Raw genomic sequence first — 137,623 nt, forward strand, 5'->3', positions numbered from 1 at the left:
CAAAAGTACAACATTTTCCTCCGTAAAGCAGTAAAGTACATAGTATATGTTTTGTAAGTATAAAGCAGGAAAAAATGGAAATGAAAACCAAAATAATGCGCTTACAGGAGCCCAAAGGTCCGCAGGGCTGCCGGCTCCGCTGCGTCACTACGAGCGACGCCTTTCGCGGTAAACGCAGTTGATGGTCCATTCTCGATACAAAAACAACATATATGAATTAGTGCAGCTTTAGTGTCAATTCGCCCCAGAATTCAAAAAGCAGTGGCTATCAACACCCTAGGTACCATTGGCCGTAAGTTAAGAAATGTGTTTTGTGTGATTTGGGGCGAACTGGCCCTTTAAAAACACTTTTTTGAAGTGGGTTTCAGTCGTTCCCAAGCGTCCTGGCATGATGTAACACCACTGTAACGCACTTGCTATGTATCGCCCCGGAATTAATTAATAACACAAAGTGAATACGGTTGAACGGTGGCTTTTTGCAACAGAAAGCACGGCAACCACGACTGCCATCACTACCTGGACATGCCCGACATCATAGTCCTCTATCATTCATGCAGTCGCAGGAGGGAGGAGGGGGGGGGGCTCATCGTGCTCCCTCGCCTCTGATGCACCTGCCTAGCTGCAAGCGCCGGCTCATTAAAGCTGCAGCGGCTGTGTTTGCATCTGAAGCCTCAGCCTGGATCACAGCACCTCCCTGCGAAGACCACCGTCTCTCTCTCTCTCTCTCTCATTACGCCAGCACTCTGCTCTGCTCTGCTGTGGTTCCTTTAAAGTGGCCGGCTTTAAAGAAACCCTCCCCCCCCCCCTCCTCGAGTCCAAAAAAAAAAACGACCACATGAAAAATGCGAAAGGCGGAGTCGCTCATCCGTGAACGCGAGTGTTGTTAGCAAAATAAACAGCCCACTGAGTGACCTTCTCTCACCTCCAGATGTGGTCACATGCCGTGTGTGTCTTGGGCCACACTGGACGCTATTCCGAGGGGGTGGTTTGGTGAGGAGCACTGCGAGCCCTTCAGAACGTACGTACACACACACACACACACACGAATTGATTCAGATTCGTCTCTTAGTTCGACTGCGCATCCATCCATCCATCCATCCATCCATCCAGTGTTGGGACGTGTTCGTCAATGAATGTGACTTACACGTTTGAAATAATAATAACGTGCGTCTAAATGTGCCCTTCACTTTCAAAGAATAGCTCGCAAATCTGTGGCTTTATGGGGAGCTACGGGAACTATTTCTTTCCCTTCAGTGGATTCTGAATGTACGCACATACGCACGCACCATAGGCATTTTTCATCAGGGTGGGGTGGACCTTTCAACACCGTGGATGCCACCGGACGCGGCATTTTTCATTACATCATAAACGTCTACCTGAGCTCTGAAAACAAGCACAATATCATAATCGTTATTTGAATTGTGGTGAAAACAAAGGTGCAATCTGGTAGTGAACGTTGAAAACCGGGACATTTGAGCGTTTCCAGGTGAGAAAGGAGCCACAGAATGTCTGACTGATGGGCCGGATTGGATTGGGGAAGCGGGCTTTTTCCGTCACAGGGGCCGGTGGTTCGGTTCTCGGCTCCTTCGGTGCGAGTGTCCTTGAGAGAGACGTATTTTTACTCCACATTACAGCGCTGACTCTGTCGTGTTCTGTGTGTGTGTCCTGCTGTAAACAAGACATACTGAAATGACAGGGAGTGCTGGTGGTGGTGGTGGTGGTGTTGTTCTGAAGGGAGTGCAACCGCCTGCCTGACCCCCGCCCCACCCCTTCAACCACACACACACACACACACACACACACACACACAAACTGGCAGCGTTGCTCCTCCTGGCTGACCTTGTGGTCCGCTCTCTGAAATACACATTGCCCTTCCTACCCTCTCCAACTGCACACCCTGTCATTAGAGGGAGGCCAACAGCACCTGGTGAGTGTGTGTGTGTGTGAAACTGAAAAGCAGCTTCACATACGACCCAGGCAAGCGAGACACGCGCTGGTGAAATGAATCACGTCTCGTAAGTGCACAAGAATTCTTCATGATCTCCCATCACACTTCAGAATTGGGGCTCTCACGTGCTGCTCGCACTTTTGATGTTACTGCTTGTTGGCAGGGACAAGGATTAAAAGGATCGGACGTTTTCAAGTCCGCCTGAAAGAAGTGATCAGGTGAAACTTGCTGCGATCCCTCCTGGCGTCCACACAGGCGTTTGAGAGACCCCGTCCTAATTGCGTTCTTAATGCACAGCACGGGCTTTTTAGTATAAACTTTGTGTCGAGCCGCTCCTGTTGAGTGACAGTAAGAAAAACAGGGGCATTTTTGTATTAAAGAGGCCGTAACTTTGGAAAATACCCACTTGATTTGAGACTGAAGCAGCTAAATGGAATCTGGTCCGATGGAGGCATGTATCCTTAATATAGCAAACTGTTTGGATAAGGTCTAAATAAAGACATCAGACATAAGTTATCCCGTGTTCTCGTGCTCTCCTACCATAAAACTTACGGTGCGGGGGATGAGAATGATTCCCCCGCGAACCGTGCACAGGAATTTGCGGCGAGACCGCAGCAAATAAACGTGACAAGACGATTCCCATGCCTGGTTGTCACAGATAACATCGGATTTACTGAGGTTTCTGATTTAAGCTTCCCATGACTGGGGTGAGCGGGGCTTGTGACCAGAACGTTACAGGTCCAGGTTCACACCAGCAACTTTTGACCCTCACCACCTAAGTGACAGACGCTGCCCAGCTGCTGCACACCGGCGAGCGAGGTGTTAAGGGAGGGTCTGTGCGCGATTTTTCATCCCAACCGAGCTGGCTCATCTGATGTGACGATAAATCAGCTGCTGAGTCGAGGGCGGAATGAGCAGAATTGAGGCGGATCGCTTCACTCACACCTCGGGGGGGGGGGGGTTGCATCCTGAGGGTTTAAAAAAAAAAACCCCGTCATCTGTCATCAGGAGGGAGAATTTACAGTATAAGGTTGGCCTGGTGGTCAGAGGGACTTGGCTTTTAACTGGATTGAGCCACGCGCCCTGCTGTATCCATGGGCAGGACACCCCACCAAACAGGTAGCCACTGCTGCTAACGGCTCGGCCACAGCCGCATTTGTAACAGCACAATATCATAACAAAATCCAGTATAACGGCACGATATCATAACAAAATCCAGTATAACGGCAAAATCTAATAACAAAATCCAGTATAACGGCAAAATACCATAACAAAATCCAGTATAACGGAAAAATCTCATAACAAAATCCAGTATAACGGAAAAATCTCATTACAAAATCCAGTATAACGGAAAAATCTCATTACAAAATCCAGTATAACGGAAAAATCTCATAACAAAATCCAGTATAACGGAAAAATCTCATAACAAAATCCAGTATAACGGAAAAATCTCATAACAAAATCCAGTATACGGCAAAATACCATAACAAAATCCAGTATAACGGCACAGTATCTGAACAAAATCCATTATAACGGCAAAATATCATAAAAAAATCCAGTATAACGGCAAAATATCATAACAAAATCCAGTATAACGGAAAAATCTCATTACAAAATCCAGTATAATGGCACAATACCATAACAAAATCCAGTATAACGGAAAAATCTCATAACAAAATCCAGTATAACGGAAAAATCTCATTACAAAATCCAGTATAACGGCACAATACCATAACAAAATCCAGTATAACGGCAAAATATCATAAAAAAATCCAGTATAACGGCAAAATATCATAACAAAATCCAGTATACGGCAAAATACCATAACAAAATCCAGTATAACGGAAAAATCTCATAACAAAATCCAGTATACGGCACAATACCATAACAAAATCCAGTATAACGGAAAAATCTCATAACAAAATCCAGTATAACGGCAAAATACCATAACAAAATCCAGTATAACGGCAAAATCCAGTATACGGCAAAATACCATAACAAAATCCAGTATAACGGCAAAATACCATACAGGGTTCCACGATTTGATAAGGTTGGACTGCAGCGCTCTTCTGTACGCCAGTCAATCATAAAATTGAAATACAGATCAAATGTACGTTAAAGGGCCTTCTGTGATGTCATGTTAAAGGTCCCATGTTATTCTCATTTCGGCTCTGTATTTTTTTATTCTGGGAGTCCACTAGAGTAGCTTTGCATGATTCACTTGTCTCCTGGTCCTTTCTGCAGCCCCTCAGTCCCCCCCCCCTCTGTCTGAAACAAGCCGTTTGAGACAAACTGAACAACCTCCATGGCTGACAGCACAGATGGTACTACATGTTTTTGTACAGTCTATGATGCTTTACAGCACTGTTCAGAATGTGACCTCTGACCTCCCTAAAGGGGGGGGGGGGGGGGGGGGGGCGATAAAACAATTCCTCCACAGGGTTGAGCTAATTACATTTACTTTCTAGTCAGGACAACCCACATATTGGAATAACATGGCCATTGAGGGCTGTGGAATGGTTTTGTTGGACTGGGCCTGTTTTTATGGCTCTTTTATGGCTCTGCCCATGAATTAAACTTCTGTCAGAACCCCCCCAGCAGCAGATCTGCAATTACATGCCAGACCGGATGTGAGGGTGGGCAGCTACACATTCAGCATACTCTGAAAGAGCTATAATACGCAACGCTTCACCTTCAGGCCGCACCTGTATGTGCCACTCATCCTGACGAGCTGTCTGCACTGAGACAGGTTCCAGCTTGAGGCTGAGCTATAGACACCGCGGGCCCTGGACAAACAGATGGGGGGGGCAATCTTCACTTAAGTTGATATATGGGTGGAGGCGCAGTACGTGTCTGATGAAAGTTCGGCTTCGCTGTTGTGTTCTTTTTTGTGAGGACTCCCTTCTGTCGCTGGCGTGAAAAGTTGACGCATAACTGAAAGCCAAACAGGCCTGAGAAACATAGTACTCTATACCAGTGGTTCCCAACCCCCCCCCCTCCCCATCAGAGGTCGCCAAAGCTCCACGCGGGGGTCGTGAAGCCCTCTTGATTTTAAGGGTGAAAGACAGGTGTATGCACAATGGTAATATAGGGGTCCCTTAAGAAAAAGCTATGTCAGCTTTGCGTCATCGTTTCCTCGCGTCTACAATGAAAGCAGGAAGTCGCACGGTGCAGCGTACGGTGGCTTACAACAAGGTCGATGAGACGTAAAGCGGCGGCTCATGAAACCAACTGCAGAGTCGGGGCGGTGACTCAACGAGCGCGACACCTTTCAAATTACACGTAGCCATCGGATCCATTGCTAACGTCAAATTTTCGATTAGTGCAGCTTTAAAACCAGCTAACAATGTGTGGGATTTCAAAACGTCTTACTCTTCGGACTTTTTCAATCAATCAATCAATCAATCAATCATCGATCAGTCTGCAACTTTTTTGGCGGCACAGAGCTAACATTCATCAGCTAGCCGGCCAGCCAGCGACAGCATGGTACGCCATCAAATCCAATTCCTCCCAGCGTCGCGTCGCGGCCGTCGCGATGCGGACCGTTAGATACTCAGGAGATCTCGACTTATAGATAGATGACCCAGTCGGTTTCTGGGTGGAGGGTGGAGGACGGTCACGGGCCGTTTCCTCCGGGGTCAAGTGGAGGCGCGAGGATCCGAGGAATCTCCGTCACTCCGCCCGGCGTCCCCCTCCTAGGGGACGGGCGATTAGTGGCACGCATGCAGTTATGAATCTCCCCCTGACAGAGTAAAGGGCCGCCAGCCTCCTCCTCCTGCTGCTGTCTTAGGCTTGGGTCGGGTGCCAAATGAGATTGATAGCCACCGAAATAAAGACTGAGTGACCAGCGTTTCGCTCCGACGAGCGCCGGGCCCCCCACTGCAGGCTGAGTCATCCGTCCTCGGTAACGGCGCCATCGATCTTCCCTCCTCCGAAGTACAGTTACTGTCAGCGTGAAGAATAGAGGACGCTGTGGTGGTGGAGACGCAGAGGTCAGTGTCACATCCAGGCCAGCGAGCAGCTGTCTCTGGGAAATGACTCAACATTTCTGCGACGTTGGCCCGGCCCGTGTGAGCGACAGCCTGTTTGAAGAGGACGGAGCATGTCCAGTCTGACTCGCGAAGGAATGTCTCGCCGAGGCTTATCCGATAAGAACACGTGGATCACTTCGGTCACTTTTGCTCCCGCGGCGGCAACCTCGACTCATGGGCAACCAGAAAGGTCAACAAATTCAATTTTAGGGAAGGCCAGATTCCCCTCTCGTGTTCCATTAGGGTCCATGACAGGATGCACGGGTGGTTTTGTAGCGTGGTTGCCCAAAAACTCTAGTAATGTTTTGCCGCCACAAGCGTAAAGCGTTATAGTCTTTGGTTAGGTTGAAGGTAAAGGCGTCTAAAGTGTTATTGTGCTGAACAGAACTTGGTGTTTTCTGTGTGTCTCTGTAGTCTGTATGAATTATACGAATGGGGGTGTGGCACACCTTTGGTCAGCGTGTCCTCAAAAGGCGTTCACAGAACCATAGAGAGAAACTTTGCCTTACTGTCACACCCCCACCCAACCTGGCCCCTTGCACCAGCACGTAGGGGTGTTTATGTCATGTGAACTACCCCCAGACATTGGTAAAGACCAGATCCTACAGCGTGATGGTTTTTCGTCGTTCTAACAAACCTTTTTTCGCGCTCTCTTTTACTTTAAGGGTGCAGTCCGAGGTCCCCCACGCCTCTGGAGAAATCTGCTTTCAATTACGCCGCGTATGAAGCATCTATTGTTCCCCCCCCCCCCCCCCCCCCCCCCCGAAAGGAGCTGCTGGGGGATTCACGAGCTGGCTGTGAGCTACCGCCACACCTCTCAGAACCACCCCCCTCCTCCTCTGTCTAGAGGCTCCGCATTAACGTGCTGCTAATAGCCCTGAGGGTGGCTGGATGAGTGACGGGGATAGGTTTCACAGGCCCTCTGGTCCTGTCTGGGTCACTGCTGCCGAGCGTATGTATGTGCACAACTAGATTCATCAAGCTAGCCCTGCGTCCGATCGACCTTGTTTAATAAAAAAAAAAAAAAAAGAACCGTCTAGACACCAACAGAGGTGCATTGTTCAACGCGACACGTGCTCGCACAGCAAGTGAAATATATTAATCATGGGTTCCCCCCCCCTTTTTAATAACACAACAGTGCAGCCTGATGCGTGCCCGGCATGTGCTGTCGAAGCGCTTTGATGGTACGGTATTTTTTTTTTAGACGTCCTGCGGTTGTTATTCGACAGAAAGCTCTCCTGAACCATGAAAGAGTCCTTCGTCTGAAGAACACACAACTGATTCTCTCAGCCAGCCAAGACAATCCATAAGCATGAATAATCTATATCTACTGCCTTTGGCTTTGATCACATGAGAGGTAAAAAAAAAATCCATTTGACGATGTTGAAAAGTTGTGAGGGGCGTTGGAATGCTTCTCACCGTGTTCAAAGAGATATGGGGAATCCATTGGTTACACAACCCGGGATTTTGAATTTAGACCACGCACAAGATCTGTAAGTGCCCCCCCCCCCCTTTTTTTTTTTCATCCCTTAACTGCCTTCTTCCCGTTTCCAAGGAAGACGCACCTTGCGACACCCCATCTTCTTGCCTGGCCGTTTATTGTTTTTTTTTCTTCCCACGGGAAGCCACACAATCGCGGGGGAGCTTTTAATCAGCTCGCGCTCGTTTTTCCTGCGGCGAATCGATCCCGGGGATACTTCAGAGGACGCTTTGATGCTCAGCGGCGTTCCCGGCTGCCGGGAGACGCTTTTTCGCTCTGCCAAATCAGTCGACCAATCAGTCCTCATCTGAAACGGCAGCTGTCGTGCTAACAATCCATCAAGAAAGACGGTGTCAAAGCCAGGAATACGCTGCACTGGCCAATCAAATGTAATCCTGGTAGATGATTTTGTAAGGCCGGCAAACTTCCGCTATCCTTCTTCTCTCGAGTGCCCCCTGTGCAGCACCAGAGAGACCCACTGAAGTCATTTCACCACTGCCAAACAATCTCAATTACTCTGTGAGAGCAGACCTAGTTGAGCTCTCATATTGGAACTTGGGTTATGTTCTTCCTGGTTAAAAACAATCCTACGATGGCTCCATTCCCACAAAGCTGTAACTCAACAACGGCTTCCACGTGGGAAACATCGCCTACTGTACGTGTTGGAGGTGGGCGTATGTGTGACATCTGCGCCGAAACGCCCCCACCACCCTAAACACAGAGGTCAAGAGAAGATGAGCGTCGCCTGGTCGCATTGCCATGGAGACCGCGGGAGAGCGTCGAGAATATCTAGGGGCTTACTTTCAGGCAAACAGATGGGAAGTGAAGATTTTCGCCGTTCATTTCGATCCCAGCTCCTGCTTCTCCTCCCTGGCTCAGCATCTGAGCCCTCATCTGCTGCATTCAGAGAGCCCGTGCGATTGGCTGCCTTTCCCTTTCAACGCAGTAATGACTACCGCCACCGCGCACCATGCGGATGAGAGGGCGGCCACTTGTCAGCTAAACCCTTCAACAAAAATAGCCAGAAATGAGATGCTCAGTTCAATTGAAAAGACATTTATTGAGACATTTTTTTGGGCCCATACAGGCAACAAAAGCAAATGAAGGGTTTCATACAAAAAAGGAAATACTGTGTATCCACTTTGAACCAAATCGGTCGCCCTCGAGATTCTGACGACTCGGCTATCTACGAGTGGTTGCAGTGGTGAAAGTGACGGATCTCTCGTTTCGGAGTGAAACTCACCACAAGTGAGAAGAAAAAGGGAATCTTCGCACAGAGTTAAGAGCGCAGTGGAGAGGAAATTGCGTTCACGACGTGACAGAAAAATACCTTGTTAGCCAGTGAATCTCAAGAGGCACATATTGGAGTTGAAGAGAGCCACTCACGTGCACACAGTATGCTGCTTGAATAATCAGAGGAGTTCAGTTTTAAGTAAGATGACCCCCCCCCCCCCCCCATGTAATTTCTCCATGTAATTTCTCCTGGAGTCAGAGGGATTTATTTAATAACCAGGGTGCTTCATCTAAAAAAAATACGCATGGCATATTCTGGGAAAAGTAAATGGAATCGATACAGAAATATGGCATTTAATCAGGTTATGTTTGCACTGATTATGAGATGAGTCTGATACGAGTAGAAAATCGGAAATTAAAAAAAAAAAACAACAACTGCTGATTGATTGTGTGCATGCATGCAGATACTTCGCACTGCATGTAAACAGTAAACAGCATGCGATTAGCATCAAACCCCGGGACCCCCCCCCCCCCCCACACACCCCCGACAGAGGATAACAGACAGGACAAATAAACAAGAGGAAATGAACAAGAAGGAACGCGGGCTGACATAATACACAACAGGATTTCACCAAAGTTCTGTTAACATTTACAGGGTGTGTAACAGGAGAATAGGGCTGCAAAGGTCCACATGAAGTAAACGTCTCTGCGGATCGACCGGAGAAGACTTGACCATTCCCTAACCTGAGCCCCTGCTCCCCTTAGTTCCTGTTGCTGCGACGCTACGTCAAGCACAGCCATGTGCACTTTATGTAATGATGATGGTGTCAGGATTTTGTTGGGAAACATGGGACTGACCAATGTGTTTGGCAAACGTGTTTGCTATCTCTGCACTGGGGGGCTTCTGCACTGTAAACGTCCCCAAATCCAATAAAGGGCACGACAGAGCGGCTAACTCTGATAGCATCCCCCCGCCTCGCGTCCACACAGTAGGGAGGTACTAATCGGTGGATGTGCTAGTAACATTACCTGTAACCCCACAAAGTAATGCACTAAGTTGAGTGTTATTACTGCACTGTAGGTAGTATACCAGTTAGCCCGACATGCTAACGACTGCAGCTTCCGTTACAGCGGACAAACACGCCGCTTCATCCATTCCTTACGCTTGCTCTTGTGGTTTTGGCTGTGTGGACGTGCTACGCCTAGTTACGGTTGCTACGTTATACTTGGACAGATCTCAACTACTGGGCCACAACCTGGTCCCATGAAGACACTTTTGAACTTACCAACTAAATTAACTTTTTTATTTTTTATTTTATTTTGTCCATGTTCCTATGCAAGCACCTAAACTTGTCTCAATTCATAATCAAGACAGTTCAAGTATTGAGGCTGGACTCGGATCTGACGCCCTGCTTTGCAGAGCCATTAAAACGTCAGGGAGCCCCTGATCCAACGTCCCGTCAGGAGGCAGCCTAGGAACTGGAAGTGGAAACGGAAAAAGGAAGCGGGAATGTTTATAAAAACGAAAACAGCCCGTGCAAATGTGTCCGCATGGCACCCGTGTGCATGTTCGCTCATGTGCGGCCGCCGGAAAAGAACATTTCAGCCTCGTCAGTGTGGGATGAGCCAAAATGCCGGCATAGGGAAATTAAAACGGCGTTGTATGGACACTGGAAAAACACAGAAAAAAAAAGAGAACACAGGGTGAAATGTAGACTTCTCGTACAGTGAATACAGATTCATGTTATTCCCTTTTAACAGTGCGTCTCTGTCCACTGACTTGATGATGCAAGGCAGGGAACACATTTTTGTGACATGGCATGTGGCGGTAAATCCCCAAAACATCTACCAGCCAAAGAGATTGTTTGTTTGTTTTTTTAAGTAGAAGACCTCCGACTGAGCTTGACTAGCAAGAGTAGACCACCTTGCCAACAGCAGCAAGGATCCCTCAGCGCTGTGGGTGGTGGGTGGTGTTCGTCCGCTCCTCTTAACCAGCAATATAATATGCTAGTGCTTTGGTGCAAACTATACAGATCAAAATCTGTACTGGGAGTCTAAATGTATGGAATATAGTATCTTTTGTTTGTAGTGTAAAAAAAAAAAAAGAAAAAAAAAAAGCCAGGAGCAGAAAATAGTTTTCAAACCATCATGTGGTTTAAGTGTAGTGAAGCAGAGGAATGTGCTGGCCAGCGATACAGAGTACCCACATCCCCACAAAGGCTTAAGGGCGAGAGAAGTCAGATGGGGGACAGCAAGGTTCCCGTCGCCGCCGACGCCTCATCGTCAAAGGGTCCGCTCAGTCGCCCACGTCGCTGTCTTGGTCTCCTATGACCCACAGGAAGTGGAAGCTGAGCGCCAGCAGGGCGGTGCCCAACAGGTCACCCAGAGCGGTCAGGTAAGGGATGGAAAAACTGTCCGGGTCTTTGCCGCTCCGCCACATGGAGTGCACCATCCAGTCTGCTATGCACAACAGCAGCAGCACCTGGGTCGAGAGAGAAAGGGGGATTAGAGTCCAGCTTCCCAACACGGACTTGAAACCCTGCACTTCTCTCAGAGAACGTGGGTTAGTTAACAGTTAACGCGTAGCTGGAGCCGGCGGCCGGTTAGCTTAGTGTAGCACAAAGGCTGGAAACGGTAACATCCTGGAGTTTCCACTGGTTGTCTGATGTTAGCATTTAGCTCAAAGCACCACCGTGCCTACTAGCTGCTAGCATGGCTGCAGACTCTTTTCTCTGTTTTCTTCTAAACAGGACAATGAATGATACTAATGGTTGATTTTACTAATATGTTGTGGAGATGGGCCTGAATCTGGCAACTTATCTACGTCCTGTTTTCTTATTTCTTTTGATTGGGTTAGCCGTGCTTTTTTTGCTGCCTTGCAATAACAAAAAATGACATATGGCAAAAAGAAAGGAGGACAGGAAGCGGCAGTCTAAGAAAAGCAAGACGGAGACAAGCAAAAGCTTATGTTATGAAGGGCCGGGAGGAAATAAGTGCCTCAAAATGCCGTGCAGAAGCGGCATAAACACACATAAGCGTAGTGGGAACAGAGGGGAGAAGGAGTAATGGACGGAGCAGCAGACCGAAAGACGAGTTAAGAGAGTGTTATTCATAATTCAAGTTTCCACGCATGGAGGGAACGACGCCTAGAGGGGGGTGGGGAGAGAAAAAAAAAAGAAAGAAGAGAAGTCCATTAAAAGATAAGGACGAGTCTATAATTTAAGGGGGAAATGAGCTGTCCAGAGCTGGCGGTGCAAACATTACAACAAAAAAAACAAAAAAAAAAGAAGCATTGCGGCCATTGAAAGATTACCGACATGCTACGAACACAAGCGGCGATGATGGTATCGAGGAGGTAGCGGGGAGCATGGATCACGGATCATGGATATAATGCGAGCTCTGACAACCTGTTGACGGCCCCACTTTGTCTTGGAGTGGAAAAAGCGCATCACTGGGCACCATCGCCCGCCTCAAAACTGTCGACTGCGATCCATCACTTTAACAGTACGCAGCTTCCCATCCCGGACAAACAAAAGTGCGCGCGCAAAGTTGCGTGCTTTGTCGGCTTTTCGAGGATTAAGATGCAGCCTAGTCTCTTACATTTGTATAAGGATGAAATATAACAGAGTGCTGATCCATCGCGCTGCCTCTTCTCTGTCTCCGTCTTCGGGTCTTAAACGTCCGAGTGGTCCGCAAGATATTTTGATCTCCGGGGGCGGCCGTGCATGGCTCGCATCATCTGCCTCGGTGCCCTCGAATTGCTATGCAAGACTGTTTGTTAATAGTCGGCCAATGGCAGGCGCGTCCCAACAGCCTACATCCGGGGAGTCAGGCTATCGCATGGTGAACAGTAAATAATACCCACCAGGAATGTCCGTGTGAGGTGTCGTATCACTGACTTAACTGATGCGTCCTTGTCAGTGTGGCACATTCAAGCATTGAGGCGAATCTCCGTTTTAACTGTTCTCTTTCCACCCCCCCGCCTCTCTGCATCACTTACCTATGAGAGTGTACACAGCCCTCAATCCTGTGCTCAAACAAACCTGCAAATCCAGCCCGAAAGGAGACGCACTGTATCACTTAACGTCACTCTATTAGCTACTTAAGAACACTGCAGGTATTTGTCACCCGGGCAGACATAATTGGATTTCGCTGCGCTCTTGAAAAGATACCTGCTCACCGAAATGCGACTGATTTGCAGACCATTACAAGCCGCTTCACGTCGCTGACCCGACATTGTATAATAACCCACGCATCGCTTTTGTGTTAAATTATGCTCAAGAATGACTTTGAATATATACACAGACCAGGGGTTTTCTTTTGCAATCTCACTTTAAAATAAATAAATAAATAAAAGAGGGAAGAAGTGCGGCGCCGTTAGTCAAATACTGGGCCTCATATGCAAACCACTTTGCACAAACACAAACACGACTGCAAACATTTGCTTTTAAGGAGGCGTGTGTGAGGGATTTAAGAGAAGCTGTCGCAATCTGCGGTTTCTTTGTGTTTAGAATTGTCTCTTAGGGGCAAAAGGGTTTCCTGGCGCGCACTGTGGGGAAACGACGGGAAGGCGAGGGTTGAACTCCCGCAAACCCGTCAGCACCCGTCAAGAGAGCCGACAGATAAGAGGTCGAGCGACTTTCTCACGGGCCGAGCTGCGCAGGGATTCCCGATCTGGCGAAGATAAACGCCGATAACATCGCACGCGGCGGCCTTGGCGGAAATAATGAGGTTTTGGGTTTCAGAGCAAGAGATGTTCACCCTGGTGAAGGTTGTGCCTTTAAAGCAGTCATCATTGGTTTCACCGTGTACTGTGACCCCGTGACTTTTGGCTCCAATATTGTGAAATGTCCCAGGATTACGATTCCCATGAACGTTACATTACTGTAGTCATGCGTATGAAAATCGCCGGGTAAACTTTGTGTCACCTTTTCAAAGTTAAGAGTCTCTTGACTGCTGTTCTTCGACACCTCTGTGGCTTATTGCTGCACTATGCTGCCTTTGCTTATTTTGCATTGCCTCATTCTTCATTTGAATATACAGTGGGCCGAGTACAGCAGCGTTCAATCACGTTGTCTGATGTATTGTTTAAGTTAGGTTTTAATGTTTCTACCCTTGTTTGCTATGTCCATGATTTTTTTGATTCACCATCCCCATCACTGTGTAAAACGCGCTGTACGCCAAAATATGCAGAACTCCAGTCAATTTCTCTACATTCTTCTTCTTCTTCTTCTTTCCCCACTCGGTGACAGTGCAGCGCGGCCCGCCGAGATATCACAATGAGTCGAGGCATTCTGCTGGAAATGTTTCAATCTCTCCCCTAATTTTCTATGGCTGTCACTTTAAATAGAACATTATCAAACCGCAGCATGTGCAATTTCCGCTTATCACTGCCATTAAAGAAACAGGCCGTTACAGTGCTTTTTTTTTTTTTTACTTTCACTGAATGGCATTATCAAATTGCACCATGCTACCAATATCTTTTGCCAAATTGTGTCCAGGCTCTCGTTGAGCGCAGGGAGAGAATATGAAACTGTATTGTAAGGTCTTGTATATATTGAATTGCCGAATGGATAGAGGAGTCCGCGTTCAACGTTTCGGGGCAATTGGATATTTGAAATGTAGGTCATGTGCGAATTAAACATTTACTCCTTTACTTGGGGGTTACTGCAGGACATGAAATGAAATACATCTGCATGGGTGAAGTGAGTTCAGTTTTCAGATATGCAGTAATACACCACACCGGGGTCTTTTGAGGGCAATGACTCAGGCTACTGACGTCCATAACTCTCAGTCGAAACAATCCATTCCACACATGAAAACAAATGTTCCTCATGAGACCAGGCATTATAAATGACTACAGTGGCAGACCATCGCATACCCTCATTTTACACACTCACAGTGTCGAGCTTTATGTGTTCATTTGCGTTTACGCGTCGAGCGCGTCGGTGAGAGTGGCAGAATTTATATTGCCATCATTAGTGCTTGGGTTGAAGTATGGGTGGAGAGGCTCGCTAAAGGCGCAGCTACACCTTACTCATAATCCTCAGCCGCCCACGTGTTTGTTTTCAGAGAGATAAAGACAACAACAGGTGCCTCGCACTCAGGCCCATTCATTAACTACTGAGTGCAAAAACACTGCAGGTTCCTGTATTCCCCTTCCTGCTCATAGTCATCCCTTTTATCTTCATGCATTTTAGAGGTTTAAGATTGGTCCAAAGGGAAGAGGAGGAAGAGAGTCGGGATAAGGGCTAAGCTGACCAAGCTCGGGCCTAAGACCACTCCACTACCCTGCCTACTCTTGGCTCATGTCCAGTCGCAGGAAAATAAAATGGACCAAACAAGACTCAGACTAACCCGACAACTCAAAATCAGAGACTGCAAGATAGCGGGAAATAGTCGGCCAATGGCGGGCGGACTTATCCCAACAAGCCTGCATCCGGTGTTTTTATTGCTGCTGTTCACATGCTCCCAGACGAGGCCATCACTATTCACATGACAAAACAACCGGATGCCATTTTTACTGTAGCTGTAACAGACCTCAGAACTGTTTTCCCTAAATTCCACTAGCCGTGGACCATGCTTACACAGAATTGTTTAAATAAAGTTTATATTTCCCCCGGTAGCTATTGTAGTTATATACGCCCTCATTCCCACTATGACCAAAGCTTTCTATTTGCACGATAATTTGTATTACCCATATTACACAGATATTGCTGTACATATTTTCTGTGTGTATAGCTATATATGTACCTGTATATCTTCTCACTTAACTCACAGTATTCCTTTTTCATCCTTCCTTTCATGAATGACAAACACGGATCACCATAAGCTTGCTAGCAGGAGTTGTAACTTAGTTGTAAAGTGTTACGTTTCTCCTGATAAAGAAATGCAGATTAACACTATGTATAGATGTGTCTATACATGCTGTGGGACTGTTTGTAAGGACATGGATGTATATACATGAATATAGTAATGTGTGTCCTCCAGGCTCACAAACAAAGTGCCCTTCTGGGACAACAAAGACCCATCTGTCGGAAAAACTACTGTGATTTATGTTAAAACAAATACTGAATAGTTGTTTAGATTTCGATTCAATCTAATCCAATCTAAAAAAGAACCCCGAATAGAGTCTGACATTTATTCAGGTTGCAGTATTAAAAGTGAGCCTCAGACTGAATAGGTCATTAGGAAAACCAACAGTTAGCATTCAACCTCCACATTATGTGCAGCGTTCAGCCTAATAATTAGGATCTGCTATTCTGTCTGTGCCTGTGAAAAACACACCGATGACGAAGCAGACGAAAGTCTATGAGTAATCTCTGCGGCATGCTTCAATAAACAATTATCCCTTAATAACCTTCCTGCTGTGTCGCTGTGCAGAAGCCATCATTCAAAGCGGAATTCAGGCAACTTCCCCCGAGACGTCCTAGAGACAGATCAACACAGAAGTTCACGAGTTGTTCTGACATGCAGTGTCCTGTCTGCCTTTCAGCCTGGCCCGGCTCGTGAAACCCTGTCGACCCTTCAAAAAGCTAAAAGCGAAAGTGGCGTTTAAGGTTCTTGAGTCCAATAAATTCATTGTTGAGCATTCTCTCTTTAGTGGCTGTAAATACTAAGATGTGCAAGAGGCTGGATCCAAACTCCCTCTACCCTTGCAACCCCGGCTCTGCTGGCCACAGACTTAATTGATTTGGAGAGTCTCCAACTCGTCAGTGGCCAGGATTACATCCTAATGTTCCACGTCTGCATTAAAGATTCGGGGGAGCCTTAAAAAAAAAAGCCGTCGAGCAAAGCAAGCGTCCGGTGCACACGCAGACACACAAACACGCAGAGTGAATTCTCAAAATTCCAGACGTTTAGACAGATTGCGGTGCACCTGAAAATAAAAGAAAAAGCTGTCATTCATGATTTCATAAGTCCAAGTCCTTCAGGAGTCGCCTGAAACCACAGGATACACACACACACACACACACAAGATGAGCTTGTGCAGATACAAGAAATGTTTGCCTGAAGGTCCTAATGCAAACTTGTACTGCGTAGTCACAGACGGTGGGCGACGCAGGGCAAACATAAACACCAAGTCCAAACCAACATCGACGTATTTGTACAAAAGTATCCTCCTCGTCTCTTGTGTTCAGACTTTTAATTAGCCTCAAAAACCCACAAATAAAAAAAACCCTCCAAAGTCTCGAAAGTCAACTTGCGACAAGGCACGCAGGATTTTGAGATGGATTAAACGGCATGCTGGGAAGTCATTTCATAATCACATGTTCCATGCACCCCTCTAATCGCGCATTGGCCACGTCCTAAAATGAAACTACCTTTAAAAGTCCTCATTAAGGCTGCGACTGGCGACTTTCTTTTCATTTTAGATTCATCTGCCGATTACCGTCACGATTAATCGATGAATCTTTTGGTCTGTGAAATGTCAAAACATTTTGAAGAACGCTCATTTTCCCCCAGAGCCATTTGGCCACGGACATTTAAGAAGCTGGAGCCAGCAAACGTTCGCCATTTTTGCCTGAAAAACGGCCGAAGCTACTTATCGATTATCAAAGTAGCTGGCAACTCATTTTCTTTCGATCGGGGTCCGGTCCTCGTGTGCTCACCTGCAGCATAGCAGCAGCCAGGTAGACGGACATGAAGATGGGCGTCAGGGTTGTGTGCCCGCTCTTCATCAGGTGGATGGTGTAAAGGAAGATCAGGTGACCGGGGATCACCAGAAGGAGGAGCACCTGAGCAGAGCGATGATTGGCTCCTGAGGAAATACAAAAAAAAAAAAAAAAAAAAAGGATGGAGGAGAGGCAGTTTAGATGTGAACATGAGGGATTCGTTTCTTTGCAGGAGAACGTACTACTCTACTCTTTCTAGAATACATGATTGAATAGTTTGGTGACAAACTGTGCTGTTGGAATCGGCCCAACTACTCATTTCTTCTAACAAGGAATTCATTTACACCTGGGACAGCAGGAGATGGCAATTAACTGCCTGGTAGTTGCTGCCGCCCACCAGGAACAGAGCAGAAAGCCACCGTTTCAAACTGTGAATTTACTGCAGACTTTAAAGCCTGGTTATAATCTTGACAGCATTTCCATTAGCGGTGACATCCAAACCTACTTTAAACATGCGTGCTCGTGCCAGTTACAGTGAGCCAGGTTGAAGGCTTCTCGTCAGCGACGGTGTCAATAATAGCCACAATAACGACTGACCTGTGCCGCAGAACGTGCGGCAGGGGTAGTAGCAGCCCTTGGCCTCGTCGGGAACCTCCCCGGGAGCACAGTGGAAATGCAGGTGAGTGGAGATCCTGCTGGACTGAATAGCCACCAGGTTGCCCCCGATTCCTGGACACGATAGAGAGAGTTCATGCGGTTCATGATTGGAGCAGAGCATTCAATGAGGAGGCAAAGGCAGATAATACAGCTATTTATCTTCTTTTTGTAACATAAACACTTGTAAAGAACAAAAAGAATTGTGATCCAAGATATGTACTGTGTGGGACGTCGTTGAAAGATCAACTTGGGATGGACAAACTATGCAATTAGCGATTAGCAGTCACGCCATCGTAACGGCGGCGGTCTCGACTACAAAATGCTAAATTGTCAGAGAGTCAGAGCAAGATACTTCAAAATGAATGTTGTATAAAAATGTTGTATTGACGCTAAGAAGCTGGCGTATTGATAAAAGCAAGGTGCGACAAAGTGCAATAGAGACAGCCTTAGCAAACAAATCATGACGCGCATGAAGCACACAAGGCTTAAAAGTCACATTTCCATCATGTTTTCTGTTAACTGGGGCTCTTTTTTCTTTTCTTTTTTTAACCTCATCTTGTTGCGTTCTGTGCTCCTGCAGTGATTTAATGGCACCCGGCTGGAGAATTAGCGCCGCTAGCTGTTTGTGCCAATGAACCAACTCCTCATAGTCGCAGTGGTAGACGGAAACACACATTCATTCGCATTTTCTTTTGGGTTTTCTTACAATTTGAGCCACATTTGGATGGAAACCTGGCTAAAATGTCTGTGGTGATTGCAGATGATTCAGCCATTATTAAAATGTAGCGGGTTTTGCAAGATAATTACCACGGCAGAAAATAAGATCTGCTACGCCAAATTATGTTTTGGGGTTTTGTTTGGGTTTTTTTAGTAACATCAAGCAGATGAGCAGTCGAGAGACTGCGGGACGCCATCTGTGCAGACAAAATACATTCACATGCTGCTGCTAGCGCGCCTTCCCTTTTGCAAGTAACGCGCAAACTTCCTGCGCCTTTCATCCTTGTAGCCGCAGTCTGGTGAGTAAGCACAGACGTGCAGATGTCTACATCAAACTAGCTGACAGGTGGGCACAGAGCAGCTGAGCAGAGAAGAAGAGGGGCTTTGCTAAGTGCACTTTATGACTGTAAAAAATAAAAATCATAATAAATAAAGCTGTTCAGAGTAGAACTGAGAAGAGAGTGAGGTTTCTTTATTCAGAATCCTGAAAAATGTGTCATTCAAGTGATTGCAGCTCAGCGGCTAAACAGCTCCTCTTTATGAGGTTGGCTCTCAGTCCCTGAAGTGGTCGTGTACTGCACACCGTACACAACAGAAGAAGAAGAAGAGGGATGTGTGTGTGTGTGTGTGTGTGTGTGTGTGTGTGTGTGTGTCTCAGACTACCCCCACCCCAACAGGGCATGTTATTGTGGCGAGTATATCAAATTAGACACCGCCAGCACCTCGGGGTGATGTCCGCATAATTCAATCTATTGTGGTTCTTTGTCCGCCAGGTGTCAACTTCACTGGAGCGTCACCAGCAATCCCACCGAGCTTGTAAACAGACATAACGTCACGGTGAGCGTTCACACGCGCTCTGCCCCCACCCCTCCCTTCACATTCCTGCCCTCGCGATCTGAATATGCCACGGATCTGATGTGGGTCTTTGAAAGGGAGTAGCTCAATACATTCATCTGCGTTCTTTCTGAGAGCGTGACGGGGAAGACCGATATCGAGCTCGTGTCTGTCTGTTAAAAAAATTAGCCTAGCTTAGCATAAAGACTGGAGGCTCTGTCCAAGGTGGAAACTATTGGAGCAGCATGGGAGTAGCACTCAATGAACATGGAGGAGTGGTGAACAGCATCATTAAAAAGCAGACAATCCAAGTCACTTTGTGAAAGATAAGTACATACGTATAAATAAAACAAAACTAACTGCCAAAGAACTGAATGATTATCTTGTAAATGTTGGAGACAACGTAGCAAATGAGATTGTGGAGTTGAAAAATGAGGATGGTATAGACGAAGATATTGTTCATAAAAAATTCCTTTATATTATTATTATTATTATTATTATTATTATTATTATTAGGGGTGTTGATGAAAAAGAAATACTTGATATTGTTAGAAAAATGACAGGCCCGATTTACTAGTTCATTTATTTTATTCAGTTTAGTTTAATCTCATATTTCTTTTACAATATGCATCAATATAAAACTAAAAAAGGAGCAATTTTAGTATGTAATTTGGCACTGAATATATTCCTTTTTTGCTGTCAAAACATGGTAAAATTGGAATAATTGCACTTGCATTGTGCGCAGACTTTCTGGCTTTTTGTTTTTGGGAGCGTTTCGGATGGCTGGGTGGGGGCGCAGAGGTAGAGGGTAGAGTGAAGGAGGTTTGGGGAGGGGGGGGGGTGATATGGCTTATTCAGGTCACTGGGTCTGACGGGAGGAATGGGGATGAAGAGGATGAAGGAGGTTCGGGCTGTAGGGGGGTCTGTGCCCCTCTCAGCCGGGCCGCTCTGCCCGGGGTGGGGGTGGGGGGGGGGGGCATAACGTCTCATCTCCGCTCCACCAGGTTTAAGGTTTAATTTCATTTTGTTCATTTGAACGGCTCCAGGCCACCAGGATGTGACGCGATAACACAAACGCAGATAACACATAATGAAAGAGAGACGGGGGGGGGGGGGGACAGAGAAAAGTGGAAGTGAGATGTAACGCAGACAGACAGACACACACACACACACACACACACACACACACACACACACACACACACAGCGTATCTCATCACAAACAACAGAAGGAAAGAGAAAAAAAAAAAGGCAAAATATGCCAAGATGACAAGTCCAGATTGAAGACTCTGTCTAGTGGAAAACTGCAGAACAAGATGCATAACATAATTTGATTTCTGCAGGTTCAAAAAAACCTGATCAAAAGGCTTTTTAAGACCTTTACAATGACGCCCGAAACTGAATTTAGCATCCAGGCGAGAACACAAGGCCTATTTCTGATGTAATGTATTATCGCTAATGAAATGGGTGCAACAAGAACAAGTACAACAGGAAATTAACGGGCAGACACGTCCTCAATATCTGGATTAAACACACCTGAATACCTTTTAAGAATTTAAATATCAATACAATTTAAGCAGCCGCTGACACATGCTATTGCAGGAGGAACTGCATAAAATTGCCCTAATGTATTAAAATGAAGTAATGGCTGCCTCCCTCTGTCTTTCATTTCGCCTGTCTGTTCTTATCACATTCCACACATCTCCTCACCCCGCTCCTTTCTAATCAAACACACACACACACACACACACCATCCTTTCACAGTTTCTGTTCCGTCTGCCCTTCCTTCAGTTGAAATTTTTTTTTTCCCATCAAAGCAGGAATGGGGGTGCATTTTAAAATCATCCGAAAGACAACGAGTAGGCCGTCTCACTTGTTTCCTCATCCATGAATAAAATGTTAAACGCACGGAAATCGGAGACAGCTAAAAGTTTGCTGAGACCTGGATCCCCCCCCCCCCCGCGCACACACAGAATGAAAACGCCCTTGCCCTCGCAAACAGACGCACGCTTGATTCCCCAGCTGTTTTTGTGCCCAGAATACGTATACGGCGGAAAACCAATTAGAGTCAGAATCATACTCCGTCTTGTTAAGTGTCTCTCATTAATGCCATTTAAATTAAAAGCTTATCTCTTGTTGTGGAGGTGCCAGAGCCCTGGCAACCGTGGCTGAGCCAGTGAACAGTGGGAGATGGAAGCAAGAGGAAATGGAAGGGGACCAGTTTTGTGAAGTGGAGACAGACGGACCGAAGCCGACTGCCTAAACCAGTCTCATTAGGTGCCTTATTTACGCTGATGAGGATTTGGAGTCTTTATTTAGTAACCTTCATTTATCCCGGGACTGTTGACTGAGCACGCTCGCTTCTTCTGTTTCCATACTCGCATGCATTCACACCAGGGAGCTGCCCGGGCACAAGACAAATAGACTCTATGCCGTGTCATCCATCTTGTGCGAAAACACTTTGTCTAAAAACACTTCGTCTATATCTCAGCTCGAAGGGTCAAAGACTGCATTAATTGCAAAACTGAGAGGGATAAACGAGACGAACAACAACCGGCAGAGTTTCTTTGTGCCTGAACTTCCACGTTAAAAAACAACAACAACTGCTTGCTGCCATCCGCTGTGTAAAATAAAACAGGCTATAACCACCAGCCAGTGTATTTCACAGAGTATAGTCCCAGAAACAGACTTAAGTCAACATATAGATAAAACATTTCTGACCTGAAGTTTGCTTTTACTGATAACCCAGAAATGAAGAGTCTTTCATTTAACTACAAAGTTATGCTAGGGGCCATTACTTAGAGCAAACATCTTATTTTTCTTTCAGGGAAATCAGAATCAGTCAGAAATGCAGAGGACACCAGCGTATCGACACGCTTACAAACAGGAACAAACCACCACACTCGCAGATTTGATCAATCTCTCCACTGACGATACAGAACAGAGGTTTGAGTAAAGTGGCGAAAGTAATGCATTTTTCCCTTATGGGTGTCTACAGGCTGGTTGCCGGGGGAAGGGAGAGAGAGAGAGAGCGTGGCTATTTCCGTTGCCGTTCATTTTCTTCCTCCACTGTTTAACAGCTGGTCTGGAGATCTACTGAGGATCAACTAGATCCAATCCTTTGAGATTCAATCAATCCATCTAATAGTTGTTGAGATGTTTCAATGAAACTGGCAATAAAAGTCGAGGTAAAAAGTCAAGAGGGTGAGCAAAGTCATTGGGATTCATTGTGGAGGGGCCATGAATGTCTTTTCCAAATTTCCTGGCAGTCTCTCCGACTGTTGTTGAGATCTGTCAGTCTGGACCAAAGACCAACATCGGCATCCCTAAAGCCATAACCCTAGTGCCGGTAGCGTGGCTAAAACCATTGACCTATAATAAGTAAGAATTTCCAAATGATTTAAAACTGACTTGAAATCAGGTCCTTACTGTACACTGTTCCAAGTAGAGGCATGTTGTTACCATACATTGTGAGAGCATAGGCCGTAATGTTTTTGGATATGGAACATGCATATACTGTATATAGGTAAGGCCATTGAGTTACACACTTTTGACCCCAATCTTGTGGCGCAACTGTTGGGGGGGGATGTACCCTTGTGAGCTGTGTCCGCAGAGGAGAAATACAGGATGAGGGATTAGAGCAATCTAATTACACAAGCTCTGAATTTCCTTTACATATGTACGTCTCTTTTCTAAATCCCTAGGATTTAGGAAGCTTGATGTATTCAAACCTTTGGTGTAGTCTTTTACCGGGGGGGGGGGGGGGGGGCAATAGACACCTAGAAGCCATTCAGAGTGTAGGAAGTAGCAGTGCCAAATACTGTGACTCACCGTTGATAACCGGGGTGTACACTACGATGCCAGCCAAATTTGGGTCAGACACTGTTTTGTCCAGGATGAGCCCTCCGATGCTGCAGACATAATAAGAGACAAAAAAAAAAGGGGGGGGGGGGGCACAGAAAGAGAAATTATCTTCAGCATTATCTTCATCTAAATGATGTCCACAGTGAATTGTGTGTGTGCTAAAAATGCTTCATCATGTCGGAGACTGAGAGAAAGTGAAAGGCAGTACAAGAGAAAAGAAGGACAATAGTTTTCAGGTTATGATGTCGGTAGCCAATATTTGTATTTGCTGTAATTGTATTTTCTCACTCCTCTGTATGAGCCTGAGAAATGTGGCAGAAGGAGTGAGTGAGACAATCAATTCCTTCCTACTGGATGTTTTAGCAAGGCTGCCAGGCTCAAGGGGACCCGAGGGTGTATTTGCTCGGGTGCTGCAATTTCTTCAGGGGATGAGTCATCAAGCAAACCAGACGCTGGGAGTTGCAGACGCAGAATAGCTGTTCTTTCCCCTTTGAAGAATAAGCACACACACAGTTCTATACACAAAACACACACACACACACACACCTGCTGATGACCATGGCAGTGATGACTGGCTCCCATCCGGAGTAGAGCAGGGTGCGGCTGGCTGGGTGCTTGGAGGAGATGACGATCCACAGCGGAGTCAGACACATGAAGAAGGCGCAAACCAGCGACGACACGTACGGGTAGGAGTCTGGGGGAAGAGGAAGAGATGGATTCATTTTTCCTCTTTGGGCGGCGGCTTGGAGGCTATCCCAGCATGCACTAGGGAAACGTTTGAAAGGTTTCGCTGCCAGTGTCAATATGGCACCTGACTTTCAGTAACAATACCGGAATTTTTCACTTACTTTTACTTGCTTTTTTAAAAAAAAAAAAAAAAATGTGAACACTCATTCCAACAATCCAACTGACACAATGTGGACTTATGGGTGCTTTCAATGAAACCACCTTACTTTAGCGTGTTAGCATGCTAAGATTTGCTAATTAGCCAAAGTGCATGCTGAGGCTGGGGGAAATGTCGTTAGTTCTGCTGGTATTTGGTCAGAACCCAAAAACATTGGACAAAGTAAAACTTTCGCCAGAGAGAAAGTCAAAGTCAAGCATGCTTTGTCTCGGAACTTGAACAATTGTTTGTGGCAATCCACCCAAAAGTAATGTCAAGGTATTTCACTCAGAACCAAACATGTTGACCTCCTGGATGAAAAGTCAGAGGATCACCAAAGGAAATTAAGAGGTTATCCCCTGGGGGCCGTCAATGTCTGTGCAAAATTCCACGGCTAGCCATCCGATATTTCTCGAACCGACCAGCACTGCCGTCCCTAAGTCCATGCTAGCGTGGCTAAAAGGTTCCAACCGTGAGCTGGCTGAATTCTCTAAATGAGAAAGCCGCTTGACATTCTTTGCCATTTCCTGAACCCGAGGAGCACCAAACGAACAGAGGGACGCCATGTTTGCACTCCCAGACACATTTGCTCTATCCATCTGTCGGTTTCTCCCTCACGACTTTCCTTTAACATGTTTTCCATTAAGGTTAAAGTAACGGTAGTGAGGAGAGGGGAAAGGGTGCCATATTTAGCTTACCAGCTTCAGTCTCCAATCCACCTGAGCTGCATATGGTTTTGAATGCGAGAAGAAAATGGGAGCCCCAGGGGGGAAAACACACAAACACAGGGAAGGTTTTCTCCCGCTTTCCCTCTCTGCAACTATGCCTCTTTGTTCAAACTACAATATAGCACAACACAACTATTTTGAAAGAGTAATTAGGGTAAAGCACCTGCTTGGAGCCACCACCAGATGTTTCCAGCGGGATCCTGTTCCAAGCACTAAATAACTGTCATTAGGAAACCGTCCCAGATTTATTATCTCCGTGGTCTCGAAGATGGAGAGCAGAAAGGCCCCACTGTTCAGTTCAGGGTATAATGGGCTCTAGCAGACCTTCAGTGCTAAAATATAAAGCTGAGGCAGATATACTGAGTCGCACATATGAGAGGGGGACCTTGTCCCACATCAACCCACCACCCGCTGAAGCAAAGGGAATCTGACACCGAGTTAACATGCACAGAGTAAGCTGGCTATCAGCCGTGCTCCAATTAAGGTCTTCTACAGGTTAAAGTGTTTACATAAACCCCCTGACACCCTGCCATTGAGTATCCCTGTTGCTGTGAATAAACCAGTGAACAAGTATATTGATATTCCTGTCCATCTCCGGTGGATTACATTTTTTGCAACAACAAAAAAAAAAAGCCGCTCCGCCAGGAAAAAGAAGGATGTGGCTGCCAACTACCTCCTTCAGCTGAGAAATGGCAAGATGTTTCCGATGCACGGGGTAGAAAGGATGATCCCGATAAGTGATGAAATGCGCTGCGAGCTTCCATGCTTAAGGATGACAGACGGTTTCATAAAACCTCAAAAGGCATGAGCCTGTAAGTTGTAATATTGAGCTCTACAAATACAACTGACTTGAATGTTGGACTTACATTTGTCAGGAGGCCAGAAAGAAGACTCCAAATGACTGTTAATGTTGCTCCTGAAGCAGGTGCGATATGTCTGTGATGCGTTTACAGCTAGCTCTGCTGCCCCCAAGTGGCAAAAAAAAAAAAAAAAAATCAATGCAGCTTTAAAACTCTGCTGCGTGTGCCACAAGTGGCGAGCCGATGCTAGAGCCTAATAAAACATAAAACAGCAGTGTGAAGGAGTTCAGTTTCTGATTCTGGGTCAGTTTTGAATGAATTCAGCGGCTGTGGCAAAATGGCTTTGTTCAAAATTGCAGTGACGAAGCTTTCAGAATTTGCCACGGCTCGGATTCGCGCCTCCGGCTGCCACTTTCTCCACAGCATCGGTGGCTTAAGCTTATGGGCATTGTAAGCGTTTAGAACCACCCGCCATGCCAAGCTGATGCATGGCGGGGGGAGAAAATCCTGATTTCTCAGAAACAAAGGTGAAATTATTAAAACTGATTTAAAAAAAAAAAAGAAGAAGAAGAAAACTTTGAATATGTTAAATATATTAGCACACATACTTCAACCCAGACATTTTAACTGTGGAGCTGTTCTGCTTTCTGGCACTTTTGCTCCAGGCACGGCCTTCTGCCAGTTTATGGCTGCACGTAATGATGTGGTGAATAGAAAAAAATACTAAAATACATCACAGATAATGTCCTCTCTCTTTGTTATTGTGGGCAATTTGTCATAACAGCGTGATATGAGGCGTGATATGTATTCAATTGTCTCGGGGACTGCCCCGAAATGGCCCAATGTTGCCACGGCCACACAAACACACATATCGTGCGTGCTCACAAGCTCTGGCCCCATTCCTTGGCGTTTGTGCTCCAGGTCATGCTCTCATTACGCCTGCTTTTATCTATTGTTGGGTCCTCTCACTAAAGCACTCGCTAAACAATCCTGTTTGTTGAAAGCGCTTCATAAATAAACCTGACCGGACTCCACTTGGCTCCCGTAGCTAGGTATGTCCCGCCAGCGTCTCACCTCTGCTCGGCCGGTTCGCCTCGAAACTGGACGCATTAGAGGCACCGTGAATAAATAATCATGTGACTCAAATATCTGTTTAGCTGAGAGTAAACTGACCATTAGTTCCAATTTAGCAGGAAAGTGTCAGCGTGGCTGGGCTCAAGAACAACAGAGCCACTGTCCTGAGAGTGACACAGCCAGACAGCCTCACTGCACTGCCCTGCCATGGAAATATGAAATCTGAAGTGTGTTTAATACATTTAGCTCAGAGGGCTAAATTGTTCCTTTCATGGTGGTGAACATCTATGTCATACAATTAGACCTGACAGGGTAGGTTAGTATGAGATGCTTTCCAGAGGACAACCGCTCCAAGTGTTCAGTGTATTGAGTAATCCAAGGCGGTGCAAACACAGGTCTGGGTGTGCCATGAATTAAACATGAGGAATGTGCGGCGGGAGGACAGGAAACCGGAGAGCAGCGCTGCAGAGTGAGGCGGGAGGGACCTCTGCTGGCTGACCGACGGAAGTGTTTACCTGAGGTTCACAACCATCTCTAACTTCACGCTGCTGCCTTTCAGGCCCGGCCCGGTTCATACCCACACTGATCTCTGTGTGAAATGAACCCGTAAGCATTAAGTCAACCGCGGTACATCGCCATGACATTAAAACGCATCCCAACACGGACGTGTAGTGCTGCAAACGCCGCCCCCCTTTAATGTGAACGCGCTCGTGGCTTGGTTGGGGAAACCCTGGGCTGACGACCGCCGCCGCGGGACCACTTGGCGAGATCGCGGTTGTTAGGCTTAATATCCCGAGTATGTTGAACCTTGCTTCGTAGTACAGGCCCCTTGGTGGTCTCGGCCCAGTTGTTACGGTCTGCACCAGAGTTCAAGTGACAACTTTCACACCAGGCCAAAACAAAACGTGCGAAATGGGAAAACGCTTTGGTTTGGTTTGTGACACCTGCTGACGGCACTCCAGAGTGGAGTAAAAGAGGGGAAGGACAGTAAAATCACCACTGACATGATCGGGCCTATGACTCTAGCAGTATTCTATAAAAAGGTAGTAGCTGTTCACCTACCCAGGCACTTGTAGAGGCCCTGGCTTATCCAGGCCAGGATCGCCAAGGTTATGAGGTCACCAAAACTGGCGGCAATGGGCGTGGCTACGTTGTCCGGGTTGACGCCAGTCTTCTTTGAACCCACAATTACACCCACCATGATGATACCTGAACATGACACAAGAAGGGTGGAGCACTCGGCCGGTGACTTTCAGACATTGTCATCGTCAGCAAGAAATAAGTGTGAGCTGTTTGTGAAGAGGACAGAAGTGGCCGAGCCTCTCCACAGCGACAGTATTAACAGTTTATTTTAGACTGTGGTACTCAGCTGTCAGTGTGCGTGTGTGTGTGTTTACCCTGCAGCAGGGAGGCTATGAAGGCCGTGGCCACGCTGCTGGAGCAGAGCAGCACAGCGTGGCTCATCTGGAACTTCCCCTCCGGGATCCAACCGAGAACCACGGCTGCTACAGCAGCCAGGAAACCCACCACAGTGGCCTGAACCTGGGGGGGGGGGGGGCGGGGGGTGTTTACTATTGCGCTCTTTCATTGATTAGAGAAAACAAGCTGTACCATGAGTGCGAAAACAAGCAAACAGTGCTTACAGGATTAGTAGATGGCTTACTTTTTTTGTTCAATATAAACATGATGGCGAAATGCCGTAATTTACAATGTGTAGAGGACCAGGTAGATTCTTTGGTTACGCAACACATCCTGCTGACAGATGTTATTGCGTAACGTATCCACAAAGAGGTCGTCAAAACACTATCGTGCCGCATGTGTTGTGGCGTTTATCAGCGTGTGGGTGGATGATTAGCACAGCCTGTGCTCAAGTCTTACTACGCAGACAGAGATCAATAGAACAGTCTGAGTGAGAGCCTGGATCCAACCACTTACCGCCATCGGTGGTGGTGGTGATGTGTATCAAGGGCGTGACATACCATATAAATATAAACATGACATGGCAATATGTAGATGAGACTGTGTGCCGAATAATTATATTACAATATTTTCACGGCACAACATGGAACCCAAATCAGTAAAAAAAAAAAAAAAAAAAAAAAGCTGCCTCTAAAAACTGCATTCACGCTGAAAGGGAACATTTTATCGTGCATATTTGTGTAGAAGCTAATAAAAAAATCAAAATTGTGGACTAATTCGAACAGTCAGTAGTATTGATTCTTTTGAAATGAAAGGCCAATATAACTGTGTGTGTGTGTGTGTGTGTGTGTGTGTGTGTGTGTGTGTGATTACCTGCTTCAGTGCAAGGTTGCCTATGATCAGATTCCACTTCTCTATGGGAGAATCCATCTTGCCTACATTCACCTGTGTTGGGAGATAGGACAGAATATGAGTTTTCCATGACTGCCTACAACTATGCCAGCCTCAATTTCAGTTTAAGAAGCATTGCAAATCCATGAAGTTGGATGAGTTATAAGAGTCTAAAGACGCAGAGGCAGACCCTCACGTCTGTCAAAACTCCACGGCCCCAGTATGTGAGGCAGAGTAAGATTTGTGTCCGAGCATTTGACTATCAAAACCGCCTGGACCCTCTCATCTGATTTGACCATCTTAGTAGACCAATTGTATCAATTGGTGTTACTTTCTAGCAAATATGTTCTTTTGAGAAGTTGGTACATTTTTCTTCTGTGCTTGCTTTAGAAATTGCTCCAAAGATTAACCGATTATCAAAATATTGCAAACTAATTTTCTGCCAATCGACTAATCAATGAAAGGAGAGCTCTGACTGATTTTATACGTGACTAGTAGGCTGGGAAAGCAGTTATGATGTCTTCTGTGCACTGACAAACTCCTGTTTCACAGCCGAGCCTGAGGAGAACAACGGTAAGATGAAGACAAATTGTTGGGGTTTTTTTTAGGACACCACTGAGGAGTATCAGCTCACACTGGGCTCTGCTGTCCGTGTTGACACAGCACTGTGAATGTGGAGCCTGTATGTGGGGAGCACGGGGGGCCAACAGGAAGAGCCAAAAAGCCGAACAAAGAGAGAATTCTGCTCCGTCGCTTCGTGGGCTTCTCCTACTTTGAGTTTGACTAGCGCAGACAAACGCAGAGACGTGGACGCACTGAGGAATCTCGGACAGGTCCTGCTGACGAAGTGCCTCATGCACACATGGACGGGATCGTGAATACACAGGTTTGAGGAGAGTGTGACTTAGTTTTAGCAGGGATATCACGTGCTGCAAATGAATGCACTCGTGGTTCACTGACAAACAATCCAACAAACCTGTTCCCACCACACGGCTCTTCCCTTTTTTGCAGCTTTTGCTCTGACTGTTCAGCCATCCCGCTTGCAGCGGCCCGACCTCCCTCCCTCCCTCCGCAAGAAATCACCCCTCACTCCGGCACAACAGCAAAATTCCTCGGCCAATTCCTAATCCGCAAAGCTCTTACACCAAAATCCATTCAAGACGCTCCAAAATAGTTCTTACTTGATACTTTCCAAAGTAATTATAACTTGAACTTCCAGATTCCAGTGGTGGCAGTGAGCCTGTTCTCTTTTCTTCTCCATTTCACCTGACAGGAGCACAGGACGTTCAAGCATACAAACACACACCTGGTGGACCATCCACAGCCACTTGAAAAAGGGACATGTTGTGAGGCGAGAGGGGAAACTTCTCAGGGCAACTTTTCAACAAAATAAACAACCAAGTAGCTTTGTGTCAACTAAGCAAATGGCAGTTGAGTCAATGCGGCATGATGCCAGATTCCAGTCGTCTAATTACAACAAGAACAAGTGGTGTCAGAAAATTACACACGTCATCTGTAGAAAGAAAGATGGACGACCCCTAGTTAGGAATTGCTGTCTGTGTAGCTCTTTAAAACCAGCCAGCTAAAACTGCATTATTAGAATATATGGAATGTCAGTTCTTCAGTCGTGCTAGCTGACTGTTTATTACATCCCTATATATTATATTATATATTATTATATATACATTCGTTTATTTCCGTTGCACATTTACGGTCTAAGCTTTTGAGCGACAAAAGCTAAATCCATTCAAACTGAGCATAAAAACTTGACCCTGGTGATGCGCCATTCTGACTGTGTTCAGAGGGTGTCGGCGGGTGTTTGTCTCACCGCCGTGGACAGCCTCGAGGCCAGAGTCATCTCCAGGTTTCCCTTGAGGCCGAGCAGAGCAGGGACCAGGATGAAGATCTCTGTGATGTACTGGAACGCCTCCCAGTGCTGTGGATGGCACAAGGAAGTAACCCGTTGAAAAATATCAAACATTTCTGACCTTCTAAGTAGCCCACTTTCACTCAGCCTCATTTGAACATTAAAATGAAAACGCTACGCCGTCATTTAGATTAGGCAAATTCCTGATTTGCATGTAAACCTGTGAACCTGCGGACTAAATCGAACAGCGTCAACAGACTTACTTGCCACGCTTGTCAAGAGTCCTGGCAGTAATTCCATTAAAGTGTTTAAAACTGCAATATGTTCTAAAGACATGTTATGAACATGGATTACTGCTCACGGCCGTCTTGTTGGCTGAATGGAAGAAGAAAATTCAAATTTTTCTGGGTGAGCTTAGCAACATCCGAACACATATGTCAAAACCCCCCCCAAACTAACTGTTGGCAGGGCTTTAAGATGCTGACCATGTAATCGTAACGTTCCTGGTACAAACCTTTGTTACCATCCCCTCTCTTTCTGTCTCCTCGCTGCAATTGGCGATCTCAAAAAATGCCCAAAAAATACTCAACACTGTATCTGTCAAGTTAAAAAAAAAAAAAAAGGGTACCCAGTTGAGTTTTAGACCACTTGTAGCACTATGGAGCAGTGCCTCCCCATTGTGTTGTGTCAAATGCACACGACACCAGGATGCACGCACACGCGGGTGACGTGACACACAGTCCTGCCTATGGTTTCACACTATTCCACTCATCTACAGGCTTCAGTAATGCGCCAAGATACGGTAGCTAGCTAGCTAGAAGAAGAGGAGGACTGCTAGCTAGTGAACATGTAGACAATGTAGGATTCAAACTTTTAAGAAAAATCAACTTCGCCCCCAACTATGAAAATAAGACCCAAGATGTAATACACTGGAATTAGCCTTTAATTCCACCCTGTCTTGAGCTCTCAACTATGTTGATTGCTGCTTGAATAATGGTCGTATTGTGGCTCAGCTTACCTGCACAATGTCCAGCACCATTCCAGCTGATACAGTTCCAAAGCCAGCCAGCAGGAAAGGCACCAAGATCTGCAGCGCCATGGCCAGCGGCGACTCCTTGGGCATATTCTGCACAGCAGATCCCAGGCCTTCCTCCTCACCCTCTTCCTCCTCTGCATCTGCCTCCTCCCCAGAGAGCCTCCTCTCGGCCAGCATGGGCTCTGTCTCAGAGTAGCCCCCGTCTCCACAGTCAGATAAAGTGACAGAGGACCGAGAGGCCCGGTCCAGGAGCCGCCGACCCTCTGTGTGCGACGTCTCTTGTCTGTAGCCATTCTGGAGCAAGCCGGCCTCAGGTTTAGCGCCGAGGTCCACCATGGCTAGCCGCTCCTCCTGTAGCTTGGTATACCCGGTGGGGACCATGGTCTGGAACAGGGAGGCGATCCGCCCAGAGGGAACAGGCTTCAGTGAGAGAGCACTCCACCCGCTACCTGCTCCGCTCATACGCACAGTCAGGCTAGAGCCCAGGGACTCCCCTACAGCTCCTCCCAGACTCTGGATACTCATGATGTGGTCGAGGGCTGCGGTGTGTCATCTCCTGTCATCCAGTCTGAGACAAGGGGGTGTAAAAATGACACTCAGTAAAACTGGCTCAGGTGCACCATCCGCTTTAGAAACTGGACTCACCAGCCTGAGGGGGGGGAATACACAAGGAAAGACAACAGAGGGGAGAATAGCTGGGAGAACAGGAAAACACAGCCTGAGGCAATATTTAAGCTGTTACACTGAGGTGGAAGAGCTGAGTCACTTCTTATAAAGAGGAACAAAGCCTCCTTAATCAAATACCACAGAACTAAGGCTCTAAATGTGGAGCAGCTGTGCTCTAAATGAGCTGCACACCAAAGCAACTTTACTTCCAACAAAACGAGACGAGGTTTGAGTTTGAATAAAAAAAAGTGCCAACGCCATTACAGAACCTACACACTATACGACTGACCACAGCTCACGGTGCCGTTAGCCCCAATGCATTTCTCTGGAGGTTGGGAAGGTGAGCGAGTCGGTCCGCGCCGTCCGGAGACAGCAGGTTATAGTTTTGTTTTGTTTTGTTTTTATTTTTTATCTGCAGTTTGTCACTGTTCGGGCCTTTATTACCTGTCTCGTCTCAGCCTCGGTCCACGGCGTTCCGTGTAACGGCACAAGCTTAACGTTTACGGATAAGCAAAACCCTAGATAAACTCGAAAATGTTGGGACGTTGCGGCTATTTGTTTACGTTAGGTAACACTGTGCCGTGTTAGCTAGCTGTGTAGAAATCAAAACAGCAGAGACGCATGGCTCCCTACTTTCTTTCTCTTTTTTTTTTTTACACGTAAGCCGGGAGAACACCGCGGCCGGCGTTAGCAAACACGCGTGGAAAATAGCAAACTACTTATTCTAGTCGCCACCTTATTTCATTTCTTTCTTTCTTTTTTTCCCCCATGAGTTACCTTTCTGCGGCGGAGACATTTCGTCCAGGAGATGCGAGTCCTCTCCCTTGACAGTCAGCCAGCACAAGAGAGCCGCGTCAGAGAAAGGCGGGCCACCGAAGCTCGTCTATGCAGCAGAGGTGAACCACTCCGATTCGCCCTCAGACGTTATCACGTCTTTAATCATTCCTGATTTTATCCCCTGTACAGTGTTGGTAAGAATGTTGTAGACGTGATAAAGTTAGCTGAATCAGCATGCCGTAACTAAATCAAATACGAAAATTCATGATATGCACGATTCTGTCTGACGGGTTTCGTGTTAAAAAAAAACAAAACAACAAAAACAAGTCAGAGTGAGATCTCTCGCTAAACTGGGAGGAAAAGTGCCACAGATATTTTTTTTTCATTACAGTGCGCAGGCGCAGAGTGCACCGTGTTTATCACAACGGTAATCTGTTCATTACATTTTCTGATAAGTTCGGTCAAAGTGAGGAGTTTTAACGATGTTTTAATGGCCTACTTGTTCATCCGCGTTCATATTCATATATATTTTTACAGCCAACTTTACAGTCCAAGTCCTTCCCAAACAGTAGAGGGCGCTATATAAATCATGGCGTCAATTTGTACCTTCCTATCCACCCGGATGTTGTTCCCACCAGCAACACACACACACACACACACACACACACACACACACACATGTCGATGAAAACACTATCGCGTCGCCGCTAAAATGGAATTAAACGTCAAGAAAACGAGTTCGCAGGCTTTGCTGTCATGTGGCAACGGAGGAGGTTTGCGTTTATTAGCAGTTACAGTGTTGGGGAGGCGGGGGGAGGGGGGCTGAGAATAAGAATGTTACAAGCCTGTGTTTAGCTACAGTACACCAAAAAGTTAGCTAGCTAACTGGAGCTCCTCTTAAGTTCTTCAAAGTAATTTCATAAAATCAGTGAGGTGTTTTGAAGGTTTTCTTCATCTCCTTTAAGCGTTTCGTCTTACATTATTATCAGGGAAAAGTTTGTAAAAGCTTACTTTTTTTTTATTTTTTATAAGGAGTATTCAGTGACCCTTTTTTTTAACTGCTGTGAATGTCACTTTTATTGTGACTTTGTGCTGCCTTTGTCAACACTATGTGTCTTGATGTTTGTCCTGTTCACTGCTAGGTCTCGGTGAGAAGCTTCTCCTCAAACCAAAGGCTGGCAGATCCCTGCAGACAGAGAGGGTCCCGAGAAGCAGCGGTGAGGCCAAACATCACTTTCCTGCATTCCGCTTTGCTATTAGTTGCAGTAAAACTACAGTAAGCCCAAAACCCCCATTTGAGCCAGAGGTGTGATGGTGTGTTTTTTTGTTTGTTTGTTTGTCTGTTTTGCTGTGCGTCAGTGTTGGAGAGGCTGCAGAGCTTCCTGCCTCAAATGGCCGAGGCCAACGAGAAGCTGAAGCACCAGATGGAGGAAGCTCCTGCTGGATGCTTTGACATAGAGAGCGTGGAGGAGGCAGAGAGGGTCATAGAGATGGTGAGTGAGTCGGTCTGCCTCCCTCTGGTAGACCAAAGCAACTCCATTTAAACATTTCAGAAGGCCCCTTTTTGATTGATTGATTTAGTATGATTTCATTGAGTCATGTGATTTCTTCCTCCTTGTCCTCAGGATGTAGCGCTGGTGGATCTCAGCGGGTCAGACTGCGACTCCGACGATGAAGAGGAGACTTCGGGCTCTGAGGAGGATTCGGACTCTGGCGAGGAGAGCGGGATCACAGAGGAGAACCTCAAATTACCTGGAGACAAAGGCAGGACGAAGAAAGCCAACATCCAGGTTGTCGATCAAGACAAGGCAGAGTAGAAAAGTTGGCCTGACTGTTGGCTGCGTATCGGGTTTCTTTGCCCTCTGAGGTGACGTGGGCAAAACCAATGACCCGTGGGGGGGGGGGGGGGGGGGGTTTAAACCTGCTTCACAGACTCTGAGGACAGAAAGCTCCCGTGTGCAGAGATGCCGATCCTCCTCATCCCAATGAGAACAGTAGATATCATTTTGTACAAGAACCTTCGGAGCCAGAACGCATTCTGTGATTACCTCATCCAGTCGGGCCATCATGTGACCGCGTGACCTCATTGTACAGGATGTGTGTGTGTGCAGGTGTAACACTGTGGACCCTATTAGTGGCCTATTGGTTCTTGAATGAATTCAGGCTAGCATATTGGCTAGCTGAAATAATCCTATTAATTCCTTCAAATTGCCATAATTAAATACCATGTGCTCTGGCTCAGTGGGTCTGATTAGTCAGAGAGTTTTAGTTGCAAACTATATTTGGATTTGTTTTTGTTTTCATTGTATAGCCCGTTTTGTCACGTGTTTAAATAATTTTTATGAAAATTAAATTGTAATAATCACAGTAACAGATGACTACACCGACAAGTGATGGTGCCTCATTAACCCACACACTCATCTGAAAACGTAAATTAGGTCAATATTTTGGGACTGGTTTGTATCCCAGAACTACTTTGTGTTTGGGGTTCAATTGAAAAGCCTTGGTCATAATCCAGATAACAGTGACTAAGCTGCACTTTGGACTTCATAAAGGTGGTTCAGAAAAGAAAGAAAAAAAAAAAAAAAGCAGCCTGTCTTCACTTTATTTTCCACTGGCCCTTCGTGCAGCCCCTCAGTTCACCCTCCGTCTGAAACAATGCGGCCTGTGCGCATTTCTCCGTGGACTGAGCGTTTTAATACGTTCACAGTATTTATACAGCACCCAGACCTGCTTTATAATCCAACAAGGACATGGAGATCTCACTCTCTACAATATGGGACCTTTTAAGGAGGCTATCACACAGAGACACACACACACACACACACACAATAAACACAAGAAACCCATTAATTAGTTATGGGGGCAGCTGAAGGCGAGGGCATTGAAGGGCAGCAGGGTTTATTGCATAATCCACCAGACAAAGGACAACTGTTATTTATACTTTGGTGTGGTGTACTTCAGTCAACGGAGGTGACAGGAAAGTAGGTCCCCCCAAAAACACTAGTGCAACACAATAACGACAGAGTTCATACAATGACTCACTACACACGTTGTGAACAGTCCTAACTTGACAAATATTAGCTGTCTGCTAATGCTAAATGCAATGAGAACAATTTGCCAAGCGCCCCATTCTGACAGCAGCAAAAACGGCGCCAGGGAGAATTGGGTTACTGTCCAGGCCAGGAGGCCCTGAGGTTGAGGAGAATCGACACGTCGCAGGGAGCCAAGCAGTACACCCCCAACTCGTTCAGCGCGGACTCCGGCGGAGGGTCCCCCGCGCCGGCCCAGTCTCCCGTCCCCTCCTCTGCCTCTTTAAGCAGGTTCCTCAGCAGGATGGCAGAGCCCACGTTGAGACACAAGATGATGCACGCCTCCTTGACGCTGCGGAGACAGAGCATGAGTCTCTTGAATTGGCTTTCTTACAGTTCTTTTCAGTGGCTAGGTTTTCTTATGGTCTTAGCTTGGCTAGGTGTCTCTCACTCACACACACACACACACACACACACACACACTCTCTCTCTCTTACTCACTGCTTAAAGAAGTTCTCAGGTCTTTTGCAGTAGTGGCCGAACAGAGGAAATAGGTTTCTGGTCATGTCGAACTGAAGCTGAGCGGCCCCGCCATCGCTGAAATGATTGGACAGGATCACCTGACAGAGAGAGAGACACACGTGGACACATGTTGAGATTTCCTTCCAACCGCATGGCTTGGGAGCAGCAGACGCTATAAAGGGAGCCAGTAGACCAGCTGACCCTGTTTTTTACGTTTTTTTGGTGAGTCACTTATGGACTGCACAGTCTGTACGCCAAGAGGTGGGGGTGGGGGGTTAAGTGCGTATTAATCTCTTACATCCTGGTAGAGAAAGTTGTCAAGTCTCTCCGCCAGGCCCTGCCAGGCCAGTTGGAACAGAGAAAGACTCAGGACCTGATGAAGGTTCAACAACCTGTCCCTCACACAGAGCATCATGGGACATGCCGCACTGGACAGGGACATGGTGGACTGGTCCTGCTGAGATGGCAGGGACAACCACCTAAAGAAAAGACAAGAGAGAGAATATAAAGCTGTGCTGACCTTTTATTACTCTGTCCGTCCCGTTCAGTGAAATTGGTAAACGGTACACACAGAGCCCAGGTCCTCTCTGATCACGCGCTCCTCCACTACAAAGCTGACCGGGAGTCAGTGCACATCTGTCCTAACTATGATAAGAGGTTTTAAAACACCGACTAACATGGCACCCATCAACGACGTCTCACCTGTCTTGGCAGTACGGTTTGGCTTTCTCGGCGATTTCTCTCATGGTCCATTCCAGCAGTCTCCCCATCATGTCTCCTTTGAGTCGATCCAGCAGCGCCAGCAGACCTTCAAACAGAGAGCCCTCCAGAGAAGCCAGGCGGCCCACCTCCATCACCCCCAGGCCCCCAAGAACCACTTCCTCGCCGAGGGAAACCGCTGCCTGCTGCAGCTGCAGGAAAAACTGAAGACAGAGCAAAAAAGGAAGTGGTAAAACAACACGAGGGAGCATGATGTTCAGTCCTCTCTACGACGGAATAAAAGGGCCATTGTAGGTCAGAATAAATCAACAGGCCACGTACGTAGAAACCACAGACTGTATATAAAAGATGGACGACATGACAGCTCCCCAAAAGTGAAGCCAAAATGTCTCAATCGCCCCCTGGTGGCTGGCTGGCAGGCTGCAGTATAGGTCATAAGCCCCGCCCCCCTACGTGTTAGCATAAACAGTCAAATACATTTTTCCCCCAAAGATGGTTTCCGTCATTTTAGGTTGGCTCCAAATGACCCGCGCAAGATGGCGGCTGCCGTATCCAGGAGAGTTTGGCCATCTTTATATGCAGTCTGTGGTACAAATATGCGGCCATTTTCGACCACCAGCATAGAAGCAGCTGGCCTGAACGGGCAACGGCAACATCCTGAAAAAACACTTAACGAAACTCCGCACACACCACATTGTCTCCCCAGTCTCCCAGGATGGTGCAAATGTAGTTGACGGCATTAAGGATGGCGCAATAACGGGCGCCCAGCGGGCAGCGGGACTCCTCCTTCATCACCTGGAAAGAAAAAAGAAATAATAATAATAATGTCAACCACCTCCGTGTCATGCATTTCTCTCTCGCCGTTTTAATTGGTTTCAGTCCATAAATGAGCATGCAGCGTTCCTGAAAAGTCATCCGTCTTTCCGCCATTACTTGTGTGTTTTTTTTTTTCCCCTTCAGTAATACCAGTGGTACCATTGTTACCTGGGTGAGTCGTATGCGGAAGTCATCCACCAGTTCTCTCTGTAGCCCCAGAAACTTCAGCTGCGCAGAAGGACAGGGCAAGGCCCGGTACCGCTCTGAGTGCAAGGCGACAGGGGAAAAAGGGGCTTTTCATGAGCGCGTCCCCCATTTTGTTTGTATCCCACGGGGCTCCGAGTTGCTGAAACGAGCAGTCTTACCGGTGATGACCTGTAGCAGCGTCATGAAAGTCTCAGCGCAGTCCGGGGCCTTCAGCTCGTCCATGTCACTGATGTCTTTGTACTGGGAGCTCCACGCCCCCTCGGCCGACAGCATGGCATCCATCTTCTCCACGGCCACTGCGTGCACAGAGGAGCACAGAGTCACGATGCTCCGTCCAAGTTTTGGGGATATCGGCGTGTAAGTTAGCGGACTGTAGGAGGATGTTTATGGATGTCTTACAATGATAATGATTGACCTGAGAGAGAGTACCAATGTGAGTATTTACTGGGGAAATGTGAATGGACCTTTGACCTTTTCACACACACACACACACACACACACACACACACACACACACACACACACACACACACACACACACACACATAACCATAAGATGGCAAGACAATAATAATAAACTAATTAGCCTACATTTAACTCCAGAAACTACGTCCCCTCGGACGCTCGGCGACTTACTCTTCTTTTCCACAGTGAGCCACTTCTGGAGGGTCGCGTCCTCCAGCAGGAGGTGGAGCAGGCCGGGCAGCGGCGCCGGGTACGACTGGTTGCTCCGCAGCTCCTTCTCAAACTGCAGCACCTCCTCCACCAAGTGGCAGAAGAGCGTGTCGTCGTAGAGCAGCCTGGAGGCGTCGCTGGCCACCTTCTCCTGGACGAGAGACAGCAGGCCTCGACACAGCTCCACCTGCACACACACACACACACACACACACACACACATCGGTCTTTCCTGAGATGCAGGATAAAGTCAAATGAAGGAGGGTTTTCCAAGAAGCATGCACTCATAAAGCCAAAGAAAGCTCTCTCTCGTGCACGTGGCTTGTGAGTAGATTCATTAAAGTTCCTCTATGTTCTTTTCAGCTTACCCTGGCACTGATGGTGGCCCCAGCTCGGTCCAGTATCGGCTGGATCTTCTCCTCCATGAACGCCGAGCTGTTACCCATCCACATCAGAACCTGCGTGAGGTACCACTCCGGCTGAAAGGATGCGCAGATAGAGGGGGGTTTGAAAGGCTCGGCCAAAGACTTGAAAAGTAAATCTTGAATTCTGCACATCGTCTCTGTGCTTTGTGTGTACGCGTGGTGCGCCGAGAGACCTTGCTGAGGGAGTTGGTCTGCCGATTCCCGTAGAAGTGGTATCTGAACCTCCTGCTGAGCGGCACCAGCAGGATCTGGATGGGAAGACAGAGGGGGGCAGCTTGGGACGGCGGTGCGGCTGAAGGAGCAGGCTGGGCCGAGGGTGCACAAGAGGCCAAGGCCCTCTGGGATACCAGGTCATCGCTGCCGGGGAAGGGAAGTTAAAGAAGCCAAAAACACGGGAGCGCCTGCAGTGTCCTGAAACCCGCATCGCCCTCGCTTCGGATCTTGCCCCCACCCCCCACCCCCATCTTCCGCCACTTTCCGTCTTGTGTGGCTGATCTTCAGTTCTCTACCACTGTATTGTAACCGAGTGTGATGAACTGGTTCATACAGTACGCGCAAACAATTTGTAAATGGCAATAATAATAATAAGAAGAAGAAGAAGAAGAAAATGTAAATTTGTATTTTAGTCAAAATTTATGTTTCATTGTTTTGTATTTATGGATTTTTTTTCATTGTTTTTTTGTTTTGTTTTTAATTGAGCAGTAGCTAGCTCCTTGCATTAGCCAACGCAGCAGTTAGCTTGTTGTAGCAACACCTGAAGGACTTTTAAGGAATGGATTTGGATGGGGGGGGGGGCGGGGGGGTGCTGGTGGCAATTCATGGAGATCCATCCTATTATTTGCATTACTGCTTGTACCAAAGACTGTAACCCGGGTGGCATTACGTTTCCTCCAAAACTTTGTTGTATATGAATATAATTTGTAGTGTGTGTGTGTGTGTGTGTGTGTGTGTGTGTGTGTGTGTGTGTGTGAGTGTGTGTGCGCAGAAGCCCGGACTGAAGGATACGAGGTCTGCAGGGCAAGCAGCTGTGTGACCAGCAGCTCCAGCTGGCTGTTGATCTCCTGACAATTGGCGGCAGGCGTCAGCGACTGAGTTGGGGGGGAGATGATCGGCCAGTGAAGCTGAGTCAACACTTTCTCGAAATCACTGCGAGAGAACGGAAGAGGGGGGGATTTAGCTCACACAGTGGACAGGCACGGCGGCGTCCTTGCGCACCCTTGGGGCGGGCTTTCTACCTGGCAAGTCGGTCTTTGATGATCTTGTGCCAGAAGTGAAGCGTCTCTCGGAGGAAGTCCTGGAGGTGCGAGCACCCAGACTGGCTCAGGCCGGCGTCCAGCGCAGCCATGCCGTCCACCGCCCGTATGGCCTCCCAGACGCTGCTGGTCATCAGACACTGCTGGACGGCAGCGCTGCAGGCACACAATGCAGGTGACATGTTTGTAATGCATGTGGGGGGAAAAGCACCCTCTGTTTCCCGACCTTTTTCTTAAGGGCCCCCTGTTTTACCATTGTATATACACCGACAACCCACATACAATTAGAAAAAAAAAGGGGTAAAAGTGGCCCACAATAACAAAACAATAACAGCACAGAACAATTAACTGTACAATTAACCTAAATGGTGTGAATAAATCGCAGCTCAAGTCTGTTTATGTCTACGTTCTCCTCTCTCTCTTTGACGACTCCTAACAACCTTTACCCTCACTTGCAGTACCTGAGCTCTTCTATATGTTGAAGGCACCGCAGGTACTTCATGTGTCTCTCTATAGTGTCGACTTGGTTGAGCGTCTGGCCGAGATTATCCGTCCAAGGCTGGGCCCCCTGTAGGTGCTGGGGGGGGACGGAAAGATTCACCAAGACAAACAACGTTATATAGATATTTGGCGCTAATCAGAGAGCCGCTGCCTCTGTTTGCTCCTTCAAAAATCAACATGAACATGCGGGATTTTCTTGGTGGCGCGCCCAACCTGGTGCAACATGTTGGAGATGATTCGCTCTCTCTGCAGCAGGTCCTCCAGGGAACGCCTGGCCTCCTCGGCAGCAGACAGAGCGGAAGAAACTTTGGGAGGCACGGAGCTGGATACGGTCAGAACCTGAACGACACAAATAATAATAATAATAATACTAATAATAATGATAAACGTTATTGATATAGCAACCAAGTGTTTTCAAAGGAGAGACAAGAGTTCGCCACCCTGATTTCCAGAGTCTGGGAAGAGAGAAATGGTTCTGATCGAAAATGACATTTGACACAGTGACGAGCACAGACTGCGGATCGTCTGGATGCAGTGATGGTGCCATGTTTACGTTTACACTGGCTGTATTGGCGGGGGATCTCTGTTGCGCCGTCACCACCGGTGCTGCGGTTCAAGGAGCGACCCTGTCACCTGGCGACTCTCAGCCGAAATGCGTCTGTCGTTGTCGTAGTTACGACAGCTCACTTCCGGTTTTCAACAAACTCCCCAGCAACAAGCGACGTTCGAAATTATGCGACCGAGTGTCAGTATGAGACACGTTTTCAACAGCTGCCGTAACTACGACAACAACTGACGCATTTCGGCGGAAAGTCGCCAGTTAACAGGGCCACCCGTTAAACCGAAACACCTGTGGTGGGTTCGAGTGGTTTCGTACAGCGGCCGTGTGCTAAGCCCTTTAAGAGTATTTGCTTTAAATGAAGAATACTACAGGTTTAATTGGTTACTGTAAGAACACAGCGCGTTATAAGCCCCGTATAAACCCGTTGAGATGCAGTATTAACGTCAAATACACACGGCGACGCAGGAGGACTGTTAACTCACCTGTTCCTCCAGTACGTTGTTTTCCTCTCGCAACTTTTCCAGCAGGTCGCCAACGTTCCTCAACGACTTGGGGTCGCTGCCTACCTCCTTCTCCAGGAAATCCAGCACATAGTCCCGCAGCTCCCCCGAATCTGCTGAAAGAGATTCGCTGGCTTGGCAATTCGAAAACTCGTCCGTGGGCGCCGCCATCTTTCCTCTCCAATGCTGTCAACAAACTTGCGAGGAAGGCACCGGGGAGGGAGGCGCTCGTTTCTCTGCGTCTGCGCGTGACACGCGGGCGGTCACGCCGCCCTCGGGCGCGGTCGGGCGCCACTGCGCGCCCAGGTTTTTGTTTTACCCCTCGTCCACGTGTGACCTCAAACACCGACAAGTTGATAATTGCGTCGCGCTTACTCTGTTGAAAGGTGGGTCCTTGCAGGCTTGTCCCGCCCACGCTGCATCTCCGGAGCACGCCGAGACGGAAAACAACCATCTTTGTGTGACGACGGCAGTTGCCACGTCGGCACCGGAGAGTCGCATAAATACCAGAACGACGCCACAGCGAATAACACAAGTTATTTTACAATGTTTAAAAAATATATAATTTTATTATATTTTATTTAAAACAATTTTATTCATTTCTTTCACAGTAACTGACTGAACCTTGAACTGAATCTTAACATGAAAGGTCACATTCATGAGGAACAGATTCATATAATAATAATAATGATGATAATAATAATAATAATGCAAAAATACATGAAAGCAATTTTTTTTTTTTTTTACCACAATTTCGTAATCGTTGAGTATAAAAATAAAATTGGATAAAAAGAAAAATGGTTAGGTTTCACCTTGTGAGTCGAGCATCAATTTGAAGAGCTTCTCCGGGGCTTTGGTATATGACGCAAATTAATTTGCAAATAATATTTCTTGTCTTTTTGCATTTATCTGTGATGCACATCGCCAATACAAACCATGCTGTTTAAAGCAAAGCTGCATTTCTTTGACTTCCGCAATAACAACACGTATACACCTATGGTCCCTCAGACTCGCTCCATGAGTGCTTAGAGCAAGTAAACAGCTGGGTGCAATGCAGTTTCCTTCAATTAAGGAAAGACAAGACGGAAGCCATTGCATGTGGCAACAAGGAGGAAAGAATGAAAGATGTTGCTCGGCTTTGGTTCCTGAGCTATCAAGACGAAAACCCTGAAAAGCCACGTTTAGACTCTTGATCTGAGCCCGGTGGGGGCCTTAGATCTTCGTGAGTCAGAACAAAACAGGATGAAGCCGCTTTTAGCTACTTTGCTGGTGATCCACTGCACTTTTATGTCCTTTCTTGCAATGGAACTTGTTACTGCAGTGTAACTGTCACAATAACTTCCGGTCTATTGGGAAATGATGAATAATTCATGGGAAATTCATCAAGTCTGAACGGCCTACGGCAATGAGATAAATTGCAACTTTTGCCGTGTGTAAATCCTGAACAAAACCACGTTTCAACAGCGTTGTGGCTTCAGTCGCCTGGTCGGTCGTCGAAAGGAGGAGCTGCTGTTGCTGTAAAAGTTGAGTGAAAGGGCAGAGCCCCGCCAGGGTGCTGGCCTGTGGGCATGTGCGGCTGTAACAGTCACCCCGTTACTCTGCGGGTCAGCCCCAATGTGACAACACGAGACCGTCTGCCCAACAACACTATGTTCCAGTGTGTGTGTGTGTGTGTGTGTGTGTGTGTGAACGTGCAGCGGAGACACGTGGAGCACCGGCCTCCAGTCGCCACCAAAACTTTCATTGAGTGAAACGCACGTGTGTTCACCTTCACAGATCTTTTCTGTTTCGAAAATAAGAACATTTGATTATTTTCTCTCATTATTACCAACTAAGACCTTCGTATGTCGTCATGACAACAGAAATGTCCAGTCAAAGCCTTTTCATATAGAAGAGGGCTAGACCGAACTCTTTGTAACGCTATGACTAATATAGCTGTGTGTGTGTGTGTGTGTGTGTGTGTGTGGATGGTGACTAGGTGCTCACTCCTTTGTACGGAGGTGACGTCGGTGACCTTGAACACGCGCAGGATGTCATGGTGTCGATCCATCAGCTCTTAGTACCTGACCTGCTCGGTGCAGGACTGACCACGATTGCTGCGATGCTGTGAATTTGGCACACACACACACACACACACACACACACACACACACACACACATTCATGCGTCCCCACTGGAATGTGTTTTAGTGACTTTAGTAATCCCGTGGCTTCTTCACCCAGCGCACCCAACACTTTTTTTTTTGGCAGAGCCACGTGAGTGCCGCCGGAGGAAATGTGAACCCCACAAAGGTAGCAGGGGTGGGGGGGGTGTTTCGGGTGATGCCGTATGTTTTGCAGTGCAGCCTTACATGGCCACTGAACTTGCCCGACCGCCGTGTCACAAAAAGGTGAATCAACCGCCTGCACCAGAGAGGAACTGATCCGGGCTAAGATCACTTGACGTCATTCAGCCGCCTTTCCAGACAACATGGCATTCGTATATATATTTTTTTCTTTCGTCCAGCTGCCCTTGCGGTGTCACTCGGAGCTCCCAGAAAGCTTACTCATCAAGCTTACTCTTTCTACTGGTGCCCCGGGGCGCTTCCGTAATGACCTTTCCGTGAGGCGGCGTGGCTCTCCTCGAGGGACATGAATGACGATGACGACGGAGTGAACCACAGAAATGTGCCAGGCGAAACCGCCCCCGATGACGACCTAGGCTGATGATGTCACGACTACCCTCGGTCAGCGTGGGACGTAGGCACGAAGGGACTTTTTTTTTTTTTTTTTTTTTGTTTGTTGCTGAAATGATGGCACCGGAAATATATTCTGTATTGTCAATGTCAAACGTCCTGACAAAGGACGGCAGTTCGAAAATCAGCTGGCTGTCACACACCAAAATGTACCGAAATAAATAAATAATAAACATTTTGCTCGAATAATGCGTGAAAATCAACTTTTATGATGATTTACCTTGTGAGTAAATGTCCAGTGAAGAACCAGGTTCCAGATTATACATATATATATATATATATATATATATATATATATATGTACACATACATATATTTATGATTACCATATGAGTATAATTTGAATTTAAGGTATATACAGTGCTTAACAAATGTATTAGACCCCCCACCCAGTGTAAGGTGTTTGCCCCCGCTGCCCTAAATGAACAGTATTGCTGATGACCAAAATATCTGATGTCTCTGTAATGGTTAATCCACCAGTATGTGCAAGCCGAGCTCTTTAATCAAAATGATATCTTTAATGCCAAAATATAATTATTGCTGTTATCCATGAATTCTCAAATTTACTGTTTTACAAAAAAAGCAGAAAAAAATAGTAAAGCACGTTATTATTTTTTGATTGAGATGCCGAATGACAGTTATTTACTTGCGTTCCTGAACAGAAACATTTGTTTTGTGGTTGCAAAGAATGCAAGCTGTTATCAGGGCCAAAGGAGGTCGTACAGAATATTCAGATTTTTGGTTAATATATGTGAATAAGGACAATTTAGTTGTTCCAGTTTGTTATTTGCCTAATAAATAACAATCCAATTTTTAGTTTGAAACAAGTTTTTGACAGATTTCTAAAATATTTGTGTTTTCTCATTTTTATGACAGGTGGTCTAATACATTTGTTACGCACTGTATGTGGCAGAAAAATTAATTTTCTGATTACCTGAGTGCTAACGTCTGACTCACAGGAGAGCCCCCACCCTCTCCCTCTCCCTCTCTCTCTCTCTCTCTCTCTCTCTCTCTCTCTCCACCCCCCTCGCTTTTCTCTTTGACATGAAAGTGTAAAAGGGAAATGGTCAGCGAGGGACCCTCATACGAAGCTGCGGGGGTCTCAGGAACAGAAGAGCCTCTGCACCCTCTGCTCTGAGACAGGAGCCTCTCCGCGCCCCGCAGGATGCCCGGAAACACCAGATCAGGTAAGAGGAACTGCGCCACCCTGTCCCCCTTCCTACTCACCTCTCCACTGTGGTGCTTTGCCTCTTTATTTGTTTATCTGCGTGACCTCACCGCAGATTCTTCAGAAATAAGATATTTGGTTGAGACTTGCTGTGTGTGTTTGGGTGTGGAAATGATTCATCTCATCTAAGTTTTATTTGCTCCTCCCTCGGTCTTCGCTCCGTTCGGAACCAAGTGTCGGTTGCGTGGGTGCCGTTGGTCTGCCTGTTGCTCTGCAGCCGACTGGCCGGCGCGGGCGCAGCACCCATCTGTGGCGGTGCCCAAGCCGGGTGCCCCGTCCTCTCCCTGGCCAACCTGTTTGACCGGGTCATCCAGCACTCGGCCAGGATGCACGGCATTTCCAATGACCTTCACTCCGAGTTTGTGAGTCTCTTTCTGCTGTCTCTCTCTCTCTCTCTGGCTTTTGTAATGGTGACGGTCATGTTTGGCAGAACATGTGGAAATTTCGAAGCTCAGGGTAGAGGAGTCGTGGTCAAGGCGCATTCAACGTCGCCGGGTTTAGTAGGCACACCGGTGTGCCAGTTTGTGTTGAAACTTGCACAGAGGTCCTTCATGCAACGCGCAGAGACACGCTTCTATCATTTAGTCCCCGCCCCCCCTCATTGATGTAAAGGCGGTGGACAAAATAATAGAAACACCCCTCGGTATAAGGCAATGCAGAGTCAACGCCTCTCTAAAACGGTTTCAACCAAGTCCTGGACTGGGAGGACTGTTGCATTAGACCTAGTTAACTGGCAACTGATACACCACACACACACACACACACACACACACACACAAACAAAGACATACATACCCTAAGGCGTCTGCGATTGTTTTGCAATAGCAAGGCCCTTCTACTATTTCATTCATCGCTCCTGTACACTCGCAGCCCACAGCTGACATTTGGACGACACCCCGACCTCTCGACATTTCATTCTTCTGTCTGCGTCCGTGTTTTCGCCCTGCCAGGAGCAGTACTTCCTGCCCAGCAAGAATCACATCGGCCGGGTCAGCCGCAACTGTCACACCTCCACCATCCTCACCCCAAACGGCAAGGAGAACGCTCAGAGAATGGCGGTGAATTAAGCTTTTATGATAATAGAATTTAAAAAAAAAAAAAAAGAAAAAAGAAAAAGATATGTCCTCTCGTTGGCATGCACTGTCCACATCTTCTCCTCCCTTGTGCACCACACCTCCGCATGGATGCATGCTGTGCATTCGCCCCCCCCCCCCCCCCCCCACCTCCCTCAATGTTTACACGCATTATTTGTGTTTCTTCATGCTGCTTTCTGTCTCGTCCCTTTTCCTTTTATCCCCCGCATCATCCCCAAACGTCCATCCTAACCGCACACCACTGTGACGGCTCCGGCTTGAACCTGTCCTGCCCGCCGCTGTAGAGAGAGGAGCTGACGGAGGTGATCCTGAAGCTCCTGGTGGCGTGGAGGGATCCTCTGTGGCACTTCCACCAGAGCATGGCTCACCACCACGACTTCAACAACTTCAGCTCCAACAAAGCCCTGGAGATGAGCGACATGGTGCACGAGCTACGCAAGGGCGTGGAGAAGGTGGCGGAGAAGGTACTCGTGCTGGTCTTGTGTGAATGCACAAGTGAATGAACATGATTCTGTGGCGCCAAATAAAATGGTGTTTGGAGATCTGGTTCTGAAAGCTTGACGTGTGTGTGTGTGTGTGGGTGTGTGTCTGTCCTCTCTGCTCCAGATGCAGACGCTGGGGATAATAAGCAACTCTGTCAGCGGCCTGGCCTCCCCCGAGGCCTCGCTGGCGTCTGGCGGCCTGATGAAAGACTATGACCTCCTCTACTGCTTTCGCCGAGACTCCAACAAGGTCAAGAACTATCTGAAGATCCTCAAGTGTCGCATCGTTCCGGAGCACGGGTGCTGAAAGGAAATACCAACTCGCCGGAATGGAATGGGTTTAGGGACTACGCGGATGAAGAGCTGCAGTTCTCGTTGTGTTTTCTATCTGCAGGGGTGTGAGGATGCTGACTGACACGCAGGTGTTGTTCACTCCCGTCACGACTGAAGTGCCACTGGAACCCAAAGACTGCGCCCAAACCCCCACATCCTATATAGAGAGCGTGGACAAACGTGTGAGTGTGGACAGGATGGAATGAGTGTAATACGTGCCATGATAGACTCCTGTATGACGCATGTCACGTTTAAATATAGTAATACCATATAAAACATTTCAAGAAACATGGATGCAATGTTTTTCTTTTTTTTTCCTTTTCTTTACAACCTGAAGCATCACGACTGATGAAACAAACCACACACCATGCCCTGTTGATGCCTATAGTTCAGCTAGTAAAGGATACAGTGCTCACTATATGTAAAATATATATATATATATATACATTGAAGGAGTTACCGGTCACCAGGGGAGGTCATCTCGTACAAAAGGATCACTTCACAGCCAGTATGTACAGGACTTGGGGGGGAAAACAGTGCAGTGGTTTGAGTCATATCATAAAAATAATAATAAAGCAAATGTTTCATGAGCAGGAATCAACATTTATTCTCATGTGATTTGATGTTGCTGACAATAATCAGACTCTATACTGGTCAACACTGTTCAGTTTGTCTCAAACGGCTTGTTTCAGACGGGGGGGGGTGGGGGACTGAGGGGGCTGCAGAAAGGGCCAGGAGGAGAGAAATAAGGACTTTTTATGAACTGTGAATCATGCAAAGCTGCTCTAGTGGACTCCCAGAATAAAACTGTAGAGCTGGAAATGAGCATCATGTGGGGCCTTTAAGATGGCGCATTCTGCATTATTCCATGAGTGTATAGAAATCCGGAAGGTAATAAATGTGGGCACATAGTTTGGGTTTGATTATGTTTATTGAGTCAGACAAAAAAAACAAAACAAAAAAAAACATTGCACTGACAGAGTGTGGTGGTGTGTCAGTGGCTTCACGACGCAGCTGCTATGGTGACGACCTCCGGCCTCCCGGTGCTCTGCTCTACGCAGGAAACGTGAACGGAGCCGTCCCTGCAAAAAAAAAAAAAAAAATAAACAAACAAATAAATAAATAACACAGAAATGACGACAGCAGCTCACATCAAATGGCCCCACGACCCTGGAGGGGTGCATACCTCTTCATGGTCACCACGGTGTCGATGTCGTGGTTCTCATCTCTCGGCTGCAGGTCTTTCAAGATAATCTACACACACACACACACACATATTTTTTTTTTAAGAATACCAGCCAAAATCAGAACATTTAAATACTCAAAAAGGTTTTGCAAAAACTGCTACAACATTCTGCCATATACATTTGTATTACATAGCTTGATAAACTGCACTGAGTCATTAAAGTGGCTATAACGGATATTTCTATGCCAAAGGGATCTCTGGTAGTGATGAACCTGCAGCTTTAATGGCGAGTTTCAGGTCATTGGGCGTTTTTCGGACCGGAGGGACTTTATCATAGTTTTAAGAACCCCCCCCTGTAAAAACCAGTAGTTTACCTTGTGATCCAGCAGAGGGCGCTCTAAGAATTCACTATCAGCTTGGCATACTGCAATGCCCTATTGACCTATTAGTAAACAAAGCTAGTAATGTTATGCTGTTTGCTACGATGAAGACCTGAAGGTGCTCCTGGGTGCTCAAACCCCTACCCCCACCCCCCCCCCCCAAAAAAAAATCAGGAAGTGTTGGTTGCTTTTTCGGCGTTCGATCCAGTGCTGGTGGTTTTTCTATACCTTGGCTAGCTTTTCTGGCTGCTCGGTGACAAATCTCTGGTAAATCTCCAGACAGAGGGAGGACAGTTTCCCCCCTCCACTCAGGATGTGATGTCTGCGGGCAGGGAGGGGCGTGCCCGACGGGAGGAGCACAGTGAACACCTCGGCTCCGGATTCATCCACCTCCTGCAACACACACACACACACACACACACGCGCCACCAAGCCGGACAGAAAAGATTGGAATGAATGCATTCAGTTATTTAGAGCAGATCAGGTTCAGGCCGCCATATTGTGTGTGTTTAATTGAGCAGTATACCTTCACTAGTATGTCAGTGGCAGAAACGTCCACTGTGACAGACTCTTCCTCGGGGGCGAGGCCCTCTCTGCCAACCAGCAAGCCTGCCTCCAGTGCCGCGCCCACAGCGATGACCTCGTCAGGAGGCGCCGAGCTGAGAAGCTCCACCTCGCCGAACATCTCACGGATCATCTGCTGGAGACGAGGGATCCTGGCCGAGCCCCCGCAAAGAACCACCTTAAAAAAAAAAAAAAAAACACACCCATCACATGAAAAAGCATGTTAACATTTATTACCGGGCTTTTATTTTCTTTAACTCGCATTCATACCAATTCACTATCAAAATAAAAGCTCACCACCTCATCACATCACCGCAGTTAATAAATGACAGCACATGCGGCCGTAACCACGTCACACACACACACACACACACACACACACACACACACACACACACACACACACACACACACCATACCTTGTTAATGTCACTAGTGGAGAGTCCCACCTCCTCCAGCAGGGGTCTGATTGGCTGGACGCTCTTGTTGAAGAGCGAGGAGCAGAGCAGCTCAAATCGGGCTCTGAAAACACCGCACAGAGGGAGGGGCGTCAGGTTTTACGACGACTGCTCATCCCTCACCCTGTTCATTTGGGGTCGGGTCAACTCGGCTCACCTGGAGACGTTGCACTCGAAGTCGATGCCGTCGTGCAGGGAGTCGACGAAGCAGTTGGCCGAGCTCAGCGAGGACAGGGAGTGTTTGGCCATGTCTGCTCCGTTCATCAGCTTCATCATGGCCCGGGCGTTGCCGCTCACGTCGTGCTTAAAGGTGCTGCACAACAAACAGACATATTACATAATGAACTGGCAGTGAAGTGCACATTAATAGTGTACACACCATTGGTATTCCAGGAACGTATTGGCCACAATAATTGCAGCGCCATATCAAAGTGTAAGGAGAGCTCCACGGAGCGGCGGCTACCGTTTGAACTCGGCGGCGAGGTGCTGGGCCAGGGCCTGCGTGAAGCTCTCTCCTCCGATGCTGTGGTCGGTGTGGGTGTTGAGAACCCGGAACATTCCCCCGTTGACCTGCAGCACCGTCGCGCTCAGGGACGTCCCGCCCAGCTTGTACACCAGGACGTGGCTGTCAACGCAGCAACAGGTCGGCGTGAGTCGAGTGCATTGCGACCGGCGACCCAATCAGAGACGTCGCGGCGCACCGACACACCCCGGGGTACACTCGTGCGTCATACCCATACATGTACATTGTTGACTGATGCATGTAAAAAGGCCGTACCTCTTTCCCGAAGAACAGTCCTGTCCGATGTTGTAGGCCAACAGAGCAGCGGCAGGCTCGTGGATCAGCCTCAGCACATGAAACCCTGCGGCTTCAGCTGCCTCCCTGCGCAAAAAACAAATTTCTTACTTCAAACAAACAAAAAGCAAAAACAGTTGGAACGGGTCGTGGTGCGGCCTTACCTCAGAGCACGTTTCTGGGCATGCGCGAACTCAAAGGGGACGGTGATGACCGTGTCGGTGACGTCGGAGCCCAGAGCCGACTGAGCCGTTTCTGTGAAAATGGGAATCAACTCGCTGTTTTACGTGCAAAGCGTGCATCTGTATGCGTGTGCGAGAGAGCGTTTTCCCACAAACTACCTTTCATTTTGCGGAAGATGAGTTTCGCAACATCCTCGGGAGCGACGTGCGCCGGGTGTTCTCCCGCCGTGATCTCATAGTAAGGCTTCTCCTCTCTGTTGACCACCTGAACACAGCCACCACTGCTCACACTGAGTACCGCACAAAATCCACGTTTAAGACATGCTGGGGTAAAGAGACACGGGGGGGGCAAACTCACCTGACACTTGGTCTCCGCTTTGTGAATTTGCGTCTCTGGATCGTCAAAGCTGCACATCGAGAGACAGAGAAAGATGCGAATCATCTGTAATGTGCCTGAGCTGAGGGTTGCATGCAACAACAACAACAACAACAACAACAAAAAAAGACAAGACCGTATCGAGCGCGTCACCTTCTCCCCAGCACTTGCTTCACTTTGACAACTGTGTTGGCAGCGTTGCGGACCCGTCCTTGCTTTGCTGCGATACCTACAATCTGCAGAAGATTTAAAAAAAGAAGAAAGAAAAGAAATCAGCCAATAAGCAGACTGACAAACACCCCCCCCCCCCCCAGGTTATGTTGCGGTCCCTTGAGGGAAAACTGGACGTGAGGAGCAGTAAGGCGTGTATTGTACCTGCTCAGTGTCTCTGTACGCCACAACGGCTGGAGTCACTCGGTCTCCTGCATCATTAGCCACCACATCGGCCCGCCCGTCCTGAACCACACACACACACACACACACATCATCATCATTTCAGCTGTGAATTAATAGGGCACAAACAGTTAATCGATTCATTGATTAGTTGAACAGACAAGACAACGAATCTCTGCACATCCACGTCTACGTGTGGTTTGTGGATTTAGGGGCTCCTGACAGGGTCCCTTCAACTGACCCCATTATCCCCTGATCACAGCTGACTCATATCTTATTAGGAAATCACTTCATTTATTTCGAAAATGCCTCCCAAACTTCCCTTAAATGTGCGTGCTCCCAGACTGCGCATGCGCGAAGCGGGGAACCAGCACAAAACAGCAGAAGAAGAAGAAGAAGAAAAAAAGATGGTTTTGGTTTTCTTCTCCTAGATTACCAATTCCAAGACCAAAAAAAAAAAAACAAGAAAACACAGACATTGTCCCGTTTTCCTTTTGAACGCCTTCATAACCCGGGACTCCGACCCGGCTTCTTCCCATGCTCTTCGTTTTCCGGGTGGAGTGCCACGATTGGATGAACATATTGCTACACACTGCGAAGGGACGGCAGAAAGTAAACTGAGCGCCGCTCACCTTAAATATCGCCACACAAGCGCATGTGTATCCGAAGTGGACTCCGATCGCAGCCATGCTGAAGGCTCCCGGTGCTGCACCACGCGTACGCGGCCCTACTTTCCCGTCTTCCGCTCTCAGGACCAACTTCCGGTAGATTTTATTTTTTTTTTTTTCAGAATAAAGGCGACCTACGCAACTCAGAAACGGAATAACACAAAATTTATGATTTATGATTTATGGACTCGTCGCGGGCAGTGGCACAAATAATCCAAGTGCATGAAAGTGAAACCGAGGCTTGGTGTAATCTCTCCAGCCACGAAAAATAAAAACGCAATGAAACTTGTTAGCACAACAGCAGACAGACACTTTCAAATATTCCATTCCTTTATTTGTATTTTTAATATAATATATGTTTGTAATTGAGAGATTGTTCAATAATAAAAAAATATATATTCTTATTATTATTTGATAACATATAATAAAAACAACAGCAGTAATAATACTAGCTTAACCCAGATGCAATACTAAACCACACATAGCTTGTAGAATCTTCTGTTATTATTATTATTATTTTTTTTTTTTTGAAACACTGCCTAAATCGCCAAACTAAGTATTCGGACCTTTTTACTTGATAATAAATAAATCAAAAATATACCACAGCGTTAAAAAAAAAAAAAAGCCAAAAAACTTTAATTACAAGTCAACATGAGTTACTTTTTGCTGTCGGTATAACCGGTGGACCGCTTAAAAGAAGTCCCCTGAGTCTGCGCGAGCCACACGGAAGGACCCGACGACCCACGTAGCTAATAATAGCGGCACCGGCGCTGCCATGTCGGCGTTGTCCCTCGTCTTCCTGCTGTTCGTCAGGGGGGTGTCGGCGGTCTCTGGGGAAGCCGACTGTGAAGGTTAGACAGCATGGTGTGAGCACAAGCCGTGCTGCGCGGCACCGGCTGCACGGTGCGTTACGTCCACTGGCTCTCATTTATAACGTCACAAAAAAAACACAAAACCGCCGCCGTCGTCATCCGTAATAATAACGTGCGTGCGTGCGTGCGTGCGTGCGTTTCCCTTTTCCTGAATAATCTTACAATGATTTGAGTCCGAATATATATATATATATATATATATATATATATATATATATATATAATATATGAGAAGGTTGCGGAAGTTACATCTGACCTTTGACATTAGACTAAACAGTTGTTCCCAAACCGAGGGTCGCGACCCCCAGCAGGGGTCGCCAAAGCGCCACAGAGGGGGCGGTCGTGAAGCCCTCTTGATTTTAAGGATACATTACATACAAATTTCTACATAATAAAATATACATGCATTTTATGAATTTCTGTGCAGAAGACAGTTACATTTAAGGGTTATTTATTTATTTATTTATTTATTTATTATAAAGCCAGGCTGCTTGGACTATTCAAACGTATGCATGATGGTGAAATGAATGCGGACATAGAATTGTGTTGCTAAAAATATAAAAAGGAAAAGTCGTCACATCGCAACATGTGAGTGTTATACGAATTGCTAGTTTTACACAAACGTCCTGCGGGTGTTACGCTCACTATTTAGGTTTATTGTACAGCTGTTGTCACCATTCTGTGCTGTTCCTGGTTGTTGTGCAATGGATATGATTAAATATACATAGCTATTTCAAAAGAAGGGGGCTACTTTTACCCCTTTTTTGTAATAGTATGTGTGTGTGTGTTGGGGGGGGGGGGGGGTCGTCAGTGTATATACACAATGGTAAAACAGGGGTCCCTTAAGAAAAAGGTTGGGAACCACTGGCCTATAGGCTACAGATTCAGACACTTTCCAGTACTGAAGACAAAAACAAAATGTAAATAAACAGATGAGTGTATTTCTTTCATAGCTAGCCACAAGTGTGCAAAAAGAAAAAAAAAACCTATGACATTTGGGCCCCGTGTCCTGCACACTACTTCCAAAGCAGCACGCATTTAAACTTTTTAACCTCCTGTATATGCGGTTAAAAAAACGAGAAGGGTTAGTGAAAACATATGGAAACAAGACTTTAGCGTGAGCAGATGTCGGGCTGCACACCTGCGCTAGTTTCTGGTCCATGTTGACATGAGAGCGCCGCAAGTTGCTGCCATGTGATTGGCTGTTTAGATATTGGCGTATTGGCGATATTTGACACATCAACAAATGAAAACACAGACTGCTCACGAAGTATATTCGTTCAAATGTAGCGCATCTCCCAATAGCCTGTACTTTTTTTTGTCCATAAAGTCCACAAATGAGCAGTAATCGATGAGCAGCCTGCTCGCCACCTACTAACAGTGAACTGGTCTGCAGTGTGTGCGGGCTTTCTCCACAGACTGTATGGCAGTCTGACCTCAGCCCACAGAGAACTCACTCCTGCCCTGGTGGAAGAGGAGCTGATGCGGGCCTGCGCTGTCGCCCAGGGGAAGGAGGCAAGGCTGGTGAGAACATGACGCCTCGCCTCGCCTCGCCTCACTTTTTCTGTGCAAATCTGACGGCTTGGGTGTTTTTGCCGATCTGTTTTTCAAGATTTGCTTGTTGGCTTACTTTGCAACAGTAAAACAGGCACATTTCTTTGTGTTGTCCGATGGCAGCGTTTCTAAAAGTATGTTTTTTTTTCGACTAATATCTGCGCATGGTACGCTACAGTACGGGTAAGGTTAAGGTTAGGGAAAGATTTTGGGTATGGCACATAAACTATGGTTGAAGTTAGGCAACTAAAACACACCCAGTGCTTCTCCAATGGAAGAGTTGGGGGGGGGGGGGGCAATATCCAGTAGTTCACACTCAGTTGAAGCAGAAACATGTTACATCCATGTAAGAAATGTGAGGCCTTGAGTTCAGTAGTCTGGGTTCAACTTTGGAAGATACCCAGTTGACTTGACCAATAGCCCCATTCAGACCAACACCATGTCATTTTTTCTGCTACCTTGCTCTGTACCGAGTCGTTGGTGTGTGTGGGCTGCTAACCCCCGGGATAAGAGAGACCCTTACTTTCCACGCCTTCGTCTTTATGTGCTGTCCTAGTGTTACTACCTTGGAGCCAGCAGTGATGCAGCGACCCGTGTCACAGCGTCAGTGTCTCGGCCTCTGGCCTCCCACGTCCCCGTGGAGAAGATCTGCCAGCGCCTCAGCAGCAGAGACACGCAGATCTGCCAGCTAAGATACGGTAAAGCGTGTTCAAATGCGCGACGAAGACTTAACTATTAATTAGTGTTTGCATGTGTGTGTGTGTGTTTGGACGGACGCGACATGTTTTGTGGTCGCCTGCAGAGCCTCAGCTGAAGGATCTGAGCAGTGACGGCCTCAAAAAGCTGCGAGTCGTGGAGCTGAGGAACATCTTAGCCTCGTGGGGAGAGGAGTGCCGGGGCTGCCTGGAGAAACACGAGTTCGTCAGCCTCATCCAGGAGAAAGCAGCGCTGCACGCTCACAGCACGGAACTATGAGCAGCCACCAGTGTCTTCTCCACCCACCCATCCACCCATCCATCCATCCATCCATCCATCCATCCACACGGCACAAAGTCAATACACTCTTGTATTCTCTTGTATGAACCGACTGTTACTAATGACTTTAAATTAAAAAAAAAAAAAAAAGCCAGCACGCACACTGCAACCCCTTTTGACTTTTTAAGGGTGGCGTTGACGGACACGACACTGCACTGTTCCACACTGCAACCCGCAACAAACACAAAGGAGTTGACGCTGTTTTTACACTGGTGTGAATGTTTTTCCGTGCTGCAAATTGTTAGGCAATTGTTTATTTTTGTCTCTTGGACACTAATTGTCCAAGTCTGTACATAACATGTGCTGGGTATCATTTAAGAAAAAAGGTCAGTACTAGTGCAGATTCGATAACTCATATATATATATATATATATATATATATATATAAACTTTAAATCAACTTTTTTCTTATGTCAAGATTCAAGAGCTTTATTGGTCTCGTGCACATGTAGGATGTGCAGTGAAATGAAAAATGGCCAAAGAAAAAGCAACCACAATACAAAAGAAACGATAATAAATACAGTAATAATCTTAATATATATTATATTATATATCAGTGAAAATCCAGGCACACGATCAGCTTGAAGTCTGCTCTCTACTGCAGCCCGGCCTCAGAGAGCAGTTCCTCTGTGTGAATCAGCCCTCGGTCATAAAGGCTCAGTTTGTTCCTCAGTCTCTGCTTGGCTGCATTTTCTACCACGCTGAGGTCACCTGAAACTAACAAGACACAGCAACTGATTACTGGTTATTAGGTTTGCTTGATGGGACAGGTGAGCAGGGTCATTATAGATCATTGTCATTGTCACCCCCCCCCCCCCCCCCCCATAAGCACCGGGAAGAGTTGACACACCCGCCTTGGGTACATTTCAGGCGATCAAATGTGACTATATGCAAGTTTGAGTCTTACGTGTATTCTAAACTCTGCTTTTGTGATGCGGGAATCGAAGACGAACACTTACCCTGAGGACTGCCCGAGTGGTTGGGGGTGAAGCCGTTGGCCCTGCAGTCCTCACAGGCCAGACCGCCCCTCTCCGCCGCGCAGCCGCACTGCACGGGCCAGCTGCTGTACAGGTCTGCCGCTGCCTCGCCATGAGCGCCCACGTCGCTCAGGTACGTCACCTCTGACTGGCTGCATTCGCGGGGCCCTGCCCGCGCTGGAGAGCAAGGGGGGCTCTGCTGCTCGTCGTGCTCCACGGGTATGGAGGCTGAGGGGCCCTGCTGGGGATTAACCAGGGCTCCATCATCCAGGCTACGGGGTTGGTCGGCAGGAGGGCAGCTAGGCGGGGGAAGCAGCTTGCTCAACGCCAGAAGTGCCTGAGGACAGTTAAAAATTCACCGCATTTATCTCATCCACAGTGGAAAGCGCCAAAAGCTAGGACGGGGACCTTTTTGAGCTTCGGGATATTTTGTTATGCACACTGTTCCTAAAGGTCAAGAATTAACGCTCAGCGCTCACACTCTCCATGCTCGGCCTGCTGCGGTGGCGGCAAGCCGTGCAGTCCAAGGACAGACCCAGGAGGCTGAGGGCCACGGCAGTCGGCCACCGGCCGGCCCCCGCGTCCAAGAACTGCAGACAGGAGTCCACCCCACCGCTGTCCTCCACCTCAGCGACGAGCAAATCTCTCTGAGAGGGACACATGTGGTTGGTAAAGCACGGCACATTCGCAAGGTGCCGACACGATGATGTGCATTCTGTAGGGTACCTACACTTAACGGAATGCAGCATAACACATACAGAAAACTTCAGCGTTGGGACTCACCAGCTGTGTTTGTTTAGGTGTGTCCTTTACGACCTTCCGTCCAGTTAATGTTTCCATTATGACCTGAGAGCAAGCAAACTGGAATTAACGGCAAGGGGAAAGAAAGTATGAACAATGTTTCATCTCGTTTTTGTTACAGCGACATTTACATCATACGAAATATACAGCACGTATTTCAAAACTCCATGTTATGAAAGAGGGCGGTGACTGTGCAGCTGTGACATCACAACCTTACAGGAAGTCCCGACGGCTCGTTTAAACACGGAGATCTCACTTTCTACAATACGGGACCTTTAAAGTGCAACAATCACCAATCAATGCCCCTAAACTGGACTTCTGTTCGGTTTTGACGTATGCTACGTCATATCTTTTATTTTTCTAATGTCCGCTGCTGCGACATATTCGCAGTCTGCCGACCCAAAACCCAATTTACACACTGGATGAAGAAAGTTTGCCTGCGCTTGTACGCTCGTGTCACAATCACCATTCCGAAGCTGTAAACATCCAGGCTGAAGGACAGCTTGCCATCTCGGATGTACTCCTCAGGGAGGTATCCCAGGTTGCTGTGGGAACTCGCGTCCAGAGTGATGGTGCAGTGCTGACTGGCTGAGTGAGGACGGAGACGAGCCAACCCGAAGTCAGACAGCTTGGGCTGCAGGGCGTCGTCCAAGAGTATGTTGGCACTGTGCAGAGGAGCCATACAGACACCGCGTCAACTTCTGAACTTCCGCAGACGCAGCAGACAGACGCAAAAACGTCTTTGGAGAGTCTATATGCAGGAAACCCCCCCCGCGAGTGATTGAGTGTGTGTTAGGTGGCTCGGTACCTGGAGATGTTGCCACAGATCACTGGGCAGGGTTGGGCTGTGTGCAGGTGATGCAAGGCCTTTGCGGTCCCCTTGATGATGGTGAGACGCTCCTTCCAGGACAGAGGGGGCTCCCCATTCTGCCATTTGAGATATGACACAAAAACACGATTTCAATCAGCCAAACTAACTTAAAGGAGGCCTGGAGAAGATTACCGACGCACACATTTGTGCCGACTTGGGCTTCCTTGTTTTGTCATTTCATTTCCCTTTTTGTTTTTTTTCTTCCCAGTCGTGATGGCAAACAAGCGGGGAAACGGGAAGCAATATTTGAGGACGAAACAGAGACTGTGATTGCAGCTGCCAGTGATTTTAAGATATACAGGACATATAAGATAAGATAACACTTGATTTATCCCTAGGGAAACTGTTGTGCAGCACAAAGTAGTGTATAATATAAACAAAAGAAACGTATGTGCGCAGTGCCGGAAGCGTAAGCAGGTGAACTGTAAGTGTCATACATAAGAATATAAACCGGTGCAAATGCAATATATACACAAAGCCAAAATATGAAAAAGTATATATATATATATATATTTAAAAAAATCGTTCAAATGGAAAGGATCGAGGTCAGAAAGTGTCTGACGGAATGCCCCAAGATATTTAGCACCCATAAAATGTAGGACAACAAGTCCATATTACCATTTGTTGCCTCTCCCGTAGAATTATATAGTTAATTATTAATCTAAAAATCAGTGCGTCAGAAGCTGCAAATAAACTCTCACTACGCAGATATTTGAGAACGCTGGCGTCCGTGCAGTTAGACTTCAGCTTAAGTCACTTTAATACGGTGAAATATGTTTCTTTTTCCTTTTCTTGTCCTTGGCAATAAAAGGCATTCAGGTTTACCAGCGCCGCCTGTGCCTTGCGTTCAGTTAGTTAAAATGTGGGTGTGTTTACACAAAGAGTGCCATTACAGGGAATACTTTCAGAAAAGACCTGCTTAAGCCATCTACACTGCTAATAATAATTGTGTTCACGTGACATGAAATGCCTTCATCGCACTGCAGATTGTACATTTTAAATTCTAACTCATGGTAACGCAGGCAAAACGTGTGGTCAAATAAAGGACGAAGGATTTGCTTACGTGACTCTAAATATCAGCAATTTAATTACGTAACAGCACAAACTCGCAAAACCACCGTACCACACTACCACAAGTTCACTTCCTGCTTTCGGATACTGACTGCGTGTGTTACCTAGCAACTGTTTGGCTCTGGCTCGGTAAACAAGGGGCACTTCCACTTCCTAACGGACAGGCAGCAGGACCGACAACCGCAGTGAGCCAGCAGCCGTCGCTAAAATTCAAGGTCTACCTGACGGTGCAGTCTGCGGAAGAGCGATCCGTTGGGGAGGTAAGGATGGACCAAACAGTAGCGGCCTTCATCGGAGAAACAGCACAGCAGCTCCAAGATGTTTGGATGCTGGTACCTGTAACACATCGCCGCACTGCACATTGAACGCACTCAACAGAGAAAGGCATCTTTGAGAGAGAGAGAGAGAGAGAGAGAGAGAGGAGGGTCGACAACGTACAAATGATGAACTTCCATTTCTTTTCTGAAGATATCCCACACCTTCTTCCAAGATGCCTTGTTTATCTGGAGAATGAGGGATAAGGAATATATTTCAGTTGGGTGCTCTTTGTGGCAATCATCACCCCAACAGTAAATGTAGAAGAGTATACACAATATAAACTGCTTCTGTAGGTACACAAAGGCAATAATAAAGTGGACCTCATGTTAAGATTATTTTGTGAAAGTGTCAATGGGCTTTTTAACTCTTGCATTAAAGGTCCCATATTGTAGAGAGTGAGATCTCCATGTCCTTGTTTGATTATAAAGCAGGTCTGGGTGCTGTATAAATACTGGGAAGGTATCGAAACGCTCAGTCACACAGGCCAGGAGAAGAGAGGAGAGAGGAGGAGAGGAGAGAGGAGAGGAGAGGAGACGAGAGGAGACGAGGAGGAGAGAGGAGGAGAGGAGAGGAGACGAGGAGGAGACGAGGAGGAGAGAGGAGGAGAGGAGAGGAGACGAGGAGGAGAGAGGAGACGAGGAGAGGAGAGGAGAGAGGAGAGGAGACGAGACGAGGAGGAGAGAGGAGGAGAGAGGAGAGGAGACGAGGAGGAGAGAGGAGATGAGGAGAGGAGAGAGGAGAGGAGACGAGACGAGGAGGAGAGAGGAGGAGAGGAGAGAGGAGACGAGGAGGAGAGGAGACGAGAGGAGACGAGGAGGAGAGAGGAGGAGAGGAGAGGAGACGAGGAGGAGAGAGGAGACGAGGAGAGGAGAGGAGAGAGGAGAGGAGACGAGACGAGGAGGAGAGAGGAGGAGAGAGGAGAGGAGACGAGGAGGAGAGAGGAGACGAGGAGAGGAGAGGAGAGAGGAGACGAGACGAGACGAGGAGGAGAGAGGAGGAGAGGAGAGAGGAGAGGAGGAGGAGAGGAGACGAGAGGAGACGAGGAGGAGAGAGGAGGAGAGGAGACGAGACGAGGAGGAGAGAGGAGACGAGGAGAGGAGAGGAGAGAGGAGAGGAGACGAGACGAGGAGGAGAGAGGAGAGGAGACGAGGAGGAGAGGAGAAGAGAGGAGGAGAGAGGAGACGAGGAGGAGAGGAGACGAGAGAGGAGACGAGGAGGAGAGAGGAGGAGAGGAGAGGAGAGGAGAGAGGAGACGAGGAGGAGAGGAGACGAGAGAGGAGGAGAGGAGAGGAGAGAGGAGACGAGGAGGAGAGGAGAGGAGAGAGGAGACGAGGAGGAGAGGAGACGAGAGAGGAGGAGAGGAGAGGAGAGAAGAGACGAGAGAGGAGACGAGAGGAAGAGAGGAGAGAGGAGACGAGGAGGAGAGGAGACGAGAGGGGAGGAGAGGAGAGGAGAGAAGAGACGAGAGAGGAGACGAGAGGAGAGAGGAGGAGAGGAGACGAGAGAGGAGACGAGAGGAAGAGAGGAGAGAGGAGGAGAGGAGACGAGGAGGAGAGGAGAGGAGAGAGGAGAGGAGACGAGGAGGAGAGGAGAGAGGAGGAGAGAGGAGACGAGGAGGAGAGGAGACGAGAGAGGAGGAGAGGAGAGGAGAGAGGAGACGAGGAGGAGACGAGACGAGAGAGGAGGAGAGGAGAGGAGAGAAGAGACGAGAGAGGAGACGAGAGGAAGAGAGGAGAGAGGAGGAGAGGAGAGAAGAGACGAGAGAGGAGACGAGAGGAAGAGAGGAGAGAGGAGGAGAGGAGACGAGAGAGGAGACGAGAGGAAGAGAGGAGAGAGGAGGAGAGGAGAGAGGAGGAGAGGAGAGAAGAGACGAGAGAGGAGACGAGAGGAAGAGAGGAGAGAGGAGGAGAGGAGAGGAGAGAAGAGACGAGAGAGGAGACGAGAGGAGAGGAGAGAAGAGACGAGAGAGGAGACGAGAGGAAGAGAGGAGAGAGGAGGAGAGGAGAGAAGAGACGAGAGAGGAGACGAGAGGAAGAGAGGAGAGAGGAGGAGAGGAGACGAGAGAGGAGACGAGAGGAAGAGAGGAGAGAGGAGGAGAGGAGAGAGGAGGAGAGGAGAGGAGAGAGGAGAGGAGACGAGGAGGAGAGAGGAGGAGAGGAGACGAGGAGGAGACGAGACGAGAGAGGAGGAGAGGAGAGGAGAGAAGAGACGAGAGAGGAGACGAGAGGAAGAGAGGAGAGAGGAGGAGAGGAGAGAAGAGACGAGAGAGGAGACGAGAGGAAGAGAGGAGAGAGGAGGAGAGGAGACGAGAGAGGAGACGAGAGGAAGAGAGGAGAGAGGAGGAGAGGAGAGAGGAGGAGAGGAGAGAAGAGACGAGAGAGGAGACGAGAGGAAGAGAGGAGAGAGGAGGAGAGGAGAGGAGAGAAGAGACGAGAGAGGAGACGAGAGGAGAGGAGAGAAGAGACGAGAGAGGAGACGAGAGGAAGAGAGGAGAGAGGAGGAGAGGAGAGAAGAGACGAGAGAGGAGACGAGAGGAAGAGAGGAGAGAGGAGGAGAGGAGACGAGAGAGGAGACGAGAGGAAGAGAGGAGAGAGGAGGAGAGGAGAGAGGAGGAGAGGAGAGGAGAGAGGAGAGGAGACGAGGAGGAGAGAGGAGGAGAGGAGACGAGGAGGAGAGGAGAGGAGAGAGGAGACGAGGAGGAGAGGAGAGGAGAGGAGAGGAGAGAGGAGGAGAGAGGAGACGAGGAGGAGAGGAGACGAGAGAGGAGACGAGAGAGGAGACGAGGAGGAGAGAGGAGGAGAGGAGAGGAGAGAGGAGACGAGGAGGAGAGAGGAGGAGAGGAGAGGAGAGAGGAGACGAGGAGGAGAGGAGACGAGAGAGGAGGAGAGGAGACGAGAGAGGAGACGAGGAGGAGAGAGGAGGAGAGGAGAGGAGAGAGGAGACGAGAAGGAGAGGAGACGAGAGAGGAGACGAGAGGAAGAGAGGAGAGAGGAGACGAGGAGGAGAGGGGAGGAGAGGAGACGAGAGGAAGAGAGGAGAGAGGAGGAGAGGAGAGAGGAGACGAGCAGGAGAGGAGAGGAGAGGAGAGAGGAGGAGAGGAGAGAGGAGAGGAGAGGAGAGAGGAGGAGAGAGGAGGAGAGGAGAGGAGAGAGGAGACGAGGAGGAGAGGAGACGAGAGAGGAGGAGAGGAGAGGAGAGAGGAGACGAGAGGAAGAGAGGAGAGGAGAGAGGAGACGAGGAGGAGAGGAGACGAGAGAGGAGGAGAGGAGAGGAGAGAGGAGACGAGAGGAAGAGAGGAGAGGAGAGAGGAGACGAGGAGGAGAGAGGAGGAGAGGAGACGAGAGAGGAGACGAGAGGAAGAGAGGAGAGAGGAGAGAGGAGACGAGGAGGAGAGAGGAGGAGAGGAGAGAGGAGACGAGGAGGAGAGGAGACAAGAGAGGAGACGAGGAGGAGAGGAGGAGAGGAGAGGAGAGACAAGGAGAGGAGACACGGAGGAGAGGAGAGGGAAGGAGACAAGAGGAAAGGAAGAGAGGAGAGGATACAAGGAGTGGTGATAAGGAGGGGAGAGGACGGAGGAACAGGAAGGGAAAAGGACTGAGGGGCCGCATAAAGGGCCAGGAGAAGATAAATAAGGAGCAAACAAGCATTATTTCCCAAAATGTAAGTCAGTTGCTTTTAGAGTGTTCGGATCAACAATCACCTGCTTAAAAAGCTTCACTGCATACGTCTCATTTCCAATCTGTGCTCTGTAGACATCCGAAAAGTGGCCCGCCGCAATTCTCATGTCCGGATGGAAATCTCGGGTTCCTTCTAGGACGTCTCGGAAAGTGACTGTGGGTGGCTGGTACACTGGAATACAGAGACAAACCAGACTGAACACCGGGCCTCCCCCCCGCCCCCTCCCTCCTCCCTTCCTTGCACTGCTTCATTCATGCTCAACTGCTTAAAATCACACATGGCAAGTTACAATTCAATACCAGCCTGAATCACAGTGGAAAGGGGGAAATGTAATTTGGACTGATTCACAGAATCATATCAGGTAAACCGTAAAATGTTCACTTTACTCACTGGGAGATAATGCCTGGACTTCAGCTGCCGGCATCTGCCCCGCGGACTCGGCATGTTGATGGCCGGGGGGCGAAGGTGACTCTGCAATAGAAAAGACGGCCAGATTTTCTGAAAAGTTCTGTTTCCTCGCGATGACTGGCACTGACACTACTGACCCCCTTTCCACTTTAAAGATACTGGGGGTTTTTTTGTTTTTTTTTACTCTATTTGCCCAGAGCACTTTCCTTTTTTCTACAACATCAAGAACAATATAAGTCAAATCTGCACAAAAGCCTAGATGTGCTATGCAGATAAACAAGTAAATGTAAGCACTGCACTTGATCGGGACTGGCGGCTGACCTTGACCCTGGAAGAGCCCCAGGGCCCTGTGGTGGCCCATGTCCTGCAGAACCTCGCGCAGGTCCCGCACTCTCGGATTCTGCTGGGCCCAGGTCCACAGCAGCTCCCGAGTAGGACTCCGGCCCGCCGCCTCTGTGCGCTCCAGCATGCGAACTTCCAACAGGCTGGGGACCACTCGGACGGCTGGGGGCCGAGAGGGGACGGCGGGGGGCATGAGCAGTGTGTACATAATAAGGTTCACTTGTCCTCTTCCTTTACCCGCATATAACAGTAACACAGGGTGTAGATTAACTATCCACCAATGAAATAGTAATTTTATAACAATATGCAACATGTAATGGTAGTTTATAATAACTAAATCCAAGCTCCTCATCTATCAGGTCCCATTCGCAGACTTTAAAACCTCTTATTGCACTGCCTTGTTGTTTTGAAAAGATTTAAACCCGGCTGTTTTGTCAGGATATTGTTCAACAATAGCTCCTAATGACCAATATGAACTTATATAAGTCAGGCTGTGGGGGAGAGATGAAGTTAGATCGAATCAACCTCCCTTCCGGCTGTGAACTCTCGGCTAAAAGTTAGTCCGCGGATGTGGCCATCGCTCCCAAGCCCGCTATCGGCGACCGAGATCGGAACAGCGGTCCCTCACCTAGCCCGCGCCAGCCGAACCTGTCGCCGCCGCCGTCCATGATCTTGCAGAAACTTTCGACGACAGCCGGGGGGACGTCGTAGAGGAACGCGGAGGGGTCCATCTCTCACGGGCGGACGCTGGTCCGGAACGCGGCACCGCACGGTGGAAGAGGTGTTGCTCAAATACGGAAACTCCTCTCCCCTCTCCTCCCCTCCCCTCCCCTCCCGCGCACTGATGCAGTCAATAAACAAGACGACATGACGACATCGAGGATGACCCCTTTTACGCGAACACCTCCGAGTCACAGTTACGTAAAAAAAAACACAGAAAGTTTAGCTGAAAGTTGGATGTCGGGCGGTCTCGGTCCCCGGAGCCAGCGGCGCCTCATGCTGCTCGGCTTCGCCCGGTGTCGGCAGGCGAAGAGACGGTTGGCTCGACCTCCCGGCCGCCGCTCCTAACTCCGCCGGAGGCCGTCGAATCATCTTATTGTCAAATAAATCTTATTTTGAGAGCTGTGTTCATTTATGTCACATATATGTTGTAATAAAAAAACAAAACAAGAATGTACCCCCCCCCCCCCCCAATAGCTTTTGTGTAATGCAGCCCAGTCATTATCCATTAATTTGCAGATTATTTGCCCAAAGTGACGCCTTCAAATTGCTTCTTTTGTCCAACCAAAACCCCCACAGACTCTTCATTTCCTGTCAGACACGGAAGGAAAGCAGCAGATCCTCACATTTCAGAAAGCATTTGACATTTTTGCTCTACTAATGGCCAAAGCGATCGATCGATTAATGACCTTTTTTCGATTGAATGATCGATCGATTCTTGCAGCTCTTCATTGAAACCTACCGTTGAAACTCCGAAGTCCTTCGAACGCGCGTGGAAGGTCAGAAACTCGGCTGCGAACAGGGAGGATTTGGGGATTCACGGGGTGGAACGAACACAGTCACATTCATTTCCAAATTGTCATAAACACTTTTATTATCCAACCATAATTGTATAAAAATACATTTCCAGAGTCAAACTGAGACACGCTCAGAAAACAACAGGTTTCGGAGTCATAATAAATCACCAGAAAACAAGTGTGCAACAGAGCAATTTAGTTCACTCACGCGAATCAACGAAAGTTCAAATTAAAAAATGTTGTAGCCTTCACCGATTCTTAAAGTTCTGCGACGTTGAAACAAGCGTTGTTGGTGGGAGCCCCTTCGTGTCCAAGATGAAACAGTGATGCCAAAATGTCGACATTCGAGCAAAAAAAAAAAAAGCTTATGACTGACAAATAAATGGATACTCACATATATATGTCCTTTTGTATTTAAATGATTGAATAATTTAACTGGCGATGTACTTAATTTATTGATGGGATCTGTTCCTGGCTGGTTGCCCGCTAACAGACTAACATGTTGGAACACGTTCTCTTTAAGTGATACATCATTTTTTTTTTTTTTACCTCCACATCACCTCACACCTCACATTGGTAAATCTCTGAGATTGCGTATGGTAGTTCGGGGACAGTGCCAGCGAAACACATCTGTCAGGGGTCACGGGATACAGAGGCAAAACGGGGAGCGTAAAAAAGTTGGCGTTTGAGCTGGGAGAGCAGAATCAATTGGGGCCCCCTTTTTTTAAGCACGTCTGGTTTTCCTAACAAGGCCCCGTCATCTAGAAGTTGCTGTGAGTGTTGGAGTTTTGCTGCCCTCTTGTGGTCAACAATCACTTAATGAAGCCATTTGGAATTTCTGACACAAAAAACAGTCGAAGTGCAATAATTGATCATTCCAATCTTCTCATCTTCGTGAGACGACACAGACCTGTGGTTAACAAACAAAGGATTAAAAACAGTCACACTTGATTACTGAAATAAAAAATAACAAATAAAAAAAAATATATGGTACATACCTGTGGCAAGGCGGGTGCACAGAACTTACAAATCTTCTTCTGTAGAGAGAAGTAAAAACATGCTGAGAGCCGGTTCTCTTTCTATCACCTCGCATTTTGACAGTTCAGATGCTATAAATGAGCAGCGAACTGAAATAATAGTCTGGGACACAAATGCGGTTCTTGTGACATCTCATCAGGGTGTAACTAACCTTTTGAAATTGTAGGGCTCTTTCGTGTGGGTTTTGTTCCACTTAACATATATATTTTGAACTAATAGCTTTTGTTACTAGAGATAGTTTGTGAAAAAAAAAAAAAAGTATTTTTTGTAACTCAAGTTAATAGCCCCCTTGGGAAAATTGTGATTTGTGATATTGGGCTGTAGCAACCTGCACTGACTGGAACTGGACTGTAACATTCCTCAAATCAATACATATAAATGCCACATTTTCGGTATTTTAGGTTGGACTGGCGCACATTTAATTATGTCATCTTGTTGCGCCCTCTTCTTCTGCATGGTGTAATGGACGAACCAATCACGCAATTTCGGCTGCACTTGGATGGACAACCTAGCTAGTGAGAGACAGACACGTACCCCACATGTACATCTTGGGGCTTCCCCCGTGAGTCACTCTGCAGGAGAACTCCTCTCCTTTGCCTGGGGTGAAGTGCACATGTTTGGTCAGGTGGTAGTGCCAGTTCTCCTCGAAGGCCAGATCCGTCTGCGTCGCCCCCGGGATCTCCTTTCCGTTCCTGAGCAGCTCAATGGTGATTTCCGGCGGGTGGAAGTTGCTGGCATGGCACATTAAGGTGTTGGCTTCACCAACCTTTCCCGGCACTCGGCTGTACACCTGGACCTTGGGTGGAGCTACCGAGAAACAGGACAGCTCTTACACATTACAAGTTGTTGAGATTTCACTCACTTACATACTCCATTCTTTAAATTCTAGTCTCTGCCCTATTTTCTATTAAACTACAATGCAGTGGCGTTGTATTATCAACCACACCGATTATAATAAGTTAATAAAAATGTATGAAACAACCTGGTGTAGCAAGGCTTTCTGTTTGGGCAGAGGTCTCAGAACGTCAACAACGTAACGCTGTTGTTTTTACATTTACGCCACAGCGCCATCTTTAACATTAACTTTACGATTCAGAACACCGCCTTTCTTAAAGTAATGACTTTACTTTAAGGGGAACCATTCCTTGGGCTATTTCTACATACTTGGTGTGGAAGTAGGCGGTGAAATGAACGGTAAATTGTTACTAGGCCCCTGGTCTGAACAACCATTTCGTGACGTTCCATGTTATAACACAGCGCCATTTGTAAATATATCGGCACATACAAAAGTACAGTCGACTACTTACATTTTTTGGCCATTGAAAGGGCCGAGAGGCACAGCAGACCGACGAAAACAGCGCAGTCAAATGTCTTCATGGTTTCGCCGTCAGTTGGTCTCTGTGCTCTGGAGGACAAAAGTTATTATATATTTGTCAAGAAATGAGAGCGACGACGACCCCGACCCGCAATCGAAAACGAAAGTTAAAATGTCTTGTTGACGGGAGGGCTTGCTGGTAAACCACGGGACGCTTGGGCGGTGTTAAGGCTTCAAGGCGAATCAGGCAACGAGATACAAAAGTGCATCCTCATCCGGGCCTTAGTCCACCAGTAGAAAAATCAAGACTGTTGCTAGGTAAAATGTATCCCAACATGTTGCTCTCTGTTGCGCAGTTTCATCAAATAATCACCATCGCGTTTATTTGACCTGGTTCACACGTTTTGTGGCTTGTCAGTACTATTTGTTACTTCAGGCACGCTCAAATACTTATAACGTATTTGATATGTTTTCATTTAAAAAGCAAAGTGACTTTAGATGGATAGATAGGGTCATAACAGCAGGCCACAATGTTTTCATTAGGGGAATCACATGACGCAGTGGAAGTACTATTTGACGTTGTGCTAGCAAGCTATTTTGTAACAATGTTATCGGCTGTGTTTTAAATCGTGTTTCCACTGTATGTTGCTCTTTCGGGTGGCTTGTTTACAGCCATACCGTGATTATAAACAAACATCATATTTATTTGTCATATGATTGAAGATGATGGTTAAACAGTGTGTGATATTCAGCGGCTGTTCTTTCAGTGAAGTCACTGATCTCAGATCAGTGTGAAAGAGTTATGATACAGATAGCAGCAGTGATGTCAGCAAAATGATCTCGTTGTTCTATTTCTGATACTCAGCTTTCTGGATTATTAACAGACTTGTTTCAAGTGTTATTTAAATTGTCTTGACATGCAGTACAGCTTATATACATTTAGGGGCAGCTTTGAAATGCAGGTCAAATGTGTCTCAGGTGGAGCCCTAAACTGAAAGGGTTGTGTCAACACATCACATAGAGTGACTTCTCAAGTGTTACCAATTTCTATTTCATAAAGCCATAAGGATAACACGTGAATCAATATCCCTATTATAAAAGTACATATTGTAGAGGTACAAAACAAGGACAACGATAAATTTCAAGAGGCATTTATTTAGTAGAGGGCATTAACAAATACCTTAAATAACAAATCAAAATTGCAGAACACACCTCTATTTAGTCCAGGAAAGAACATCCAATTCATGTATTATTAAACTGACCAATTACCACATTATTGCCTTATTTAGTTGGAAAGGTTTATGTCATTAAAACAGAACAAGTGTCATAGGCTGAAAAAACAACAGCATTTTATCACTTAATTTTCATATATACACACAAAGCATAAGGCTGGAATGAGTAGCAACTAATCTAAGCAACAAACAAGCAAAATGCTAACAATCCCTATTGATTAAATGACCTGCAGCCCATGCATTCTCTAATATGGAAATAGCAGCTGAAAACTGTCAGACAAAGTACCCATGGTAGGATATATTGACAATTGGTTTTGTGAAAAGAGGCAAGGAAGTCGAAAGAAACTGTGATCCTGTTGATTGCAGATATGAAGAATGAATGCTGCTGTAGCTGAGGCCGGCTGAGTTACATGTTTGGCTCTGTAAAAAAAAAGAAAAAGAAAAAGCATACAGCATAAGTTTTTCTCAATCAACCAATCTCATAAAAGCTGGTAAAGCAACATTTGCATTTACTATTGAGTGATTTCAACATATACATTAACATCACACACATTGAATACATTTTGTGGCTTGTAATTTGGGATATTTTGTCTACCAAGTGCTAATAACTAACTCTATAATTATATTATACACTATAATTGTCTACCGCTATGTATTTTGCTGCAGACCTGCATCCAGATACATATAAAATTTTCTATTAATAAAATAACATTGAAATTCACTTTTCAGGCTTGGCAAAGGTATGTTGTTAGTGTTTTTAACTGCATTACAATCATTATGATACATTCTTTCTAATGTCTACTTTGTTGTTTACTTTTCCAGCTGTATCACATGCTGATACAGTTTTATTTTTCTGTCTACTCCTTGGTTATAAGGACACACACACATTATGGCAGATCCCAACTCACCCCAGGCATAGTCTTTTGTGTTTGTCCCATGAGTGACCTTGCAGCTGAACTTATGTTCGTTCGTGGGTGTGAAGACAACGTTCTTGGTCAGATGGAAGTGCCAGTCCTGTTTGAAGGCCAGGTCGGTCTGCTCGGCACCAGCGATTTCTGCTCCATCCTTCATCAGCTGAATGCTGATGTCTGGGGGGTGGAAGCCACTCACATGGCAAATCAGGCGGTTTTCCTGCCCGAACTCTCCCGGCTCACGGCTGTACACCTGGACCTTGGGTGGAGCTAGAGGCGACATGGAGAAGGGTATTATATTAAACTACCAATGAACCACACAGCGTGCCATGTTGCCTGCAACTTACTGGAGAAAATATGAGAACACTCCTCAGTATTGAATGGCCATAGATGCCATTTTTTTCTCTTATTAATTGCTTTGCTTCTATAAAGCGCAATTGGATCCGAGGATCCGCGTATACCATGTTGAAGCAGTGGAGGGTGCTGCCACTGCAGAGTTGGTATTACAGGAAAACGAAACTAAACACAGACTGTTGAGGGGAATTCCATCGAATTAAAAGCATGACATGGCATGTTCTATTATCTTTCTCTTTTACATTTGAGTCTTAAATTAGCCTCTCTGGCTTTCTAACAGATCACGAGCAGATTATTACCGATGTGCACCTTATTGCCTGTATGTATTCTAAATGTTGGCTATCAAAGATGTATTAATCTGTGAGGAAGCCAAGGATAGAGGCCATTTTCCTTGAGATATAGTTTCTGATATTCTTCGGTAAAATGTTAAAGTTTAAGTTGCAGCAAGTTGACGAGGCAATTAATAACAAAACAAAATGGCACCTATGGCAACATTTTACTTGAGATACAGTTTCTGATATTCTTCGGTAAAATGTTTTAAGTTACAGCAGGTAGACCAGAAAATGGTACTTACTGTGTTTGGCGTCCTCTGAGCAGTAGACAACTGCTAGAACTGCTAGGCACAAAAAAGCCCTCATGTTTGATCAATTCTTCCTTGCAGTTTTCACAGAAAGTGGAATGACACGGATAAGCTAGTACACACTTCGTTCACAGAGCCCAACTAAAGTGAAAGCATAGAGCGGAGCATAATAATAACGTGCCCATAACACCGCCCACTACACGACACCGGCCAACCATTAATTTCCATCACACTGTTACTAGGTAAAATATGACCGAACAGGTTTCGTTCATTGTGGCGAGGGACATTGTTTGGAAACTCCCTGAAAACCCACATTCACCACCTTCATACCTTCATAAGACTGCAAAAACCTTTTCTTTCTTTGTGTGATAATGCAAAGAACTGGTCAACATGACAGCCAGACCCCCCCCCCCACACACACACACCTCTCCACGAATTATGTATTTCAATCCCACAGCTCAAAGACGCAGTATTAGAGACCATCCTCAAATTGTTTTCACTGTTCTTGCCAGTTTACATACCTTTACGATTTTGGATTTCCCAACGTGTGAATCAGTCAGTGAATCAATACTTCAATGACACGCAGTTTTGACTTAAAATTAAATAAATAACTAAAATATAAATCAATAAACACAAACGGTATAACACAAATCGTGGTCAAAACCCCCAGAAATTGAGACATAGCTTGCCTTAGTTTTTGTATTGGCTGTTGTATGTCAGCTAAGTAATTCTTGCACTCATTTGTAAACCATGTTAAGGAGGGTTTTTTTTTTGGTTTTCACATGTTCATGAAAGAATGTGATATTTATCCATAGTGGTCATAATAATAACCATGTCAGAAAGATTCTCTGTATACACTAGAGTTTGGGGTCAAATGGTGGGTTATTTTTTCAATTTGAGACCGTCAAAATTGTGACGTGACTGAAGATGATATCCAGCTCTTCCTTGGGCGTCTTCCTTGGTTTACAATAAGAATTCAGAATTCCATAAGCAAGCTCTTTTGGCATGGCAAGCACTATTGCCTTTCATTTTCACTGTCAACAATATATTTCCTTTGGTTCCTTATTGGTGTCACATATCTTTGTCCTGCCTCACTAAGTCACCCTGAGTCACCTGGTAGAGCCTGTTTCTGAGAGCTGCACATTGTTTATTTCAAAAGGAGTCTCCCCCCCACGTTATTTACATGCTCACACACACACACACACACACAAATGCAAATTCACCAGCAAATGAAGTGCTACTTTATACACCACGAAAAAGACAGCGCCAGTTAAATGTGTAACTGTAAAGAAACTGTTGAACATGACTGAAGGGCAGGGTGGTAGCTTATAGACAGGGGGCAAACAAGTACAGGTTAAAAGGGCTTTATTTAGATATTTAAATGAATTCAGAATATATCTTCTTTATAAACATCTTTGGTTTGTTTGCTTTTGCCGTTCAAGTCACGATAATACACACACTCCGATGCAGTAGGTGGCGGCATGCACCTCTAACGTTGTTTGTAGTCCGACGGTAAAACCAAAGAAGAAGAAGAAGAAGAGGAAGAATTAGAAGAAGAAGAAAAAGAAGGACGAGGCGGAAGAAGAAGAATAAAACGAAGCAGAGCTTTCTGTTTTTTTTTTCTCACTCAGCTCGCCGACGTCAAGCCTGGGCTCCCTGGTGTGAATACCGTGCGCAGCTTCTGAGGATCCACAGTTGCTCCCTTTCCTTTATCTAGCTGAGAAAACATTACGGCAACACGATGAGCACCGAAAAATACCCCAGGTCCTCCATTGAAGACGACTTTAATTATGGCACAAATGTCGCTACTGCCAGTATCCAGATACGTATGGGTGAGTAGCATAATGTTTGGGTCGTAGTGTTGACAGCACCTTGCCACGTCAGTTAACACCAGTTAACGCGAATGACCGTATAAACATGACGCTCGATTACTGGTGTTATTATAGCTATCGTTATCAACCATGTATTACCTCCATGTTTCCAGTACAGCGTTAGCTGGATAGCACAGGTTTAAACATGACGTTAGCTAACCGTTAAAGGTCCCATAATGTAGAAAGTGAGCTGTCCATTGGCTTGTTGGATTATAAAGCAGGTCTGGGTGCTGTATAAATACTGTGAACGTATCAAAACGCTCAGCTCAGTCCACGGAGAAATGCACACAGCCCGTATTCACAAACCTTTAAACGAGCCGTCAGGACTTCCGTAAGGTTGTGATGTCACAACAATACAGTCACCGCCCTCAGCTTCTCTAGTGGAGTCCCAGAATAAAAACATAGAGCTAAAATGAGCATAATATGGGACCTTTAAACCATTACAGTGTCTACGTTGTTGGTACAGATATACGGTGTAAACACAATTTCTTTGAAAAAGATTACCTGACGTGGGCATGAAGTACCGCCCATACCACGAGGTATTAGACCTTTATACTATGAGCTAACAGAGCCGTTACGTTAAAGCAAGCTAATTTTCTCACACGTGAACGCGCAAGTCGTCGCCTCTGGGGTTCAGCTGCGGTAATGCTGCGTCTCCACTGCTGTCTGTTGTTCACCAGACTTCCTCCGGAAGGTGTACACCCTCCTGAGCTTGCAGATCATCCTGACCACAGCCACCTCCGCCCTCTTCATGTTCTCCCAAACCATCAGGGAGTTTGTCCACGCCAGGTGAGGATGGTCCGATTATCATCTTGTACCAAGATGTGAACGACTAAGTTAGAAGTTAGACATATAATCATTTAGTCTTAACTTAAAAACGGATGTTTTAATGAGTGAATGTTGTCTTGACTGTGGCCTGGTTTCTTCCTCAGTCCTGCTGTGGTTTTGGTGTCGGCTCTGGGCTCTCTGGTTCTTCTGCTGGCCCTGGCCATGTACAGACACCAACATCCAGTCAACCTCTACCTGCTGCTCGTATTTGTAAGCTCAGTGTTTGGGAACATAACATGTAGATCAGCTGCTCAGTGACTGTAACCTTTACAATAGCTGGTTATTTGATAATAGCTCCTAGCTGGTTAGCGTGACGTAGCTAACTGTGTTTTGTTTTCAGACTCTGCTGGAAGCAGTTTCGGTGGCCACAGCTTGTAAGTCCTTTTTTGATGGAGTGTGTAAGTCGCTATCCTTTGAGCCTGCTGGAAGACTGTCCTGACTTCGGAGTTTGTCTCTCCACAGTGACCTTCTATGAATACTCCACTGTGCTGCAAGCCTTGTTCCTGACCTGTGCCGTGTTCGCTGGACTGACAGCCTACACCTTCCAGTCCAAGAGGGACTTCAGCAAAATGGGAGCAGGGTGAGCTTGTCATGGCCGCGGCTCGCTGCTGATAGTCTGCACAGTGTTCTTTTTTATTTTTATCAAAGCTGCTGCCACCATGAGACTTATAGTATCTCATCTGTTCTGTCCTTACAGGCTGTTCGCCTGCCTGTGGATCCTCATCATTGCAGGCTTCATGAGGGTAGGTGGAACCGCCTGACATTAACGTGCCTATTTCATGTGATGTATAAATGAAAAGAGAGGAAAATATCGTCAGGGGGAGTGAAAGAAAGACCAGTCAGAAGCCTGCATTCAGACAGAAAACAGCACTAAAGGGGCTGTGGGCGTGTTGCTATATGATCCAGGAAGTCCAGGCAGATCCCTGAGTCTGAAGGCTTATCCGACACCAAAACACTGCACAGTGGTTTATAATACTGGAGAGCATGGGACACACGCAGGGACATCTCATCCTCCACCTCCCTGATTGTGTTCACTTGCATGTTTTTGGCCTCAACGCAGCACCTTGCCAGGTTTTTTTTCCCCCACATCCCTCTGCGTCGTGGCTTCCCATGCATCAACAAAATGGCCCCATTTGAAATGAATTTTTAAGTCGGTATGCAAGCGGCCGAAAATAGAGAAAACAGAATGAAAACGATTCCAAATGAAAGACACAAAGAACAATAGAAAGTAAGAAACAAAAAGTAAAGAATAAAAAACAGAAAGAGAAACAAATATAGCAATAAAGAAACTGATTATGGCTGAGTAATATTTATGTAACAACACTTGTATTATGGCTTCTGTTGTTTTATTATTCCATCAGCATGTATTTTTATGAGAACTACACTGCTCCCATCTCTCACACACACACACACACACACACACCGGTAAAGCTGTAAAGAGAAGACCAGCCTTGCCCCCCCCCCGCCTCTTCATGCTGACATCTGGTCTCTCTGCAGTTCTTCTTCAACACTGACGCCACAGAGCTGGTCCTGTCTGGAGCCGGGGCCCTGGTCTTCTGCGGCTTCATCATCTACGACACCCACCTGCTGATGAAGCAGCTCTCCCCCGAGGAGCACATCCTGGCCTCCATCAACCTCTACCTGGACATCGTCAACCTCTTCCTGCACATCTTGCGTCTCCTCGACTCCATGAAGAAGCACTGAGAGCCGCAGCGCCACTTCACACCTCCTTACGTAACAGCTCGGCGTCGACCCTAACAACCACACAGATATGACTGTGCCCAGATGAGAGATTTCAGAGGGGAGTCTTCGTAAGTCCGTCTTTGGTGAACCCTCTTTACAGGCAGCGGCACTAAATGCTTGTTTCTTTCACCCAACTACCTTTTGTACTACAGATTGTGCTTTGTGGATTATGTCAAGTCGATCTATCTCAAGAAAGTCGTGTTCATTCTGAAACCCGAATGCACTCAATCAAATTACCTGACAGCTGAGCCAGTTCAAAGCATGCTACATGATTTCATCTAGAGCCCACTAGCACCCCCAGCTGGTGTGATCGCAGCTCACCCCTGTGTTTTCGGCTCTGTTAGACACTTTCCAGTTTTGTCAGAGTCGGATTAATCCACATTTGGTGCTCTAAATGAGTATTTCTGGCAGGATAACTGTGTACATGAGTCAAATATATACTTAGACATCAGATATATCGGGTTTGGTTTTGATGTTTTCTTGGGATTTGTTGACGTATCGTATCTCACCAGCCTTATCCTTTAAAATATTGAGGTGTTATATATGTTATATACTGTATATATTCTGTGGTAGTGATATTGTCCAGATTGCTGCTCTGAGCTCTGGAAATGGACTTGTGATGCACACATGCCCTGGTCTGGACAGGTTTTGTGCTTGTTAAAACGGTGACGTGATATGAGGCACCCGTAGTAACAAACTGAGGGAGTACATTTTTCTTTCCAACGCTATCTCTCAGTCACTAATGTAATTGTCAAACTGAATGTATCATTGAATGTTTTCAATGTCGTCAAAAACATGTCCGCTGCCCTTAGTTTCCCCCGTGTTCCACATCTGTTTCAATGACGGAATGGCGAGAAGATGACACACTGTTCCGTTCATTTTGATGAAGTTAAAGTGCATGCCTGGATTTCCTCTTAACGTGAGGTTGGACATATGTTTGTGGTGTAAACGCGACAGTGTACAGCTTTTGGGATCACGAGCTGCAACTCTGAAATATGAGGTTATACAAGTTATACTATGTGATTCCATCCATCGAGTAATCTCGAGCATCAGGATGTGTGTAAATGTTATGAAGGCATTAGCTTCAACTGTTCTTAACGAATGATTTAATCAAAATAAAAATGTTTTTCACTTTCCAACAAAAGTTGCGCACGTCTGAAATGAGATGAAACTGATTTATATCCTTCTGTCATTGTGGTTGTTTTTGTTGATTTATAATTTATGATGAATTGCTGGTCTCCTTTTGCTCTTTAACTGCTGTTAGCTGTTGTTGAACATTCTTTATGGAAATAAAGATTGCCATTGTTTCCAAAAGTATCAGAGAGGTTGTTTTTTTTTTTTTTGTGTGTGTGTGTTCTGCTACAATTTTTTCTTTCTTTAGCTATACGTACACATTTTGCCCCTACTGCTGCACAACAACAGAAACAAATGACTTTACCATCAGAATTAGAAGAGCTTTTGTCCCACAATCCTGGGATTATTTGCAGACTTTGCAGCTTTATTTGACCTATGGTCTAAAATAATGTAGATGTAAATAAATATTAAGCACCCAATATTTAAAATCTTTATTCAAATTGCTCAAGTTCAATAAGCTCAAACCACATCTGTAAATTCTGATAGAGTTAAAAAATCTGGTCGCTGACATTGGTTTGGTGAAATCCACACAGTGAAATTCAAGATGTGAAATTTAGATTTGAACGCCGGATCTGAACACCATATATAAGCAGTCTAACCTAAATGGAATCCCTCCTCACAACGCTTTGGCATATGGACAAGTCCAAGCTTTCCAATCTCACAGTTCTGGGAAAAGCCAGCTGCAGACTCTTGGTTCATGTGTTTGGGTGTTCAGGTCTGAATTCTATATCTTAAATTTGACTGAATTTGAGCAGTTCCCAATTTGTTGGAAATAACAAGTTTGTATAAAAGAAGCTCAGAGTCATCAGCTGTAATTACACTAGGAATGGCATATTGCCATTTGATATTCTTTGTTCTTTTGTAATAGGAAAGGGTTTAGATCTAAGAATTTCCTCACAACTTGAGCTTTATCGTTTCTAAACAGCGTGCTGTTGATTTTGAACGCAGCCCAGCTGATCTACTGCCACTTCACCCCTACGTCATTTCCGTTACACAACCTTTTCCGAGAGTTTTGTCCAAGATGGCGTCAACGCAGTTAACGGATGAGGAGCTTTTCTCCGAATTAAAGCGCTTTGGTTTCACTCCAGGCCCGGTAACCGAAAACACTCGTCCGGTGTATCTGAAGAAATTGAAGAAGCTTCGCGAAGAGCAACAGCAGCGGGGCTCCAGGTCGGGTAAAACCCGTAGCAGCGGGGCCATCAACAGCACCACTGGCGGCGGCAACACGGGGGGATCCAGGCCAGCCAGCCATGACGTCACGCACCTGAGCTTTAGCAGGAGACCGGGCCGGAAGTCCTCCGTCCTCGGCTTTAGCTCCGACGAGTCTGACGCTGAAACTCCATTGAAAAGAAAGGGCCTCAATCACAGCGGCAGGGCAGACCGAAGCTCTGGCTTCCAACAGCAACCGAAGACAAGGCCTGTTCTAACGCCGAGTGTGGCTATCAAGAGTCAGTATGGCGCTACGAGTACGCTAAATAGCAACAATTCTTCCCCGGGTCCGGACGGACAGAGAAGTGTCTCGCTGGGCTGGGGAGTTCGCGTCAGATCCAGCCCTGAGGCGGAAGGGAGGGATTACGACGAATCGGGGGACGAGGACGATTATGGGGGGGACACGGAGAAGAACTCTCGCTCTTTGAATGGTTGTGGGGCGTCTCGCCTGAACACTAGCAAGCTAGCCGGAGATTACTCCGACTCGGACGAGGAGGAGGTTGGGGGCCTTGGTGACGGAGACCGACAGCGGGATAGGCTGGAGCCTAGACGGAGCCACCCGAAAGCGTCGTTCCCTTCCCACGGAGTCGGCCGAGGGTCTCAGACGGGAGGGGTAGCCAGAGAGGTTAACCCGTCTGAGAGTCTAAACATGGTGGGAAGCCGGAGGGAGGAGGGGGAGGAAGACGAGGCAAAGAGAAGGGAATCGGACTCATCTGGAGGCTCGCGGAGCCACAACTTTTCCAGGAAGTCCATCTACGTGTCCCTCGCCGAGAACCACGGAGCAGAGGCCGGCAAAAACAACCACGTCGACGGCGACCACGGAGCCTCCAGAAGCGGCAGCGCCGGTAGGTTCAGCATCGGGCTGAGACCGCGCTTCTCCAACTACAGCAGCCTGTCCCAGACCTACAGGGGCAACCACTCCAATCACACCGCCAATCCCAACCACTCGTACAGCCAGGCAGTGCTCAAGCAGAAGCTGTCTGTCCCGGAGGATGAGCTGCTCCAGCAGTTCAAACGGGAAGAGGTGGCCTCCTCTGGTAGCTTCAGCGCTCACTACCTGTCCATGTTCCTGCTCACGGCAGCCTGCCTCTTCTTTCTGCTGCTCGGCCTCATGTACCTTAGGATGAGGGGCTCTGGATCCTCGGAGGTGGATGCAGTCAGTAAGTATCAAACAAGATGTGCTATTGGAAGCTTTTCGATTGTTTAAATGCCCAGAGAGTGTAAAATATGTCTTCTGACAATTTAAAGCAGGTGTGTAGTAGAAATCTAACCCCATTTGGCATGGTGATGGGGGTTTGCATCCCCTCCACAGTGATTGAAAGAGTGATGCTTCATGTAAACAGAGCCCCCCCCCCCCCCCCCCCCAACACACCCTCATGGCAAAGAAACCCTTTATTTTATAAAAAAAAAAACAATTTTTCTGCTCAAATGCTAAAAGAAAACAGTTCCACAAAAATATCAAAAGACTACTTCAAAGATGTCCCATGAACTGTCCCATTGCTGGTGTTCCTTGACAAGACATCAGCCTGGCGTTCCTGGCAGCTTGGCTGGCCAGCCAGCGCTTAGCTTCCCAACTATGCAGCCAGACAGACTGAGCAAAGTAGAATCCGCACGCCGCTCGCCTGGCTCCCAGTGGCGTCACCTCTCGTTACCAGTGACGATATCTCGCCAACAAATGCAAACCCCTGGAGCATCTCTCCTGCAGGCGCAATCACTCGATCTGCGTGGTAATTGCCATCGACGGCTAGCCATCTGACAGGAACGTAACCCCTCCAAGAAACGTCGGTCCAATCCTGCCCCCCCCCCCCCCCCCCCAAACAGACTCTAGATGGTGTCGTTTATGATGTCTTTTTGATCAAGTGGCTCATTGCTGGCCCAAACTTTCACCTGTCCACCTTCATTTATGACGAATGCAAATGTCCAGACTTCCCCTTCACTTGCAGACTTACCGGAAGTCTGTGAGGGCCAAGAGATCCCAAATCCACACGATTCATTAAGTGCACAAGGAGTCTTGAAGGCACTTTTCTGCAGACTTCCAGAGAATCCGCTTCACCAGACTTCGCTGGGGAGATTATCCACAGTGGCAAATAATATTTACCTGCAATGATAATGCTCACATAACGGGGTCATAAAAGGTCCGTGATTCACATAAGCGTTGCCATTCTTATCTTTTACAATTCTGAATAATTTCAACGAAAGATGTTAACTAGTAAACTCACACATGGCATCTTTTTAATCGATGAATCCATGGCTTAATAGTGTTGAAAAAGACTAAAACCCTGATTTTTAAGAATGTCATCACACTGCCAACAAAGTAGCAATATTGTGGAAACAAAAAGAAAGGTTTGAGAATATAGAATAGAATAATTCTGTTATGACAAATAATATAAAAAGTATTAGTTTGGGGGGGGGGGTGGTGGTGGTCATCAATCATTTGAATGCCCTAAAACCTCCACATCCACAACCTCTAACATTACTGTGGATTTCATCGCGTTTGTCGGGTCGCTTTACATTACACAGGGGCTTTCTATTATTCTCCACCGTGTCATGAGCTCGCGAACGTCGCATTACCACACTAGTGTTTGTTCGCCACGAGAAATGGCATCAAAGTTGAAGCTCCGAGGCTCCCGAGTTGCACGGCCACGATGGCGTTTCCTTGAATAATAGGTGCGAGTTATACTGCGTGTCGATGCGTGGGGTTTGGTGGGAAAGTGGGGAGTAGATGTCTCATTTTGAGTGTAAACAGTTTGCGTCGTGCTGTGTCCAGTGTAGTATTTATGTAAGTATTTCCTTCTACTAATCCTGCTTGTTCCCTTACATGTGTCGAGTGTCATGTTTACAGTGGGGCTGTCTCCTGACTGTATCTCCTTTCTTTCTTTGTTGCAGTTAAGAGCCACCCTTTTGGCAGCGCGTTTGACGCCTCTTATGTAAGTAGATATTGTCCCCTGACCCCCCTCTCCTCTCTTTTAAATCTGCAATCTGCGAGTGCAGGAAGTGCAATGTGTACTCTTAACCTGGATAAATTGGAAGCGCAGTGGATGTGAGCAGTGGACACAGCTTGGAGTGCTGCCATGGTGATGAAGGGCACTTGCTCTCCTGGCCATGCTGAGGCGAGCTGTCCCAAAGGCAGCGTTACCCTTCAAGCTTCTGATCTTTTGTTGCGATGTGCACATTGCCTTAAAAGCCAGAAAGCACTTTTGCTGGGAGGTGTTTCAAATGTTTTTTGGTAGAATTAAGACCTGGGCTGTGATAACATCGCGTCAAAGTGCTTTCTGCAGCCGTTGTCAAGGATCAAGTACCTTGTGAAAAACAAGGTGTGTCAGATGAAGCTACAGCTGTTTCTCATTAATTAATCAACATTTAAGTAAATGCGTTGGACTCGTATCGGGACAAAAACAACTTGATCGGGACGTCCCTGCTAGATTGTAATATTTTGCTTCCATTCAGGTGTTCCGTTCGAGCCTTCCCCCCCCCCCACCCCAGCTAACCAAAGTGCCATCAGTTCTGTTGGTAGAGTGTGTTCACTAAGTGTTTGTTGTCTGCAGGACAAGGCGGAGAAGGACCTGATCCTAAAGCTGCTGCTTAATCTACATGACCACCTGGCCCTCATCGCTGGTAGCTATTAACTCCCTGCACTGCACTCTGTGGCCACTGGCCGACTGACTGGCCGACTGTAGAGCTGTGTTCCCAATTTTTTCACCATACAACATCTTTGTTTAAGCTACTCCTACTAGATAAATCATTATTTATATTCATCATAGGCATTCAAATGAAACTGCCTGTCAAGCCAGGATGGGTAGATAGATGTAGGTTAGCCTAAGCAGCTATAATGTAGTATGTTATGTAAGGTTTATTTTTCCTCATACGCGATTTTTGGTCCATGCTTGTGTTTATTTTTCTTTTGATATATATTTCTCTCATCTAGTGTTAGTATTTATATTTACTGATGACGTATTTTTTTGGTAGGCCAACCCGGACGTTAGCATCGCCCCTGGTTCCCTCGACAAAAAGCCAACGGGATTTTCCCACAGGATTTTGAATTATTGCAGAAAATAAGCTCCGTGGCAAAACGAAAGTTTATGACGCTCACACGTTTTGTTCAGCGAGATCATCTCCACCTATTTTTGTGAAGCGTAAATGGAATCGGCAGAAGTAAAAAGCGTTAGGCTGTAAAGGCAGCATGGTCGCATGACTTCAACGTCACCACCGCTGAGCTTCACTTTTAAGAGACTATAGATGGATATAGATATATAGACAGATAGATATAGAGTATAAACACAGCGAGGCTGTAAAGGCGGCACTAGTGAGTAGATGACTTTCTGCATTAACAACCTCTGCAGTCTCATTTAGCCGCTTGTTAGCGACTGCCCTTTTGAAGTGTTTTATGTCGTAGAACTAAACATTGAAATCTCTTGAGCTTGTGTGTAACCACAGAGCTTATTTCAGGCATCTAACCAAAAACCCATTGACTTCCAGACGAGGGGACCGGAAGTGTAAAAATGCTAACTCACTTCCGGGTTTTAGGACCCATTCCTGCAGCAGTCTATGGGCCGGAGAGGTCCTCAACCAGACAGCGCTGGTGACAGCCGCTTTTAATGTTGTAATAAAAACAGAATAATTGACCAATACCCAAGTGATAATGTCTCGATAGATAGTTCCTGATCCAGAGAACTCTCATACTTCATTCAAATCGCACCCTGTTGAAATGATCCAGTACTTTGACATTCCGTGTATGGTTACTGTCCCAATATTTCGAATCTCCTGTGATACAAACTGCCCGTTCCTTGGGCCTCTCGTGTAAACACGAGTACTAATCAGTAGACAAACAAGGATGTGAAGACACATTGTGACGATACAAGCGGTTAGCGGAAGCGTGCTCCTTTTCATCAGCGACGTTGTGATTGCAGGCCAGCATGACTGCGGAGACCAGCAGCATCCAAACAGGAGTCTGTCCATGGAGGAGGCCTCTGCGTATTTACTGGTACGTCCACACCTGAAACAGGGACTGAGCATCACTGCTGTGTGTATGTAGAGATTTCACACTGCACAATAAGGCTTGTGGTTCACGATGGCCCTGAAACTCTCGGGATTTGCATTTTTTTTTCCCCCTGTAGGGTGGAGCAACTTTTTAAAAGGTGTAGATTCGATTTTCACTCTCGCTCCAGGATGATAGATATGTAGCCTTTTGTCACAGAGGCAGATAAAGATTTCATAGCCTGTTCCAAAAACTGCTTTAAAAGGAAAACCGACATGCGTCTTAGTTTGGAGCCAGACCACCACGAGCCTCCAAAAACTGATTTGTCGGTGTCATGCGTCTTTTGTTTCAGGCTCAGAATCAGGAGTTTGGAGACTTCGTTCATACTTCTCTGGAGTGGATCGTCCGGACAGGCCAGGATGTTGGGATAAGGTAATGCACCAAACAGTGTTCACGCTGACCACAAGCCTCCCGTGTGACATCTGTACTCACCCTGTGTGTGTGTGTGTGTGTGTGTGTGTGTGTGCGCGCGTGTGCGCAGGCTGATTGGCCAGGTAGCCGATGATCCAGTGGCCGACGTGTCTGAGGTCTCTCGGCTGGAGTCCACGCATCCCAAGATGCCCTTCACGTGCCGCTTCCGGCGAGCCTTCCTCACCGTCATCAGCAGAGTCTTCCTCATCGCAGTCGGTGAGATAAGCAGGGCCACACAACCGACGGCAGGCCTGAAACATGAGGAGCGGAGATCACCGCGAATTCGCGTGATTGACTAGTCCACCCTCACCTGTTCCAGTCGCACTGCCAGTGTCACTAATGACGACTGAATGTAACACTCAATATAGCACTCAACGCTGCGCCTGAACGCATCTTGTGTCTGCTAATGTGTTAACTTTCACCGAGTTAAGCATTTATCAAACAGTGCAAAATACACGCACATAGAAACTATACAATAAAGTGTACTATAATATCAAATGAAGTGACCAAGGAATGGACCAAGAAAGTGCCTGACCTGCGCTTGTCTGTTATCTAAACCATGACAAGTCCATCCGGGCGTCCTTTCAGCACTTGTGTTTTGAACCCGTGTCTCCGCGTGTGTGTGTGTGTGTGTGTCTCTCCATGTGCAGTGGTAGGCTGTGTGTGGAGCGTGGTCTGCTACATGAAGTATCGCTGGAGGAGAGAGGAGGAGGAGACCCGGCAGATGTACGACATGGTGGAGAGGATCATCGGTAAGGCGCGAATGTGTCTGCTTACAGAAAACAGCCCCACGTCTCGATCGCTTGGTGCTGAAAAAGTCCATTCACAAATCACATTTGCGAACTAGACCAAAAACTGTACTTATTTGTTTGTTCATTTGGAGGCTGCAAGCGGAGGCGGCCTTCATCCGACGCCATCGGACTCTATTTATTGAGTTTTAGTTGAGTAGCCCATAAGCTGTAATGTTTCAGTAAGATTACATTTCCACATTAAAGGCCACGAATGTCAGCGGATAAGGTGAAGGCTAATTTATGTGGGGACTCCCCCCACACACACACCAAATATATCGGCAATCGCTGGTTGGAAAATTTTAACATTTCGTCCTGTCAGAAGTGAGAAAACAAATACATCGAGAAAGCATACAGTTATGTATATGTAAATCCTATGCTACATACTGCGCACGTGGGCCAGCCTCATGTCCGGCCCTCTGCACGCCCACATTCAACCATAAATGGTCAATGCAAAGCACCACATGTATGCGTATAAATGAGCCTGCTGACCATTGGTACTGTCGCGTGGTGGAGGATGTCGATCCTTCGTTCTGTCTAACTGTGTTGTCGTCGTCGTTCAGATGTGTTGAGGAGCCACAGCGAGGCTTGCCAAGAGAACCAGGACCTGCAGCCCTACTTGCCCATCCCCCACGTCAGAGACTCCCTGGTTCAGCCTCAGGACCGGTCAGTACCAAACACTGCCGCATCTTTCTTATCTGAATCCGTACATTGTGAGCTGGGAAGTCATGGTGGCGGAGGCCCGAAGAGACACAAGTTCTTCTTACTAAGCGGCTCAGCCCTGCAGCTCCCCAGATATAAATCTCATTCATTTCATCATTTATTGAACTAAGTAAGATGTGTATAAATTGTGCCGCCCGTTATGCCCAGTCTAACAGCACACAACCAGACATTAAGTTGTGAGTTACTCACTTAAATCCCTCATTCACTCCAGTGGTGTATGTAAAGCAATTTTGCTGAATGAATGAAAGTTGGAAATATATGTCTTGGCTGATGAGCAATGCAGTTTTTCACGTGTAGAGGAGAACAACCCTTAATGAACACACATTTTACAGACTCATCTGAAATAAGAAAAACACCTCTGCTTCAAACTAAAACTGTGCTCATTCACAGCATTTCACTGTTCGTTGCACTGATTTTATTTCCTTGTGCTTCAGAATTGTTTCATTGAGAATGCTGCAAGAATGAGTCCTAAAACCCGGAAAATGCGTTTGCATTTTTACACTTCTGGTTCCCTCGTTTAGCCTAACGTTAGCTTTTTACTTCTGGCTATTTACATTTCAAAAATCATAAAAGTGGTGTTCATTAGTGAAGATTATCTCGCTGAGCAAAACGTTCAAGTATCATAAACTTTTGCTTTCTGCAATAATCCAAAATGCCATGGAAAAATCCAATTGGCTTTTTGCCGAGGGAACCGGGACGATGCCAACTTCCGGGTCTGCCTACAAAAAATGCGTCGTCCCTGCAGCGCCACCCATTCAATCTGTTGATCTATCAATTGAGGAGGGTGCATCTGATATTTTACAGGAAGAAAATGAAGAAGATCTGGGAGCGGGCCACGAGTTTTCTCTCGGCCAACGAGTCGAGGATTCGAACAGAGACTCAGAGGATTGGTGGCGCGGACTTCCTGGTCTGGAGGTGGATCCAGCCGTCTCTCAGTTGTGACAAGACCTCCTTGATGCCCTCCAAAGTCTGGCAGGGAAAAGGTAACTAGTGAAAACCCGCTCTCACCGTTGCCTGCCAGTGGCACCGAGCCAGTTACGTGTTGGGACGTAATCACCGGCTCATCGGGATTTTGTCTCTCCCCTCTCCAGCTTTCCCTCTGGACCGGAGGAATTCACCTCCCAACAGCCTGACTCCATGTCTGAAGATCAGAAACATGTTTGACCCGGTCATGTGAGTACACGTCTCCGCCGCTTTGCTTGACGCACCTCCAGACTTCAGTATTTTCCCCATGATTTGACTTTCTGCTCGTAACTTCCCTTGTAATTTTTTTTTTTTTTTTTTTTTTCAGGGAGGTGGGGGAGAACTGGGATCTAGCCATCCACGAGGCCATCCTGGAGAAGTGCAACGACAACGACGGCATCGTCCACATCGCTGTTGACAAGAACTCCCGAGAGGTACGCTCTGTCCTAAAGACCGCATTCGCACAGGGCGGCCATTTTCCTCTGGCGTCAAGCTCAAGCGCTGTTATCACGTGGTGCTGCTGTGTTCCAGGTTTTAAGCCGTATGATTGTAGGGCACCTGACAAACCGCTATCATTTCGCCGCTTCCCGAACGGCAGTACAACGCGATAACAGCGTTCGAGCTTCCCGCCCTGACGTCACGCCTCCATGCTGTCAGCTGCAGTGATGTCACACTCTTTCTTCCTGCTTCCCGCTCCACAGGGCTGCGTCTACGTGAAGTGTCTCTCTGCAGAGCACTCAGGGAAAGCCTTCAAGGCACTTCATGGCTCCTGGTTTGATGGTAAATTACACACTTAATGACACTTACATTTAGAGCAGCAACAAAACAACCAGGGGACTGTCGATGTGGGCGCGTTGCTGCGGGCGCGGGTGAGAGGATGATGATACGATCCAGGAAGTCCAGTTGGAATACTTCCTCCAGGAGTTGCGAGCAGCGTTTTGGAGGCTGCACAACAGTCAGAACGGGACTGTCTGGATTGTAATTTTAACTTCTCCCTCGCAGCAATGCGCCCACACCTACACCGCTCCTCGTGTTATTTTTAACATACCCATCATCTCCAACACTGCGCAGATAACAGTACTTGTACGTGGGAGGAATAGAGTGCTGCGGGAACGAGTCCTGAAACCCCGGAAGCGAGTTAGCACTTTTTACACTTCTGGTCCCCTCGTCTGGAAGTCAGTGGGTTTTTGGTTAGATGCCTGAAATAAGCTCTGTGGTTACACACAAGCTTAAGATATTTAAATGTGTTGTTGTCCAACGTAAAACACGTCAGTAGATACCCCCACTTGTGAATTTTGAAGCTTTTCAGTGTATTTAAAAAGGCGGTTGCTAACAAGCGGCCAAATGAGACGTTCAGCGCCTTCATGATCGACTCGCTAGTCCGCCTTTACAGCCTCGCTGTGTTTACACTCTTGACAGGTAAGCTGGTGACGGTGAAGTACCTGCGCTTGGACCGGTACCACCAGCGCTTCCCACAGGCCCACGGCTGCAGCACGCCCCTGAAGGCCTCCAGTCTCCACCTGAACACCACGGGCGCCATGAACACCCGCCTGCAGCACCGCGGCTCGGCCAACTGCTCCGGCTTCTCATGAGATTTAGCGTTCGAATTTAGCATTCTCCTCTGTGCCCTCCCAGCATGACGGCACCAGTCTGCTGCTGCTCCTCCTTCTTCACTGCTTTATAACGAGGAAGACTCGAGTCCGTGTCACAGGAGAGGTTTTTGTTTTGTTTGTTTTTCTTCTTTTTTCTTTTTTTTTTTCCCCAACACAGGATCTTTGCAAGAGACGCTGTTTAGGGGTGCAGTGTTTGTTTTCTATAATCTTTGTATTAGAAATGTCATGGATTTAACAAGGAAGCAAAGTTCTTCGGGAGTATTTAAGATGTGTGCAGGGACTCCAACTCTCCCTCCTTCTCTTCCACAGTCAAACTGATGCCATGATGGAGTTCATTTGGGCACTGTATGGAAATGGCTGCATGTATCAGAGTATGCGTCTATGTAAGCTTTCAGTACCACAGCGTGGGTGTTTTAATTTCCTGAAGATGTTCGATGTACTCTTATTATTATTATTATTATTATTATTCTGATTCTTATTATTTAGTCAAGTGAGGCAGGGGCGTGATGTAAATACACGTGAACGGTGGCGCAAGCTTTATGACATCCTCTGTATTAAAAGCAAACCATGAGCTCACCTTCTTCTTGCTGTGCTCACTTACCACAGCAGAGGCAAACTCTCCCAAAGAGGCTGCACCGACACACACACACACACGGGTTCAGCTGATAAGAACAGGGCAAGAGTGAGGGTGTTGACTCAGCCACTGTGTTTGTAGTTTGCTCCATGTATTCCATGTATGGCCTTTTCTTCCCCTTTGTCCTTGATTTTTGTTATGGCCATCCGGCAAGCGCTCCCAAACTGGGCTTTTGAGCGATGGATAACAGAATCGGGGCGTGTCGCCTGAAGCTTTCTTCTCCAGATGTAACCCAATATATTCCCACGTTATTATTACTTTATTATTTGTGTTATTTACCTCTTTCAAGTTGGGTCATTTTCACTGCGGGTGCGTCCCCGCCAGTGAATTGTGTTTCCCGAACCCTGTTCTGAATGAGTGGCGTGTGTATTGTCATCTCTCCGTGTACATGACCAACAGACCCCCCCCCCCCCCCCGGCCACCAAGGAGCACACAGACTTTGCGATGTTTCAAGTCCACTTCTAAAAATCCGTGCTCAGAGATGTTTGCTGTGATGATGGAAACCTGACTCTGTCACTACCGGTCCTGTTTGACCATGTCAGCCTCTTGTAACGACACCACCGCTCTTCATGTCATTGAGGACGTTGACAGTTATGTGTAATACAAAATTCCAAATATTCCAACCCCTGTTAAGGAGACTATATTGAATTTAGGGATCCCTGATTGCTTTTTTGTTATTGTTTTTTTTGTTTTGTTTTTTAAATTATTTTTTACAGCACCTGTGTATTCAGAACGCGCTCAAAAACCCCAGGAGTTGCCGGACATGACTTCATTATTTTTATGCAGTGAATTGAAAGTTGTTTTCAGTCTTTGCAGTATGAAATTGTACAAATGATGCACATTTCAAATGCTCAACGCCTGCTGCGACAGTTTGCAGCAGACAACCCAACTGTGCCTTAAATTTGTGCTTTTTTAAGACTGGCACTGCATTACTGGAGTATGTCCTGGATTTAAGAAATGTCGGAACAGTTTAAAGGGTGAGTATGGCCTGTCATAGATGTAGTTTTGGTAGATTTCTTTTTTTTTTTTTTTTTTTTTGACATCTTCAAATTTGGTATTTTGTAGCAGTTTCCTTTGATATTAAACCAAATGCTTTCTCTCTATTTATTATTATTATTATTTTTTGTTTTTTAAATCAGCCGTGGTGATGTACCATTTTAATGTCACTGGACTTGTTACAGACGTGTCGTATTTTAATTTTCATCATGACATCGGGTTCAACGGCCTTTACGTCCTCTTCCGAACAATTGTCAGGATGTGCGAAGCGACAAAATGAAGTGACACACTTTCAGAAATAAGCCAATCGACGGTGCATCGCTGCAATCTATTTTTGTATGTCTCCAGCGGGAATGGTGCACCTGCAGCTTCTCAGCCCACGCCGACTGTAATGAGGCTGAATGTAAATGTTGGTTTTGACGTGACAGCACTTCTCCAGGCCCGTGCTCCACCTTTTTGTTTTGTTTTTGGTTTTTTTTTCTCCTTCTCTTTCTTTGGTAAAAATGTGTCCTCGCGGACGCATTCTTTTCCTCTGGTGTACTTTATGTAAACACTGTACATTGATATAACTGTAATATGTACTATTATATGCAGCTTTATTTGCATTGCGTTGTATGTTTGGAGTTACCAAGTATCCCTAACCTGCTAGCCAGAAAGGTGGGTGGGTGGGTGGGGAGGGAGGGGGGGGGGGGGGGTGTACAATACTACAGACATTTAAAAATATACAGATGTTTTAATGTAATTTGTCAATTGTACAAACAGCTCAAATTAAAGGTTTATTAGGAGTTTTTAAACTGTGTTGTGCGTTTCTGTCGTTGGCTAAAGCTAAAGCTAACCCATTCATTTACACTGGTCTGGGTGAAGCTACTTTCATCTCTCAGGCTATTATGTTGTGAGCGAACTATTATTATTCATGAAACGTCGCGTCACGGATTGACCTGTCACTATTCTTCAAAAATGCATCCCTAATTAATTACCACAGCATGTGATGTCCAGTGGGATTATGGGTAAGAGAGTAAGACAGCTGTCACGGATGCACAGGATGATTAAACTAATAATAAACTAATAAAGCCCCCCCCCCCCCACACACACACACACACACACAAAAAAAACAGTGTTACACCCATGTTTCTAGATACTATATAGAATCAGCGTCTGTTTATGTATTTTATTCGCGTTGAAGAAAAGTTTAAATTAAATTAAATTAAATTAAATTAAATTAAATAAGCGTAGGCTGGCACGGTTGTAGTCCGGTTGCATCATGCTCATCGTGACGGGGCTCATCGAACGGCGAAACGGAAACGGAGCGGGGTCCTGCCCATATTTGGAGATGTGCGGGTCCTCTGTCATTCTGCCCGTACACACACACACACACACACATAAACAGTCGGTCGGTCGGTCAACGGTACGGATCGTGTTACCCTTTAAAGGCTGTGTGTGTGTATTTCTCTGCTCTAGGTCCAGTTCGGGTGCCGAGCCGACACTGGACTATCCCCGCCGGCGCCACACGCAACACGTCACCGTCGCGCCTCTCCTGCCGCTGCGTTTCTCCGGTATGGAAGTGTCTTTTGCATTTTGTGGACTAAACGCTAACTTCTTAACAACAACTTCCTGTGCTTCAACATGGCGTGGCTGGTGATGGGCGAGCCGGGTTAAGCAATTACGCTGTTGCGGGAGTAAAGAGTTGCGAAAAGGACGCCCATTTCGTGGTTTTCTTAACCTCGGCTATACCTTGTACTCCATCTTAAGTGTTGACGTCAGGAAGCTAATATTTTGGCTGTATTGGAAACCGCCTGCTACACTAGCAGTGCGTACCGAAACGTTGCATGTTGTATGCTGTGAGTCCAAAACACCCGGATGTCGTGCTGACTCGGAAAACATCTCCGGCACGCACCGGACCGGTCTACCTCGCTTACCGTTTCCCACAATGCAAAGCGCAGGCGGTGGTTGGTGGTTAGCCATTAAAGTTACGTAAACTTTTAACTTATTTCACCTCAGCGGTCCGCCAAAATCTGTCTCCGAACACATTTGAGGGGAGAAATAAGCGCGTATAAAAAAGAAGATGGCTAAAAACAAACAAAAAAAAGTTTAGTTCATTTTGTTGTATTCTCTTCTTCCAACTCGATTTGACAGTTTCATACTGCGTACTGTGACGTGACGTGACGTTTGTCTGTAGTATGTAGCAGGCGGTTAAGAATACAGCCTTTGGTATATTCACGTGAGGGGGGGGGGGGGTAAAATAAAAAAAAAATAATGTAATAGAAAGTTGATCATATTGATCTCCATCATTATAAAACTATTTATAAAAAAAAACAAACAAAAAAAAACATTACACAACACCTCCATCTAGTGGCTGTGTGAGTTTTAACGAGCAGGTCCTCGCACTGCATCCACACGGTGTAAGCCTAATGTGTCTAGCCTATAATAATATAAGAAAACTAGTGCAGGTTTTAAATAACTGAAATGGGCTTTGCAAATGTTTTTGTGAGGTAATAAATGCAATTCTTTTATGTCGTGTTGATGAGAGTACGAACAGTAGGGGTGCAACTTTGAAATGCTTATCAGCGCTAAATGAAGGAAGTGAACTCAATTATTATTATTATTATTATGATTGTTGTTGGTCTCATTTGTTCTGATGTGCAGCTTCCACAGGTAGACGGTTTGCACACCACTAATGCTTGCTGCCTCTTTTTTTTCTCTTTTTTTTTTTAACCAATGTGAAATCTCTGCGACACGGAATAGGCCTCTTTGCACAGCAGACTTTTAAGTCCCTCCCCGACTCATCAAGCTCTAATAATAATGATGGCGAGGGATTCGGAGAGCTAGTTTGGTACCTTGAGTGCGCTGCGCCATCAAGAGCTGCTGCAACACTTTGACGAGAAGAAGGATGAGCTACAAGCCGAGCTAGCCGTTATTATTACAATCACAGTCTCTCTCTCTCTCTCTTTCTCTCTCTCTTTCTTCAGTGTGACTGTGTGTCTCATGGCTGTCCTCCTCAGACGCGCGCTCTTCGTGGCCCTGCATCATGCCCTCGTGCAGGGCCGCAGCCCTGCGCTGCCGGCTGCTCTTCTAGGTAGAGTAACCTGTCAGCTTTAGTGTTTAGGTGTGCAGATGCGACAGGGCCATGTATAGACTGTAGTGCTTACTGGAGGAACTCGCCTGTGTTTTTGCATGTTTTCGTCCATCGGCTGTGATCGTGATCATTCTTTGTTTGAGGAGGTGGTGCACATTTAAAAAAAAAAAAAAAGATGGCATACGCGGAAAACATCAGTCGTCACCTTGCTTCTTCACCCAGACTGAACAGATTTGTAGTATGTATAAGAACTGGACGTTGGAAAAAAATGAAAAAGAAAAACTAGGACAGCGCTCCAATTTGACTTTTTATTGTTGCCACGGGAACATTTCGGACCGCAACCAGCACAACAAGTACATCCCAATAGGGGGGGGGTCCATAACCTTTCCAGACCCGAAGTCTGCTTACCTGATTTGTTTCAGAATACATGCTGAAGAAGGGCGCCGTGCCCGAAACGTCAGTGTATGTATAAGAGGCTTACTGATTGGGAAAATAAATAAATAACATTTGAGACCAATGCGAGGGGTGGGTCTGACTGAGAACCCGAGGACACTACGCGGGCCCACCTATACCAGCAACCCGGCTGCGCCTGGCTCCTGGCCACGCCCTGCAGAAGAAGACTGCACAGCTACCATTACAACAAGGCACAGTCCGTAGGTTAGCCCAGGTGAACAGCCCGGCGGGTCCTGGTACCGTTAGCATAGCAAGCGCAAAGCTATCGGCTAACGCTAACTAGCTTGGTTAGCCGGTTGCATCTGTATCTATATTGCAAAGAAAACCTATTCTCTTCACTTGTCTCTATGTCTGTCAATGTAAAATTCCAATATTCTGTTTAATACTGCTACTACTAATAGTAATAATAATAATAATTTTATGTTTCTTTCTGTTGAAATGAAATCCTCTTTGTTATCACCAAAGGGACTATCTTGTTTGCACAAAAGTATTTCCGGTTGAAACTGCAGTTTGGGGCGAAGCACCATTATGGACCGATTTATTCGAACTCATGAACCAATGGGAAATCCATATTTTCAGCATTCAAACTAATAACACTGGTGTTATTAGTTGGTTGGCTTTGTCTGTGTGCCTTCTTGTCGGGGAGATGAATTGGATTTGACTTTCTGAGTACAGGTTTTATTGAATTTAAAATTGTGAGTAATTTGAATCAGCATTTTATAAATGCCGTGACCACCTGAAAGTGCATAAACTACACTGGATGGCTGTGTTCGGAACCACCTGCTACATGCTGCCGACAAATGCAGTATGCGGTTGTGAACTACAATACTGCAGTATGAAACTGTCAAGTTGATTCGTTCTGCGGTATGCCCCGCCAGGCTGAGCCGGTTTCCCGGTTTTGGAACATGCTACGTTTTGGCCAAATCAGTACATACTGCCAGTGTAGTAGGCGGTTTCCAATACAGCCGATATGTGGATTGTAAATTAGGTTACGGTATTCATGTTCTTTTTGTTTTTCCAGGTGTGTGTGTGTGTCCCCATGTTCCTCTTGCCTGTTAACCATTGTCTCTCAAACTCTGCATGAACAGGGGGATCGCCATGACCGGCGCTTTCATTCCACATCTCGTCTCTAATGCTGCTCAGTACCTTGATCCGTGTTGTTTTCTCCCTCTGTCTGCTCCCCTCTCATCCAGCCCAGTCCTCCAGTTGTAGCCCCGCTGAGGGGTGGGGGGTGTTTGGTTGGTAAACTCCAGCCGCCATGTCGGGCTTCAATCTGCTGCACCTAATAACCAAGAGCCAGCCTGTAGCTCTGAGGTCCTGCAGTCTTCCCTCAGGTCCACTGACTGGGTGCTGTGTGCCTGCTGTGCTCTACCTCTCTTAAAGCCTTAACACCTGGCTGGTGTGTCAGCATGTCTTTATTGTCCCAGACTGTGTGTGTGTGTGTGTGTGTGTGTGTGTGTTTAGAATGATGTGAGCTGCTTTCCGCTCATTTCTTAAATTTGATCGGTCCTCTCAGGCGATCGAAACATTTGCAGTGAACGATGCTCGGGAGCTCCCAAATTGGACCGAATCTGAACTGGGCTGGTTATTGGACCTCAATACCTTTTTTAATGAAAAAGTGATTTGTACTTGTAAGCAGTGAGTATCAAAAAACGTCCAGCTACTGCAATTATGGCACTGAATGCTTGGTCAGATTCTTAGAATTCTTGGATCAGACATTACCTCACCTCGTCAGTTTTATTTTAACAATGTCATCGTTAAGGGAAAAACACATCTCAATGGGGCCCCGTTATCTAGCCTCTTGTCGTCGTGCTGCACAGATACTTAAAGGGAGCGTCTTGGCTGAATTCTTGGTAAGTGTTGATAATGAGGTCCCTTCTTGCAGTAATTTTCTTAGAGTTGTGATTGGACAGTTGATTTGTTTTGCACTATTTCCTATGAAAGCGAATGAGACTGATGAGGGCTGTGCGTTTAGTATTGGCAGGCGTGTGCTGCCCTCCGCTGGACAAACACTGAAATGCATTACACCACTTCACTTCGTTGTCTGTGTAGTGATTTGATTAAAAAATTTAACCCCCCCCCCATAGATATAGATATATACACGTAGATACCGCATTAGTTGGTAACCTATTCTCAAGCAGTTTAGTTTGTTACAAATGTCAGACGTAGTTATGATACAGGATATTTGATTGAATATTTTTTTTTTTAAATGCGTCTTTTCATACCAAAATACTTTATCTTATATAGATCGTAACAATAATATTACTAATATAATATTTTCTCATATTAAAAGGGCTGCTTATTTTGTTTACATTTTGGAAATAAAATAAAAACTTAATAAAAAAAAAAAAACAATTGGCGGGCATCACAACTCTTCATTTTATTGTGAAATATGAATATGTTGCTCGTTTACACTTTAAGCCACACGCTATTCAGTATATATACAGCATATCAGCAGTTATGTTATGTTTAGCTACAATTCAAGTCCCACGTTAACGGCACTGCTTTTAAAGTAGATAATGTAGGACTAACATAGCTGATAATAGCTGAATTAAAGTCCCATGAATATATGTTTTTCATTTGATTATGATATGAAGTGCATACGAGCAAATACATAGAACAAAGTGTATTGTCTCTCACTTTATTTCTTAGTTTGATTTGTTTTTAATTTAGCCAAAATAGGCATTTTCAATCTTCCATAATTATATGCCTATATCTGTTGTATGATCACATCACAGTGAGCATCAAGTATGCTGATGGATTTTTTTTTTTTTTTTCAAACTGTACAGAAACGAATAGGAAAAAAAAAAAGACACTAAAAATCTGCATGTTTCTACTGATTACTGGGGCCATTGTAATCAAGGCCAACATTTGTGCTTGTGTGCGCGTTATCAGACGTGAAAATGAGGTTCCAGATATTCAAGACCTGAAGAGGCTGAAGGTGCCTTCCGGGTGTGGAATTTCTTTCAGTGTAAAATAGAAAAAAGGCCCCCACTTTTTTTGAAACCGACTTGTCTACACCTGCTGCAGTCGGCTGAAACGTGCATCACATGGCCTGCTGGTCTGAGATACAAACATCAGTGCCATTATTTGTCAGAGAATCCGCTGGGTACTTTTTAAAATGTATTTATTTATTTTTTAAATGGTTCATATCTCGCTTGAGTTCGGCGTCAGTTGGGTCTGTCGCTCTACTCACGTGCTGCTGCTGCTGCTGCTGCTGCGCTAACGGAATGATCAGACTGATTCACCGCTCGGCTTCCTGGCAGCTTGCATGCACCGATATTGGTTTTGGTTTTTAAGAAATGCACACTGAATGTTGAAGGGTTTTGTTGCTCACAGGTTTCTTTTTTTTGTGTGTGTGTGTCACAGCGAGACGTTCAGGAGTTGATACTGAATGGCTTCAAGAGATCCACTTATTGGGTCCGAAAAAACAAACAAAAAACAAAACGCAAGGCCCCGAACAACTTATCACTATCCGGGTTTATCCTGAACGGTTGGCAGCGACAAACCAAACGCGCCCAGGGGAAACATCGGCTTTCATAAAAGCCCCCCCCCCCTCCATTATTGGCGTATCGCTGCCAAAATCCACAATCGCAAATGAGACATGGCTCTGTGGTCATAGGGTCCAGAAATGGTTTTGGAACACAGATTTGGTATTTTATCACTGAAAAGAGCTCTGTATCTGTGAATGAACGTCGCATATCGCCGCCAAAATTAGTTAGTTTACATATTGTGTCACATGTAAGATTTATGGATAAGATTGTTCCCTGTGGGGAAAAAAAAAAGAATTAAATACCTCAGCAGGCTGCATCCAGAAGATGTTAAAAATTGGAAATTGCTATAACTATACTACCAGTATGCACTGCATGCACCAATACCTGCATTATTATTGCCGCCGCTTTGCAAAGGGTTAGACCCGACCCGGGCAAAAATAAATCCATGTAGTATACCAGTGTGTGCGGGGCTCTTTCCAACGAGCCTTTCGGTGGATACGATTTTAAAAGTCTGAATCTGCGCTCCAAAACCATTCGTGACGTCGCGACAACCTTTTTTTTTTTTTCATTCCGCGAGTAAACACCATTGAATAAAAATGTGCGTGCCCTGTGCGTTTACTAATGTCCAACATTTGTGCGCCGCCATCTTTAAGTCTAAATGAAAGCACCGTGTATTTCTCATTCTTATATCTGCAAGCTTTTGTCTGTAAGTTTCTGTCCGAGCATGTGTGTGTGCATTTTTATTTGTAGAAGAATAGCTGGACTTCAGGGATAGTGTAATAGTGTTTAATGATGATGCTTTGCCTTCCCGGCGCTATCGGAAGACCTGCCTAGTTAATATATATATATATTTTGTTTGTTTTTTGCCACTCAGGAGCGCGTAGGACTAAGAAGACGTGGCCGGTGAGCTTCTCTCAGGAGGAGCTGAGGAAACGCCTCACGCCGACGCAGTACCATGTCACCCAGGAGAGAGGAACTGAGAGGTAGGGCGAGCTGCTGGAGCCACCTGCTGTCCGCCATGCCTCCGATCGTCCTCAAAGTCCAATTGTTTTTGCCCTTAAATTTTACAGGCTGCAGGTCAGATTTCGTATGCGTTTTGGGCAAATTTCATTCCTCGGGAATCCATTCCGTGCTGTCGAGCTCCATCCCTGTTCTCAATTTATGTTCCATATTCTCAAATTGCATCCCGTTCTCTACAGTCTCTTTCCACATTCCATATTTTCAAGGTACGTTCCATTATCTCAAGTTCCTTATTCTCAGAAATTCAACCAATGGGATTGCCCTCCTAGAATTGTAGTTCCACTGTCTTCCTGTAGTCCCTTTTTGCCTCCTTTACTGCTCTTCTTACATTATAGGCTGCTGCTATATGCTTGTCCATGTTGCCAGACTGCAGCCCTGACTTATAGGCTGCGCTGCGTGTGTTTTATGGCGTCCCGGATGGCCCTGGTAAGCCGTGGGTTTCTGGTTGTGGAGCGGTTTAACCGTAGCTTTTCGGGTACAGTTGGCAGTCGTCGCTGTGGCGTCCCGGAACGTGCTCCTGAATGCGTCATGCATGTAGGGCGGGATCTGACGGGCCCGACCGTTTCCTGCCCTCTCGCGTCACTGGGGTCACGCGTTGTAGTCCGTTTACATACTTTGACCTCAGCAAGATGGCGGCCAGCGATTCCAATCTGTAGCCTTCATTCCAAATTCCTTTTAGTTGAGTATTCTTATTTGTCATGTCCTTTTTCTTTCACTCATCTGTTCATCGGTTTTTACTAATGCAGCCGTCTTTCCTCAGTGCCTTCGCTGGAGAGTTCACATACCAGAAAGATGACGGGACCTACACTTGCGTTGTCTGCGGGGCCCCGCTGTTCAAGTAAGAGCTGCTCTATTTCTTCTGTGTGTGGACAACTGCAGAACCCCACTGTTGTGGTGTGTGTGTGTGTGTGTGTGTGTGTGGGGACGGGTATTGCGAATGTAGTGAGGACATAAATCTGTTTACACAGTCACATTGTGGGGACTTGCCGTCCTTATGGGGACAAAATACACGTCCCCATAATGTAAATAATAACATTTTAGGGTGAAGACTAAGGTTAGGTTTAGGTTAAGGTTAGGGTAAGGTTAAGGTTAGGTTTAGGTTGAAGTTAGGGTAAGGTTAAGGTTAGGTTAAGGTTAGGTTTAGGTTGAAGTTAGGGTAAGCTGTGTCCCCGAAAGTGATGGAAACATGACTGACATGAAAAGTTTTTTGCCAGATGTTGGGAGCCATAATACGAGGAGTATTTATACAATATAAATATACAATTTAAAAAAAAAAAACATGTAATTAACAATGTCTTTCTAATTGACTTGTTTTTGTTTCCTTTTTACAGCTCGAACACTAAATTTGACTCAGGATCAGGTGAGTCGGACCCCCTTTCGTCCAGTGTGGGTGTATTTTATACCCGAGCACGTCACATCTCTGAAGCCTGAAATCCTTCTTTTCTGAATGTACTGAATGTAAACTGTGGTCCTCACGCCGACCGTGATTGGTCGGGAGAGTGCGGAGACAGATCTGTGTGCTAACGCCGATTCCCCCCCCCGATACGATACCATGTCCTCAGGTTGGCCGTCCTTCTTCGACCTCGTGAAAGAGGACTCCATCGTTCAGACCGATGATTTCTCCTACGGGATGCACAGAGTGGAGACCACCTGCAGCCAGGTGCGCTACGCTAACAGTTTGACATGTTGTAGCTGTACTTTTCCTGCGTGTCTCAGGGGCAGAGTCATCACAGTTTGCAACCGTTGCCTTTGGTGTTTCAGTGTGGAGCTCACCTGGGACACCTGTTTGACGACGGACCAAGACCCACGGGAAAACGCTACTGCATTAACTCCGCCTCATTGGCTTTCCAGCCCGAAGAGGCGTCCGGCTCCGAGTCCAGCCCCGCGGCGGAGGGCGGAGCCGCCGGCAGCTCAGCGACTGGCGGGAAGACGGAGCTCTGAAAAGACGGATCCAGGGACCACGGCAGGCTGGCGGCCGCGCCTGTGCAGGGAGCCCGACAGTTCCCATATATACACGCAGTTTGTGGTGGTGTGTTTCTGATTCACGATGTAAAGATAGAGTAGCATTGCAAAAGGAAGGGAGGTGCCCAGGCACGGAGAGAAACGCTTTCCTGATGCATAATCCAATCACTTGGGAAAGTGCACGCTTCCAAAACAGCCGTTTTGTAGCCACCGTCAAAGCAAAACACACTGCATCAGCTGATTGCCTTAAAGGGAAGTCGAGTATTTGTCAGCCTGGGTGTCGTATTCTCCGATGTCTCTCCGTTACGACGGTCGGTCATGAAAACATTGTATTTGTAGGGATTTTCTTCTTTTTTTTTTTTGAAAAGGGGGATCAGGAAGGACTATGGCCAAAAATGTAGCACCCATGTTGACAAATACCATAACTTCCCCTCAATTCCCTTTAATTTCCCAGGTCTGGGTAGTAGCATTTGGTGTGAAGTGCACACACACACACACGTATTCTGACTCAAATATATTTTATTAGAGTATATTTTTGAAGTGATATTTGATACAGAGGGGTTGATTTAATGAAGCTGCCTGTGTGATGGCATCTTTTTCGCGGACTAATAAAGCACTGTGGTCACTTCTCGCACGTGTTCCCTTTTTTAGTTCTTTACATCAGCTTTTGTTCACAATCTTGCAATGAAATAAAAATCAATTATGAACCTGCGACGCTCCGGATGTATGGAAGATACAGAGGAGGTTGTTCCTCCTCCTATTTGTGGGAGGCAAGAGGGAGAAACGAAACCGTAATTGGTTTGAAATGAACCATTACCGGATCTCAGTGCCATTTATTGGGATAAGTTCTCATTCAAATGCTTCAACAGCGACGCCTGCAGGCAAGAGGGAGAAGGGCAGTCTGTGTGAAGTGATTGAACATGTCATTGTGCCAAAACATGTGAAATGACGGTCCAACGGAGGACATCTTCCCTAACCAATCAACAACCAGATTGGATTTAGAATTTAACTAAATCTTTAATTTTAGTTAAATCAATTGAGTTGATTTGAAAAAACGATTAAATTCTTGAATTAATTGAGTTAAAGTAGACCGTCTTGTGCAAACTGCCAACACCGGAGTTATTATTGGTCATTATTACTGTATTCTTGACTGATTGTGAGCTCAGACTTGAGGACCCTGGATCTCTCTTAACAACTTAGGAGTCCTGAAGGCAGATTTTTTTTTTCCCCCAGGAGGGTCTGGATAAGTGGAGGTGTATGTTTCTCTGTGGGTCACACAGGGCAGGCCTGTAGGTTTTCGGGGTGGTCAGGAAGTGTGCGACAAGTCCTCAGGCTCTCGTTGGACAATTCAGTGCGAGAGGGGAAATGAAGGAGGCTTAACTGAAGGACAGAGCGGCCTCTGTCTGCCCGCAGAATGTTTATGAAGGTTTATGATAAGCCGCGAGAGAGGACACTTGTGTGCGAGCACGACGGGAGCGTCTCACCCTGTCCGGAAAACATTTCACACGCCCGTGGTTTACTGCGTGCCGCTGCTGCGGACCCCGCCAAAATAAGACCAGCGAAGAAGAAAACAAACTGGCTTCCTCTTGCCAATTGAGGTGTTTCCATATGGAAACTCGTCCTACGTCCTACATGCACTGCCTGAGACACGTATTCCCAGAAAATGGAACTCTGCTATGGTGAGCAGTGGCGCCTGGGATATTTTTTGGGATACATTTGGGGATTGAGATTTCTAGTTTCTAGAGTCTCGAGATTTCGTTTATTTCTCTGAGTATATATATATTTTTTTGGGTGCTTTTGTTTTGTTTAAAATGTTAAAATATCTAAACTGATAGTCCAATTTAGGTCTTTGTTGAACCGGTTTAGTCTGCTCAGTTCTGTTCAGATGATGTTAAGTCGTCACGGCCTGATTTTGACCTCTTTTTGAGCTCAACTTGTACGTCGCTTCTTTAATATTTGCTTGTATAAAAAGGCTCTTTTTTGAAAAGCCACTTGTGGGCTCCCCGTTTTCAGCTTAAAAGACCTTTTTAATCATTTTTTTGATGGCTAAGGATTGACCTATAGCTAGCAGTAAATATTATAATAATATGTAGCAGCATTGAGGGGGGGGGGGGTATATATCCACAGTTATTTATTATGGTATGGCTCCATAAGGATGGCTGGATGCTTAAGGTTGTGGTTTGGGGAATTCATGTAGTTGGTGAGTATAGTAATATACTGCGTGTGTGTGTGTGTGTGTGTGTGTGGAGGAGTTGTTCCAAAGTGATACCAATGACCTGAACACTCTTAATGTGGATTAGTGACAACGTAAACATCCGCTGGTTGAGACAGGCCTGGAGCATGTGAACAAAACAGACACCTAGCCTGTCGGCTTTGAAGTGAATTTTGTCCAAGCAACTCGACCAGCAGCTGCTGCTGTCACTTCTGTGTGTCCCACACGATGTATAAACAACGTGTCCTGCCTGTTTTAGGTATCCGTCCCCCATTAAAGACCAAAAAAAAGTGTAATAAATGCGGTTTCTGGCGGATGGAAGAAAGGAGGACAGAAAAGAAGGTCTGGATCACTGAACAGATTGCATATACAAATATTCAATTCACTGCAAATGAAATCTGAAAGTGGGCAGATTTAATATGGAATGTTATTAGGGTGGGCTATGTCTCTTTGGGTCCATTGTGTGTCAACCTTTCTTTTACGACACCTTCACTGATTCAGGGGGTGGGCTGGACTCCATTTCAGCATGCTGCAAACACTCCCCAGTCCACAGACGGGCATTCCGCATTCATTTCGTTGCAACAGTGAGGTAAACGGTAGAATTACACTTTTCACGGTGGAAAGCGATCCCCCCCCCGGGATGTGTGTGCTGGCATGTGTTTGATTGGTCAACTCGGTGTGTTGCGGCAGGTTCCGTCCAGGTTCCAGGGGGTTCCACTTGCTGACCCGAGGCCTTTCTGCCAGAAAGCCTTTCCAGCACGTTGGGTTAACGTCGTGAGGCGGTCGCAAGTTTGGTTTTGATTTAGGGATTAGATCTAGGTATAAGGCAAGATGGCGGTTTGGGTTCAAATAATGAGTCGACGCTGACTTTTGGTTCCGCACGGGGAACACGGGCAGCGCGGCCTCCTGGGAGAAAGTCCCACCTTTCTGTCAGAAAGGCTTTCTGGCAGACCTCTCCCACGTGCCCCGCGAAGTGTCAGGTGAACTTTTTGAAACCAAGTGTCGCCGCTTCTGCGCAGATCGCTGATGGGCTAATATGCAACTTCCCAAGTAACAGCCGAGGGACGTTATTGAACATTTACTAATTGGTATAAACCGAATTTGGCCCACGGGCTGCAAGTTGACCGCCACTGTTATACACTAATACTATACACAGTTTTTAGAATGTAAGGCAAGGCCCATTTAGTAGTATAGCATATTTCATTACGAGTAAACTGAAAGAGTTAAACTTAGGTTTACATTAAAACAATACCCAGTAATGTGTATATATAATATATAACGTTCAAATACAAGAAAATGTACAAAAGAATGAAAAAAAGGAATAGAAGGTTTATATAGCATGTATAAAATGCAAAGCTGCAGCACTGCACGAGTTGCTGAGACGTAACGTTCATGGTGGTGGGGGATCTTTGAGATGCTCCGGGAGCCTGGAAACCAGCAGATGGAGCCTTCTCCCCGCCAGCAGTGACCCCCGCTGAGGAGAGAGAGAGAGAGAGAGAGAGAGAGAGCTGGGTCTTACTGTGAAACGAAAGAATAAGTCCGGCTCACTGCCTATTTGAAATGTCATGTTTATAACTGACCGTAAAATAAGGAGGTGACGACTTTTTTTTGTTTGTTTGTCTTGTTTTGCTACTGGCTTCCTCTGACCTTCTCTCTGCCACAGGAAGTAAACGCACCACTTTGTGACAGAAAACACAGGGCTCACTTTTCTATATATATATATATATATATATATATATATATATATATATAAAATATAATATACAAGCATTTAATGAATTTCTGTGAAGAAAGACAACTAAATTTAAGGGTTAGTTTAGAAGTGTATATCTTTATCTATTTATTATAAAGCCTTATTATAAACCTAAGAAAACCGATGGCGACCGACCGAGCTGCCGTGCAAGGTGCTGGCCTCCCTCGAGAGCAACTTAGGTGTCGGTGTCTTGCTCAGGGACACTTTGACGGTACATACCGTCACGTCGACTGTGGCTAATGGCTATCAGACGCGCCTGGGTCACCTGAGTGTCGAAGGATCTCATGTAACACGGTGTGGCACCTGGAGGACCCGGATCTGAGGTGACGAAACGTTCCCTTTGGGGAGGTGTGTGCTCAACAGGTTCTCTTGAGTACCCTGAGTGAGGGCATCCTCACCCTGTGTTTGGGCTCTAACTTTCCATGCTTATGGTCACCTCTGACATACATGCCCCCAAACACACACACACACACACTATTCTCACTATATTAACCTCACACATGAACTGAGCTGAGAGCCGGCTGCAGGGGCTAAATGTCGTCCGGGGAAGAGGAGGGCACGAGGACAGAGAAACCTGTGTCTGCGCTATGTTGAATTGGTTTAAGGACCAAGGATTGTGGTGTGATGCCCTGAAAATGTGTCGGGGGGGGGGGGGGGGGGGGGGGTAATGTAATCCGAGAGTAGATAGAAATAGAAGTCCTTAAGAAGCGAACTGAAGTGTTTGGCGGGGGGGGGCCTCTCAGCGCCGTGCGCCGTAAATGCATCGCATGTGTTGCTGCTGCTTTGACTGAGGCTGGCAGGAGCATGTTTGGAGGGGAAACGGTTAAAACTGACTTCGGGTGGCGACAGAGGCAACAACAGAGAAACGGGCCGAGGATGCGCTAGCATTAGCTCTTAAAGAGGAATATGTACTCTGTATTTGAATTGATGCAAACATCATGTACAAACTGTTAATCCGAAGGCAGCTACATCAGATTATGTTATTCTGAGATTAAAGGATAAATCTGGCATTGTGATTCTATATTTTTCTTATAGTCGACAAACTCCGTGAAAAGACCAAAACGGACAATCTGTTAAGTCCGCCTCTCACTGCTTTCTGACTCAGCTCCAAGCCCGTTTGGTTCCTACCGGAGACGTACGCGTTTAAAAACAGCACAAATAGTAAGAAGGCTCAGTAATTTCCTAAAACAGGAGGAAATGGAAGAGCTTTTTATCGGGGACTATTTTCAGCGGTGGATTAATCCACATTTGGTGCTCTATTGAGTATTTCTGGCAGCGGGACGGTGCGTGTGGGGTTGAGTCAGAATAAACTACAGTGTGTGTGTGTGTGTTCATGGTAATGAAGGAACATGTCACCGACAGTGTGGCCCGCTGATGTGTTTTTAATCGTTTCTGGGCGACAATGGAGCTCTGTGGCGCAGAGAAACGCACAATTACTGTTTGTAGGATCATTTCATTGTTCCTTTAGGTTTTTTTTTTTCCCCACGACATTTGTTGACAATATATTCACTCTGCCCACTTTTAAGGAAACACTCCTGTGCGTTTTTGCGGCTGAATAGAAGACTAAAGGGGCGTGTTAACGTTGGTGTTTTAGCAGCGCCGTTAGCTTTCGAAGAGGAATGTACGCCTATATTTCAAACAGGTCGGTTATGGACCTCTTTAACTTTGCCGTACCCGCGGGTGGCTTCACATCTAAGATTACAGATTCACGTTGTGCAGTTAAACCCACGGATATATGTATTTTTCCGTGGTCTTGGAGGTCTAAAACCTGCAACGATGCCAAACATGTCAATCCGAATTTGGCCAAAATGTGTATAAAATGATAAAAACAAAACATGGTGTCTTTAAAATTGTAAAACCTTACAGTCTCTGCAGAGGGAAGAACTGTCACTGTAAACAATGACGTTTAATCTATTTACTTATTTATTTGATTTGACATGAACAAGATTAAGAACAATCATTAAAAAAACAAATGATTAAAAATGTTGTTATGTTATAATGATCATTCTGATGTATTTCTTTGGCGGGGGGAGGGGGCACTTCAGCCAAAGAAGGTGAAAGGTCACTGGCTTAAGCAGTATAAGGACAGTCCTTTGTGTGTCCCCACAGCTGAAATGAATATTCACCCCCCCCCCCCCCACACACACACACACACACACACAGCTCTCTATTCCAGTGCAATAACACACTCATGTATCTATATGTATAGATATTTATTTCCTCGTTTCATTGTGCCTCAGCCGGCTCACACACACACACACACACGCTCACACACGCACGCACACACACACCCTTTTTGGTAATGGATCTGTGCAGCCATTGATTGTATTGGTTCGATGCTGACGCCGCTCTGTCTGAAGGGGAGGGGTCTGTACAGAAACCCCTTCTTTGGGGGTCTGAGGGCTGGTTTTTTTTTTTTATGAATGAAGTGAAAGCCAGATACAAATCAACCCCCCCCCCCCCACACACACACACACACACACACACACACACACACTCAATAAATCCACTGTCCCTGTGGGATGAAGTTATGCACTTTTGGAAGCGTGTTGCACAGCACATGCACATTTCGGTGATCATTTTCACACACACACACACACACACACACACACACACCTCAGCATTGAGCCGTACTCCCGCGGCCCAGCCCGGCCGGTGTGTTGCGCGCACAGGGAGCGCGGAGAGCGGGCTCCGGGACCGTGGGAAAGGTCCTCCACGTAAGGCACTTTATTCTTCGCGTCTGTTGTTCTTGTGTAATTGATCTCGGCTCCACGTCCACAGCGGAGCGCTTCAAAGCCCCGCACTCCCCCCCCCCCCCCCCCCTCTCCTTCTTTTTATGGCTGCACCATTCCGCCAAGGAGGAACACAGCTACACGCGTCCTGTGCATGGCTTTTATGCACATTTCCCAAACTTTGCATGGCGGGGTAAGAGGGGGGTGGGGGGTGGGGGTGGGTTACAGAAATATTAACAGAATAGAATGCGGGGAATGTTTCAGAGATGTTTGCCGGGTATAGACACTGGAGCCAAGTTCCTCGCTCGGGGGGTACTTTACTTTGAAAATCCTCCGTGTTTGAGTGTGTGGCTGTTGTTCCTAGAACATCATGTATGGCCCCCGTTCACAGGCGAACTGTGTGCACGTGTGTTCTGATGAACTACGGTAGGGGGGGGGGGGGCAGATTCTGAAACAGCACTCTTGGCCCGGACATTTTAAAATGCACATTTAAATTGCACTTGATCACTCTTTTTCATTATTATTATTATTATTATTATTATTATTATTATTATTATTATTATTCTTTCCACGAGGGATACGTCTTGTTTGTTTTTTTGTTTTGTTTTGTTTTGTTTTGTTTTTGAATAAAAAGCCTCACTGGTGAGTGGCTTCACCCCCGGCAGCTCCAGCGGGGGAGGTGATGCCCCGTATCCCCGGCACCGGCGCCAGCGCGGGGCTGCGTCCTGTTCCGCGGAGCAGGAGGCTCCGATGAAGCTCTGTGTGAAAATGTGAATTTAATTCATAAACGCGGCCGGCCGGCCTGGCCCGCGGCCAGAATTCCGTCTTCCTCTCTGCTTTCTCTGGCTGCCGTCCAGAACGCCCCCCCCCCCCCCCCCCCCCCCGCCTCCTCCTCCTCCTCCCCCCCTCCTCCTCCTCCTCCTCCTCCCCGTGTTATCCACCCACGGGAGAGGTGATTTCTTTCTTTCTTCCTCTTCTTTTTCTTTTTTTTGTTGAAACCCATCCTCGTTGAGTGGAGCCTGCAGTGGGGCCGCGGACGCGGTTATTATGCCCGCACTTTTCCAGCCGAGCCGTGCCGCTGCTGCGTGGTCCTGCCCCGGTGCCGCGCGGTGTGCGTCGTAGCCCAGTTCGAGTCGGAGCCCGCTCGGCGTCTCGGACTCCGCCGTCCCCGGTGTCCTTTTGCCTTCTTATGCGCTCGCTGAGCCAAACCTTTCGGCTGCTGGCTGGCTTGTGTGGGCGACCTACAAGTGGACGGCGGACCGGCTGCAGTGCCACTGAACCCGGGCTCCCCCCCCCCCTCCCCTTTTTCTTTCTGCCTTTCTCAGTTTTTCTTCCTGAAGTCTTTTCTGGTCGCCGGGAGAACGGAGGAGCCGCCGCGCCGGAGCGACCATGAGCGGACGCGGGGACGAGGCCGGGGAGAGCTCCGGCTCCCAGGAGCCCGCGGGGGCCGCGGAGCCCCAGAAGAGGAGGCCAGGGAGACCGAGGAAGCCCCAGAAAGTAAGTCTTGAGTTAGTGTCCCGGGTCTGCACATTGTGTGACCGAGATGTGGTCCGGCCTATAGGCTAGAAGGCTAGAAGTTGAGCTTGCGTGAAACTTCAGCAATGGAGGGAGGGGGGGGGGGGGGGGGGGGGGGGGGGGGGGCTGCTGCACAACAAGCGAAGTATTCTGTCTTTAAACGAGCTGCATTTGTAACTTGATTGCTGTCGGCTCTGAAGCGGGGCGTGCAATCAGCCGCAGCTACCCCCCCCCCCCCCCTGCACCTTACTGCTTTTGTGGAGCACACACTGTCTGTTCTGTCTGTAATGTGACTGCTAATTTGACGCACACACACACACACACACAGACACACACCTTGATGTTTCATTGACAAGCAGCATGAGTAAAAAGACATGTATGGATGAATCAGAGAATGTGGACGTGTTTGTAAGATGTGATTCATTAGTGAGTCCCCCCCCCCCCCCTCAAAACGTCCCACTGACACCCCAGGCTGCAGGGCTACTTCAGGTTATCAGGGTGATACAAATATTTACTGCAAATTGTGTGAAAGTGCAGAATCAGACTTAAAGGGGGCGGAAGGGAAGGGGTTCAAACTTTTGTTTGCTACACCCGTGTTCATGTCCGACCCCCCCTCCCCCCCCCCTCCCTTTCAGGAGCCCAGTGGAGAGCCTGTCCCCAAGCGACCACGGGGCCGCCCCAAAGGAAGTAAGAACAAGGGCCCCTCCAAGGCAGCGCAGAAGGTGAGGAGGCCTCGGCACCTGAACGACACACACTGGGGGGCTCACATTCCATAACCAAAATACATGGCTCCCACATGACATCACACGTGGAAGGGGAAGACATAAATAGCAATAATAATAACAATAATAAAGACAAAAACAGTCCAAAACGGGGAGCAAAAATGCACCGTTTCACCCGAACCGGACTTTTTCTCCCTCACTTTTCTATCCTTTTTGTTTGAAGGTAAACTGGGGTTTTTTTTTTTTTCTTTTTGATGATTCTCGCAGGATTTGTGCGGTTGAGTGGGGGCTTCAGCCAGCACTGAAACTCAGGTATCTTATTGGCACGATACCGAGCCCTCCTCCCGAGCGTTCAGACCAAATCCGGCATTGCAAATCCGGCACGCACCACCCTCATTTTGAAAAGACGCCCACGAGCAGAAGAAGAACCCCGTTCACCTTTTTGACCCGGCGTGCTAGCAGCACGGCGAGCAAATGCTAGGCCCGAAACACACACACACACACACACACACAGGAGTGTAAGGTTACGTTTCAGGTGTAAAGTCTTTGGCCTCGTACGCTGGAGGAAACACAGAGAAATATGCATGAATATTTGACACCAAACAGGCCCTTCCAACGGTAGGAAGCCGCAGAACGCGACCGCAAACATGAAATGCAAGGGGGGGGGCATTCGTCTCGAAGGAAGCACTCTCACACACACACACACACACACACACACACACACACACTTGTATACATATTTCCACAGAGGGAAGGAGACAGTGTGTGTGGGAGAGAGATAGAGGTGATGAATGGCACAAGATTAAAGTGGCAAAGGGAAAAAAAGAACTGATCCAGAGAGAAGCTTTGGAATTTTACAGCAATATCCCACCTTAACGTTTTCAAGTGGTGATACCGTACGAGGGTGTGGGGGTGGGGGTTGGTGGGGGGGAAGTCCCTGTGTCTTCATTCATTAGTTAGATGAAGCGGTGTTAGGCGCGCGATGACAGCAGCCTTAGTGCTCCCTTGCCACCGGGAACCACTGTAAACATTCCCAGCACTTTGAAAAGTGAACCACTCCGCTCTCGCCGTAATCCAGTCTCATCTCATCTGGCGTTGTTATGATAAACAACCCGAAGATATCCATCTTTTGCCAGATGAAAGGAGCGCCGGGGCCAGCCTGCAGCCATTTAACCTTCACTTCCCCTCCCGGTATCAATCACTGCCGCATATCTCTTGACAGATATCTGGCGGCGGCTCGTGAGAAGAAACGACCGCGCGGCACACCTCGAAACCCACCGCCGCGAAATTTTGTAAATGAAGTGTGTGTCCGTCACTTCCAATTAGGGCGGCGAGCCGGATCGGATTTGCGTGCGTGAAATGGAAGTGTGTGAAGCGGCACGCTTTCAGACAAACCAGGCGGCGGAAGCGGTCCTGAATGGCCACAAGACAAAAGTCCTGACGGGGGGGGGGGGGGTGAATAGCACCAGTGGGAATGAAAGGCTTACGCTTCTCCAAGAGAAGCCCAAAACCCCCCCCCCGGCCTGCTGCCACTGTCACTGTTTTCACATCGTACATGCGACTCTTGGCGTTGTTGTTAGCGTGTGTGTGTGTGTGTGTGTGTGTGCCTGTGTGGCAGCTGTCAAAGCTAAATACTAAAGTGCGACCTTGACCTCCAACACCACCCCCCCCCCCCCACCCGAAACAAATACCTTTAGTGAACTACAGCTTTTGTCTGTGACACTGTTACACAGCCTATTTCCACCCAAACCTGAACCACAACGCGTGGTAGATCAGAGAATGGCCACTTTTATCTTCTCATAATGGTTTGTAACGGTTTTGGAAGGCGATCCCGCTGAAAGGGGGCATCAGATCTCTCCCCCCCCCACTGTCTCTCTGCTCAGACATAACACGCTGATGACTAATTGAAGAGGGTGTTGCCTTTCAGACCATTAAATCTCCACATTAAAAATGCAGCATCCCAAACAGAGAACTGGGATTACAGTACACAGATTGGCCAGGCAGCAATGGCAAGACGCACTTCTGATTCTATTAAACAAGGGGGGGCGGGGCGGCTGGGGGGGGGGGGGGGGGGGTGTAACCTACATACATGCAACACTTACCACCAAGATCAGTCGACACTGTGTTCGAATACACAAGGTTGGTAACATGGATGGCACGAATCCTCTCAAGATCAGTATAGAATGGTGATGGAGCGCGTTCCATCAGAGAAACACCTCTTCTTTTAATATATATATATATATTTTTTTTTTATCACAAATATGAATTACATCTACTGTATTTCATTTCCAGTTTTAAAGGGCATGTTATGTATTGGCATATATTTAATTTCAAAGACATATTAGATGTATCTTTTCAACAACTTTATACCACTTCCTGCGCGTGTCACTTTTAGATTATTCGCGAACTTCTAGATTTGTCACTTTTTGTGGCTCAGATCGTGGCTTCCTTATTGTTGGAATGAGCTTGAGTGATGAGTGTCAGGGGCTGGGACTCCCTCTCAGTTACTCTCAGGGGTCCCCCTTAACCATGCGCAGAACCCAGGCCAACTCTGAACAAACCAAGGCCACTCCTAAATGTACCGTGGCTAGCGAGCGGCTATGAAGACAACAACCCCGTAAATAAGAGCACTTCCATGTTTGCCAGAAGGCGTATTCCTCCTCTTTTGGCCCGGCTTGAGGCTTTGCACCCCTCTCTCCACCCCCTCATCCTGGACCAGTCCGTCCACTGAGTGGACGTGCAGAGGCAAATTCCCATCCATCCTCTGGGATCCACCTGCCGCCGCGCGACCAGGCTCAGTTTCGGGCTGACAAAGGAGCTGGTGTTGTTTACTGAGCCAAGTAACATGCAGAAAGCCACACACACACACACACACACACACACACACGTGCGCCTCGACACCACCGTATCACAGACACCGGCCTTTTGCTGGTCAACGTCTGCAAAATTCATCGCAGCCCAGCGATTTGACTAAGATTTCACCCGACTCCCCTGCCAAGCCCAGCCTGGACGTATCGGGTGACTTATTGACACCGGGCCGGCCTTTCTCATCGTGGGTGATGATTTCGGCGCTTGGCCCTCTGGCCGCGCTTGGGAAGCCTCTGCAGGGTCTCTCCCAACTCCCGCGATATGGCAAAAGTCATTCTGTCGTCTTAGTAAGACAGGTAATTTCCCTGACACCCCCCCCCCCCCTACACAGCCAAACAAACAAGGACATTCCAGTCGGAGGTGTCCATTACACAGTAAGGGAATGCTCTGCAAACATGCACGCCCGGCGCTTGTCTTACTTCGGCCATTGAAGTCACAGAGTTAAAAGCAAAACGTGCACTCAAGCGTCAGTTGCTGCAGCTCGCCGCTGAGCTGGGCTGAATGGGAGTCAAGCTTCTCGTCTGTTGGGTGACTCCGTCGATAGTGACCCACTCATTCCCGGTGCAGTTTTACCGGTGAAATATTACTATCCGCTGAGAAGGTCACTGCGATTGGCCGGAGGCGGCGGGGACGTCGTTTGATGAATCTGGACTTCATCAGAATGAGTTTTAATGCGTTTGTGTTTTCACGTTCCGTCATATAAACGTGTTAATTACGCGGCTCTTTCTTCTGCACATCACCTGCATGACCTGACAATTCTTTTTTCACTCTGGCGTGCCGTGTCAGCACGCCGGACCCCCAAAAACACACAAAAACGCACACAAACTGGGATTTGAAAAGTGATGCTTGTTGTAACGTGCTCAATGAAGCTTTTTAAAGGCTGCGAATGTAAACTAAGAAAACCGAGATCATATCAAGCAATATGCAACTACTTACAAACGAAAAGCAGGTGTATCCATAGGCGCTTTTTAAAAAAAATCAGTCTCATCGTGTGACAAAAAAAACGGCGAAGCTATTTAAATAAATCCCATCATGCAAATCTGATTTTTATACCAAATGCCTGTCTCCGCTTTTAAATCCCACGGAAAGACCGACACCAACAAGGTGTCAGTCTGCCCCCCTCAATGCTTTCTGACCTCCCTACCCCTTTTGTGACAATCAGAGAGGTTGAAAACAAACCCCGATACCTCAAAAGTCAACCTCGTTTGAACGGTACATTTCTTACCCGAACCTCCACCGCAGTTTGCTGACCCGCTGACCCGCTCCGACTTTGACCTGCGCTCGTGTCCACACAGCTTTCCTGAGACATGACAAATCATGAGGGACATTTCAGGCGCGCTCACTTCCAGTTTGACCTCCGAATAAAGTGGTTTAATCTCGGATAAAACCTCCAACCTCTCTGATCCCTCGTGCTTCTTGACCTGTTGCACTAACTCCCTGTCCACATTCATTATAAACCAAATGGCTGTAAAATAGTCTTGAAAGAGTTGCATTTCATTGGAATGAAGGTGTCATCTTGGAACACGGTATCTCGTGCTGTTGGTGCATCCGTGGGGGGGGGGGGGAACACACACACACACACACACACACTCATCTTCACAACATCAATCAATACTGGCACTGAGTATGTGTTGATCAGGTGTTCTGTATAAAGCACAAAGGCTGACCACATTGCTCCCGATCTTTGTCTCCACAGAAAGCCGAGGCAACCGGGGAGAAGAGACCCAGGGGGCGACCCAGGAAATGGGTGAGTCAGTGGAGCGCAGCTCTGCGCAGCGCGAGGCGGCCTGCGAGTGAGGAGTTGCGCGAGGTCTAGATGTGACGCGCAGCCGATGTCGCACGAGGCGCTCTCATGGACTGTTTGTGGTCAATTCTCAGCGTTAACTTTCCATCGTGTGGCCTGAATGCATTCGACTCTCGTCTCCTCTCCGGTCGGTGTGTTTGTGTTTGGGGGGTGGGGTGGGGTGGGGGGTGGGGGGGTCTCTCAAGTCAAGGAAGACGTTTGCTCTCCGCGCTGACCGCGGGAATACTGAAATAATTCCTCTGACAGCTTGAAGGCCTCAGCGTTTATCAGCTCCGAAGCGACAGGCCTGATTGATAGCGCACGGAAAAGCAGTGCCACCAGGAAGGGCGGGACGCCGGGAACGTGAACTTTCTCCTGCATATATCATGTCAGCATTTTCTATGTGTCAAAGGGGAAAAAAAAAAAAAAAAAAAAAAAGGAAATCCCACAGGAACAGAGTTGGGGAAGTGTGCATTTATATTTATTTTAATAAGCCTAGAAGGAGTGCCGCGTTCCTAGAATCCACTCTTAGCATGTTTAGCATATTCCCCACTGTCCACGCTGTGACTTGATCACGCTCCACGCGGTGGCTTTAAATTCTACAGCGAGTAAATTAACTGTTGCATGCGCTTCCATGAAGGCGCTGCAGGCTCCATGTCAAGTCTAATGTCTTTGAACTCACCGCAAGCGTGCAGTGGACAAGTTTGGGGCTTCAAAGTCATCTCAAATTCTTGTCTCCGAGTCTCGCCGAAAGTAAACGCTTCCCAACTTGCGAGTGGCACCCGCGCCAGCATCCCAGCGGTAACTGGGAAGCGGATTCTCGCGAACGCTTATGTGATATATATCCGACTTGGAAGTGCCCTCCTCCTGTCGGCCCCAAAGTCCAAGTTGCAAACATGGGAATTTTTTTTCAGTGTTTTAGTTTGCTCTGCAACGGCTGTAAAAGGTTGTCTAAGACAGGTGACCGTAAGCCCTCTAGTGCATTTGGGGGGGGGGGACTGAGGGCCTGCAGAAAGAGCCAGGAGAAGACACATAAGGACTTTTTTTTCAACTGTGAATCATGCAAAGCTGCTCTAGTGGAGTCCCAGAATAAAAATGTAGAGCTGGAAATGAGCAGAATATGGGACCTTTAACACGCAAAACATGCAAAAGCACTGCTTACCGCAGCGTTTCCTTTATTGCCGGTGCCTGCACGTCCCGGGTACACGCACCAGCACACCCAACATCTCCCCACAACCCTTGCGGCGGAACTAGACAGGCCGCACTGCAAATTAGTCGGCCGTGCACCGTAGGTAGCAGCTGACGCCCATATGTCCCGCGGAGGCGTTGCCTTACAGCTGCTTCCTGCTTTGTCTGAAGTCTGTGGACAAATGAGTCTCTTTAGTCTCAACCGCATCTCGCCATTAAAGGATTCAGGAGCAAGTGAGAACAACGGTGAGGTGAATTTAGAAACTCACTCTCGGTTCAGTTTTACATCAGAAATGGGCAAACGGACCTTGAACGTTTAGCTCCTGCCTTGCAATCATCATATATTCAATTTATTACATATATATATATATATATTTATATAGGCAGACATGGGTTTTCCTGTTGGTCCCACAGCAACCAGGGTCAAATCCAGGCCTGGCAGCAGGGGTCCCGCATTATGTTCTGCTGTGGCTGTCACTGAGTGGAGCTCGTGTACAGAAGGTAACCACCCCTTCAGCTCATTGCCATGCGGTGTCTGGCGGCCGAACTAACTTGTTGACTCGCTGTTGTGTGTTTTACATAAGAAATAAAAGAGGACCAAGTCTGGAACCTTGTGTGGCTGCATGATGAGTCAGCTCCACTCCAAATGACATCTCGTTTCCTGTTAAGCAACCAGTTAAGTTCAGTACCAGTAACACCACGAGTCCGACGCTTATTCAATAACATATAACAAAACAATTGTGAATTCTCCGTTGCCTAAAGCTATAACTGTTCTGTAGAATGCTTTTCACGAAATCCATATTGGCAGTCACATTTTAATAAAGAAGTTGGTCTATAATTTGAAAATAATGGCGAATTTAAAGTGTTCATCCATCCCCTCTATCATCCAAACCCACATATTCTGTGCACGGCTGAGTTGGTTAACTTTATTATCCCCAAACTGAGAAACTGACCTCCAGCGTGGGCTCGGAAAATGAGCATATGGCATCAAAACGAGTCGAAGGCGTAGTCAGTGATAACATTAAAGAACATCGCCAGCTCCTCCCTTACAGGATACATTTTTTTTTGTCTGTGCTTGAATTGAACAAGAGGGATTGAGAGTGATGTAAATCTTTTGGCGCAGCACATTTTTGTGAAAGAGTATTAGGCCATTGTTGAAAAATGTCTAATACGGCGAGCAGTAGGCGGATCAGGACCTTTCAGTCAGCTGGCGGAGTGCCTCTAAGACTGTTCGGGGTTAGGGTTAGGGTTAGTTCGGGGTTATTAAGCGTGTTGCACTGTATGTACCTCTGCACCGCCACTGCCAATCCGGGGTCCCAGTCCCTCATCGGTATGTCTTCCTGGTCCTCCGCTGTTTGGCTGGCAGCCCCCGTCCTCTGTGTGCAGGTGCTGAGATGGATAGGCAGACCCCTCTGCCAAGCTGACCAGCTTCCTCTGCTGGTTAAAGCTTGAAGGGGGACCCTTCGAGCCCTCTCCAATAGATTGCATTCATCGGCCGTGCGCTGCAGTCCCCCCCTTTTTCTGCTGCCAAATGGCTGCTCGCCATTGGATTTTTATATGTTGGTTCCTCTCCAGGGCAAGCTAAAGTCTTTGTCCCTTGTTTGCAGTCCTATTACAGTAAAGCTTTGGCACCCTCGACATTTGGCCGCCTTCATGTCATGGCAATAACAATGGCAATTGTAAAGTTGCATTTATCATGCTATATCTCATTGAAGTTACCCGTAAGCAAATACCACAGTAATGGCTTACTGGTTTGGCTCAAGTACCATAATATTATAATAATAATAATAACTGAGGTGTAATGGTTCTTAATCCCTTAATAGAGACTGCTATAAACATCTCCTTCATTCTTCGGTTGGTGAAATCGTTGCCGTCCCTACTTCTGCATCCTGTCGGTGCTAGAATGGACTTTGACAGTTGTGGACTTCAGTTCAATCTAGTTTAACCGCGACCTGGCGCAAGGGAAGCCGGCCTGTTCTGTTCAGTGGTCCTACAATTGCAGATTTAGACTCAAGATTCGAAAGAGGTGCAGTCGTGTTTTCATGATTAAGATCGAGACTTGTCGTCTGCAAGCTTAGAGAGAGTCCACATTGCAGGACTCAGAAGGACTCCCCCACCCCCCAAAACACTGTTTCTAAATGACCTTAAACATATCTTTCTGTACTGACCGTTTCTTGTTACTTACCAGCAGACATGTGCGGCGATACCAATATGTCTCGGGCTCCAGCTCCTCCTCATCACTAGGCTGTTCATGCCACTCAGCACTCAGCTGTAGAGCTCCCTGCCCAAAGATCCCTGACCCGGTTTATTAGAATCCTTTGCGCGACCTAGTACAAGTTCAACCGCAAATGACGTCCTATGTTTTGCCACATTGGCGTCCTGTGCGAAGTGGCATCTCTGTATTTTGGTGCCTTTTGTTTTGCAAAGACTGTCCTCGGGTTTTAGTGAACGTATTTTACGGGGACCTCAAGTGATGCAGCACAAATAGGACTTAAAACAAGTGAAACAAAGATGATGAGCAACAGTCCCAGAAATTCTAAGCATGACTTGCGCCATTTACATTTGTATAGAAAGGACAGGACAGAGGAGACAATATTGTTCTCCGTCCCCCTTCTCTATTTGTACTTCCCTTTTCACTGGTCAGCCAGTTCCTCTCTGCCAGGGTTTGGAAGCCCTTGAGCTGTCCCGCTGATTCTCTGCCATCACACCTGAAGTAACTCCCACCCAGGACGAACTCATACCCGTCTCTCCTTTCTGTGCCCCTGCAAACCCGTATTGCCGGTCACTGCGAGGCTAATGCGTGAAATGCGAGGAAATGACTAAGTGAAGGGGGCGAGGAAGCCCAGGTGCCAAGGCATGAGTGTGTGTTAGGGGGAGTTGGTGTATTGTGAAGGGCAGAGGTCTGCACAGGGCTTCGCTGCACTTGGCTTCGGGTCAGACACTGAAGGCAGGTGCCAAGCAATGGGATCGGAGCTCAGGGGAGAAGAAAAAGTAGGAAAAGTAGGAAAGTCTGGCAGAGGCGGTGAGCAGCACGATTAGGAGTTTGTCCAGCAGCTTTGAAAAAATGGCGAGGGGGCCTGGAAAGTCCTCAGAAACTAACAGCAAGTGAATGTGTGTATTTGTAAGGCTGGGGTAATTGTGCTATTGTGATCAGTGTCAAACATTAAAAAAGCTTTTTATTGCCTTGGCATGCCTCACCGAGAAAATATGGAACGCAGCCTACAGGGTTTCTGGGCAACAGATCCTCCAGCAGAATGGGTCAGGGGCTGAATCGGGGCTGTGGTGCACAAATTGTTAGTAAAATACGTTCTAGAGCGTGAAAGCTCAATCTTTCAATCAATCAAAAGGATCTTGACTCAAGGTCTTGCTTACATACTTGCTTTCAATTGGATCTCACGAATTTCATCAACAAGTTTGCTCAGTTGTCACGGAGATGGTTCAGTCGTCCAAAGTGATATTTCCGTCATGTGACATAGTGACTCCTTGCCTCTGTTTAAAGACGGCCCACCTTGATCTTTCTGCGGCCGTCGATGACCTTTGACCTCTTCCCAGTAGATGCTGTGAGTGGTTTTTGGACGGCCGATGTTTCCAGTGTTCGTTCAATCTCTTGCAAGTTCTAGTAGATAGCAAGTTCTTCTTGCACCAGGAGCGCAAGAAGAACTTGCAGAAATGTTGCAGAGTACAATAGAGTGCTGCAGGAATGAGTCCTAAAACCCGGAAATGAGTTTTTACACGTCTGGTTCCCTCGACTGGAAGTCAGTGGGTTTTTGGTTAGATGCCTGATATAAGGTCTGTGGTTACACACAAGCTTAAGAGATTTCAGCGTTTTGTTCTACGACAATAAAAAACGTCAGTAGATACCCCCCCCACTTGTGAATTTTGAAGCTTTTACGCGTCTTAAAAAAGGCGGTTGCTAACAAGCGGCTAAATGAGACTACAGAGGTTGCCGTGGACATTAACGTCTCGCACTTACCGCTAGCCAACTAAACGAACTAACCTGGAACTAAAATAAACTACAATAATCTACACAAGTGCGCCGCTCTTGACGGGCTGCCGCCTGAGCGCTAAGTAGCTTAGCAATGTTAGCATGCTAACACGCTGAGCGAAGAAAGTGAACGCGCTTCAAGGTGCCATACTTGAGCATTTGACCCGCTAAACGTCGACATGTCAGCCTTGTCCCTGAGAGCGCGCTAGCGCGCTGACTTTAGCGTTTAGCTCAAAGTGCCACGGTGCCAAAGCAAAGCCCCGCGGAGTCACTAGCACGGCTGTAGACTCTTGTTAATTCACGTCCACCATATTCATCCAATTTTCTGCCGATGAACTGTAATGTTCTGCAGGTGGTGTTCTTTTCTTTGCTCCGCCATGGACGATCAGCTGTCGTGTCCATCTGCTCGGAACATCTGTTAAAGACAGAAGCTGATTGTGCGTGAGTTTCACCATGTTCGCTGGTGCCGCCGGAGTGACCTAGATAGCTCAGCTGTCTCCTCTGGCCTAAGATTCCAGTGGCATCAACCGCAAAACTGCGTGATAGCAGACATTTCACATTTGCATAAATTCCAAAAAAAAAACGTTCGGAGGCTGGTGTGTGCGTGTTTTTTTTTTTTTTTAATGACCAGGGGAGGAAAAAAAAAAAAGGCCCTCAAGCAGTGATGATTGTCTAATTTCTGAGGAAGAAAGAAAGTGTCAGAACACGGGTGAGTTCTACAAGCTGATACTGGAGCTTGTCAAGAGCCCAGTGTGATATACGAAGCCCAACCCTCTTGGATCTTGAACGGCCCCTGGCAATACACACACACACAGACACACTTGAGTCACGTTTGGGGACATTACTTAGACCACAGACTTACACACACACACACACACACTCACACACACCTCGAGGGAAACAATCTTAAAGCTGTTGGAGAGACAATAGACGTAAGCGTGTTTCCATTCAAGTTCATGCGTGTTCATTCATAAATAGAGAATTCACTCACACGGGAAATAGACTTTAATATGCTGCAGTGATCGTTGTTATTATCAGTGTGATTATTGCACCCTTGTTTTAATCCTGCTTTATCTACTCCACTACGCAAGTTGAACTGCCACTGCGTGCGAAATGGGCTACGACTAGAGAAGCATTAGGGAAAAGTGCACGTGATCGTTCAAGGTTACTGATGTGCGCACGTCAATCAAAGCACACCCCCGGGGTAGGAGGTGTCGCCCCAGTTTTTTTGCTGCCTCGGCCTCACGGGTCATGACTTACCCGACCAAAACAAAGTATTTTGTGATTGTTGCTTGCGCCATTTCTTAGACAAAGACGCTGTTTTTTGTTTTTGCTGTTTTTTTTTCTCTATAAAACGGACTAGAATAGAGTATAACTCACTGAACTGATACCCAACCAAGAACCGGAATAATATGGGGGGTGGGGGGAAATCGGTTTGTTTTGTTTAATATGTAATTGTTTTGTTTTTTTAAGTTGTAAAAATCAATAAAAAAAAATGTATTACAGCGCTGTTAACAAATTGGCCAGATCTGCTGTATTCTCTCTCGGTGTTCGCGTCCCCCTTGTGCTGCATTCAGGTTAATCTGACGGCGTTCAGTTCAGACTTGCCGCGCTGGAAGTGTTGCGTGAAATGTTCCAGTGCCCTCGTGGCTTTTACAACCCCAACTGACCTTTGCAGCGCTTTTTGCGGACGTAACAGCGATATGAAAATGGCCGTCACATTTTACGCAATAAGGAGCGTGTCTGGAGGGGCTTAACGCGTTTTGTCAGAAGAGCTTTATGCCCCCCCCCCACCGAAAATGATTTCAACATAATTCGCATAAGATAAAGTTGCATGAGTTTGTGGCCTCAGCTGTTCGTGATAATGCAGTTCGTCGTCTGTCAACTACCAAATTAAAGCCATGTAAAACACATTAGCAGCAGCTCCCGCACGTTGTTTTGTGCTAGAGAGCTGCTTACGGATAAGTTCCGTCGGATACAGAGAGTGCGTGGAGCAGCAAACCTAACATGGTTTATTCCTTTTCAGTTTGCTCTTTCGGTCATCTTGTCGCATGAGAGATGTGCAGCGGTGCAGCTGAACACCAGCAGCGTCAAAGAAAAGCGTCGTCTTCTTCGCGAGGCCAAACATTCTTGCGCACGTGACTCAGTTACATCCATTTGCTCTTGCGTGAAGAAGACAGGATCTTTGTATAAGAAGGTTGCAGCTAACTATATTTGCAGTGATTGTTTTTTTTTTTTTTTTTGGTGTCTACTAGACGAGGTGCGTTTAGTTATTTTTAGGCTGGCGCTGCTGTATCAAACCCCTTCCCCAGTTGCAAGAGAGAAAGGGAGACCTCAGAGACCGCAGAGAGACACTGAAAGGAGGTGGGGGTGAGCAGACGTTTTGCCTCATTCCCTGCATTCTCAAAACCCCCCACCTTCCTCCAGCCCGAGCTGCTGCCGGGACGAAAAAAGGCTGAGTTCCGAATTCCAGCCACTAGAGGCCTTTGTTCCAACAGGGACTCAACAAACATCAGGAGTTCTCCGGGACCTTAGCAGATTTCCACAGGTCACCTACGTCTCCCTCCCCCAACTCTCACCCCCCCCCCTTTTTTTTTTAACCCCTGCTGCAGCCTCTGGAAGAGTTTAATCATTAGGGTGCTTCAACTAACTGGCGAGTCAATATGAAAACAATGCTCTGGCACGCTCTTGTGCTACCATGATGAACCGCCAAGGCAAACCCGGCAAATCGTCCTAACTGCTGGGGAGGAAGATGTTCCACGTGCACGCGCTGTGACCCCAACTTGCCCCGAGTCTCTTTAAATGGAAGCAAATGGCGAAAAATATGTATTTTGTTGCCACGCTGAACAATTAAAATAAATTGGCTTGTTAACCTGCTTCAGGGATCAGGAATCTCCCCCCCCCCAAAAAAAAAAAAACGGTGGAATTTTAGGTCATCACCATTGTCAATTCCACACTCACGCGTTAGACACACACAGCAAGCGTTCGGAGGAACTTGTTGAAACGCTCACAGGTTATTGATTCCAGTCCAGAATGGGAGAATGCCGACAAGTTGAAAAGCAGCTGAAAAACAAATCGCAACCGTGGCCTCTGCAGGTACGTTGACGTCATGACACGAGCAAACCCGCTCGCAAGATCTAAAGGTAAACATTCGCAGTGCAGCGAGAGAGCACTTACTTAGAGTACCCCCTCATTCACTGTTTGTTCTACGCAGGAAGTTGGTGGTGTCCCGGCTGTTTGTTAGGTGATGGCTCGGGTTTTTTTTTTCCTCTCTCCCTTTCGCAATACTTTTAAATTCCTTAAATAGGTATGGACGTTGATGTCATTCCAGTGTTTCTGCTACCACTATTATGAGGCAGGAAGTGAGCTGTTCCAGGCGTGACAGGTTAATTCATAACATCTGCAAGGCTCTGTTAAAACAAGGCATAGGGTCCTTCCTGTTTCAAAGCGGCACACTGGTAAAACAGCCGCGTGCATTTGCATCAGATAGTTACAGGACACACACATGATATAGACGGAATGAAAACAACAACAACATTTGTTTTTTTTCAGCTTTTCTTCCTCATTTCCTTTGAGATACTCTGGGAACAGATTTCACTTCAAACAGCAGAGGCTCCTAAATGGAGTCAATCCAATTTTTCTGCGCCTTTCTTTCCTTTCAGAGCACACCCCGCCCCCCTGCCCCCCACCCCCCAAAACCCTCCCAACAAAAGGCTGCTTGTCTGCTAGGAATTTTCCACATTCCTTGCAACGACAGACATTTTTCTCCTTTTTACAAAGGGCCCTTCGGCGAATACCCCCTAATCGCAGGGTTTAGTTGGACCCTGATAGGTGCAATTCATAACTCTGGTGGGGCTTTGGCTGGGTTGTGGGGGTCTGGGACTGGAGAAGGGTGGGGGTTGTGCACAGCGGACAAGGTGGGAGAAGGACAACTTCCATCAAGGATCTTTAAACGATCAATTTGAAATAGTGAAAGCATTTCAGGTAGATGACGAGGTCAGTGCTGCCTTCCTGTAGCTGTTAGATCCCTCTGGTTTATTTCTATCAGTTCTGCTTACCAGGTACCAAAACATATGACCTTTGTCCTGCATAATGATGGCTGTTTAGGAGGGAAAGCTACTGGGTGGCCCAGTTCTTTATAGTAGTGGTGTCTTGGTGTGATTTGCACTGGTCAATTTTATTCTTATTCTTTTGTCGTTTTCTTCCGTGTGCTCTCTGGGATTAAGCAGCGTCTGAGTCAACAGAAATACCCCCAAAATTTCCGTAAAACTTCTACATAACCCTTTGAGTACAATACTGAATCTTTTTGAGGAAGACCTGCGTGTTTGAACAGGTTGGAGTGCCTAAACCTGGAGACACCCAGACAACAACAAGCTATAATCAGACTCTCCCACAGAAGGCATGTGAGTGTTAATGACTACCAAGGCTTTGCCAGATCATATTCAAAAAACTTTGCTTCTTTCTGGAGCCCCCAAGTCATGAATCTGGTTGACCACTTAGGTACGGAAGTCCCGCGTGGTCGAGTTCAAGTCCTAGCAACGTTTTTTGTTGGATGGTCTAACAGTGTCTAAAACCCCCTAAACTTTTCCAGGAGTGGAATGGACTTTCTGAAACTGAAGCAGAGATTGGTCAGGTGTGTTGAGGTGTAAAAGTCGGCAGAGTTTGAGCTTCTCTCTCCAGCTCTCTCATTCTCACTCTTCACACAACTACTTCCATCACTTGGGGTGAAAAGAAAAGTGAAGCCAAAACATTGAAATTTGAAAGTCAACCTCAATTCTTCAGTCCAGGGGCTCGTCCAAGGAGTGGATCTCAGGGCATGGCACAGGCCACCCCTGAAATCTGATTGGCCACCACATTATCCTAAACTATAATTGTTCCGGTCTCTGGATGGAGCCACTAGAGCCACAGTTAATGGATCATCATGAACTGCCGTAAAGTCCATAATTATTCTAGTGTCTCACTGTGGCCTGCCAGATCAGTCAGATGTTCACCTATATGAGTGCTCCATTAGGCAAAGCGGTTACATTTTAACAATTGAAAGCATTCCAGCAATTCATCTGAAGCACATCTCATGACGGACTCTTCATCCATGCAGACCCCGTGCCCGTGGAGGAATGGTTGAACCTTGTCGGTCAAACGAGCCATTCGGCTTCAGAGGAAGTCCAAAGGTTAGCAGGCCCCCGTAACGGTTAACCAGAGCAAACAGCAGCAGCGCCTATCTTGCGGGATAATTATCACTCTGGACCGGACAGCAGAGCAGAGCGGGAACACCGACAGTACATACCTACGTGACATGCTGTAGACAGACATATCAGATGATACACATTTACTAATGCTATACATGCAGCCACAAGTTAAAACCTAAGAAGGGTGGCCACAGTCACAAAAAGGGAATGCAAAGCTGTAATCCACATGTTTGAAGGTGTTGTTTGTGGTGTTCTAATTTAATTTTGTAATGCTCTGTATACTTAATGAATATAACAGTTTTGAAGATCTGAGGTGACCAACTTTGTCGACATCTTCGTCGGAGTCGCACTGAGTCTCAGTAGCTTCAGAATGCACGCTGATACCACATCACGTGTCGAATGTCGAAGCTACGACCCTGACCGGATATTCCTAAACTCGGCTGATGGCACAGACAGCGGTCCAACAAGAAAGGACCATCAACAGAGACGCTTCACAACAGCCAAACGTGGGCCTGATCAAATGATCCGATTCTGAAAAGAGAGCCGTTGGGTGGCTGTAGAGTTGGGAGCCTGCGGAGGGGTTGTCCCCACCGTAGGGCTCCTACTTGTTCATGCTTACCTAGCATGACTAGGAATGGTTGAAACTACCCACGCTGCCCCCCCCCCCCCCCCCCATGCTAAGCCTGAAAGCTGGGTGCTTCATAGGCCCTGTTTGCGCCTTGACAAGTGGACAGTACAGGTGTGAATGCACCCAAGATCCAATTGCCCAGACCACATTCGGAGGTGGACACGGCACCAGTTCTTCTTCAGACCGGCAGCTGACCGGACTCCGCATTTTTCTTTATACATTCTCAGAGCTTTCGGAGCGCTCAGCTGTTCAGCCCTCGTCCAGGAATACGCGCAGTTGCTCGTAAGCCCCTGTGGCGTGCTGCTGCCCCCGTTTGGCTCTTTGCCTACGATCGTTAAAACTGATTTAAAGACTCCATTACTGAGCAGGCCGAAGGCAGGTTCAAATCCCGACTGGGTGTGTGCCGCCAACACCCTTGAGTACCAATGGAGCTGCGTCCGTTGCACATGTGCAATGACGGTGACAGTTCAATCAGTCGAAGACCGGCACTTTGGCGCTTGCTTGGTCGGGTTCTGTTCTTTACGTATTCTGTGTTGTCATCACTAGTCGCTGTACATTGTTTTAGGCCGAGCCTAGACGCACACACACACACACACACTGTGCATTCCACATTAGCCCTGTTTAATTCCGCTTTTGTCGCCTGGCTTTAATCCCTTTTTACACTTTTGGTAAATGGCGGCTGAGAACTCTTGTTGTGCTTGTTGTACTGACCCCTCTCCCTTCTGTTCTCTTGCAGCCACAGCAAGTTGTCCAGAAAATGTCTGCTCAGGTAAGAGATCCTAAGGATTGTGCATACACACACACGAGTGACTTTGCGCTTACACTCTGTTATTCCGTTTTTCCAATACATTGCACTGACCTTTTTACTTCTTATGGGTGGTGTTAGCTAAATTTAGGTCCTTGTCAGATGAAAATAGTTTGTTGCTACTTGCTGCTTTTTTTTCCCCCCTCTTTTTCTTTGTTTGTGGGTCTATTATTTATTAGATTTTGGGTCTCCAGTGTGTTCACATACTGGCTTTGGGGCGTCAGTCTAGCTCTAGTCGAGCTTCTCAGAGGCTTGGGACATCCGTGTGCTGTGGCTGCAGAGACAGCAACTCTGGAGCTAAAGCTCACGCTCAGCGCTGATGTTTTCACTCTCTCTAAGAAGAAACGTCGGGGCCACGCGAGAAAGCCGCGACTTGGGGGGGGGCTTTTGCAAGAAAACCGCAGTTCTTTTTTCGCGTCCGACCGTGCGCATGCAGCGGATGATGATTTGATGCCGTTTTGTGTTGCTGGTGTTAGCGCCTACATCAGAGGGAGAACGAAAGCAGACTGGTAATAAGTGAGTGAAACATGACACAGGACCCCCCCCCCCCAGCATTCCCTCACATTCCAGGAATCCACTAGCCTTCCTCTGTTCGCTGGTGCGGGCCACTTCTTGGTGTGAATGCATAACTCGGCTCTGATTTGTGGTTGTGTGGGAACAGGGCTGAGGTAGTGGGGAGGTGCTGTGAGGCCCTGGGAGCTGCAAGCCATAAAAATGTCATTTAGCTCTCCCACTTTGATAGGCTGCTTTATCTCAGTCCCACCGCCACCAGCCTGTGCAAAACCTTAAACCCCTTTCACTCGGGGTGGGGTGGGGCGGACGCATGACCCAACTGGAAGCTACAACCTTACGCATGCACATAGCGCAGTTCTTCGAGCCTTTAATAATTTTTAACTAATCTTTGATTTAATAGTCTGAACGTCTTCTATCTATCTCTCCGTGAATCTGGAGTGGGGGTGCGACTTGCAGAAAGGTCTCTGTTCGCACAAGCGTTTTCAGAGCTCACTATCCACACTGAACTGAAACACTACAGAAAAAAAAGAAAAGCTTAATTCTCTTATTTCTTCCTCTTCTGTTTGGTGGCAGTTAGCACGCCAGAGAATTGTGCTGTATAATACTACCATCATGTGGTTGGAAAGATGGCGTCCCTGCTCCAAATTATACACTCACACCAAAAACCTGCTGTGTTGTTGTACGCAGAGAAGGACGAATGGGAAAGGAGTGACAGATGCGCTTGGACGGTCGTATAACTGAGCATGTAACTGAGAATATTTGGTGTATTTCCATGGAAAGTACACAGAAGTAATACTTTGAAAAACCAAGCAGCACTTCTGGGTAAAGAGGAAAACATTAACACTGCTGCACGAGTCCATTTACATCCACCATTATCAGGCACATTTTGAAGTTTCACGTCACCCGACACGTTTAGAAGCTGAAGCGAACTAGCAGATTATTCTATATTCTGTATATTTGACATATGCTGTGTGTTGAAACCCTGCAGACACTTTGATGAAAAACTCCCTCTCAACATACGCTGTATAAGCAGCTCCGGCTGTGGTCATCCTCGTCTTTAAGTGAGGCCGTGAGCCACTCCGGCGTGTAACTCTTTGATTTTGTTTGCAGGAAGAAGAAGATGAAGAAGAAGAAGAAGAAGAAGAAGAGGCAGGAGAGTCCCCGGAGGAGGACTAAGCTTCCACGCCGTGAAACCTCTACCTCATTCAGCTGTCAGGTCTTTCAAAGGGAAAAGGCTGCCTTGACCACTTATTTTTTTTTTTACTTTTGACACACGTGATTTTACTTGGTTTGAGTTCGGTCAGAGAATTTCCGTCTTCGACCTGTCGTTGAACGGGCAGAAACGTTTTACATTCCTTTGATACATTTTTACGTAGAAAGCTGCAACACGGGGGACATCGTGAAAAAAAAGAAAAAAAAAAAAAGAAACTTTAAGCAATTGTGCTTAAAGGCAGGCGAGACGGAGACGGACGTGTCCTCAGCCCCGCACGCACAGCAAACTCCTCAATGAGCAAAAAAAATCTCAAAGCAAACAGAGACGGGCCGACTCTCCAGACACTGACGGCGGAAAAGAGGCTGACATTGTCTCAATACCAGCAATGTCTGCTGCTCTAATACGTCGAGGTTGGTTCCACAAGAACCGACGACAAACCAACCCCCCCACCCCCCCACCCAAACTGCCGTTGGACCACCAAAGACAGGGAGACAAAGAGACCTTTCCTCAGGACAGTGGTTTACCCATCACGTTGGCTTGAAGCCATTTAGAGAAAAAACCTCGCCGTACGTCATCTTTACATTCTTACTGATAACACTAATTGCTAATACGCAGGGACGAAAACAGCAGCCGATGCAAAGCCGATGCCTTTGAGGGATAATGTTAATTATAAAGGACAAACATCTTAAACCCGTCCGGCAAATTCCACTGATGTGACAGTATTTCAAAGGACGGTTGTCAGATTTAAGCGGAACGGTTAATCTTAATCTTTAGAACTTCAGTCTCAATTTCTCAGATAACGGAAGCTAATTGCGGACGTGGATCCAATCTTGAATCGAGTTCGAGCCGTTTGTTTTAGCTGAGCCTGAGGAGATTCAGTAAGGGACCTGAATGGATCCAGATCTAAAACGTCTCAAGGATTACATCTGCTCTGGGACAACATTTACGTGACTCACCGATAGACTCGGCCGTTGTGATCACTGACCTTGACCTGAACTTTCTGAAACTGTGTTCTACTTCTACCAAGAGACACATTATTATTATTATTATTATTATTATTATGTTGAAAATTAGACCCAAACTTTGATGTTTGGGATGCGTTCAAGGTCGATCGAGATCGTGTTTCATTTAGTCCGAACGTCAACAAAAATTAGAGAGTCTAGTCTAGAAGCGCCTCGAGTGGGGTATTCAAAGCTTTAGTTGTGCTACACCTAAGGTCAGGACCTGGACCCAGGATGCTCGCTAGACCGGAACGTCGGACGCTCTCCCTGTTGTTTGGTGGACTGACGCGGCTCTTTCCTCGGCGTAGAAAATAAAAAATAAAAAACAGACAGAACCTCCTGAACAACCCTGTCGGCGCTCCGCCGCCAAACTGTGTGACCTCTGCATCAGACTACTGTATACCGTTCGGTGGGATTTACATCGACAAGCTCGCGCACAGCGCTCCATTCGGTCTGTTCTTTGCGCGGGCGGCGTAGCTTTAAAGCCTTGACCGGCGTCGGTGACGTCACGCTGCGAAGACTCAAAAACCTCAAGAACAAAAACCACAAGAACAAACCGCGCATTACCTCATGACACACTTGATACCTGGATTCAGTGGCAGCGTGACATTGGACGACTCGCCTCGACTCTCATGTCGGCGCTTTCTGGTCACTGATATGCAAACCCCCCCCCCCCCCCCCCTCCTGATTTCAAGCTACCTCTGACTCAGCACAACCAGCGGCATGAACGCTGCAACAGTGCAACACAAGCCAACGCACACAGGGAGGCAGTGCGCGTTCAAGACATCTGTACAAGCGTTGTAACTGTCACGCTGTACGTTCGCGAGGTCGCGCCGGTCGTTGTCTTGTCACGGGGGGGGGGGATTTGTTTCGCAGCTGTTTTCGTTTGATTTCAGGTGTACGCGACATAATCCGTAAAAAGACGCGAAAGTCAGATATGACAGAGCCACGTGCATCAACATTAAAGGGAAATACCTTCTTTCTTTCTTTTTTCACCACAGCGGCCTTGTGTTTTTTTTTTTTCCCCACTTGTGACGACGATCTTTCCTGTTGGTTATGACGGGCCAGGCCAGTGCTTTTACAAGGCTTTAAGACTTAAATAAAACAAGTTTCCAGCTCCAGCCACATTATCTGAACAAAGTGAAAACGAAAACGTCACTTTACAGCTGGGATTTATTCCTACGCGGCTCTCCGTCCTGGAGGTGCTAAGGTGTGACATTTGTCCGCCACCGCGTTGCTGAGATGCCGTCATAACCCTCGGGCACGGTGGTCAAAACTCTGAAAAATAAAAGAGTTTTTCCTTTTTACGAGGAGACACACTCTGAGGCCTGCGGTTCAACACTTGCAATTTCATATAAAATATCTCATTAAATGTGTAAACTCTTAATATATATATATATATATATATATATATATATATATATATATATATATATATATACAGTGCTTAACAAATGTATTAGACCCCCACCCAGTGTGAGGTGTTTGCCACCGCTGCCTTAAATGAACAGTATTAAAATATTTGATGTCTCTGTAATGGTTAATCCACCAGTATGTGCAAGCCAAGCTCTTTAATCAAAATGATCTCTTTAATGCTAAAATATAATTATTGTTGTTATCCATGAATTCTCAAATTTACTGTTTTACAAAAAAAGCAGAAAAAAACAGTAAATCACGTTATTATTTTTTGATTGAGATGCCGAATCACAGTTATTTACTTGCGTTCCTGAACAGAAAAACTTGTTTTGTGGTTGCAAAGAATGCAAGCTGTTATCAGGGCCAAAGGAGGTCGTACAGAATATTCAGATTTCTGGTTAATACATGTGAATAAGGACTATTTAGTTGTTCCAGTTTGTTATTTGCCTAATAAATAACAACACAATTCTTAGTTTGAAACAAGTTTTTGACAGATTCCTAAAATATTTGTGTTTTCTCATTTTTATGACAGGTGGTCTAATACATTTGTTAAGCGCTGTATATATATATATATATATATATATATATATATATATATATTTTTTTTTATGTGAGTGGTCTAATTTCATTAGAATATCTGTGAATAATATTATATATGTTGCATTTGCATATCCTCAAATATATATATATATATATATATATATATATATATATATATATATATATGTATTTTTTTTTATAATAATATTATACATGTAATATTTAATAATAAGAGTCCAATCGACACACACGTGAAGTTGTTGCGGTGCAGTCTTTAGAGTTTGTCTCCATCATCAGCACTTGGCGCTGACTTACCTGACGTTGTCTTTCTTTAGAGAGAGAAAAAAAAAGAAAAAGCCTCCATTCAGTGGTCTACTTCAAACAAACAAGCAGCTAACCTGTTAAGTACTGTTCTTCTTCTTCTTTTTTTTCTTTTTCTCATTTACCTTAATGTATCTAAACGTTGTAACGAGACATATTTTTCATTATCTGTAATGGGACTTTTTATTTGTTGTTTTTTGTTGTTGACAAACTTGAATTTGCTCTGTACTGATTTACGCAGTGGTTCAATGAGGATCAAGTGTCTGTGTGACGCTACATATATATACACATATATATATATATAACTACAAATGTTTTTTTTTTTTTACTTTGAATAGCTAGAGTTGTTTTCCAAGTATGTACAGTACCTCAAACAGGCCGATAACAATGGACTAACCAGCTGACAAACGCCTACCTCCAGTCTTGAAAAGGATCGACTTCGCGTGGTATCATCTGTATCAGGACCGCAGAAGTTCCTTACTTAAAGTGTTGCATCAGATCAGTCAAGCCTCCGGTTTCAGTACGTTTCGGATTCTCAGATAGATGATAGATGACTTTGTATATTGTATTCGTGGCTGTGTGTGTGTGTTTTTTGTTTTTTGTTTTTGTTGTTTTGAATTAGTAGACAGTCAGTGTACTTGATTAGCTGTTTTTCGCGTGCTTTACGCAAACGTTAGAGTTTATCGTCTTCTTGCGATGCGGTTGAACCGGATGTAAGGCGGTGGTATTTTGAACTGGGGGTGGAGGTGGAGCCTCAGGGGAGCCGCATCATACACCTCATACACCTCATGCGCCTGCCTCTCGACTTTATTATCCGGGTTTAAAAATGCATTTCCGCGCCGTAGCCGTAAAACGAACAAAAACAAAAAATTTTCCCGGACGTAAGCGGTAAAATGAACGAGGGGTTCGGGTTGAGCTGCTTCAGTTTCAGGGTCCTGCTGTGGGGAGGGGGGGGGGGGGGGGGGGGCGTTTTTCAGGACACGTGACTAGAACTAATCCCACTTTACAAACGCCAGACGCGTGCGCAAGTTAAGTGTGAGATTGTGCGTGGCGCGAAGGGGGCTGCGGCCTAACTGTCATTTGCCGTGTCGGGGAAAGAATGCCTGGAACGTTGGAAACGTTCTGCTGGTAATTTAAGGTAGACTTGGTGGACTTTGGTCTGAATATGGTTTGGAAAAACTGCATTTTAGCATCGTATACCCCCTCTCTCAGTCGAGTTAAAGCTAAAGTTCTCTGGGGGTGACGCTACCTCGCCGGCGGGCGGGCGGGCGGGCCACTCAGCTCTGGGAGCGCTCGGCGGAGTTGATCTCTTCTCTTCGTGGCGTCATGTCTCAGTACAATCACATACACATTCCTACCTCCAGAAAGGCCTACTTTTTTTTTTTTTTTACCTCATTTCCAAAAAACTCAAATACTGTTTTGAAATTCAGGTTGTGCATCAGCGAGCATCATAGAGTTTATTTTTGTGGGGGGGTTACATTTTATATATAAGAAATGTTCTGCCTCTCAGTCGGTAAGACTGGACATGTAAACCCTGTAAGGACTTTCCTCACCTGATGCGATGTGTTTCCCGGCTCTCCCTCTGCCTCGCTCCTTCTGTATCCTTTCAAAAAAAATACTCTACAGTATCATAACTTTTGTTGTCTTCTCTTTATCCACATAGTATTACTGTCTTTGATTTCACACACACACACACACACACACAAAAAATGTGTTTTCTTGCTAAACAACGTCTTTATATAGATATTCACTGCGTTCTATTCGGCACAATAAAAAAAACCAATATGGCATCCGTGACATGTTTGAGTTTTTGATTTTTGCTCTTGTGTGTGTGTGACAGGTTCTGGTGAGTATTAAATAGGCGATGGCTCATTATACCTCTACGTCTACGGGGAAGCAGCAGATTCCCTTTCCCCTTTTTTAAATACGCATGACAGGAAATCTGATCACACAGGGAGGAGCCCAGGAAGGCCCCCCCCCCGATGCAACTTTTAATGCGCTGGACCATTACCGTGCAAGGCGCGGCATGCGAAAGGTTCAAGGTGCAACGAAAATGCTATATAAACTCAATATGTACAAAAAGTAGCACAGCAGAAAGTTCCATGTCATTTCTGGAAAAATATAATAATAAAAGGATTATCTTCTCTTTTTATTGCGTTGCTGCGCTGTAACGTTTAGCAACAGGCCGTATACTCTAATGGCGACAGTGCTGCTGTTGCCGCGGAGAAGAAGTAATGGCGGAGCGTCTGATATGTTAATGATAGAATTAGCAAATAAGGTTTATATAAAATGTAATGCGACCAGATGGCGGGGGCTGTCTCCCTGGATGTCCTGTCAGTTTAATAAAGCGTTACTTGAGAGTCTATATGAAGAATAGGAACGAATAGTCGAATATTCGAATTGGACAGCCAAATCCGATTCGACTGACAAAATTCTGAGGGGGGGGGGCGGTGGGGGGGTCACAAGTGACAACAGTGTGTCTTATTGTGGGGACAAGTGGGTGAAAGTTGGGTGTTCTATCTTAACCCCATAATGCCCTCTGTTGGGCGATGTTGTGAACTACTGGAAGAAAAAAAAACTCAATTAATATGAACATACAAACATAAATATACACACCTTTCAAAGTCATACGCGCACACACACACACACACACACACACACACACACACACACACACTCACACAGAGGGATGTGTGATCTTACACATACATACATGCATATACACCCACACATGTATACATATGTTTGTACACACACATACACACGTACATACATGTACCTATCAAGTGCTCTTGTGCATACAGCCACACACACACACACACACACACACACAGAGTGTAAGAGTGTTCAAAGGTGGGACAGGGAGGGGGGAAGGGAGGAGGCATCTTGGTCACGGGAGGGAGGAAACTGTGCGTGACAAGGTTAAGGTTGGGTCACTGTGCACTAACCAAAACACTGGAAAAGGCAGGGAGGTGGCAGGCAGGCGTTGTGTGAGGGACGTCAAGGAAGAGGGGTCAGTGGAGCATGTGGCTCTGAGTTGGAGGAGGTGGGAGACGCCGGGGGTGCAGGAAGTCACGTTCAGGATTACTGAGCGCGGGTGAGAGAGCACGGGTCAGGGTACTGTTGGCTTTCTCAAGGGATGTTTTTTTTATAGGGTGACTGACACGGATAGGGATTTTAGAGAAGGACAGGGTTATAAAGCATGGACCATGAAATGTAGGTTAGGATGTGTGTGTGTGTGATTTTTTCCTTAATAAAATATAAGATTCCTTCAAATAAAGAAATCAATGTCTGATGCACACTCCGGAGCAGAAGGTGGCGGTAATGCACCAATAAAACGGATGCCAACCGCCGTAGAAGAAGAAGAAGAAGAAGAAGAAGAAGAAGAAGAAGAAGAAGAAAAAGCAGCCAAGCTACGGCTCCACATTCCAGTCCAGTAGGTCGCGGTAATGCACCAATAAGACGGATGCCAACCGCCGTAGAAGAAGAAGAAGAAGCAGAAGAAGAAGAAGAAGAAGAAGAAGACGCCAAGCTACGGCTCCACATTCCAGTCCAGTAGGTGGCGGTAATGCGCCTTTTAGCTGGTTTGCCAATCGCCATTAAAACTCGAAGACGAAGAAGAAGACGCCAAGCTACGGCTCCACATTCCAGTCCAGTAGGTCGCGGTAATGCACCAATAAGACGGATGCCAACCGCCGTAGAAGAAGAAGAAGAAGCCGCAGAAGAAGAAGAAGAAGAAGAAGAAGAAGACGCCAAGCTACGGCTCCACATTCCAGTCCAGTAGGTGGCGGTAACGCGCCTTTTAGCTGGTTTGCCAATCGCCATTAAAACTCAAAGAAGAAGAAGAAGAAGAAGAAGCGTGTTGACAGGAGAAGAAGAAGAGTTGACAGGACAGTTCGACTAGCTGTCCCTCAACATGTCGGCCAGGAACCCCGGGACGACGCTCGGTAAGTAGGCTAACGTCATTAGCTTAGCTGAAAGCTAAAACTAAATTCTCCCCCCGTGCAACTGTAGCTGCAATAATGTCGGTTCCGAATAAACACGCGAGGTCGCCTCCGTTTCGCTACCACTTCGCCGCAACTTTTCACATCGCCAGCGTCATGTGGCGTCCGACGAATTCATTATCACAACGAGTCACTTCCACCTTCACAGTGTGTTTTTATTGCAAGGAGAAGAGCGCGAAAGCTGGTCCCGCAGCGCAGCCTCAACCGCTGACAGGTCGACGGTTAATGAGTAACATTTGAAAGGTGACTGACCTGCTTGGCATCGGAATTGTTACTGTGTAACCCTGTAACACACGTGAAAAGTGGTTGCTTCACCTTTACCGTAACATCGGCTACGCACAGGCTGATCAGTAGCATGTGACGCGGCTGCAGTCAGACGGTGGAATTGGGAACTCATGACTGACCAGTTAACCTCTATGACATGGTTTACACATGTCAGCAGCGATCTCCAACTGCCGTACAGTGATGTAACATCAGCTCAAAGTCATTAATGCTGGACGGCCCTTTTTGTTAAAAGCTGCATGCTGTAAAATAGGAGGTTTAAGGTGTGTGTGTGTGTGTGTGTGTGCTGTTTCAGACACTTTCACACCCTGACAAGAAGCAAATACTGAATGTAGTCCGATGTAAATACACATGTATGTTCTTTTTCTTCCACATTTCTACATTTCCTGCTCGTGGGGGCGTCAGATCTGGAGTGGATATCGAACGTGCGAGTGAACACACAGGCCGTCCTGAAGAGAGCTCAGCGCATCCAAGGACAAAAGACCCCCAAGAAGCAGTGGCAGGTAGGGCTCAGAGATGCCCATACTATTACATAAATATCCAATTATAATGATAATTACCTTTCTCTATTCTGTGCAACTGTGGCAACCGCAAAAACAGAAATCATTCATAGAAATAATGTCCATAAATGCGATGTCCATAAATATTTCGATTCGTTGCTCAGCCCCAGTTGGGTGCCGCCTCTCGCGTGTTTGTCCTGCAGGCTGCCTGGCTGCTGAAGGCTGTCGCATGCATCGACCTGACGACCCTGGCCGGAGACGATACGCCGTCCAACGTCCATCGGCTGTGTCTGAAAGCCGTCCAGCCGCTCCGGTGCGACCTGCTCAGGGAGATAGATATGCACGACAAAGGTTATTTCCCTGATTCATGGATGCACTTTTATTCCTTTTTTTCTACCAGCAGTCCAAAACCCAAAGATATTCAGTCTGCTGTGTTGTAAAACAGAGACGAGCGAATGGTTTTGCCTTGAAAAATGATTGAAACAATCGATCAATTGTCAACATTTTTGTCACTTATCGAACTAACTCGTTTTTTTCAGCTATACATGAATACATAAAGACATAGTACAGGTTTGTTTGAGTCTTATTTGCATACTTTTGTCCGTCATTTCTATCAGTAATAATAACATTGCATTCACCAAGTTAACAGCAGAGATCTGGGGCGTAAGTGGCGTTACGCCTCCTTCAGCCCCCCCCCCCCCCCCCCCGTTTTCAGGCATCCAGCCTGTTCGGGGTGTCAGACTGACAGTTCGGCCTGCAGAGGGCGACACAGACCAGTGTATCACTCCGTGTTTTCTTCACTGCTCTGCTGTCGTGTGTTGTGCGCCAGGAGTGACTACAGCAGCGGTGTGTGTGTATCCGTCCCGTGTGGCCGATGCCGTCAAGTCACTAAAAGCCGCCAACTCCAGCCTTCCCGTCGCCTCCGGTAAGTCACCCTGAAACTAAATCGCGCTCACGGTCACCCTTCCAACTGCAGGGTTGAAACGTGCTGCAGTGAGTGTGTGCAGTGTGCCTATACTTACAGCGCGTTCCCCTTCCTCTCCCAGTGGCCACCGGTTTCCCAGCAGGCCAGACGCCACTGGAGACGCGGCTGCAGGAAGTCCGCATGGCCGTGGCGGACGGTGCCACCGAGATCGACATCGTCATCAACCGGACGCTCGCCCTCACAGGACAGTGGGAAGGTAGGCCGTGACCACGCGGCGGGAAAGACTCTTGACTGTGGCCTGTAGGCCCACAAGAGCGAATGACTTTAAATCTACATTTATTACCACCCGTGTTGTCATTTTATGTGGATGGCCCGCCATTACAGGAGAAACAGGAAACTGACTCCGCTAAAGGTCCATTCAGTAGTTGTTCTTAGGGCTTTCGACTGTATCACACGGCCTTCATCAGCAGATGGCGTTGCCCAGTCGCCATGCAATTAAAAGTCGAGCTTGGAAACGGCAGTTGACGAAGCAGTATCCACTCAAGGTCCACTTATTTGCTTGTTCTGGGGCTTTTTTTTCTCTCCCCATCAGCAGATGAAGGGCCGAGAGTGGAGAGTGTTTTCTGCGGTTTCCGAGTTTTTTTTTGTTGTTGTTGTTTGTACCTGACAAACAACAAAACTGGAACAATTTCAGCTACTTACTGAAAAAGCGATAATATATGATTTATGCCAGGGCACTATTGTGTCTTTTATTATTTTGTCCTCACAGTCTCTTTTTCTTTCTATTGCTCACTCATTTTGATCATGGCTAAAGTATGTTTTAGTAAGCGTTCCCTGTCCCCCCCCCCCCCTTTACAGCCATGTACGACGAGATCCGTCAGTTTCGGGAGGCCTGCGGTGACGCCCACATGAAGACCATCCTGGCTATTGGAGAGCTGGGCACCTTCACCAACGTCTACAAGGCCAGCCTGGTGGCCATGATGGCGGGTCAGTCTTCACCACACGCCGGCAAGCCGCTCGGACATGTTTCTTTCTGAGAGTGAGATGAGAATTACCAGTCTGCCTGTGTGTTTAAATACGGGCAGATGCTTCTCCCCCC

General features: G+C 46.7%; 14 protein-coding genes across 20 annotated transcripts in view; 8 read left to right on the forward strand and 6 right to left on the reverse strand.

Annotated features, from left to right (window-relative positions):
* Positions 1-10,988: 10,988 nt before the first annotated feature.
* On the reverse strand, positions 10,989-32,602 carry slc41a2b (solute carrier family 41 member 2b). Its single transcript, XM_070928766.1, has 10 exons — positions 32,060-32,602; positions 31,003-31,110; positions 29,157-29,228; positions 28,262-28,406; positions 27,927-28,073; positions 23,926-24,073; positions 23,347-23,426; positions 17,905-18,036; positions 17,305-17,453; positions 10,989-11,174 (listed from the first exon to the last, which is right to left on the reverse strand). Exons 1-10 carry the CDS (start codon positions 32,600-32,602, stop codon positions 10,989-10,991), a joined length of 1,710 nt encoding a protein of 569 aa, XP_070784867.1.
* A 1,561-nt stretch (positions 32,603-34,163) lies between these two features.
* nopchap1 (NOP protein chaperone 1) lies at positions 34,164-35,407 on the forward strand. The gene is made up of 4 exons (XM_070929214.1): positions 34,164-34,293; positions 34,663-34,737; positions 34,880-35,013; positions 35,146-35,407. Exons 1-4 carry the CDS (start codon positions 34,233-34,235, stop codon positions 35,335-35,337), a joined length of 462 nt encoding a protein of 153 aa, XP_070785315.1. The 5' UTR covers positions 34,164-34,232; the 3' UTR covers positions 35,338-35,407.
* Positions 35,408-36,402: 995 nt separating this feature from the next.
* rint1 (RAD50 interactor 1) lies at positions 36,403-41,715 on the reverse strand. The gene is made up of 13 exons (XM_070928745.1): positions 41,632-41,715; positions 41,153-41,326; positions 40,923-41,063; positions 40,091-40,274; positions 39,861-39,971; positions 39,454-39,679; positions 38,976-39,113; positions 38,779-38,873; positions 38,485-38,589; positions 37,777-37,997; positions 37,373-37,553; positions 37,054-37,172; positions 36,403-36,904 (listed from the first exon to the last, which is right to left on the reverse strand). The coding sequence occupies exons 1-13, from the start codon at positions 41,670-41,672 to the stop codon at positions 36,691-36,693; spliced, it is 1,950 nt and encodes a 649-aa protein (XP_070784846.1). The 5' UTR covers positions 41,673-41,715; the 3' UTR covers positions 36,403-36,690.
* Positions 41,716-46,633: 4,918 nt separating this feature from the next.
* On the forward strand, positions 46,634-48,579 carry prl2 (prolactin 2). 2 transcript variants are annotated; one of them, XM_070928746.1, is made up of 5 exons: positions 46,634-46,667; positions 46,871-47,058; positions 47,647-47,754; positions 48,075-48,254; positions 48,397-48,579. In XM_070928746.1, exons 1-5 carry the CDS (start codon positions 46,634-46,636, stop codon positions 48,577-48,579), a joined length of 693 nt encoding a protein of 230 aa, XP_070784847.1. The 2 variants fall into 2 exon arrangements, with proteins under 2 accessions (XP_070784847.1, XP_070784848.1); XM_070928747.1 differs by having other exon boundaries at positions 46,634-46,655.
* Positions 48,580-49,517: 938 nt separating this feature from the next.
* hspa14 (heat shock protein 14) lies at positions 49,518-53,672 on the reverse strand. Its single transcript, XM_070929293.1, has 14 exons — positions 53,573-53,672; positions 52,923-53,003; positions 52,701-52,783; positions 52,530-52,578; positions 52,331-52,436; positions 52,154-52,244; positions 51,972-52,076; positions 51,657-51,818; positions 51,351-51,506; positions 51,155-51,257; positions 50,698-50,913; positions 50,400-50,564; positions 49,792-49,859; positions 49,518-49,687 (listed from the first exon to the last, which is right to left on the reverse strand). Exons 1-14 carry the CDS (start codon positions 53,627-53,629, stop codon positions 49,609-49,611), a joined length of 1,521 nt encoding a protein of 506 aa, XP_070785394.1. The 5' UTR covers positions 53,630-53,672; the 3' UTR covers positions 49,518-49,608.
* A 676-nt stretch (positions 53,673-54,348) lies between these two features.
* On the forward strand, positions 54,349-57,159 carry cdnf (cerebral dopamine neurotrophic factor). The gene is made up of 4 exons (XM_070928759.1): positions 54,349-54,459; positions 55,877-56,004; positions 56,591-56,732; positions 56,837-57,159. The coding sequence occupies exons 1-4, from the start codon at positions 54,384-54,386 to the stop codon at positions 57,007-57,009; spliced, it is 519 nt and encodes a 172-aa protein (XP_070784860.1). The 5' UTR covers positions 54,349-54,383; the 3' UTR covers positions 57,010-57,159.
* A 328-nt stretch (positions 57,160-57,487) lies between these two features.
* Positions 57,488-66,299, reverse strand: irak3 (interleukin-1 receptor-associated kinase 3). Of its 2 annotated transcripts, XM_070928757.1 has the most exons (12): positions 66,164-66,299; positions 65,515-65,697; positions 65,176-65,256; positions 64,808-64,956; positions 61,228-61,292; positions 61,011-61,125; positions 59,656-59,774; positions 59,314-59,512; positions 58,830-58,892; positions 58,526-58,693; positions 58,029-58,383; positions 57,488-57,786 (listed from the first exon to the last, which is right to left on the reverse strand). In XM_070928757.1, the coding sequence occupies exons 1-12, from the start codon at positions 66,264-66,266 to the stop codon at positions 57,665-57,667; spliced, it is 1,722 nt and encodes a 573-aa protein (XP_070784858.1). In that variant the 5' UTR covers positions 66,267-66,299; the 3' UTR covers positions 57,488-57,664. The 2 variants fall into 2 exon arrangements, with proteins under 2 accessions (XP_070784858.1, XP_070784859.1); XM_070928758.1 differs by lacking the exon at positions 58,526-58,693.
* An 804-nt stretch (positions 66,300-67,103) lies between these two features.
* On the reverse strand, positions 67,104-69,586 carry LOC139304789 (beta-2-microglobulin-like). The gene is made up of 4 exons (XM_070928659.1): positions 69,398-69,586; positions 68,625-68,897; positions 68,051-68,089; positions 67,104-67,962 (listed from the first exon to the last, which is right to left on the reverse strand). The coding sequence occupies exons 1-3, from the start codon at positions 69,465-69,467 to the stop codon at positions 68,076-68,078; spliced, it is 357 nt and encodes a 118-aa protein (XP_070784760.1). The 5' UTR covers positions 69,468-69,586; the 3' UTR covers positions 67,104-67,962; positions 68,051-68,075.
* A 954-nt stretch (positions 69,587-70,540) lies between these two features.
* On the reverse strand, positions 70,541-72,619 carry LOC139305325 (beta-2-microglobulin-like). 2 transcript variants are annotated; one of them, XM_070929295.1, is made up of 3 exons: positions 72,477-72,619; positions 71,546-71,818; positions 70,541-71,057 (listed from the first exon to the last, which is right to left on the reverse strand). In XM_070929295.1, exons 1-3 carry the CDS (start codon positions 72,538-72,540, stop codon positions 71,044-71,046), a joined length of 351 nt encoding a protein of 116 aa, XP_070785396.1. In that variant the 5' UTR covers positions 72,541-72,619; the 3' UTR covers positions 70,541-71,043. The 2 variants fall into 2 exon arrangements, with proteins under 2 accessions (XP_070785396.1, XP_070785395.1); XM_070929294.1 differs by having other exon boundaries at positions 70,977-71,818.
* A 1,503-nt stretch (positions 72,620-74,122) lies between these two features.
* On the forward strand, positions 74,123-78,238 carry tmbim4 (transmembrane BAX inhibitor motif containing 4). The gene is made up of 7 exons (XM_070928994.1): positions 74,123-74,314; positions 75,034-75,142; positions 75,286-75,391; positions 75,522-75,555; positions 75,644-75,761; positions 75,879-75,924; positions 76,679-78,238. The coding sequence occupies exons 1-7, from the start codon at positions 74,224-74,226 to the stop codon at positions 76,883-76,885; spliced, it is 711 nt and encodes a 236-aa protein (XP_070785095.1). The 5' UTR covers positions 74,123-74,223; the 3' UTR covers positions 76,886-78,238.
* An 841-nt stretch (positions 78,239-79,079) lies between these two features.
* lemd3 (LEM domain containing 3) lies at positions 79,080-88,779 on the forward strand. Its single transcript, XM_070929188.1, has 13 exons — positions 79,080-80,427; positions 82,154-82,194; positions 82,813-82,882; positions 84,175-84,248; positions 84,595-84,674; positions 84,784-84,929; positions 85,364-85,465; positions 86,065-86,167; positions 87,029-87,207; positions 87,316-87,397; positions 87,516-87,621; positions 87,889-87,967; positions 88,607-88,779. Exons 1-13 carry the CDS (start codon positions 79,080-79,082, stop codon positions 88,777-88,779), a joined length of 2,583 nt encoding a protein of 860 aa, XP_070785289.1.
* Positions 88,780-91,894: 3,115 nt separating this feature from the next.
* Positions 91,895-101,064, forward strand: msrb3 (methionine sulfoxide reductase B3). Of its 2 annotated transcripts, XM_070928967.1 has the most exons (7): positions 91,895-91,983; positions 93,397-93,503; positions 98,325-98,433; positions 99,231-99,308; positions 99,802-99,830; positions 100,033-100,130; positions 100,232-101,064. In XM_070928967.1, the coding sequence occupies exons 2-7, from the start codon at positions 93,413-93,415 to the stop codon at positions 100,409-100,411; spliced, it is 585 nt and encodes a 194-aa protein (XP_070785068.1). In that variant the 5' UTR covers positions 91,895-91,983; positions 93,397-93,412; the 3' UTR covers positions 100,412-101,064. The 2 variants fall into 2 exon arrangements, with proteins under 2 accessions (XP_070785068.1, XP_070785069.1); XM_070928968.1 differs by lacking the exons at positions 91,895-91,983; positions 93,397-93,503 and adding an exon at positions 95,178-95,290.
* Positions 101,065-108,518: 7,454 nt separating this feature from the next.
* hmga2 (high mobility group AT-hook 2) lies at positions 108,519-127,498 on the forward strand. Its single transcript, XM_070929390.1, has 5 exons — positions 108,519-108,626; positions 109,280-109,366; positions 113,931-113,981; positions 125,741-125,773; positions 127,433-127,498. Exons 1-5 carry the CDS (start codon positions 108,519-108,521, stop codon positions 127,496-127,498), a joined length of 345 nt encoding a protein of 114 aa, XP_070785491.1.
* Positions 127,499-134,653: 7,155 nt separating this feature from the next.
* dera (deoxyribose-phosphate aldolase (putative)) overlaps positions 134,654-137,623 on the forward strand; it is a 6,423-nt gene continuing 3,453 nt past the window's right edge. For 2 of the 3 annotated variants that reach the window (XR_011599221.1, XM_070929031.1), the window contains exons 1-6: positions 134,654-134,760; positions 135,505-135,602; positions 135,803-135,950; positions 136,429-136,524; positions 136,646-136,780; positions 137,383-137,511. Coding sequence is in view for 2 of the 3 variants with exons in the window: in XM_070929031.1 (XP_070785132.1) it covers positions 134,730-134,760; positions 135,505-135,602; positions 135,803-135,950; positions 136,429-136,524; positions 136,646-136,780; positions 137,383-137,511 (637 nt within the window). In the remaining variant the exon portion in view is untranslated. The remainder of the gene's footprint in view (positions 134,761-135,504; positions 135,603-135,802; positions 135,951-136,428; positions 136,525-136,645; positions 136,781-137,382; positions 137,512-137,623) is intronic. The other variant, XM_070929032.1, reaches the window with a different exon arrangement.

This window comes from Enoplosus armatus, chromosome 22 (assembly GCF_043641665.1).
Source record: "Enoplosus armatus isolate fEnoArm2 chromosome 22, fEnoArm2.hap1, whole genome shotgun sequence".
Classification (NCBI taxonomy): domain Eukaryota; kingdom Metazoa; phylum Chordata; class Actinopteri; order Centrarchiformes; family Enoplosidae; genus Enoplosus; species Enoplosus armatus.

Coding starts and splice junctions, on each gene's coding strand:
- slc41a2b (XM_070928766.1), bottom strand. CDS start 32,602: ATGAGTATCCAGAGTCTGGGAGGAGCTGTAGGGGAGTCCCTGGGCTCT. Junction 24,074..27,926: donor GGGCCTCTACAAGTGCCTGG/GTAGGTGAACAG, acceptor CTCTTCCCCCAG/ACTCCTACCCGTACGTGTCG. Junction 18,037..23,346: donor GTACACCCCGGTTATCAACG/GTGAGTCACAGT, acceptor TATCGTGTCCAG/GAATCGGGGGCAACCTGGTG.
- nopchap1 (XM_070929214.1), top strand. CDS start 34,233: ATGGAATTAAACGTCAAGAAAACGAGTTCGCAGGCTTTGCTGTCATGT. Junction 34,738..34,879: donor GAGGGTCCCGAGAAGCAGCG/GTGAGGCCAAAC, acceptor GCTGTGCGTCAG/TGTTGGAGAGGCTGCAGAGC. Junction 35,014..35,145: donor CAGAGAGGGTCATAGAGATG/GTGAGTGAGTCG, acceptor CCTTGTCCTCAG/GATGTAGCGCTGGTGGATCT.
- rint1 (XM_070928745.1), bottom strand. CDS start 41,672: ATGAAGTACCTGCGGTGCCTTCAACATATAGAAGAGCTCAG. Junction 41,064..41,152: donor ATCAAAGACCGACTTGCCAG/GTAGAAAGCCCG, acceptor GTTCTCTCGCAG/TGATTTCGAGAAAGTGTTGA. Junction 36,905..37,053: donor CCTGAGAACTTCTTTAAGCA/GTGAGTAAGAGA, acceptor CTGTCTCCGCAG/CGTCAAGGAGGCGTGCATCA.
- prl2 (XM_070928746.1), top strand. CDS start 46,634: ATGCCCGGAAACACCAGATCAGGTAAGAGGAACT. Junction 47,059..47,646: donor ATGACCTTCACTCCGAGTTT/GTGAGTCTCTTT, acceptor TCGCCCTGCCAG/GAGCAGTACTTCCTGCCCAG. Junction 48,255..48,396: donor TGGAGAAGGTGGCGGAGAAG/GTACTCGTGCTG, acceptor TCTCTGCTCCAG/ATGCAGACGCTGGGGATAAT.
- hspa14 (XM_070929293.1), bottom strand. CDS start 53,629: ATGGCTGCGATCGGAGTCCACTTCGGATACACATGCGCTTGTGTGGCG. Junction 52,784..52,922: donor CGTACAGAGACACTGAGCAG/GTACAATACACG, acceptor AATCTTCTGCAG/ATTGTAGGTATCGCAGCAAA. Junction 50,914..51,154: donor CCACTAGTGACATTAACAAG/GTATGGTGTGTG, acceptor TTTTTTTTTAAG/GTGGTTCTTTGCGGGGGCTC.
- cdnf (XM_070928759.1), top strand. CDS start 54,384: ATGTCGGCGTTGTCCCTCGTCTTCCTGCTGTTCGTCAGGGGGGTGTCG. Junction 54,460..55,876: donor TGGGGAAGCCGACTGTGAAG/GTTAGACAGCAT, acceptor ACTGGTCTGCAG/TGTGTGCGGGCTTTCTCCAC. Junction 56,005..56,590: donor AGGGGAAGGAGGCAAGGCTG/GTGAGAACATGA, acceptor GTGCTGTCCTAG/TGTTACTACCTTGGAGCCAG.
- irak3 (XM_070928757.1), bottom strand. CDS start 66,266: ATGGACCCCTCCGCGTTCCTCTACGACGTCCCCCCGGCTGTCGTCGAA. Junction 64,957..65,175: donor AGTCCAGGCATTATCTCCCA/GTGAGTAAAGTG, acceptor TCTGTATTCCAG/TGTACCAGCCACCCACAGTC. Junction 57,787..58,028: donor CCACTCGGGCAGTCCTCAGG/GTAAGTGTTCGT, acceptor GTGTCTTGTTAG/TTTCAGGTGACCTCAGCGTG.
- LOC139304789 (XM_070928659.1), bottom strand. CDS start 69,467: ATGAAGACATTTGACTGCGCTGTTTTCGTCGGTCTGCTGTGCCTCTCG. Junction 68,898..69,397: donor CCTTTCAATGGCCAAAAAAT/GTAAGTAGTCGA, acceptor GTTTCTCGGTAG/CTCCACCCAAGGTCCAGGTG.
- LOC139305325 (XM_070929294.1), bottom strand. CDS start 72,540: ATGAGGGCTTTTTTGTGCCTAGCAGTTCTAGCAGTTGTCTACTGCTCA. Junction 71,819..72,476: donor CTCAGAGGACGCCAAACACA/GTAAGTACCATT, acceptor TGTCGCCTCTAG/CTCCACCCAAGGTCCAGGTG.
- tmbim4 (XM_070928994.1), top strand. CDS start 74,224: ATGAGCACCGAAAAATACCCCAGGTCCTCCATTGAAGACGACTTTAAT. Junction 75,143..75,285: donor AGGGAGTTTGTCCACGCCAG/GTGAGGATGGTC, acceptor TTTCTTCCTCAG/TCCTGCTGTGGTTTTGGTGT. Junction 75,556..75,643: donor AGTTTCGGTGGCCACAGCTT/GTAAGTCCTTTT, acceptor GTCTCTCCACAG/TGACCTTCTATGAATACTCC.
- lemd3 (XM_070929188.1), top strand. CDS start 79,080: ATGGCGTCAACGCAGTTAACGGATGAGGAGCTTTTCTCCGAATTAAAG. Junction 84,675..84,783: donor GGCCAGGATGTTGGGATAAG/GTAATGCACCAA, acceptor GCGTGTGCGCAG/GCTGATTGGCCAGGTAGCCG. Junction 87,208..87,315: donor CAAAGTCTGGCAGGGAAAAG/GTAACTAGTGAA, acceptor TCCCCTCTCCAG/CTTTCCCTCTGGACCGGAGG.
- msrb3 (XM_070928967.1), top strand. CDS start 93,413: ATGGCTGTCCTCCTCAGACGCGCGCTCTTCGTGGCCCTGCATCATGCC. Junction 93,504..98,324: donor GCTGCCGGCTGCTCTTCTAG/GTAGAGTAACCT, acceptor TTTGCCACTCAG/GAGCGCGTAGGACTAAGAAG. Junction 99,309..99,801: donor TGCGGGGCCCCGCTGTTCAA/GTAAGAGCTGCT, acceptor TCCTTTTTACAG/CTCGAACACTAAATTTGACT.
- hmga2 (XM_070929390.1), top strand. CDS start 108,519: ATGAGCGGACGCGGGGACGAGGCCGGGGAGAGCTCCGGCTCCCAGGAG. Junction 108,627..109,279: donor GACCGAGGAAGCCCCAGAAA/GTAAGTCTTGAG, acceptor CCTCCCTTTCAG/GAGCCCAGTGGAGAGCCTGT. Junction 125,774..127,432: donor TCCAGAAAATGTCTGCTCAG/GTAAGAGATCCT, acceptor TTTTGTTTGCAG/GAAGAAGAAGATGAAGAAGA.